Source organism: Anolis carolinensis, chromosome 6 (assembly GCF_035594765.1).
Source record: "Anolis carolinensis isolate JA03-04 chromosome 6, rAnoCar3.1.pri, whole genome shotgun sequence".
In the NCBI taxonomy this organism is placed as follows: Eukaryota; Metazoa; Chordata; class Lepidosauria; order Squamata; family Dactyloidae; genus Anolis; species Anolis carolinensis.
In genome coordinates this window covers 5,628,751-5,757,218 of record NC_085846.1, presented here as the reverse complement: position 1 = coordinate 5,757,218, position 128,468 = coordinate 5,628,751, and the positions used below count along the sequence as shown (strand labels likewise).

The following is a 128,468-nucleotide window of genomic DNA, read 5'->3' as shown; positions in this document are numbered from 1 at the left end:
CTGGACAGTCTTATCTTAAATTACAGTTTCATGTAAATATTCAAAAACATCTACTGATTAATTTAATTCCATTGGTTTCGGTTTTTATTTCTGAAATTTACCACACTCGGCTTATACTGGAGTCAATGTTTTCCCAGTTGTTTGGGGTAAAATTAGATGCCTCGGCTTATATTTGGGTCGGCTTATACTTGATTATCTATGGTAATATGTTTGGGAAGAATGCAAACCATGCAAGCTGCAATGAATCCCTGAATCTCCCTTTATTGCTTTGATTTCCCCCCCTTTAAAAATATTTTACGTCCTACTCTATGTGGTGAGATTTCGGCATGGCATACAAATAACAGCTTCATGATGCTTTTTAAAAGCAAACATTGCAAATTGCTCCTCATTTGGGAGGTGGCTTGTCTAACCTGGAAAAGATAATTTTGCATTCCTGATGCACCCCATCCATTTCTCCCCGAATGCAACTGTGGGTTTTTTGGGAAGGATCGGATGCAGGCCCGGCGTAGCCTCTTGGCCCCGGGCCCCTTCCTTTGTCCTATAAATAGGGATGCTTAATGGGCCCAAAGTGGATTCTTCCACCGAGAGACCGTCGCTTGGCAACCGTGTAAACTGAACTGGCCCCGGGAAGCAAATTGCGAGGCTCCGTCTGCGTGAAATCATATTTCCTCTCATGTTTGCTGGGAGCAAAACAAAAAACAAAACACTTAGCTCGGTTTGGCCCTAAAGGATGGAAACAGGTGTTTTTTTTCCCCTGCTTTTAAAACTGAAAATGAGACCTCTTTGTACCCAAGAGATGCCCGTGGCCAAGATGAGATCCTTGGGTACCAGGTGAACCTAAATTCAGAATCTAAAATCATCAAGTTCATCAGGTGTAGGTTCAATGCAGGCTTTCCAACAAAAGAAACTTTACGGCATGGGCAAACTTTGGCCCTCCTCCAGGTGTTTTGGACTGCAACCCCCACAATTCCTAACAGGTTGCAGTCCAAAACACCTGGAGGAGGGCCAAAGTTTGCATTTTGGATGCCTTGCACCAAAGTTTGGAGAACATGCAGCAACCAATCATTCCCTAGCAGGGAACTTTCCAGGCTTTCTCTGAAGGCATACAACCTCTCTACTGCTGAATTGTTCTTGCTGTCAAGAAGTTCCTTCAATCAAGTTTTTAGTTGAAATCTACATTTCACTTGCATATTTTCGAACTGCTAGGTTGGAAGATTATCCCTGGATTCAAACCGCTGACCTTTTGATCAGCAAGTTCAGCAGCTCAGAGATTTAACCCACTGCGCCACTGGGAACTCTATTATTATTATTATTATTATTATTATTATTATTATTATTATAGTAATTACTATTATAATACGAGGGTTGAATGAAAAGTAATGCCTCCGCCTTTGTTATTTGTGTTTGGATGGGAATATTTTAATAAATCAAACGCAGAAATAATCCTTAGAATATGCTCTTTAACTACCACTATTCACAGACTGCAGCCAGGAAATCAGAAGACGTTTCATTCTTGGAAGGAGAGCAATGGCCAACCTTGACAAAATAGTGAAGAGCAGAGACATCACACTGGCAACGAAGGTCCGCATACTTAAAGCAATGGTATTCCCCATAGTAACCTATGGATGCGAGAGCTGGACCATAAGGAAGGCTGAGAGAAGGAAGAGAGATGCTTTTGAACTCTGGTGCTGGAGGAAAATCCTGAGAGTGCCTTGGACCTTGGCAAGAAGATCCAACCAGTCCATCCTCCAGCAAATAATGCCCAATGGCTGCTCACTGGAGGGAGGGATATTGGAAGCAAAGATGAAGTATTTTGGCCACATCATGAGACAGGAAAGCTTGGAAAAGATCACGATGCTGGGGAAAATGGAAGGAAAAGAGAGGCCGACCAAGGGCGAGATGGATGGACGGTATCCTTGAAGTTACTGGCATGAACTTGAAGGAACTGGGGGCGGTGACGGACAACAGGGAGCTCTGGCGTGGACTGGTCCAGGAGGTCACGAAGAGTCGGAAACGACTGACCGAATAAAGAAGAAGAAGAATTCACTTTTCCACATCATCACCAGACAATTGGATACATTTCTGCCAACAATGAACAAGCTTTCTGAAGCCGTCATGGAAAAAGTCAACACTCTGTTTCCGCAACCGGCGTCTCACAGGACCCATCGTGCACAGATCTTCCAAGAGCCAAGCAAAGCCATAATGTGACCCACACGTTCCTGTGAAATGCCGATTATGCTGAAAATTTCTCTCTGAGTGACACGACGATCTTCCTGAATCAATTTGTCAACCTTTTGCTTGTGAAACTCGGTGGTCGCTGTCACAGGACGTCCAACTCTTTGTTTGTCACGCAAGTCAGATGTTCCCACCTCAATATCTTTAAACGTACTCACCCAATGACGCACAGGACTCACATCAACACAATCACCATAAACAACTTGCATTCTCTGATGAATCTCCTTTGGGGTGACACCTTCTGCTGTCAAGAATTCAGTGACTGCATGTGGCTTAAGTCGCATTGACTGTCTGCGCAGGGTTCCATACTTTGCACTTTAACAACACAACCGTTCAATGCTAAGGCTTCCCGCCAAATGGAACTGTAGAGTAGAGTCTACTGAACAAGCCAGGACCTGCCGCAGACCAGGACTGCCATCTGTTGAGGAGTTACGACGGTGGAGGCATTACTTTTCATTCAACCCTCGTAATAATAGAGCCCCCATGGCACAGTGGGTTAAACCTCTGAGCTGCTGAACTTGCTGACCAAAAGGTCAGCAATTCGAATCTGAGGAACGGGTGAGCTCCCACTGTTAGCCCAAGCTTCTGCCAACCTAGCAGCCACGAAGACTGGAACCCTATTTCACACAAGATGAAACATGTGATGGGAACCTTTTTACTGCAAGCCCCCAAAGGTATGTGTCAGAGGAACCAGCCCATCCTTTAGGCGATTTCATCCATCTATAATCCTAGACCATCGCCTTCTACCGTATCACCAAAGCCGTGCCTCCCTGGCACATGAAGCGGGACCTGCCGCGCTCATCAGCAAATTGGCACCTGTCCTCCGCGACGTGCAAATAGACAGACAATAACCCAATACAGAAGAGACAGGAGGCCGCAAAGCTGAGAAAGACCCGCTGGGATGCAAGGAAGGTGTGATATTGAGGAGGGAAGGAGAGCAAGCCGAGGCAAGGCTTTGCCAGTGGGGATTATGGATGGCAGGAAGAGGCGGAAATGAGTCTTGATGATGGAGAGGCAAAATCTTCTAGCCCAGGTATGGGCCAACTTAGGCCCTCCGGGTGTTTTGGACTGCAACTCCCACCATTCCTAACAGCCTCAGGCCCCTTCCTTTTGCCCCTCAGCCGCTTGGGCAAAAGGAAGGGGCCTGAGGCTGTTAGGAATGGTGGGAGTTGCAGTCCAAAACACCTGAAGGACCCAAGTTGGCCCATGTCTGCTCTAGAGGATTTGATTGTGTCTTCCTTTGCAGCAGAAGGGGGTCTAGACTGGATAGCCCTTGGGCTTTTGCCCAACTCTAGGATGCCATGAACATTCAAGAAGGAAAGAAAAACACTCAGAGAGGAATTCAAGACAGGAGACAATCAGGGCCAGCTAACGCCTCCTAACGAAGGATCCCCCAGGCAGGAAGCTGCTTCAAAGACAATGTCAACAGAAAGGAGGAAACCATGGCTACCAGTATTTTAAAAGAAACTCTAAAATCATATCAGGAAATAAAGAACACTCAAAAACAGGGGAATTCCAGACAGGAGACAATCAGGGCCAGCTACCGCTTCCTAACGAAGGATTCCCCCAGGCAGAAAGTACCTTCAAAGACAATGTCAACAGAAAGGAGGAAACCATGGCTAACGGTATAAAAAAAACCTTTAAAATCACAACAGTAAATAAAGAATACTAAAAAAAACAGGGGAATTCCAGACAGGAAACAATCAGGGCCAGCTAACACCCCCCAACAAAGGATTTGAATGCAATTTCCTGCTTCTTGGCAGGGGATTGGACTGGATGGCCCATGAGGTCTCTTCCAACTCTATTATTCTATGATTCCCTCAGGCAGGAAGCAGCCAGGCTTTGAATCTGCAAGGCTATTCAATGCTAATCAAGGTGGCCAATGGCAGCATTCACACCTGCCTCCAACAGGTTCTTGTTGGAGTTCTTTCTCCCACCTTGGATATATAAACTCCACTTGCCTAGTTTCCAACACACCTCCCAACCTCTGAGGATGCCTGCGATAGTTGTGGGTGAAACGTCAGGAGAGAATGCTTCTGGAACATGGCCATGCAGCCTGGAAAACCCACAGCAACCTAGTGATTCTGGCCATGAAAGCCTTTGACAACACAGAGGCCTGGATGGTTTTGATAATGTCTTCCCGGCAGAAAGGGGTTGGACTGGATGACCTCCGATTGCCCCTTTCAATTCTAGAATTCTAATCACAACAGCACCACATGTTCAACGATCACTCTCTTTCCTTTTCTGGAAGTTTCTAAGCAGTAGCTGGATGGCCATTTGTCAGAAGTGCTTTGATGGTGCCATCCAACCTGGAAGAAGGGGATTGGACTGGATGATCTCCGGGTGCCCCTTCCAATGCTAGGATTCTAAGCACAATTAGCACTAGATGTTCAACTATCACTCTCTCTCCTTCTCTGGAGCTTTCTAAGCAGACAATGGATGGCCATCTATTGGGAAGGCTTTGTTTTCCTGCCCGGGAAAATGTAGATGGAATAGATGACCCAACTCTAGGATTCAATTATTGTAACTTCCCTTATGTCTGGCCTGGTAAACTGGTGGGTATTTCAGAGAGAATGCAGAGAATCCAGAGTCCAGATGGCATATCCATCTATGGCAGAGGCAGGAGAGTTAACACTGCAATTATTTCAGGTTTTCCCAAACTTAGGAGGCAATGTTTACCTTTCAGATTCCTGGAATATCTTTCCTAGGCAAGCCTTTTGGAGGATCTTTCCAGCTCCTCCACTCCCCCAACTTCTTCTGCCAAAACAAGGAGACTCAGTGGGTGAAGTTCCCAGAAAGAAAGGGAAAAAGAGCCTTGGACCGTTTCCCAAAGGCCCCGTTTCCACCTCCGAGAGCCGAGGAGCCCGGGTGCCCTCTCGCGGTGCCAAGTGAACCGTGCAACAATGACCCAAAGGCACTCCGCAGCCCATTTCCATTGACCTGAAGGAACAAAAAAATGTTAATAATCGTTCTTGCCTGCCAAGAATATTCATTCCCCTTTCGTGACACTGGGCGCTGCGTGATTTCAAAACTGAAATAGCTCAAAACCTCAACACAATGTGGATTTGGAGGAGGAAAAAAAACCCTATTGTGATTCTGACTTAAGGCGAACTTATCATGGGGTTTTCTTGGCAAGATGAGCCACCTCCAATGGAAGTTTGTTTGCTCTGAGGCTGAGAGAGTGTGACTCACCAAATCCAACCCAATGGATTTCCGGCACGAAGTAAGAATCCAGGCCGCAATAGGGTCCTAGTTCCAATATCCAAACCACTGCATCGTATGGATACGGCGAATGAAGCCATTAATGGATACCATTGGCAAGTCACATTTTCTCAGCCTCAAAGGAAAGCATTGACAACCCCACTGTGAACACATTTTACTTTGCCGAAAATGTATAATTTGTGCTGGAAATGTGAAACGTAACAAGCACTTTCTATCTATCTTGTATATGTGGTAGCCTTGTGAAAAAGCTAAGAATATTGCAGGTTGATTCCCAACATTGATGTGAGATTTCTTTAAAAATCAGAATGGAACTAAGACCAGAACTATTTCTTTGCTGACACTTCCAAATGAGCAAATTGAAAATATGAAGTATTGAATTGTATGACTCTGGCAATGTGATTGCTCTGTGCTTGAATATGGAAGAACAGTGATCTTCCAACAAGAAGAATAGTTTTTTATTTACCGTGTCAGAAGCAAACGATTGCCAGTGAATGGAAAGGTGAAAAAACATTAAGTATTACAAACTGGAAGGATAAATTGAGGAATTATGCACAGATGGCCAAGATTTCTAGCAATCTGAAACATGAAAGTCATGAAGTTTTTGAAAGAAATTGGAAGCTGGCCTTAGTCTATCTGGCAGGGAAATCTAAGTGATAAAAACAAGGGGAATTTATTGATCCAGAAGCACAGAGGGTTAAACAAAATTATGTATAAACTCTACATTGTTCGGTCCACTGGGGGTGGAAATTATATTGTGGGTGGTGGATTGTCTATGTAAGTGTATATGTTTGTAATGCATATTATTGAAAAAAATAATTAAATAAAAAAGAAGCAAACCGAGGGTACAGTTGTAACGTACTTAAAAACACAAAGTTTTTAACAAATGGCATTATACTAAATGTCCTTTGACCAGAATCTGGCCACTTCGAGTGCCCCTGGTGTCGCTGTAAGAAGGTCCTCCGTTGTGCATGTGGAAGGGTTCATGCTGCATTGTAGTCGGTGATCTGTGGTTTGATCTCCTCCACACTTGCATGTTGTGAACTCCACTTTGTGGCCCCATTTCTGAAGATTGGCTCTGCATCTTGTGGTGCCAGAGCAGTCTGTTCAATGCCTTCCAAGTCATCCAGTTTTCTATGAGCCCAGGAAGGAGTTTCACATCCGGTCTCAGCCATGGATCAAGGTTCCGGGCTTTAGCCTGCCACTTTTGGACTCTCGCTTGCTAAGGTTTTCCTGCGAGTATCTCTGTAGATCTTACAAAGCAATTTCTTGATTTAAAACATTGGTGTGCTGACTAATATCTGAACACAATGCCTTGGTCTTTCATTACAGGCTGTGGCGCAGCTGGCTAGTAACTAGCTTCAATAAATCACCACTGACTGAGAGGTCATGAGTTCGAAGCCTGGATCGGGTTACGCCCCCACCCCCCACTATTAAATAGCCCGGCTTGCTGTTTACCTAAGCAGCCCAAAAGACAGTTGCATCTGTCAAGTAGGAAATTTAGGTACACTTTATGCGGGAGGCTAATTTACACCATAAAACTGCCAGCATCATGTGGAAAGGAATGAGAAAGTACAGCACTCAATGTCACTAGTGGATGGTGAATCAACAGCTCCCCCTGTGGCCATAATCGAGCATATGCTCATGAAGCTGGAAAATGTTAAAATTGCCTCTGTGTCTGTCTATACTGTAAGCTGTTTGTCTGATGGCATTGAATGTTTGCCATATATATGTTCACTAGCTGTGCCCGGCCACGCATTGCTGTGGCTTTGTCTGGTGGTGTTGGTGAGAAATTGTTGAGGTAGTGGTGGTATTGAATGTCTGTTGTATGGTTGTCTTTATGTTTAGTATGCACACTGAAGTGGATTATATGGCAGTGTGGAGTCAAGATAATCCAGTTCAAAGCAGATAATATAAGATTCTAAATGGGTTATATAGCTGTGTGGAAGGGCCTTGAGTCTACACTGCCATATAATCCAGTTAAAATCTGATAATCTGTGGAAGAGGCTTAAGTGAGGCCTGTGCCTGTCCCCTGTGCTGACGAGGTTGCTAGGAGACCAAGTGGGTGGAGCTTAGTATTTATCCAATTGCTGCCAGTTTGAAGGCTAAGCTCCACCCACTTGGTCTCCTAGCAACCTCGTCAGCACAGGGGACAGGCACAGGCCTCACTTAAGCCTCTTCCACAGATTATGATTTTAACTGGATTATATGGCAGTGTAAACTCAAGGCCCTTCCACACAGCTATATAACCCATTTAGAATCTTATATTATCTGCTTTGAACTGGATTATCTTGACTCCACACATTATTCCTCTCCCTGTAATTAGGACTTTATTTTTCTTTTCTTTTTGTTGTATCAACCTAGAGCTGTGGATGATGGGTTGTGTTGTCAAATTTCGAGGTTGGGGGCCTGTAGTTTTGTCCGCTGCCCTGATGCCATCACTCTTTTATATATATAGATTGTAATCCGCCCTGAGTCTCCTTCGGGGTGAGAAAGGAAGGACGGAATATAAATACTGTAAATTAATTAATTAATTAAAGACTGATACTTCCCGACAGATGTCAGGTGGTGCAATACGGGTTAAGCAGCATAATTTCTCCAGTGGTGTTGGGCATAGACATCCTGTGATAATGTGGCATGTCTCATTAAAAGCCACATCCACCGTTTTAACGTGATGTATTCCACACTGGGTATGCGTACTCAGCAGCAGAGTAGCAAAGCACAATGGCAGATGTCTTCACTGTGTCTGGTTGTGATCCCGAGGTTGTGCTGGTCAGTTTTTGCTTGATATTCAAGCAGTGCTTCTTGTAAGTCAGAGCACGGTCCAGAGTAACTCTCAGGTATTTTCGTGTGCTGAAATTCTCCAGTGGGATTCTTCCCAGGTCATCCTCAGAGCTCGAGATGCTTGTCTGTTCTTAAAACCACACGTCTGTGTTTTAGATGGATTAGGAATCAGCTGGTTTTTCCTGTAATAGGCAGTAAGAGCACCTAAAGCTTCAGAGAGCTTCTGTCCAACCATTTCAAAGCTCTCTGTTTGAGCAATGATGGCACGATCGTCAGCATAGATGAAACTCTGTCCCTTCTGGCATTGGCAGAAGAACAGATAAATAGCAAAGATAGATGAACTGTCTTACTTGAAGCAATGAGGTATTTCTGAGGTTTTATAGTATGCTTCCTTTATATGCTTTTATTTGATTAATGCTGCAACTTCTAGCATTCATAGCTATATAGAAGGCATGGGCCAGCTTGGGCCTTCTGTCCATGTGTTTTGGACTGCAACTCCCACCATTCCTAACAGCCTCAGGCCCCTTCCTTTTGCCCCTCAGCCGCTTAAGCGGCTGAGGGGCAAAAGGAAGGGGCCTGAGGCTGTTAGGAATGGTGGGAGTTGCAGTCCAAAACACATGGACAGAAGGTCCAAGTTGGCCCAAGGCTGCTATACAGCAAATGATGAGGGATTATGACAATTTCAGTCCAGTTAACAGCAAAACAGACACATGATTCCCACCTTTCAGGGATAGCCACGCCAATAAATATCATATCTGCACGATGGCTAGGAAAATACACAGAATTAGAAAGTAATCTATAGAGTTCGTGTACTTTGTATTTTTCCAATACCCTCAGCAAACATTTTTTTGCCATCTTGTTCAAACTGATGTTTCCTTAGTTGCAAAGAAGTACATTCACACAGTAAGCTTTTATTGAACATCTTTTACAAGATGTGATACATCTCTAAAGTCTGTAAACAGGTACTGAAAATAACTACAAAGCCCATATCCACAGTTTCATTTCCCAGTGTCCTGAGTGGCGAAAACAATCTCAGTGGGAATGTCTAGGTCTTCCAAGGTAACTATGGTATCCTGGGGTATAGAAGGGATGTGATTTCATATTTGGTTGCATCCACGGGTTTCATATAAACCACAATCCATTGAGAAACATATGGGAGTCGTAGTTATTAGGAACCCCAAGATAGTTTGCATCACAGCTCACCTGCCAAGTAGGTGACCAAAATAATAATACGGTTCTTGTGTGTTTTCCGGGCTGTATGGCCATGTTCCAAAAGATGATGATGATTATTATTTATTATGCTGCCAGCTACAGATGCAGGTGAAATGTCAGGAGAAAATGCTACTGGAACATGGCCATACAGCCCAAAAAACTCATAGCAACCCATTATTATTGTCATCATCACCATCATCGTCGTCATCATTGTCATTATTATTATTGGGTTGCTGTGAGTTTTCCAGGCTATATGGCAATGTCCCAGAAGCATTCTCTCCTGACGTTTCACCCACATCTATGGCAGGCATCCTCAGAGGTTGTGAGGTGGCTGGAATCACAGGGTTGTTGTGTGTTTGGCCATGTTCCAAAAGCATTCTCTCTTGATGTTTCACCCACATCTATGGCAAGCATCCTCAGAGGTATACCTCACAACCTCTGAGGATGCCTGCCATAGATGTGGGTGAAACGTCAGGAGAGAATGCTTCTGGAACATGGTCAAACACACAACAACCCCGTGATTCCGGCCATGAAAGCCTTCGACAACACAAAATAATAATAATAAATATTTACAGTGCATGGAGGACACAGGAATTTTAAAACTATCTTCCCCTAGTTTATAAAAATACATTTTAGAGTACTGCATTCAGTCCAAAAGACATATAACATCCTTTTTAAAAGTCTATTCTTTCTCCAGTTCAGACCTAGGGCTTACTGTTGCCAAAGGAGCAAGCCAATAGTCGCAGGACATGGGCTACAAAGTACTGTCAAATAGGACAAAAACTGGTCCAAATTTGGTCCTTTTCCGTCCCAGCACACAAAATTGTTAAGTCTAATATGGAAAGAAAGAAAGGTGGATTTAACCATGGCCATGGCTTAGTCCTAGCTCAAGTTGGACTGTCTAGTAAATCGTAACAACACCAGATCTACCAAATCAATTGTTGAGGAGTAAGTCAAGTTGTAGGCAAATCTCACTGATTTAATGTGTCTACTTGAGTCACAGGATTTTTTTATGTCTCCCAAGGTGCACCGACACTGTAGAATGAATGTGACTTGATCTCACTTGAACTGCCATGACTCAATGCTATGGAATCCTGGGAGTCACAGTTTGGCACCAACCCTATGGCACAAAAAACCTTGCTAAACTACAACTCCCAAGATCGATAGCACTGAGCCATGGCAGTAAAAGTGTTGCCAAACTGCACTAATTCTAATTCATCACACTGTTTCTCTATTTTGTGCTTTTCATTTGTCTATTATATCTGAATGTTATGTTGATATTGTTTTTACTTACTTATATTGGTTTTAGCTGTCATATTTTGTTTTTGTTTTGGGCTTGGCCCCCTGTTAGCCGCCCCGAGTCCCTTTGGGGAGATGGTGGCGGGATAGAAAAATAAAGTATTATTATTATTATTATTATTATTATTATTATTATTATTATTTATTAGTTGCACCCCTGGGGACACAAGCCAAAAATATTGTTAGCCCTGACTTGAGTAGACCCTCTTATACAACAAAAGTGGGCAATTTTGCCATGTTATATCCTGCCAAAGCAAAATGACATGTGACATCACTTCCTGTTAAAATATAATTATAATAAATAATACTTTATTTTTCTACCCTGCCACCATCTCCCGGCAGGGACTCGGGGCAGCTACACGGGTCAGAAGCCCGAAATACAAAACAATAAATCAGTTAAAACACATTGCAATACAAAGACAGTAAAATCAGCAGTTATAAAAACAGTTGCCTTAACCAAAACAATACAGTAAATCATAAAAAACTCAATTAACATATGAATCAGTTAAAAATAAAAACAGTTAAAATAAAGTACAATAAAATGGACCATTTATTTATGGGCTGATTTTGTTGCTTATTGTTGTATTTTATAATTGTGGAGAGAGTAATATAGATGCTTCATTTGGGAGCTTTGCGGTATGTATACGTGTGTCTATGAACAGAGAAATAAAGAGTTCATCAAAGAGATAAAGGATATGGACGAATTGACTTTTTTGTTGAAGAAAAATACAGGCAAGATAATGAAAAGAACGAATTGGGACGATCTTCAGGACTATCTGGATAATTTGAGAAAATGAAGATTACGAGAGACAATTTTGCTATTTTGTTTTCTCCTTAGCAAGAAAAAATATTATTGAAAATAATTATCCAAATATTATCCAAGAAGATGGAAGTCATTTTTTTAATATATTTTTTTTGCTTTTTGTTTTTTTGTGTGTGGGTATATTTTTGTAGATTGTAGACTTTTATCTTTCTCTCTTTTCCCTACTTTTCTATACCTTGGTTGTTCTCACTCTTTCGATGTAGTATAAAAAATTTAATAAAATTCTTTAAAAAAAAAAGTTCATCAAAATGGTTTGGGGTCACATTTTTCTGTTCATCAAACAGACAGTTCCCCATATAGAGTCCCCACTTCTAAGACTAGTAAGGATACACCTCCTAATATAGAACCACAAATATATATATTTATTTATTTTTCACTCACCTTCGTCTCCAACAGCGTCACATCCCAAGAGAAAGGCAACGACTTCCAGCTGCACATCCAAGCACAAATGCCATTTCTCTTTGATACATTGCCTGTGTCCACTACCAGGCCCCATTCAGACATACAAAAAAGATACCAGGGTCCATCGGCACCAGGAGCAAGGACTCCTTTTGCCATTTGAGACCCAAGAAAAGGCACAAAGTCAAGGGATGTCTTGGGAAGCTTCGGTTCCAATCTCAGGAGCGCACCACCAAAGTTGGAGGCAGTTATCTCCGGGGTTTGTAAGGTGACCAGAAAGGTGGTCATCTCCTTCTTCTTCGTCCCCGCTGTCCGAGAGGCTGGGGAACTTGCGCTGGCCGGAGGCCGTGGCCAGAAGAGGAAGGCTAGGGTGGAGGCTGGGCAGAGAGTACAAAAGGGTTACAAAAGGGGTCACAGAAGGACCTCAAGACCAGGCATGGGCCAACTTGGGACCTCCAGGTGTTTTGGACTTCAACTCCCACCATTCCTAACAGCCTCAGGTCCTTTCCTTTTGCCCCTCAGCCGCTTAAGCGGCTGAGGGGCAAAAGGAAGGGGCCTGAGGCTGTTAGGAATGGTGGGAGTTGAAGTCCAAAACACCTGGAGGTCCCAAGTTTGCTTTGCCTTCCCTAGGATTGCACCGGAACAGATTTCTACAGTCACGAAGAGATTCTATGGAACTGTCAGCCACCCTCCTTCCCAAATCTGACATCTTGGAGACATCTTATCACACGCAATAGGTACCTGACTCCATTGATACAGTCCTGCAGGGCCTGGAATTGCAAAACAGGATGCAGCAACGGCTGAGGATCGCTGCTTGGAGGCTGGGTGGTGTCCCAGATGGAGACGAGCCCATCCGTGTTCCCGCTCACCAAAAACACCCCACTCCTGAAAAGGAAAGCACGGGAAAGTTTGCAAGATTCTGAAGGGAGTGATCATGACAATCCATCACTTCCACAGCACATAAGTTCAGTGTTCCTGATAAATTAGCCTAGAACTGTATTGACTTTCTGGGCTGCTGTCAATTTAGAAATAGAAGCAATTTACTCTTGGGGAAGAAGTGGCAGAAAAAGATCTCTACTATAAAGTTGGGTTCACACAGAAGTGAGGGTAAGCCTTGTCTTAGATTGCATTAGGAAGCTGAGTGTGTGCTTGACTCCTGTAGTTAAGGCTAGCTGCTTTGCTATTGTTTTGAAGGTGAGGCGAGGCAGGGTGAATGATTGTTGGTTCAAGTGGCAGTTGGGTTCACAAAGAAGTGAGGAAGAAGTCAGCTTTGCTTCATGTAAGCCTTGTCTTAGATTGCATTAAAAAGCCGAATGTGTGCTTGACTCCTGTCGTAAATTGCATTAGGAAGCTGAATGTGTGCTTGACTCCTGTAGTTAAGGCTAGCTGCTCTGCTATTGTTTTGAAGGTGAGGCGAGGCAGGGTGTTGAAGCTTTTTGAGCCAGAGGCTGAATTCAAGTGGCAGTTGGGTTCACACAGAATTGAGGAAGCAAGAAGTCAACTTTGCGCCTTTGCTTTACGTAAGCCTTGTCTTAGATTGCATTAAAAAGCCGAGTGTGTGCTTGATTCTCGTTTCAGATTGCATTAGGAAGTTGAGTGTGTCCTTGACTCCTGTCTTAAATTGCATTAGGAAGCTGAATGTGTGCTTGACTCCTGTAGTTAATGCTAGCTACTCTGCTATTGTTTTGAAGGTGAGGCGAGGCAGGGTGAATGATTGTTGGTTTCCTGTTGAAGCTTTTTGAGCCAGAGGCTGAATTCAAGTGGCAGTTGGGTTCACACAGAATTGAGGAAGCAAGAAGTCAACTTTGCGCCTTTGCTTTAGGTAACCCTTGTCTTATATTGCATTAAAAAGCCAAGCGTGTGCTTGACTCTTGTCTCAGATGCATTAGGAAGCTGAGTGTGTGCTTGACTCCTGTCTTAGATTGCATTAGGAAGCTGCAATCAACAGCTGTAGAAGATACTTGCCAAACTTTTGTCTCATCTCACCCAGAGCTTTCCAAACTGTGTGTTGCAATACACACAGATGTTACAGCTCCCCTGCATCTTCTGCTGCGGCTCCTTTATTTTGTAAAAGTTTAACATCCCAAAGAAATGATATTTCTTCCAAATGTTCACCAGATCATAATGGCAAAACTAGTGCTGTTCAAGTGTAAGTACTGTTATAATTTTCATAATTTGCACAATTTGCTTATTGAGTTGTAGTAATTACCACTAAAATGGATAAGTGTCTAATTAGGAAAAGAAAATCTGTTGACAATGATGTTTGTGATGAACCACATGGAGTAGCTAGAGAGCAAACTACACAAGAATCAACTGTAGTACAAGACAAGTGTAAAGGTAAAAAATAGAAACTTTGCTTATTGTTGTAGCCTGGTCAGATTCTGAATGTTCAGAAAGGAGAAAGGAGATGATGGGAAGAGATTTAGAGGGCCCAGAGGAGAATGGAAACGGTCCAGGATGAGTTGTTTTGGAATTTCCTGTCAGATCTCAAGAGACTGGAAAAAACGATAACCATTCCCATGGAAACCTGCCAGAAGTGCAGGCTGAGAGAAATGTGGGAGACAAATGTTTGTCTAGGTCAAGACGAGTGGAGTTGTGGAGACAGTGCTTATAAAAAAGACAAATTCGCTTTTCCCAGAGACTTAGAGATAAGGATCGGAAAAGCAGGTGCGTGAGAAACCATGTTATGGGAGGGATTCAGGCTTTTTAAAGTGGTTTCTGCTTGTGCAATCTTTGTGAGAGCAATGCTGTATTCAGGTGAAGAGCTCTGTCTTTGGGCCTGTGTTCTTGGAATTCATGTATTCAAGTTTTAAGAGGTTCTTGCTTCCAGTTCATGCGTGGCATAGTAGTTTGGCTGCCTTGGATTCATGTTACCTTGTCTTTGGATATCTCTATGGATTGACTTTGTAGACTTTCTCTGAATTGATTTTTGGACTCTTGGCTTTCATGGAAATAACCTTTTGAACATTGTTTCTCTCTTTGGAATTTGCTTGTTTTCATACACTCTGCTTTTAATAAACTTTACTTATTGGATGACCTGGACAGTGTGTGGTTTATGGTGAAGAGAGGCTTCAGGGCCCTAGTGCAACACTTATACAGTACAGGTTATATGAAACTTACCATATGGAGAGATATGTTGTATTATGTGATTAATATATATATATATTGCATGAAACTCTTATAAGGTATTGATATAACCTCCAATTTGCAAAACTGAATCCCCATGTAGCAAAAAGGATGCATGTCTAAAAAGTGTGTCATCAACATGAAACGTTTGGAAAGCTCCAATCAAATCAAATCATGGCCCTCCAGGCTTTCTGCTACATATTTTTCCAGCCACCCTGGTAGATGTTGGGAAAGGAAACTGGCACCCTCTGGGTGCAATGCAGGTTCTTTGGATCCTCTATTGCATTTTATAGACACCCAAAAAAGTCTAGTAGCTGCATGTATGTTAAGGAAGGGGAGAGAACACAATTGCATGCACTCACGAATCCAAGTCAAAATAAAGCCGCTGATTGGTGGCAACCGTCCGATCCACAGAGAAGAGGACCTGGCCTGGCTGACGAAGGTCCCAGCATAGGATCTCAGCATCCTGAAGTGGGAGAAAGGAAGTAACAAAATACCTTTGATATTCTCTGGGAAGGTCTCACAACCAAAATACTAAACAGGTTAAAATCTGCTCAACCTTTTTAAATACGAGTCAAGAGAAGTCTTCACTAGAAGGGGAATACTTGATAGAATTACCTTAAAATAAAGGGCAAGGTAGGAGGTGGCAGCATCATTCCTAATATTAGCCCACAGCCTCCGAATTCTATCCCTTACCTCTCCTTGCTCAGACCCTCTGCTTCCTCCCATAGAGCCTTACCTTACGGCCGCCGGTGAACAAGTGGTTGCCGTCGGGGGAAAAGAGCGCATGGGTGATGCCCCCCTGGTGCCCCTGGAGCACAGCCAAGGCGTGGCCTTCTTCCAAGGAATAGAGGCCCACCGTCTTGGCGTAGGAGGTACAGGCGTACAGCGGCTGCGTTGGACTGAAGGCGATGCAAGAAATGATGCCGCTCTGGCCTTGCTTCTTCACTGGGAAAGAGGCAACAATATCAGGAACCCAAAGGCCCAAACATAGCTTTCTTTACAACTGTCTCACAGGTGTTGTCATGCAAAAACTTCTCATTATTTCCCCAAATAATAAAATTTTCTCTTTTAAATTATCACGATATACAAGGTTTTTATCAACACAAAACCACTTTTATTTTTGTGATCGGTACTCCCACTGAATTTTTTTACTATTCAAAGGCTCCTATGCAGCTTCAAATGCGGCTATAATGTGGCTTCAAGTCATTCCAGCTTTGAGTCTCCTTTGGGAGAGATAAAACGGGGTATAAGTTGTAAGTAATTATGTTTACTGGATTTTATTTTTATTTATTGTGATTTGCCGTTGATCTGTTTAATTTTCTGATTATAGGTGTGACTGATATCATGCATATTGGTTTCTTGTGTTGGAAGCAGCCCCGAGTCCCTTTGGAGAGAGGAGGCGGGATATAAATAAAGCTTTTTATTATTATTATTATTATTATTATTATTATTATTATTATTATTATTAGAAGAAGAAGATCAGGGGGCAGAGGACTCTTATAAGTAAAACAAGCAGTCAAAGAAGAAGAACATGCCCTGGCAGAATATGTAAAGCAAAGTGAAGAACCTGCTTTGATTGAAGTCAAAAATCAGAAACCCCTCAAAGCACAGCAGACAAAAAACAAGTACAAGAAAATGCAAAGGAAGGAATTGGGGAAATTATCACCTGTGCCATATTCTGGAGAGTTTCCAGGAGGAAAAGGATTTGTACCCAGTGGACAAAAATATTGTATAAAAATCTATATTAGGGGAAAATGTTGCTGGTTCTGCACATCAGTCAGAGTGGCCCTTCTTAGTCTATTATGGTACTGAACACTTCTCACTATGAGGAAGTCCTTTCTAACATTTAGGCACAACTTTTTCTCTTGTAACTTGAATCCGCTAATATGTGTCCTGGTCCCTGGAGGAGCATTAAACAAGCTTGCCCTTATTTACACGACATCCTTTCTGGTATTTAACGCTGGATATTATGGAACTGGCAAAACCACCTCTGAGTGTTCCTTTCCTAAGAAAACCTCTAAAAATCCATTGAGTCTCCATAAATCAAAGTGGAACCTGAAGTCACATCTCCAAGCTAAACATATCCAGTTCCCTAAGCCCTTCCTCATACAGTTTTGTGGTTTCCACACCTTTCATTCTCTTGGTCATCATTTCCTGGACCCATTCCAGTTTGCCAAGGTTTGTTTATTTAGTTTTATCCCAAACTTTCTCCCAATATAGGGACCAAAATATTTCTTTCTTGAAATCTAAACTGGATGCAAAACTTACCGTATATACTCGAGTATAAGCCGACCTGAATATAAGCCGAGACACCTAATTTTACCATAAAAAAACTGGGGAAACTTATTGACTCAAGTATAAGCCGAGGGTGGGAAATGCAGCAGCTACTGGTACATTTCAAAATAAAAATAGATACCAATAAAATTACATTAATTGAGGCACCAGAAAGTTAAATATTTTTGAATATTTACCGTATTTCAAAGAAAAACAGTAAACTAGCTCTGTAAGTGGAAAAGTAGGGTGAGCAAAAACAATATGGTATTAACAATAACTTAACAACAACAAACCTTCATTTGCCTATTTATTCAATGCCTATCTAAACAATGCAGAGCGAGATATAGATCTATAATTATATATACTAATTTCACATATGCATTTTTCCCTGAAACGTTTTCAGATCCTCTCTATATATGTGCATTTCCCGACTGCATCTATCTAGAAATCACTATATATGTGTGTGTGTGTGTGTGTGCATTTCCCTTGTAGTATTTCCAAGCCCTATATATCTATATTCATATATATCTAGCTAGACATCTCTCTATATATAGATAATTATATCTGCATAGGACTTGCAAACATGTGAGGCAAAAATTCATATATAAAAATAATGTATACACATAGATACATATATACAGGTATATGGAAATCTCTAGATATCTATATGTATATAAGATTTGCAAAAACCTGCAAACATATGAGGGGAAATTCATATATAAAATTAATATATATAGAGAGAGATAAATATTTAGGTACATAGGGATTGCAAAGGCTTGCAAGGGGAAGTGCCTACATATCTGTAGCAGAGATTAATAAATATTTCAGGGGGAAATGCTTTTATAAGATTAATGGGTGTATATATATATTCTTCTTCCTGACTTGTAAGGGCTTATTTTCCTTTTCACAACATTCCCTTGGATAAGAGCGAGGGAGGCTTTGGAAAATAAAACACGTTGATAAGGGAGGAGTAAAATATATCATATATTGCAAGCCATGGCCTCCAGGCTCAGCAGCCCAGCTTGACCTTGACCCCAATATAAGCCGGGAGAGGCTTTTTCAGCTCATAAAAAGAGCTGAAAAACTCGGCTTATCTTTGAGTATATATACGGTATATTAAGTCCAACCAAAGCTGAATACAGTGGATTTATGCTTCCAAAACAGTAATATTCCCAAACTCTGGCCCCAATTGAGGTCGGCTCACCCAAAGTAGGCCTGTTCTCACACATCCGTCCGGGACGCGACGTGTTGAACACCCTCACGGTCTTGTTGAAGCCGCAGAAAAGCCGAGAGCCATCCGGGGTGAAGGACAGGCAATAGGCAGCGGTCAGTTCGTCCTGGAAGAAAGTCAACAGAAAACAGCTGGGATTAGGAAAGGAAACAGTCAAAAATGTGGGAAAAGGAAGGTTGCTTCAGGATGAAAAGCACCCAGTGGGCAAATAGGGCAACCTACATTAACCTAGATCAGGCATGGGCAAACTTGGGCCCTCCAGGTGTCTTGGACTCCAACTCCCACCATTCCTGACAGCCTCAGGCCCTTTCCTTTTGCCCCTCCGCCGCTTAAGCGGCGGAGGGGCAAAAGGAAGGGGCCTGAGGCTGTTAGGAATGGTGGGAGTTGGAGTCCAAAACACCTGGAGGGCCCAAGTTTGCCCATGTCTGTCCTAGATACTCACCAGGTGATTGTACGGCCGGAAGGTAGCTTTGAGATCACCATTAAAAGCATCCCATATGTGGATGGGGTTGTCCCGGCTGCTACTGGCCACACTGGAAGCGCAGAAAAAGGAAGTTGTGAGAAGCAATTGGAGACCAGAGAAGATCCAAGAGTGTTGGTGAAGTATAAAAAAAAAGAGTAAGAGCAAGGAGCATATTCTCTTGGTATATCCCATCTTATCCTGTCAAAAAAAACTTTGGCTGAAAACAATGGTCAGGAATGATGGTGGTGGAGGAAAATGCAGCAAAGTTGACACACGCTCAGGCCTCATTGTTTCAATCAAGCTCTATTTGTCTTTCAGAAGAAATAGAAATCCTGGGACCTTCCTCATGTTACTGGACTGCAAATCCCAGAAGGTTATGGCTTGCATATAACCAAGGGTGCAGGATGCTGGAAACTCGAGTTAAATAATAATAATAATAATAATAATAATAATAATAATAATAATAATAATAAAAGACCTGGCTATGGCTCATGAATGGGACCCTGAAGAAGGAGACAGAAGGTCTGATCCTTGCAGCCCAGGAGCAAGCCATCAGAACAAAGGCAATTCAGGCCAAGATCGAAAAATCAGCTGATGACCCAAAATGCAGACTGTGCAAGGAAACCGACGAAACCATTGATCATATCCTCAGCTGCTGTAAGAAAATCGCACAGACAGACTGTGAACAGAGGCACAACTCTGTGGCCCAAATGATTCATTGGAACTTATGCCTCAAGTACCACCTCCCAGCAGCAAAGAACTGGTGGGATCACAAACCTGCAAAAGTATTGGAAAATGAGCATGCAAAGATACTGTGGGACTCCCGAATCCAGACTGACACAGTTCTGGAACACAACACACCAGACATCACAGTTGTGGAAAAGAAAAAGGTTTGGATCATTGATGTCGCCATCCCAGGTGACAGTCGCATTGACGAAAAACAACAGGAAAAACTCAGCCGCTATCAGGACCTCAAGATTGAACTTCAAAGACTCTGGCAGAAACCAGTGCAGGTGGTCCCGGTGGTGATGGGCACACTGGGTGCCATGCCAAAAGATCTCAGCTGGCATTTGGAAACAATAGGCATTGACAAAATTACGATCTGCCAACTGCAAAAGGCCACCCTACTGGGATCTGCACGCATCATCCGAAAATACACCACACAGTCCTAGACACTTGGGAAGTGTTCGACCTGTGATTTTATGATACGAAATCCAGCATATCTATCTTGTTTGCTGTGCCATACAACAACAACAACAACAACAACAACAACTCCTCCCACTCTTCCCTGTTCTGGCTAGTCTCAATCTGGGGCATTTGAAGGCAAACAGGGGGAAAGATAGAGGAGTTAGGAGAAGGGGCAAAAGATGGATTTACAAACAAGTCTGCGGGTCGGAAGAGTTCATCAGTGGAAACCAGCAGTAGTCATAGACCGTGTCCCCTTCTGCCATACGCAGCACAGGGCTCTGCAGAGAGGAAAACAGAGGAGAAAATCAAGTTTGGGAAGGTAAAACCATCCTGTGGAGATTGGGAAATAAGCCTCCAAAAAATCAAGTTTGGTCCTCAACATGAGCTACACTCAATGGTAAGTCTGCAGAAACACATTCCATGCAAAAGAGAGCTCAGAGATCAAAGGCTTGGAATCAAATTAACTCCCAGCTGGCAAATGCAACTAAGGGTCCTTCCACAAAGCCCTATATCCCAGAATGTCAAGGCAGAAAATTCCACATTATCTGCTTTGAACTGGAATATATGGCAGTGTGGACTCAGATAACCCAGTTCAAGGCAGATATTGTGGGATTTTCTGCCTTGATATTGTGGGATATAGGGCTGTGTGGAAGGGCCCTAAGCGATTTTGGAGTCACAGCCCCAGGACTTCCTTTACAACCCAAATAGGAAGCTCAGTGTCCCTGGATCAGCTTAAAAGACAGGCCTATCCAATCAATTTTAACTTGTGAATTTTAACCTGCATTTTTGGTGCATTTTAATCTGCATTTTACCTTTGTGTATTTTGTTATACATATTTTAATAGCATTATGTTTCTTTCTCTGGTTAATCCATGTTGCACCCTGCCTCAAGCTGCAGTGAGAGGCTGGAAATATATTGTTGTTTTTGTTGTACTTGTTATTCCCTTTTTTGTGCCCACCATACACAAGGTCTGCATTCCCCACTTTGTACCATTTCAGCAACAGTCCCCCATTCCTCAGAATACAGCTCCGCCGGAAGGTTGTAAATCCGCAGCGTGTTGTCCGCACTGTTGGTGAGCAAACACGTCCCATCAGGGGCCCTGAAAAGAGAGGCATGGCATTAGCAACACCGCCAATGAGATTCAGTGCCTGGTCCATCAGTCCCATCACCCTTCATGGTTTCTCCCACAGCAAGAACAGGAAACAGCACACAATAAGAACCCTGTATCCACACCAGGAAATCCCACAAAGGCAACCACTGGCTCACCATTTGCATCCCTTCAGGAAGTTTTCTGGCATGCGGCCGTACTCTGCCCAAGAGCCCGTCAGAAGTCTGGGAGGCTGGGAGAAGTCGTATGTTGGAAAGCTAGGAGAGAGGTAAAGAGTAAATCACATCCAAAGTGTCTGTCTAAATCACGCATGGGCAAACTTTGGCCCTCCGGGTGTTTTGGACTTCAATGCCCACAATTTCTAACAGCCGGTAGTCTATTTGGAATTGTGGGAGTTGAAGTCCAAAACACCTGGAGGGCCAAAGTTTGCCCATGCCTGGTGTAGATGCACCCCAACTTGAGCTGTGCTTTCACACCCACTTGAATGTTAAATTCTTGTACTAATGGTTACCCCTGATCGGTTGCATCCGCATGGGTAATTTCTTGATATAGCCTCAGGGTTCAACTCACTTTTGGATTTTCCCCCATGATCTTATAGCACTTTTAACTTCCCCCATGTTTACAAGTCTCACTTAAGTGCACTTTTGACCAGCCTATCTTTATGTTTTATTGCTGCGCTTTAACTTTGTCTTATTAATGGTTATGATTTTATCATATGTTTTAATTTTAATTTGTGCATTTTTGGTATTTGATGTTACTGTATGTATGTTGTTTTGCATTTGTAAGCCACCCCGAGTCCCTGCGGTACAAGAATAAAATTATTATTATTATTATTATTATTATTATTATTATTATTATTATTATTATCATCTAACAGTCTGCAAGAGAACATCCATAACTCACTAATATTCGCCTCCTTCTGTCGAAGGTTCATGTCCTTCCTTCTTCTCTTCCTCTGATCCTTGCTCTGAAGGCTGCACAGCATCTTCTAACTGGGGCTCCCCTTCTGAGAGGTCGGCTCCAGAAAACATCTCAGATGAATCCTCTTCATTTTTTGGATCTCCAATTCTCACTGGCACCGCTGGAAATGGTTTTGCATCTCCTTCTGGTTCTGGTTGTGGTTTCACACCTGATGATTGGTCCATCTTGACTACATCCTGAATGTCAGAAGTCGGCTGAGTCTCCTTCGCACAAGCCTCCCCGGGTGCACAATCCACTGAAAAATTAGTGAGATTTCCAATTCCCACTGGCACTGTTGGAAATGGTCTTGCATCTCCTTCTGGTTCTGGTTCCACACTTAATGACTGGTCCACCTTGACTACATCCTGAATGTCAGAAGTCGGCTGAATCTCCATCGCACAAGCCTCCCCGGGTGCACAGTCCACTGAAAAATTAGTGAGATCTCCAATTCTCACTGGCACTGTTGGAAATGGTCTTGCATCTCCTTCTGGTTCTGGTTGTGGTTCCACACCTGATGACTGGTCCATCTTGACTACATCCTGAATGTCAGAAATCGGCTGAGTCTCCATCGCAGAAGCCTCCCAAGGTCCAAACCCAAACTCTTAAGATGCAGAACCAAGATACTTATTGTCCAAATCCCAGCCAGGTTTCCCACCAGAGCTTGGACAGGAGACAGCATCAAGTCTGTCATGCATCCCTAAATAGAAATGGAGGGTGCCAGGATGGAGCCAGCTTCCTGCAGATCAAAGAAAAGAAGCAAAATAAGCTCAAACCTAACCCAGTTTCTCTGGGGATCATCACAAAATTCAGTAGCCAGGCCATCCCAGCTTTTCTTTAACAATACAAGCAGCCCGCCATATTTGCCAGAGTTTAGAAGTATGACGGTGGGGAAAACGCAAATAAAAAACACTATTTTATTTTATCTGAGTAAAGACTTTTCTAGGAATTTCTAGGTCCCCCAGTAGAACTGTATGGTGGAAGTTGATCACAGTCATTCTGTGAGATTCCTACAGAGAACATATTAATCAAATTCGTGAACCATCCAATCCGCCAAAGCAAAACCCATCTGGAGGGCTGATTGTACAAAGGTAAGAAAATAAGAAATGTCAGCCATACAGAGGATCGATTGTACAAAGTGAGAAAAGAAGAAATTTCAAGCATCTAATTCAGGCACCGTTGAGTAATATTTCCAAAAGCAGAGGCTTCAAATGTTCGATCAGGTATTTTTAATCACTCATGGCAAAAAAGCATACGCTACATCCATTTGGAGTGGAATATGGGATGTTTTGGCAAAGGTTACAACATTGCCAACAATGTTATTTGACTGCTGCAAGACATTACAACAAACTGCCTTAATAGGGAAAAATGTATACATAACTAAACATCAATAAAATAAGCAAACTGACACATCCTGTTCAATATGGTGACCTTATATTATGCCCTGTTAACAGCAACAGTAAAGTATATTTCCCTCCATGAACCTATAGTAGCTATGGAATAATGCAATTGTGTTGGATTTGTCTTGCATTAGGATACATGTACAGATTGGTGATTATGCTGTGCTCTGTCGTCTTATAAAACATATATATTAAAAAAAATCAAAACATATAAAACATGTACCAGTAACTCTTTTCCTTTGCTACAATTACCACTTTGCTTTTCTATTTGCCTAAAGGTGCCAGCTCCCTGCTTTCATCTTTCCAAAAATTGGTTATTATTGGTTGTTGTTGTTGTTGTTCATCCTATTATTATATTGTGGGCAGATGGCATTGTCCACATTAACAAACCCCCTCAAAATAATAAAAATGATGATAGTAATAATAAAAACAAAAACAAAAGTAATAATTACTACTGCCTCTTCAGATTAGAGAGCTGGGCCAAAAACTAGCAAAATGAATTTCCACAAGGACAAATGTAAGAATTGGCCATCTGCAAGGACGTTCCCCAGAGGACGCCCGGATGTTTTTTAATGTTTTTACCATCCTTGTGGGAGACTTCTCTCATGTCCCCGCATGGAGCTGGAGCTGATAGAGGGAGCTCATTCACACTCTCCCCGGGTGGGATTCAACCTGGCAGCCTTCAGGTCAGCAACCCAACCTTCAGGTCACAAGGCTTTAACCCACTATGCCATCGGGGGCTCAATGTAAGATGTGACACTTAGGCAGAAGGGATGAAATGCAAAGATACAGAATAGGTGACGCCTGGCTTGACAACAGAATATGTGAGAAAGATCTTGGAGTCTTCGTTGAACAATATCACAACAGTGTGATACAGCAGCTAAAAGGCCAATGGGATTTTGGGCTGCATCAAAAGGAGTCTAGTGTCTAGAGGAGGACTAGCAGGTTTTAAGCCAATCCCACTGGAACGCTGGCAAATTTCTTGCATTTTATGGGCTGCTACAGTTCATTTTAAAGTACTGTATTAATTCTATGTTTGACACATTTTATGTATTTTAATCATCCTTAACTTTTCGGAGAACATATGCCTCCATGTGTAATTATGCTTTATTTAAATATTAGTTTATAATCTGAGTTTACTGATGTTCTTCTGTATTGTTTTGATCTGTGTGTATATGTTGACTATGGCATTGAATGTTTGCCTTTTTTGTATTTAATTGCTTCAAGTCCCCTTGGGGAGAAAGAATATTATTATTATTATTATTATTATTATCATTATTGTTGTTGTTGTTGTTGTTGTTATTAGATCAAGATCATGGTGCCTTTGTATTCTACTTTAGTTAGACCTCACCTGGAATACTGTGTCCAGTTCTGGGCACCACAGTTCAAAAGCAATATTGACAAGCAGGAAGAGGAAGAGGAAGTGTAGAGGAAGGCAACTAAACTGACTGATCAAAGGTCTGGAGAGGCTGGATGGCCAACTGTCAGGGGTGCTTTGATTGTGCTTTTCCTGCATGGCATGGGTTGGATGTGGTCTCTTCCAACTCTATTATTCTATGATTCTCAAGGCCACGGATGGGACACAATACTGTTACAATACATAGCTTTTTAGCTGATGTTGTCTAGCCACAATCCAGTTTGAACTGGGAGCACCTGGGGTAAAGTTACTGTGTGGATGCGCCCTCAGTTCTTCCTGAAGTTGCTTTGACTTCTTGCTCTAAGCATCATTGCAGGGTTGTCCAATTATGCCAATTTGAAAACCATTGTGATCCATTCTTTCTGCCTTTTTACAGATTTGAGCATATTTATAGCATTCTCACTTCAATTAGCATGTATTGTAATGGTGTTACAGTAGAGTCTCACTTATCCAAGCTAAATGGGCCGGCAGAACCTTGGATAAGTGAATATATTGGATAATAAGGAGGGATTAAGGAAAAGCCTCTTAAACATCAAATTAGGTTATGATTTTACAAATTAAGCACCAAAACATCATGTTATACAACAAATCTGACAGAAAAAGTAGTTCAATACGCAGTAATGTTATGTTGTAATTACTGTATTTACGAATTTAGCACCAAAATATCACGATATATTGAAAACATTGACTACAAAAATGGCTTGGATAATCCAGAGGCTTGGATAAGCGAGTGTTGGATAAGTGAGACTCTACTGTATGTGTATTGACTTTGCTAGTTTGTTTTGTAATCCTAATTAAAAATGGTGTTAGACCTCATTGGATGCTTGCTTTGAATATTTTATGCATGGATTTTTGTATTTAGTTCCAAAACACTTTCCCCATTTTTCTAATCCAATAATGCCGCACATTGTTTGCCCATTTTATCTTACAATCTTTTGCTAAGTCTGTTTCCAATTGTATTGTAAACCGTATTTTATATATGTTAACATCTATTAGGTGTTCCTCATTGGTGCTAATTTTTTTAACTCTGATTTTTCTTTTTCAAAATGGTTGTTTTTGTTTTTTATTAGAAATCATTTTTTAACTGTCTGTATCTAAAACATTGTAGTTTGTATCCAGAAAACCTGAGCTCATTTTGTGCTTTGGCTTTTCTAACCTTCTTCCTACATAGACAGATGACACTATCAATTATTGGGCACTGTTCTGAGTTCAAATTGTTGTTTTATATACTAGTGGTTTATATTTTGTATTGTACTGTGTGTTTTATTTTATGCGTTGTTTTAGATACCTTGTGCCTTATGTAAGCCACCCCGAGTCCCTTCGGGGAGATGGAGGTGGGGTACAAAAATAAAGTTATTATTTTTAATAAAGTTATTAAAAATAAAGCTGTTATTATGAAAACATCCCATCATTCATATGCATATATTAAAATACAAGAATAGGATTCAAAGACATTAAAACCACAAGGCAAAAACATAAAGTATTGGTTAGATTTATGGACACCACAAGAAAAGATAGCTTTATCTGCTTCAGGGAATGTAGATATGGGGGGGAAATGGTCTCAAAACTCACAATTTCTCTGCTCAGTATCATCAAAACAGAAACTCACGTGAGGACTGTGGAGGCCGCCATGACACCCCTGGCTCCGCCCACTTTTCCCTCGGGCTCACCCAGATCTCGCGAGAGGCAGAAGAAAGGGTGTGACTCTCGCGAGACTTCACTCCTTAAAGGGCAACAGGAACTAGAAAACTCACCCACGTGGATGCATCTAGGAGTAAAGCTGTTTATTAGCACTACTTGAACTGCTATGGCTCAATGCTATGGATTTTTTGGAGGTGTAGTTCTATAATAATTATAGTTCTATAATAATTATAATATATAATATTATAATGATATAATACAAACAATACAATATAATAATATTAATTATATATTCTATTTTACATTTAATATTACTAATAAAATTACAATATATTGATACAGTACAATATAGTAATTTATTGCCAGTATTGTACTATGCTAATAATATAATATTGTATGTAAATTTAATTTGTAAGCCGCTCTGAGTCCCCTTTGGGGTGAGAAGGGCAGCATATAAATGTAGCAAATAAATAAATAATACAAAGTTCTATAAATCAAAGAGAACCAAGTTACAGTGCTCAGGACTAAATAGCATTAAGCCATGGCAGTTAAAGTGGGATCAAACTGCATTAAATCTGTAGTGTAGATGGGCACTGAGCTCTAAACACTAGGGCTCCACCCACACTGCCGAAAATAGATAGATAGATAGATAGATAGATAGATAGATAGATAGATAGATAGATAGATAGATAGATAGTAGAGTCTCACTTATCCAACATAAACGGGCTGGCAGAATGTTGGATAAGCGAATATCTTGGATAATAAGGAGGGATTAAGGAGAAGCCTATTAAACAGCAAATTAGGTTATGATTTTACAAATGAAGCACCAAAACATCATGTTAGACAACAAATTTGGCAGAAAACGTAGTTCAATACACAGTAATGCTATGTAGTAATTACTGTATTTATGAATTTAGCACCAAAATATCACAATATATTGAAAACATTGACTCCAAAAATGCATTGGATAATCCAGAATGTTGGATAAGCAAGTGTTGGATAAGTGAGACTCTACTGTACATACAGACAGTAAAATCTCACTTATCCAACATTCGCTTATCCAACATTCTGGATTATACAACACAATTTGCCTCCTGCCCCGATCCACAGCTGTTTCTCTAGGCAGCAAGGATTAAACTTTTTATGGATGTAATTTATGACAGTGTTGCTACTGTAAGTTCATTTTATGCAATTCTATCCTTATTTGTAGTCGTTTTCTTAGTAGTAAATGTTTTCAATATATTGCGATGTTTTGGTGCTAAATTCGTAAATGCAGTAATTACGACATGACATTACTGTGTTTTGGATTGCTTTCCTGTAGATTTGTTGTAAAACATGTTTTGGTGCTTAATTTGTAAAATCATAACGTAATTTGACATTTAATAGGCTTTTCCTTAATTCCTCCTTACTATCCAACATTTTTGCTTATCCAACATTCTGTCGGCCTGTTTATGTTGGATAAGTGAGACTCTACTGTATATATATATATGACATTTATTTTTGCCATTAATATGTTGTAAGCTACCTTGGGTCCCCCTTGGGGTGAGAAAGATGGTATATAAATATAATAAATTTTATATATATGTATGTATGTATGTACATGCATATCTATATTTATAAAAATGTAATGTGCTGTTTTACTATGGAGTAAACAACAAAACCACTGAACCAAATCACACCAAATTTGGACACAAAAGACATAGTCATCTAATCTATGTCTTTCAAAGAAAAAAACCTAAAAAAATAAAGTCCAAATTAGAAGATGTGGAAAAGCCATTTTTTCCCTGGCTGGCCGGGCACAGCTAGTATATATACAGTAGAGTCTCACTTATCCAACATTCTGGATTAGCCAACGCAGTCTGCCTTTTAGTAGTCAATGTTTTTGTAGTCAATGTTTTCAATACATTGTGATATTTTGGTGCTAAATTCGTAAATACAGTAATTACTGCATAGCATTACTGCATATTGAACTACTTTTTCTGTCAAATGTGTTGAATAATGTGATGTTTTGGTGCTCAATTTGTAAAATCATAAGCTAATTTGATGTTTAACAGGCTTTTCCTTAATCCCTCCTTATTATCCAACATATTCGCTTATCCAACGTTCTGCTGGCCTGTTTATTATGTTGGATAAGTAAGACCCTATTGTATATATAACGGTCAATAACCAGCACCATCTGCCATATAATGCAGTTCACAATATTATGGAACTGCATTATATATGGCAGTGTAGATGGGACCTGCATTGAATGGTATTATATAGTCTGCATTGAATGGCATTATACGACTCCACACTCACCATGCAATGCAGTTTCATATTTATTTATTTATTTATTTACAGTATTTATATTCCGCCCTTCTCACCCCAAAGGGGACTCAGGGCGGATCACATTGTACACATATAAGGCAAACATTTAATGCCATATAACATAGAACAGAGACAGACGCAGAGGCAATTTAAACCTTGACCAGCTTCCAGCTTCCTGAGGGTATGCTTGATTCCGGACACAGGGTGAGCAGCTGCTTCATCATCCACTGCGACGGCCACTTCCTCATTCCAACGGCGGCTGGATGATTTTTATGGTGTCGTAAATTAGCCTCCCCACAAATAAGTGGTACCTAAATTTCCTTGATAGATGCAACTATCTTTTGGGTTGCTTAGGTCAGCAACGAGCAGGGGCTATATTTTATTTTTAATTGTCGGGTGCTCACCTCGCCACGGGCTGGCCTCGAACCCATGACCTCTTGGTCAGAGTGATTTATTGCAGCTGGCTGCTAACCAACCTGCGCCACATCCCAGCCCCTTATCCAACGTTCTGCCGGCCCGTTTATGTTGGATAAGTGGGACTCTACTGTATAAACAAAATGAAAGAGCTATGCTGAAAAGCCTAGTCATCACTGGTTTATGTATTAAATTGCGGTGAAGGGGGATATTAATAAACAGTGCAAATGCAATAAATTCTGAAGTATGGGAGGGAGGGGGGGGGAAAATCCTAGTAAATTTCATGTCTACCTGGGCAAGCCAAGTTTTGAATATATGACAAATATAACAGCCAAGGAGAATAATATTGCAGTTTCATACTGCATTACATGGCAATATAGATGGGTTCCAGTTTAACATATTTTCCAAGAGCCACGAGAGTGATAACAAGCCAAAGAAAGTCAATTTACGTCACTAATCAACCCTGTAACTCATTTATATGCTAGACTTAAGAGCAAAAATTAAATGCGACAGTGTCCTTTGAACCCTGTTATGGAGCCATCTTCCTTGTTGGGTTTCTAAGCATATCCTCACATTAATAACTGACCAAAATTAATAGGTGCAAGGATGGGGTGCCCGTTGAAGGAGAACGCTTGGTTTTTAAGCAGTCAGCTTTCTTTAACCAGATCAGAGTCCAAGTTGGACGGAGACGGATCAGAGCCATGATGAACTACATCATCCGCCCTTGGGCCATAAGGGATCTTAAGGAGGTCATGCGGCTTATCCGGGTGAGAAATTTCAGGGGTTTACAGCTCTTGGTTTGGCATCGGAATCACAATGTGGAAATTTTTCTCAACTACAAAACCCATACTCCTCTTGGTGTACCATATAGGATGATGGGCTTTGTAGTCCAAATGTATATATCCCCCCTCCAGTAGTAACATTCCCAACTGGGATCAATTGAGGAAATCTCAGAGGTTCAGGACTTTCTAGAGGGTCAGACTAGATGGGCTTTGGAGAGCCCTTTCTCCTTACCATTTCCATTTCTACAACGGCTTGCTCTCTTTTCAGGAAGCTGCGGCTTTCCACAAAGCTTTGGACGAGGTGACCACCACCCCAAAAAGTAAGGAATGGCTTATATTGCTTTCATCTAGTTATTCAGAGTTTTGCGATGGCATCTAACCGAGAAACGAAGCTTGAAACTACATTTCGCATCAACCAACAAGTGCATCTACACTACAGAATTAATAATGCAGCTTCACCCCACTTTTAACTGCCATGGTTCAAGACTACGAGATCCTGGGAGTTGTAGACGAATGTGTATTTTGATGTTAAACACATACCATATATACTCAAGTATAAGCCAACCCAAATATAAGCCAAGGCACGAAATTTTACCACAAAAAATCTGGGAAAACATTGACTCCAGTATAAGCCGAGGGTGGTAAATTTCAGAAATAAAAATAGATACCAATAAAATTACATTAATTGAGGCATCAGTAGGTAATAATAATAATAATAATAATAATAATAATAATAATAATAATAATAATAATAATAATAAAACTTTATTTTTATACCCCGCCCCATCTCCCCGGAGGGACTCGGAGCGGCTTACATGGGGCCATGCCCGACATAAAAATACAATAACAGCGATAAAACAATAAAAACAATTTTTCACATCGATAAGACATCAACGTCAGTAAAACAGTCAGGTTAAATGTTTTGAATATTTACATAAAGCGCAAATTTAAGATAAGACTCTCCAACTCAGATCAAATCATTATTCTCATCTTCTTCAATGTAAATGTGCTTATGTATCCTTTTAATAATAATAGAGTAAAATAATACATGTAATAATAAATAAAAATAATAAATGCAACAACAATAATATCAGAGTGAAATAATAAATGTATTAATAATAATAATAAAAATAGAGTAAGGTAAATGTAATAGTAGAACAATAATAGAGAAAAATAATAAATGTAATAATACCAATAATAATAGAGAAAAATAATAAATGTACCATATATTCTCAAGTATAAGCTGACCCAAATATACACCAACCAGGACCCTCACCTGAGTATAAGCCGAGGGGGGCTTTTTCAGTCTTAAAAAAGGGCTGAAAAACTAGGCTTATACTCGAGTATATACAGTATATTTTGATGGCATGTGGCTTTCAAGTGAGGTCATTCATATTTTGTTAACTCCAAACCAGAACCATACAAAGCTATGTGTATGTAGATGTTTCATATATATTGCTTAACATTGCACTGAGGGCCCCAGGTGGTGCAGTGTGTTAAAGCGCTGAGCTGCTGAACTTGAGGACCGAAAGGTAACAGGTTCGAATTCGGGGAGTGGGGTGAGCATCCGCTGTTAGCCCCAGCTTCTGCCAAACTAGCAGTTTGAAAACATGCAAATGTGAGTAGATCAATAGGTACTGCTCCGGCGGGAAGGTAATGGCGCTCCATGCAGTCATGCCAGCCATATGACTTTGGAGGTGTCTACGAATGTTGTTTTTATATTTTGTTATATTGTATTTTTCCCGGGCATGGCCCCATGTAAGCCGCCCCGAGTCCCCATTGGGGAGATGGTGGCGGGGTATAAATAAAGTTTTATTATTATTATTATTATTACGAACAACGCCGGCTCTTCGGCTTAGAAATTGAGATGAGCACCAACCCCCAGAGTCAGACTCGACTAGACTTAACGTCAGGGGAAAATCTTTACCTTTACCTTAACATTGCATTGTTTATTTGTAGATTTCCAAGAAGATGGGTTTGGGAAAGAGCCCACTTTCGGGTGCCTGGTTGCTGAGCTGCCCCCGGGAGAAAAGACCAAAGGAGGTACGATCAGGGCAGGAAAGCTATTCTGGATGAATGTATTTGGGATAACTCTGAGGCTGAGAGAGTGTGACTTTCCCAAGGTTCCTCAGTTAGTTTTCATTACCAAGCAGAGATTCGAACTCAAGTCTTCCCATCCCAATCAGTCACTTAAATCCTAATTGGCTCTCATCATATACCTTATACCAGGCATGGGCCAACTTGGGCCCTCCAGGTATTTTGGACTTCAACTCGCACAATTCCTAACAGCCGGTAGGCTGTTAGGAATTGTGGGAGTTGAAGTCCAAAATACCTGGAGGGCCCAAGTTGGCCCATACTTGCCTTACATTGTCTTCATTAAGCAAATATATTGATCACAAATGTTGTATAGTATGGTTATTGGTTGATTGATGTTGAGTGGCACATTTTGATGGCCAACAGAACCCTAAAATTGCCTTCAAATAGTCCCTAAAAGATATGAGACGGTTTCATTATATTTTCCTTCCTTCCTAGGAATGATTTGGGCCCAAAACTGGCATTTTTTCCAGCCAGAAGCATCCTGGAAGCATATTATTATTATTGTTAGTATTTATACCCCGCTTTATCTCTCCCAAAAACAGCTAAACATAAAAGCATTAGCATACAATTTAAAATATCCAAATATGCAAACATTAAAACGGACCTATTTATTGGGTATTCTTTTGAAAGCAAAACACAACAAATTAAAGCATGACTTGCAGGATTAAATATAAACAGTATTTTAAAATTCCCAGTTAAAACCCATTCAAATCATATTCAAAGTCAAAAACCACAGCTTTGTTTTGCCTTTACTAAAACTAGGGGTGCATCTACATTGTAGAATTAATGCAATTTGGCATGACTTTAATTCACATGCTATGGAATCATAGTAATTGCAGTTTGGCGACGTACTAGCACCTTTTGCCAGATAAGGCAAAAAGCCTTTTAAAACCATTACTGCCATTATTTCACAGCACTGAGCCATTGCACTGAGCCACTATTTCACAGCACTGAGTCTCACGCTTCATTCAGTCTACAGTATAGATCCACCCCAAAATTCTCTTCCCTTCTTCCTTTATCCTCTGCTTAAGGAAATGGCTGCAAACTGAGTCGAAAGGGAAGTAATTTTAGCATTGGACTCTGGGGTTCAGGGTTTGAATCCCTGCTCAGCAATGGGTGACCTTAGGCAAAGTCACACTCTTTCAGCCTCAGAGGAAGGCAAAGCCATAATAGGTTTACCATAAATCAGGAAATGATTTAAAAGCATACAATAAAAATATCACCAGTACGCATTTCAAACTGGGGGACTTAAATCTCCAATATATCTTCGTCCAATGGAGACTTTGGTTTGCAACCTCCTTCTTCCTTTCTTTGCAGGCCACACTATTATTGGGTACCAGTTCCACTATTTGTCCTACTGCACCTGGGACGGCCCTGTTCTCTTTGGAGAAGACCTCTACGTCATGCCAGATTATAGAGGTATGGAGAAAGCAAGGGACCCTGAAGCATGTGCAGAGTGCATTTCTCACGTCCCTATGGAATCCCATAGTTTAGTAGATAACAATCAGTGGAAACTAAGACAATAAAAGTTGAAGACTGAGAAATCTGGGAACTGAAAATCAACAGGGATCTTAAGATAGGCTGGATGTAGGTTACTTGCTGGGGAAGCTAGCCTTTAGGGGACTACAGCTCCCATGATCCCCAAGCTGGGGGATTCTGGGAACTATAGTCTCCAAAAAGGGGAGCATTTTCCAAACTGGCAAATGCTATCACCAAAGTACGACATACATAAACTGTACCTAAGGTTGGCACGCTTGGGGAAGCTTTCATTTAGGACTACATCTCCCAGAATCCCCAAGCAATAAAGGAAAATGACTTATTGGGAGTATCCTATTATGACTTGAATGTTGGGTTGCAACTTGGGAGACAAAGATTCAAATCCTTGCTGAGTCATGGAAACCCATTGAGTGAACCTGGGGAAGTCACAATCTCTCAGCCTCAAAGGAAGGAAATGCCAAACGTCTTTCTGGTTATGTAATGCAATTATCTCAAAAAGAGTTCTGGCTCAGGAGGTAATCAGGCAGAAAAATCTAGTCTCGTGAGAGTACAAAAGCAGTTTATTTTCATCATAGCTATGAGAAGGTGAAACAGCTGTACACACAGAGGTCTATACTTGCAAATGACTGTTATGAAGCGTGGCGCAATAAACAAAGAATATATATCTTGGCTTATCTAAACTTGACCAATTACTGAGGGTCTTCTTCACCTCCACACCTCTTTGACAGAGGTAGTGTTTGTGACCTCACTAAGAAGACCTAATGATAAGGCTGTCATAAGTTGGGAAAAAATGCAAGACACACCACAACAACCCAAAATACAATTTGTTGCAGTGGTCTGCATTATTTCACCTTCCAGTCTCTTCTCATTCAGGTCCCTGACTCCCAAACGGCAATAAATCCAATCCACTCTGTCTAAACTGATGAACATTTTCCAAGATGCACGCTTGAATGTCTTCTGAACCAATTATGTTAATAGTGTTTTACAGCCTCTAACAAGATGGTGTCAGGTTTACTCTGAATAAATAAATCTGCACTCTGCGCTGCCACAAGTTGAATCAACGGTCTGAATAAAGAAGGCATCTAGTGTGGTATAGTGCTCTGAATATTGGATCGGACACTGGAAGAACGGTTGCTGCAAGTCAGAAAAGGCTTGAAAACCAGCAACAATTTGAACCTATTATTATTATTTTTATTGCAGAGGTCTCTTTTTACAGAGCTAAAGAGGGATAGAATAATAATAACAACAACAATTGCAAAGCCATTGCTTCAACTCCAACAACTCGTATTTGATAACTGTTTAATTTGTCTTCTTTATCTATTTTCCTGGACAGGCAAAGGCATTGGCACAAGCTTAGTGAATAAAGTGTGTCAGGTGAGTCAAAGAAAGAGAGCTTAAGATGGGGAAAATAACATTTTTGGACTGGTTGAGTGATGCTGGGAATTTGCATCTAAAAAGAGGGGGGAGATATATGATGGAGTTCTAGGAAGGGGTCTTTTTCTAAACCATTCCCCATCTCATAGCTGTAGGTGCATCTATATTGTAGAATTAATGCAGTTTGACCCCACTTGGACTGCCATATCTCAATGCTGTGGAGTCCTGGGATGAAGGTGGAAAGGCAGGTGAAGCACCAGCACCATTTGGATAGAATTATTCCCATGACTGGCTGCGAGAGTGACAACTTTGCTTTTTGATACTTCAATGCACCCAACTTTTGTTTAATGCACAAAGTTACAAATCTTAGAATTCGACTGCATTGAGCTACATCCATTAAAGCAATGTCAATCTGCATCAGTTCTACAGTGTAAATGCACTCTGAGTGGGCAGGCAACCCAAAACTGAATCAGACCCGAGGCGAAATTTGATAGATTTCTGTGGCTCTTTCTCCATCCCGCAGGTTGCATTGGAGAAAGGATGCTCCCAATTCCGTTTATTCTCGGCTCAATGGAACCAGCCGGCAATGGATTTCTACACCAAACTGGGTGCTGTGAATGTCACAATGAACGAACATTGGCTGGTGAACAACATCACCAAACAGAATATTCGAAAGCTCGCAGAGCAAGCCAGACAACTGCGGTCCGGCTAGGCTTTTTTCCAGAATCTGAAATTATTCCAAAACTTGGAATTGTCCACCTGGCGGCTGATAGAGAGACATCATTGCTTTCTGATGGTTCAGTAGACACAAATATCATCTCATGCACAAAATTATTAAAAATATTGGGAAAATATTACCATCATCCTATGTGTATGAACTGTATATGAAATAGGCTTTAAATTAAATTTTAGGCTTAAAACTGGAACCCCGTCTCCGATAAATATTTTACTATGTGTGCATATATCTCATTATGTGTGCATCTATATCTATATATCTACAGTAGAGTCTCACTTATCCAAGCTAAACGGGCCGGCAGAAGCTTGGATAAGCAAATATCTTGGATAATAAGGAGGGATTAAGGAAAAGCCTAGTAAAGATCAAATTAGGTTATGATTTTACAAATTAAGCACAAAACTTCATGTTATACAACAAATTTGACAGAAAAAGTAGTTCAATATGTAGTAATGTTATGTTGTAATTACTGTATTTACGAATTTAGCACCAAAATATCACGATATATTGAAAACATTGATTACAAAAATGGCTTGGATTATCCAGAGGCTTGGATAAGCGAGGCTTGGATAAGTGAGACTCTACTGTATATATAAAAAGATAAAGGTTTCCCCTTGATATTATTCTGGGGGGGTACTCATCTCCATTTCTAAGCCGAAGAGACTGCGTTGTCCGTAGACACCTCCAAGGTCATGTGGCCGGCATGACTGTGCCATGCAGTATCTTCCCACCAGAGCAGTACCTATTGACCTACTCACATTTGCATGTTTTCGAACTGCTAAGTTGGCAGAAGTTGGGACTAACAACGGGAGCTCACCCCATCCCACGGATTCAAACTGCCAACTTTCTGGTCAGCAAATTCTGCAGATTAGAGGTTTAAACGGCTGTACCACCGCAGCCCCACTATATCTATATCTTTCTCTGTATATATATATATATATGCATATATATCTATATCTATCTATGAAAATATGGGTATTCCAAATTTTGGAAAAAATACAATAGAAACAACACATTTCTTAAATAGCCTTATCAAATACATAAAATAATAATTATTATTATTTTATTTTATGACACAGCAAACAAGATAGATATGCTGGATTTCATATCACAAAATCACAAGTCAAACACTTCCCAAGTGTCTAGGACTATGTGATGTATTTTCGGATGATGCGTGCAGATCCCAGTAGGGTGGCCTTTTGGGTTATTATTATTATTATTATTTACTCAAAGGGCTTCTAGTTAGCCCCAAGCTTTTCTGAAAAGGGATGCTTTACCTGGAGATTTCAGATTCTCCATATTAATAAATAATAATAATAATAAAAACAACAATAAACTTTATTTTCTGCCTGCCTCTCCTCACAACTCGATGCGGGTTACAACATTGCTAAAACACAAATTCATCTAGAACCATTCTTTCAAATACACATATTTAAACATATTAAAATGCATATTAAAATCACAAAACAATGATTTAATGAAAAATTAAAACTCATGAAAAATGATGTCTTCGTGATGTCGAAGGCTTTGGTGGCTGGAATCACTGGGTTACTGTGTGTTTTCCAGGCTGTCTGGCCATGTTCCGAAGCATTCTCTCCTGACGTTTCACCCACATCTATGGCAGGAATCCCCAGAGGTTGTGAAGTCTGTTGGAAACTAGGCAAGTGGAGTTTATATATGTCCAGGATGGGAGAACTCTTGTCTGTTTGAGGCATGTGCCTTGATCTGGTCATGTAAGTGTTATTTATTGTTATAATTGTATTATTTTACTTTGCTTAATAATGTGTTATTATGTTGTTGTGTAATGTTTGTGTTGTTTTTATGACTGGAAACCGCCCTGAGTCCCATCCGGGAGATAGGGCGGTATATAAATAAAGTTTTTATTATTATTATTATTATTATTATTATATGTTCGACTGTTGCAGTTGGGCACCTTGATAAGTATTGCAATTTGCAAGGCCATTAAATGCTAATCAAGGCGACCAATTGCAACAGTCACACTGGCCTTCAACAGACAAGAGCTTTTTCCCCACCCTGGACATTATTCCACAGATATACTAACCTCACTTTCCAACAGATCTCACAACCTCTGAAAATGCCTGCCACAGATGTGGGTGAAACGTCAGGAGAGAGTGCTTCTGGAACATAGCCATAGAGCCCGGAAAACTCACAACTTAATGATATCCATGGGACACATACAATTCTCTTTATCTGCTGCACTGACTATAGAGAAGTGGGGAAAGAAATTGGACCCAAACTTCCACCGTTCCCTCGCTTAGTATCCTGCAAACACAAACTCACGTGGGGTGTGTGGCGGCCGCCATGACAGCCTTGGCTCCGCCCACTTTGCCTGGGGTTCGCCCAGCTCTCGCGAGAGTTAGGAGAAAAACAAGCTGGACTCTCGCGAGACCTTCCTCCTCTACTCTCTAAAAGGGCAAAATGAATGGGCATCTCGATTAGGAGGATGCCTTGTTTCAGTGCTATGGAATCCTGGGAGTTATAGTTTTCCGAATATTGAGGCACCACCAAAAATACAGTTCCCAGGATTCCATAGCCTGGAGCCATGGCAGTTGAAGTTTATTTTTATTTATTTATTTGCAGTATTTATATTCCGCCCTTCTCACCCCGAAGGGGACTCAGGGCGGATTACAATGAACACATATATGGCAAACATTCAATGCCAACAGACAAACAACATATAGTATAGACAGACACAGAGGCATTTAACATTTTTTTCCAGTTTCACGATTCCTGCCACAGGGGGAGCGGTTGCTTCACCATCCACTAGTGGCTGTACTTCCTCATTCCTTTCCTCATGTTTTGCTGGCAGTTTTATGATGTTGTAAATTGGTTAAATTAGCCTCCCGCATAAAGCGTACCTAAATTTCCCTAATTGACAGATGCAACTGTCTTTCGGGGCTGCATAGGTCAACAGCAAGCCGGGCTATTTAATGGTCGGGGGCTTAACCCAACCTGGGCTTCGAACTCATGACCTCTCGGTCAGTAGTGATTTATTGCAGCTGGTTACTAGCCAGCTGCGCCACAGCCCGGCATCAAACTGCATTAATCATCATCATCATCATCATCATCATTTAATAACTTATTAATCGCCCTCCATCCACGATGCTCTAGGCGATTTACAAGATAGAATTGTAAAGGATAAAAATACATACATAAAAATATTAATAAAATTAACATAGATTAAAAGCTCTAGTAAAGAGCCAGGTCTTGAGTGCTAGGGTAAAAGGCCCTAACTCACGCATGGCTCTCATATGTGAGAGCTCTCTCATTAAGTGGCATCAAACTGCATTAATTCTACAGTGAAGACGCACCCAGAGTTGCAATGGATTGGCTTGGGTCGAGTTTAGGATTTTTCCTAGGTCCAAACTGAGACATACGGTGCTCTTCCGGTGTGCTTTCGGAGAGTAAATGTTCTATGCTACTCCCCCCCAATATTTATCCTCTAGACTGGTTCACTATCTGATGTCCCGTCCCTCGAGGTTTTTATTCTGATCCCTTTCTCACCCAGAGTTTTAATCTTTAATCTAGTTTTTAAATGTAGTGTTCATGCGGCCCGCTCTTGTTATATTGCTGTTTTGATCTTATGTTGAACTGTTTATTTTATGTAATGTATTATTTAATTGTATTATGTTATGGTTATATTGTATTGTCTTGGGCATGGCCCCATGTAAGCCGCCCCGAGTCCCCATTGGGGAGATGGTGGCGGGGTATAAATAAAGTTTTTTTATTATTATTATTATTATTATTATTATTATTATTATTCTCTACACTCTAGAATTAATGCAGCTTGATGCCGCTTGAACTGTCACGGCTCAATGCTATGGAATTCTGGGAGTTGTGCAGTAGAGTCTCACTTATCCAAGACTCGCTTATCCAACGTTCTGGATTATCCAATGCATTTTTGTAGTCAATGTTTTCAATAAATCGTGATATTTTGGTGCTAAATTCGTAAATACAGTAATTACTACGTAGCATTACTTCGTATTGAACTACTTTTTCTGTCAACTTTGTTGTATAACATGATGTTTTGGTGCTTAATTTGTAAAATCATAACCTAATTTGATATTTAATAGGCTTTTCCTTAATCCCTCATTATCCAACATATTTGCTTATCCAACGTTCTGCCGCCCGTTTATGTTGGATAAGAGACTCTACTGGAGTTTGGAACTCTTTGGCGGGCCTCAACAGACTACAAATCCCAGTATACAATTTCATTCCATCATGGCAGTGAAAATGGGATCAAACTGCATTATATCTACAGTGTAGATTGTCAAGGTAATGGTTAAATATAGTGAAATTTTTCAATGTTTCAATGTAAGTGTGTAAGTTTGCTTTGGTAAGCGATCCAGTACAGAAGTAGTTAATCGCATAGAGCAATGATTTACTGCCTAGAGGGAAAAGGAACGAAACTTCCCTTTTTGCCTAAGTAGAAGGAAATAAGGCAGAGAATAGAATTTGGGAGGAATTATTCTTTACTGATAAGAGTTCTTGTAGTCACCATTAATCTTGTTGTTAGAGAAACATGTATCTGAGCAGCTCCGGATGCTATTTGAGTATATAGTAAAGGTAAAGGTTTCCCCTGATGTTAAGTCCATTCGTGACCAACTCTGGGGGTTGGTGCTCATTTCCATTTCTAAGCCGAAGAGCCAGCGTTGTCCATAGACATCTCCAGGTCATGTGGCCGGCATGACTGCATGGAGCGCCGTTACCTTCCCGCCAGAGCGGTACCTATTGATCTACTCACATTTGCATGTTTTCGAACTGCTAGGTTGGCAGGAGCTGGGGCTAACAGCGGGCGCTCATTCCGCTCCCGGGATTTGAACCTGGGACCTTTTGGTCCGCAAGTTCAGCAGCTCAGCGCTTTAACACACTGTGCTACTGGGAGCCCCTATTTGTGTATATACCTGCATAATAAAGATTTATTACCGCGGGGATCGGCAGACAGCTAGGTATGCAGTCTTATTTGTTCGTGCTGCTAGGCAGATGCTGAGTTGCCTAATGGAGGGGAGAATTGAGACGGAAGGCTGTAAGTGTCTCAATGTATCCGCCTCACATCCATTGTTCACATTTGACTTAGATGCCCCTAAGACCAGGGGGAAAAACCAGAAGGAAGGAAGTTAATGTACACAATTCACCCAACCCTGTAACTCATTGATACGCTAGGCTTTTAGGACAAAGGTTAAGTGAGGATGATTCACAAAGACCAACTACTGCTGGGAATGAAATAAAGAAATTTAAAACAGCCGCGGATAGTGAGATCCGAGCCACGGATAGTGAAACCGGAGCCACGGATACGAAGTTCCGATAAGCAGATACCGATGCCTACCTCCAGTTGCCCAGTAGGTCCGTGTGCTTGGCAGTCAAAGAAGCCCAATATCTATCTGTCTATCTATCTATCTATCTATCTATCTATCTATCTATCTATCTATACACATCTATATGTTATTGAGCAATTTAAAGCAGGAGTGGATATCATATCTATATATATAAAAGAGTGATGGCATCAGGGCAGCGGACAAAACAACAAAACTACAGGCCCCCCAACCTCGAAATTTGACAACACAACCCATCATCCATGCCTCTAGGTTGATACAACAAAAAGAAAAGAAAAATAAAGTCCTAATTAGAGAGAGAAGAATAATTGCTTTTATCCAATTGTTGCCAGTTAAAAGGCTATGCTCCTCCAACTTGGTCTCCTAGCAACCCAATAAAAAAACACTAAAAAACACTAAAAAATAATTAAAAACACTAAAAAAATTAATACAATAAAATACTATAATAACAGAAAATAACAGAAAAGTAATAAAATATAATAAATAAAAAGATAACTTACAATAAAATTAATTTAAAAATACAAATAACGTCAAATAAAAATTACACAACAATTTTTAACCAATACCACCACCACTTTGCCACAGCAACGCGTGGCCGGGCACAGCTAGTATACATAATAAAAGTGAAAATCTGTATGTGTTTGTGGCAGGGGTGTCCATTTACACAGCCTCCACAAAGAGCTACAACTCCCAGTGCTGAGGAGCCACCAAAGGCACTCCTTCCAATGACGTGACAAGTTAACGAGCGGTGTTCATTAAAGATTTCCCCTGACCCACTTCTATTTATCACAGGATGCTGAAACTGCACATGTGTAATGATTTAAGTGTCTATAGGTGACGTGCCAATTTACAACTCAGAACTGATAACGGTCTTGATTTTACAGGTACAGAAGTGGTGTGAGGTTTGGTGGAATACAGAGACAATGATTTCACCTGCTAACATATGGTTGTACTTGATGTACTATAAATCCCAGGGGTGAGGGTGCGGTGCCGTGCTTGACAACCTATTGTACTGAGGAATAGAAAAAAGAAACTCATTGTATGGAAAGGAATTTAATTCAGAGCAAACAGGCCCCGGACGGATTGACTGTCAGCCAGAACTCTTCCCAGAAGTGTGGCTCAGACTGTCAGAGCCCATTGCCATCCGTGCATTTTGAAGCATTCTCTGCTAATTGCGTCCGTTGTAGGAAAAGGAATTGAATGCCCTGATTAGGCCTGGAGAATAATTCCTTTGTTTTTCTACCCGAATGCGGTTCTCCGAAGGCCATCCCTTTCTGCAAAGTGGCCTTGAAAGCAAGGACGAAAAATTAAATTTCCCTTTGGAGAGGAATGCTTTGCATTGCCAAATCTTTCCCTTGTGTCAAACTGCATTAAACCTTACAGTGTAGACCAAGTTTAGGAAAACGTGGGCCTTCCGGGTGTTTTGGACTGCAACTCCCACCATTCCTAACAGCCTCAGGCCCTTTCCTTTTGCCCCTCAGCCGCTTAAGCGGCTGAGGGGCAAAAGGAAGGGGCCTGAGGCTGTTAGGAATGGAGGGAGTTGAAGTCCAAAACACCATGGTTTACACCAGGAAATAATGTCTGATAATGGGACACACTTTACAAATGTCCATGGGAGTTGCAGTCCAAAACTGCTTAAGCGGCTGAGGGGCAAGAGGAAAGGGCCTGAGGCTGTTAGGAATGGTGGGAGTTGTAGTCCAAAACACCTGGAGGGCCCAAATTTGCAAATACCTGGTGTAGATGAACCCTTCAAAGTGTCTGTCTGAATGTACCTCTTGACTGTGAATTCAAAAAACAGCTCTCGGCATAGCTAACGTTTTATTTTAGCCTCCTTTAACCAAACCCTTTGCTTACCGCAAACCATTGCATTACAATAACATTTAAAATAGTTACCACCACACACCAAGGACAACATCATTTCAAGGTGACATTCTTGCAAACCTCACCAAGCTGTGTTTACAACAGTGGGAAGCAATGCCCGTTTCCTAACAGAGAGGGAAAAAAAAATAGAATAAGACTGGCCATTGCACAGGGTGCATCCACACTGTGGATTTAATGCAGTTTGACCCCAGTTTAACTGTCCTGGATATGGAATCCTAGGAATTGTAACTTGACATAGTCTTTAACCTTTCACTGCCAACGACAACTCCCAGGGACTCAAAGCTTTTGTGCGGGAAGTTAAAACAGTATCAAACTGCAGTATCATGTGGTGGACATGTGGAAAAACAGGCGAATTTTGGAGATTAATAATACATACAGAATGTAAAAAAATACTAAAAAAAAGTCTTCCCAATGAAACCTGAAATTTATCTCTTAGTTATGTTTGATTTTGATTTTTTTTGGTGATTTGGACACAGACAAACAATTTACATTTTTTACGACGGCTGCCCGAATTGTGTTTGCCAAGTTTTAGAAACAACATATAATCCCCACTAAGATACAATGGATAGACAAAATTATGGAAATAAAAGACATGGACAAACTGACATATATATTAAAACAGAGTAATGGAAAAGGAATTAAGATGACGGATTGGACAATGTTTGAGAGTTATATAAAGACAAATGCAAAATAAATGAAAGAAAACAGGAAGAATAGACTTTAGAAGATAGAAAAAAAGTTTTTTTTACTTTTTTTTTTTGAGATGTATAGAAACCGGACAACTATGGGATAAAGGAAAATGAACGGAAGTCAACTATTTTATTTTTCTCTCCTTTTTTTAATTTTTGTTTTTCCTCATATATTTTATATATATATCTATATATATAAAAGGGTAATGGAATCATGGCACCGGACAAAACAACTAAACTAAATGCCACACAACCTCAAAAATTGACAGCACAACCTCTCATCCACGCCTCTACGTTCATACAACAAAAAGAAAAGAAAAATTAAGTCCTAGCCACAGCAACGCGTGGCCGGGCACAGCTAATATATCTATCTATCTATCTATCTATCTATCTATCTATCTATCTATCTATCTATCTATCTATCTCCTCCGGGGGGGGGGGGGGGCAGGGAGGGAGATTGTGGGTTCTCGTTTTCTTTTTCTTTGCTTTCCTATCAGAATATGTTCTCACTCTTTCGCTGTACACGTTTAGAAAAATGCAATAAAAATCATTTTAAAAAAGCAGTATCAAACTGCAATTATTCAACAGTGTAGATGTACCCACTGTATCATTTCTTTGTTCTGGCTGAATGCAAAAATTCAAGATGAGTGCCATATGTCCTCTCACAATTGAAACAGCGGAAGCAAAGATGCTGAAATCTTGGAAAACTGGGGGAAAGAGATCCCTGGAAAGGCCAACTTTCTGTGTCCAAGATCCTCGCTATTTACGTTCCAAATCCCGTCTTTCATATCTTGGGATTCCGTCGGTTCCATGTGAAAGTACTTAGAGAAACTACACTGCCGTTCTTTCATCAAGACGCTTCCAGGACCCAAGGCTCCACCTTCCAGCATTGCTTAATTGTCCCAATATTCTTCAATTATGGATTACACCAGGCTGGCAGACTCTATAAACGCAGCAGCCCTAAAAATGTCCCATGAGCGCTGACATCGAAAGACGCGTTGAATCGCGGGATACGTAGGTTCAGGCGGTCTCCGTGTTGCAAGTGGAAGATCCCTAGAAGGCAAAGCCAAAGGGGTTCAGTTAGGAGGAAAGGCTCTTAGGCTGCATCCACATGGTAGAATTAATGCAGTTTGACACCACTTTAACTGCCATGGCTCAATGTGAAGGAATCCTGGGAGCTGTGACTTGCTCAGGGTCTAACTAAAAAGAAAATATATTCCCAAAATGGAAATTAGTCAATCACTGTGTATATAACAGTCTTATGTTCTTTGTATATGTTCATTGTTGTTGTATATAAGTTGCAAATAATATTTACTCCTGTGATTGTTTTACTACTACTTGATCAAGGTTTCCCAGTGAACTTCCATGATCAAGTAGAGATTTGAACCCAAGTCTCCAGAATCCTAGTCCAGTGTTTAGGTCACTATATGACCCCAATGGATGGATTATCTATGGTTTCACTTACCCACATCTGACAATTTCATTCCAATTTTATTCACTAGGTGGCACGCTTTTCTAATAATAATAAAATAATAATAATAATAATAATAATAATAATAATAATAATTATTATTATTATTATTATTATTACTATTATTATTGGAGCCCCCAGTGGCGTAGTGGGTTAAAGCCTTGTGACTCGAAGGCTGGGTTGCTGAACTGAAGGCTGCCAGGTTCGAATCCAACCCAGTGTCATGATCTAACAATGCCGGCTTTTTGGCTTAGAAATGGAGATGAGCACCAACCCCCAGAGTCGGACATGACTTTACCTAATAATAATAATAATAATAATAATAATAATAATAATAATAATAATATACTTCCATGAGCTTCCATGATCAAGCAGAGATTCAAACCCAAGTCTCCAGAATTCTAGTCCAGTGTTTAAGTCACTATATGACCCCAAGAGATGGATATCCATGGCTTCATTTATGCACATCTGACAAAATATTACCTTGGAGTCACCTGCAGTTCCAATTTCATTCACTAGGTGGCATTCTTTTCTAACAATAAATAGGTTTTCTATTTACAGTAATTCCCACAGCTCACTGTGATTGAATCCTGGAATTTTAAAAGTCATGTCCTGTGGCTACTATATTCCAATCTTAATTCTGTGTATTTTAATATGCATATTTTATAGAAATATATTTTAATATATGTATTTTACTAAATGTTTTTATAATTATGTGTTTTTAACTAAACTGTGCCCCACCCTCAGCCATGTGGAGAGGCAGGTAAGAAATTTGTTGTTGTTGTTGTTGTTGTTGTTAGAGACACCTGCAGTTCCAGCTTCATACACTAGGTGGAAGGCTTCACTAACCAACAAATAGGTTTTCACTTGAACTGCAATCACTCAATGTGATGGAATCCTGGAATTTTAAAGTCATGTCCTGTGTCTACGGTAGGCTGTTAGGAATTGTGGGAGTTGAAGTCCAAAACACCAGGAAGGCCAAAGTTTGCCCATACCTGGTCTACTGGATTTTAAATTTGTTCTGTGTGTTTTAATATGCATACTTTAGAGAAATACATTTTAACATACCGATATGTATTTTACTGGGAACCCCCATGGCGCAGTGTGTTAAAGCGCTGTGCTGCTGAACTTGCAAACCAAAAGGTTGCAGGTTCGAATCCGGGGAGCGGAGTGAGAGCCCGCTATTAGCCCCAGCTTCTGCCAATCTAGCAGTTCAAAAATATGCAAATGTGAATAGATCAATAGGTATCGCTCCAGCGGGAAGGTAACAGAGCTCCATGGAGTCATGCCGCCCACATGACCTTGGAGGTGTCTATGGATAACGCCGGCTCTTTGGCTTAGAAATGGAGATGAGCACCAAACCCCAGAGTGGGACAGGACTGGACTTAATGTCAGGGGAAAACCTTTACTTTTACCTATGTATTTTACTTAGTGTATTTGTGATGTTGTGTTCTTAGAGTCACCTGCAGTTCCACCTTCAAACACTAGGTGGCAGGCTTCACTAACCAACCAATAGTTTTTCACTTTAACTACCATGACTCAATGTGATGGAATTATGAGAGCTGTAGTTCTACAATATCTTTCTCCTTCTCTGCCAAAACACAGCTCCCAGGACTCCACATCATGGCAGTTAAAATAGAATCAAACTGCATTAAATCTATAGTGTGGAATGCAAACTTAGTTGATTCAAAACAATGAGTTCTTCTCACCTCCACTATAGCAACTGTTGTAGGCTTTTCCTGGGTGTGCAGGCATGCTCTGGACACAGCGGAACAAGATTTGATCTGGTCTCCCCACAGCCATCCTCCATAACACTTGCCCCATTGTAAAAGTGGGGTCGTGGAATAGTACCTAGGAATAAAGGAACGAAGGGAGAAAGATTGAAGTAGGTGTTGGTCTAGACTGGTTGACAGCAAGCTTGGGGATTCTTTCAACCTAACATAACACTTCTATTCCACTTTAATTGCTATAGTTCCATGCTGTGGACTCCTGGGATATGTAGTTCCATAGATTCATAGAGTTGGAGGAGACCTCAAGGGCCATCCAGCTCCTGGGACACTTAGGTCCTTCTCCCCGTCTTACCTGGCTGTAAACAAAGTAAAGTCCTTTTTGTTTGACCACAACATCCCGGCCTCTCAGCTCCAGGGCCCGGCCTTGCTGCAGGAAGGGCTCCCACCAGATTTCGGTCTCATTCTCCTCGTCTATGGGGTCAAACGGGAGACAGATATTTTTATGCATATTTGAAACTCCCCTGTGGATCGGCCAAAATTAATTGGCCAACATAATTGTTTATCTTCATTTTATCGATGATCCTGGGATGATGGGAGCAGCTAATCCTTTCTATCTGTATACTGCCCTCTTGTGGTTGTATCTAAGTGCTGCATAAATATATACTGATAAGCCAGTAGCTATTCCTGCCCTCTTGTGGTTGCACCTGAGCATTGAATAGGTATTTATTTATACTAGGCATGGGCAAATTTCAGCCCTCCAGGTATTTTGGACTTCAACTTCCACAAATTCCTAACAACCTCTTGTGGTTGTATCTAAGTGCTGCATACATACATGCTAATAGGCCAGCAGCTAATCCTTTCTATCTATAGGCTGGCCTGTTGTAGTTGCATCCAAGCATTTAATAAGGAGCTAATCCTTTTTCAACTATAGGGTGCCCTCTTGTGGTTGCACCTGAGTGCTGCATACAGACATACCTAGAGGCCAGAAACTAATCCTTTCTGTCTATATATTTTATTTATTATTTATTTCTATCATTTCTACCCCGCCCTTCTCACCCGAGGGGACTATACGTCCCTATAGATGAGGAGATAATATTTTATCTATATACTGCCTTCCTGTGGTTGTATCTAATTGCTGCATCCATACATGCCAACAGGCGAGCAGCTAATCCTTTCTTTCTATAGACTGTCCCCTTGTGGATGCATTTGAGCAATGCATACGTAAATACCTATACCTAGGAGCTAATCCTTGATATCTATAGACTGCCCTCTTGTAGTCACATCTGAGTGCTGCATACGGACATACTCATAGGCCAACAGCTAATCCTTTCTATAGGCTGCCCTTTTGTGGTTGTATTTGAGCACTGCATACATACTTATCATTTCTAGCTATATACTGCCCTCTTGTGGTTAGGTTTGAGCACTGCATAACCACAAACCTTTAGGCTGGTAGCTAATCCTTTCTATCAACAGACCACGCTCTTGTGTTTGCATCAGAGCACTGCATAGACAACTATAGCCGAGTAGCTAATCGGCTATAGCCGAATAGTATCTATATACTGCCGCTTCTTACTATTTTGGCCTCTCACTCTCAAATGTGATTGGTTTTATACTTGAAACCCAACAATGATTTGAAGTTGGGTGATGAAGTGTATGTTTGCCAGGTTTGGCCCAGATCTATTAAGCCACATTAAGCCTTTGTGGTACAAACAAACATACACACTTTGACTTTTCTGTAAATAGAAGCGTTTACTCCATGATGAATCGGGGCCACAGGTTTACTCACCATTGCTAGAATGATGGCCTGGGATCAAATGAAGAACGGACTGTTTTCCTGGAAGGAAGGAAGGAAATCCAGAATATGACATTTAATCTATATATTAGTTCCATCTTCAAATATCATCCTTATCATTATTCAGGTCTACCCCTTGGATCCATCACACAATTGGTATCCCGTTAGTAATTTTTTTAATAGCCCCTTTAATTAAGATTTCTATCATAGTCTCCAAAGAGGAAAATAAATCTGCATTACAAATCCTTAAGGGTGCCTGTCTACATCATAGATGTAATGCAGTTTGACACCACTTTAAATGCCACGGTGCAATGCTACATAATCCCGGGAGTTGTAGTTGGATAGCACTCTTTGGCAGAGGACTACAACTCCCAGAATTCCATAGCATTGAGCCATGGCAAAGTGGTATCAAACTGTATTAATTTTGCATGCTACATCCCAGTTTTCATCTGGACAATATGCCCAGACCTGTTCTTCTTGCACAAGATTAGAACACATCGAATGTGTCATTAGAAATAAGAAAACGGAAAGCGAAAGCGAAATGATTCAGCAACATTCTGGATTAACCAACTTTGTTTATTTGTTTTGTACTACCATAATGAACAGACTTTGGAGACGTTCCTCTTTTGTGGAACTAGAATCTTTGACTGGACTCGCTATAATAGCTGGGCGATTATGGACGCTATAGTCCACATATATCTGGACTATATCTTACATATTAGTCACCATGCCAGGTTAACCCCGAGAAACTCCATCAGTACTTAAAGTTTGTGATGTTGGGCAAATTTGCTCTGGATGCATCATTGGAGGGGTTTAGTGTGCTCTCTGGCTGTAGGGTAAACTACAACTCCCACTATGGTGAGTCAGTCCCCTTAAAACCCTCCAGTAGGTTGAGTTATTAATGAGGATTCTGTGTGCCAAGTTTGGTCCAGGTCCATCATTGGTGGAAGTCACAGTTTCCTCGGTTGTGGGTGAACTACAATTCCCAGAAAGGAAGGTCAATTTCCCCTAAACCCTCCAGTAACCAAATTTTTCCATCTCAGGTAAGTGTGCCAAGCTTGGTCCAGATCCATCGGTGTTTGGGTTCACAGTGCTCTCTGGATGTAGATGTGGCGCAGCTGGCTAGTAACCAGCTGCTATAAATCACTACTGACCGAGAGGTCATGAGTTCGAAGCCCGGGTTGGGTTAAGCCCCCGACCATTAAATAGCCCGGCTTGCTGTTGACCTATGCAGCCCCGAAAGACAGTTGCATCTGTCAAGTAGGGAAATTTAGGTACGCTTTATGCGGGAGGCTAATTTAACCAATTTACAACATCATAAAACTGCCAGCAAAACACGAGGAAAAGGAATGAGGAAGTACAGCCACTGCTGGACGGTGAAGCAACAGCTCCCCCTGTGGCCGGAATCGTGAAGCTGGAAAAATGTTAAAAATGCCTCTGAGTCTGTCTAATGTATGTTGTTTGTCTGTTGGCATTGAATGTTTGCCATATATGTGTTCATTGTAATCCGCCCTGAGTCCCCTTCGGGGTGAGAAAGAAGGGCGGAATATAAATACTGTAAGTAAATAAATAAATAATAATAACTCCCCCCAAATCAAGGTGAATTTCCCCCAAAGAAAATTGATTCTCTTGAATCATGTAATAGTGGATTATTGTTTTGCCAATTTCACCCAAAGATCTCCAGTATGTTTTACTGGTCATGGGGGCTCTGTGTGCCAAGTTAGTTCCAGGTCCATTGTTGGTGGGGTTCAGAGTGCTCACTGATTGCAGGTGAACTATACATCCTATTACCTACGTCACCAAAATGTCCAGGCCAATTCCTCTCAAAACCCACCAATATTCAAATGTGGACATATCAGGAATGAATGCCAAGTTTGGTCCAGATCCATCATTGTTTCGGTTCATTGTGCACTCTGGATGTAGGTGAACTACAACTCCTATAAATTTCTCCCAAGACCTCCAGTATTTTTTTCTTGGTCATTAGGGTTCTGTGTGCCAAGTTAGTTCCAGGTCCATCGTTGGTGGAGTTCAGAGTGCTTATTGATTGCAGGTGAACTATACATCCCAGTACCTATAATGCCCATTTCACATGTGCTTACTCACTCCGTTGACGTGGTTGTTCATGCGATGTCCTTGCCACCTCCCTCTTCCTTCTTTCCAGGGGCCTCTCTTGTAAAAAAAACGGTGCCAGAAAAGTGTCATACCTCTGAAATTTAAAAAAAGCAAAGGAATTATGCCCCTTCTCAAATGTTCCCAAGAGCCAGGTCTTTTGAGTTCACGTTTTGCTGGATCAATAACTTTTTAATGGTTAGCACAGCAGGTTAAAACAGCAGTTGCAGTATATCTTGTCAATCAAAAAGTTGACAGTTCGAAGCTCAGGTCAGGGTGAGCTCTTGGCTTTTAGCCCAGCTGCTGCCTACCTAGTGGTTCGAAAGTAAAATGTGAGTAGATAGATAAATAGGTACTGCTTAAAAGCAGGGAGGTATTTTAAGGCACCTATAAGGAAATGCCAGGAAAATGCCTGCAATTCAATCAAGGAAATCACACTCTCTCAGCTTCAGAGGAAGGCAAAGGCTCAATACCTTCTGAAAAAATAATGCCAAGGAAAAACCCTCTTAAGATCACCATACATTGGAAACGACTTTGAGGAAAGCAACAAACAATAACAACTAAGGGAGATGCTTGAATTGGCTTGGTTTCTCTTTGTCAATAAGCACAGGTAATTACAATTCAATTCAATTAAAATACCTCTAAAATCCCCATGTTCCATAAAATAAATGTCCAATGGAAGAGAAGAAGTCGAGTAATAATAATAATAATAATAGTGTGGTTTTCTGGCATTGTATATTTCTGCCACTTCTGTGACTGTCATTTGTATTTTGATTCCGTAGCCCACTTGTCGATGGATGTCCAGAATCAGCAGCATCCACCGCGGTCCTTTTTATCCTGGGCGACGACCGAGCCAGTATAGACTTCGTTTGGGTTTGATTCTCCATAATGCTAATGAGTTAGGTGCTCTTAGTTCTACTCCCCAGCTAAGGCCTCTCTGACTTGGCTCTATCTGTCTAGAAGATCTGATGGCAGAGGACTCTTACAAGTAAAACAAGCAGTAAAGAAGAAGAACATGCCCTGGCAGAATATGTAAAGCAAAGTGAAGAACCTGCTTTGATTGAAGTCAAAAATCAGAAACTCCTCAAAGCACAGCAGACAAAAAACCAGTACAAGAAAACTGCACTACAAACTAGAGCTGACAGCTGGCACAACAAAACATTGCATGGAAAGTTCCTTGACAAAATTGAAGGAAAAGCTGATAAGGAGAAGACCTGGCTCTGGCTCACGAATGGGACCCTGAAGAAGGAGACAGAAGGCCTGATCCTTGCAGCCCAGGAACAAGCCATCAGAACAAAGGCAATTCAGGCCAAGATTGAAAAATCAGCTGATGACCCAAAATGCAGGCTGTGCAAGGAAATCGACGAAACCATTGATCATCTCCTCAGCTGCTGTAAGAAAATCGCACAGACAGACTACAAACAGAGGCACAACCATGTGGCCCAAATGATTCATTGGAACTTACGCCTCAAGCACCACCTCCCAGCAGCAAAGAACTGGTGGGATCACAAACCTGCAAAAATATTGGAAAATGAGCAGACAAAGATACTGTGGGACTTCCGAATCTAGACTGACAAAGTTCTGGAACACAACACACCAGACATCACAGTTGTGGAGAAGAAAAAGGTTTGGATCATTGATGTTGCCATCCCAGGTGACAGTCGCATTGACGAAAAACAGCAGGAAAAACTCAGCCGCTCTCAGGACCTCAAGATTGAACTGCAAAGACTCTGGCAGAAACCAGTGCAGGTGGTCCCGGTGGTGATCGGCTCATTGGGTGCCGTGCCAAAAGATCTCAGCCGGCATTTGGAAACAATAGGCATTGACAAAATTACAATCTGCCAACTGCAAAAGGCCACCCTGCTGGGATCTGCGCGCATCATCCGAAAATACATCACACAGTCCTAGACACTTGGGAAGTGTTCAACTTGTGATTTTGTGATACGAAATCCAGCATGTCTATCTTGTTTGCTGTGTCATACAATATAATAATAATAATAATAATAATAATAATAATAATAATAATAATAATAATAATAATAAAAATGGGGAAAAGTAGCAGGGTATAAATATATAAGAACAACAACAACAGCAACAACACTAAATGTCCTATGGGAGAGAAGAAGTAGGGTGTTAATATTAATAACAACAACAACAACAACAAATGTCCTATGAGAGAGAAGTGTGGTATTAACAATGGAGTCCCTGGTGAGGCAATGGGTTAAACCCTTGTGCCAGCAGAACTGCTGACCGAAAGGTTGGCTGTTCGAATCTGGGGAGCGGGGTGAGCTCCCATCTGTCAGCTCCAGCTTCCCATGTGGGGACATGAGAAAAGCCTCCGACAGGATGGTCAAATATCTGGTCGTCCCCTGGGCAACATCCTTGCAGATGGCCAATTCTCTCACACCTGAAGCAACTTGCAGTTTCTCAAGTCGCTCCTGACATGAAAATTTTAATAAGCACAGCAGCAAGGCTAACAGAGGAAATGTGGCATCCCTGCTATCAAGACACACACACACACAGTCCCTGAAAAGGGGAAATTTTCAATCTGCATTTTATGGGAGGGCTGCTTCCGTCCTATTCATTTCAATGATGTTTGTCCCTGGCTTTTCCCCCCTCTTCTCTATGGACAATACATGAAGAGGAAGTTCAAAGGAGAAGCTGATGGGAAGGTAAGGGAGAAGTGATGGAGAGAACAGAAGCCGGCTTTGTCCTCAGAGTCCAAAGCTCAGCCCAGAAATGTATGATCTTCGTAAGCCTTTGAGCATGTGCAAAGTGCAGTCTCCCAGATTAAGGGCAAGGTTTGCCAATGGTGAAGTTTTATTGGGATGCATCTATACCAGGCATGGGCCAACTTGGGCCCACCAGGTGTTTTGGAGTTGGAGTCCAAAACACCTGGAGGGCCGAAGTTGGTGCATGCCTGATCTACACTGTTGAATGAATACAGCCTGGCATCACTTTAACCGTCATGGCTCCATACCATGAAGTGATGGGCATTGTAGTTCCCAAAGGACTTTCCCCCTTTCCAAACTACAACTCCCATGTTCCATAGCACTGAGCCCTGACAGTTCAAGTGGCACCAAACTGCATTAATTCTACAGTGTAGATGCACCCACAAGGGCTTCGCATTGGCCTTAAGCCTACCTACAAGCCTTGCCCTCAATCCAGATTGAACTCTGCACATGCTCAAAGGCACATTAATATTACATAATTCAGGACACTTTGCAGACTGGAAGACAGAACTAGCTTCTTTTATCTCCATCACTTTCTGCCTGATCTTCCCATCAGGTTCTGCTTTGAACAACGTAGATGTGCTGTAGATTTATTTAATTGTTTATTTTATTTGATTGTTTTGTTGACACTGTTTTTAGTTATTGATACTTGTTTTAACCTGTTATGTTTTGTCTCTGTTTTGGGCTTGGTCCCATGTTAGCCACCCCGAGTCCCTTCAGGGAGATGGTGATGGGATAGAAAAATAAATAATAATAATAATAATAATAATAATAATAATAATAATAATAATAATTATTATTATTATTATTATTATTATTATTATTATTATTATTATTGGGATGGGATTGTCACTCTGCACATGCTCAGAAGCAGGCTTTATTCTGGTTGCTGTAGCACAGTGGTTCCCAATCTTTTTTTCCCTTTAACCAGGGACCACTTTGACCAGGGACCACTCTCCAACATTAGTACCAAAAGGGTTACGAATCTGTTTTTTGGTCAACTTTAGATTCGGTTTGGTTATTTGGGGTGCTGATTCAGAAAAATTGCATTGGATAGACCACATCAGATCTAGTTTCTGATACAGAACGTATGCCATCCAGTAGTCACCATCTGCTCGCCCACAGAAAACCATATTTAATGATCTAGAGCTGATGTGGTCTATCCAATGCAATTTTCTACATCAACCGCAAATAACCCCACGAACAGGCCTAAAAACGAAGACACACCAAAAAAATATTCTTGGTTGGGCTGTGTTATCATCTGTAGTAGTAATGATGAGGCCGTGGACCATATTTTCATTCTTGTGGACCACTGGTGGTCCACCAACCACAGGTTGGGAACCACTGCTGTTGCACAATTCAACTTCGAAATTAATTTTCAGTGGGTTATCAAAAATGTAGGAGTCCTTGGTGGTGCAGTAGGTTAAACCACCGAGTTGTTGAATTTGCTGACCTAAAGGTTGGCGGTTCGAATCCGATCGGAGTGAGTTCCCGCTGTTAGCTCCAGCTTCTGCCAACCTAGCAGTTCAAAAGCATGCAAACGTGAGTAGATCAATAGGTACTGCTCTGGTGGGATGGTAACGGTGCTCCATGCAGTCATGCCACAGTTTCTGCCTACCCAGCAGTTCGAAAACATGCAAATGTGAGTAGATCAGTAGGTACTGCTCTGGTGGGATGGTAATGGTGCTCCATGAAGTCATGGCCACAGTTTCTGCCAACCCAGCAGTTCGAAAACATGCAAATGTGAGTAGATCAATAGGTACTGCTTCTATGGGAAGATAATGGCACTCTATGCAGTCATGGCCACAGTTTCTGCCAACCCAGCAGTTCGAAAACATGCCAATGTGAGTAGATCAATAGGTACTGCTCCAGGGGGGAAGGTAACAGTGCTCCATGCAGTCATGCCACAGTTTCTGCCAACCCAGCAGTTCAAAAACATGCCAATGTGAGTAGATCAATAGGTACTGCTCCAGGGGGGAAGGTAACAGTGCTCCATGCAGTCATGCCACAGTTTCTGCCAACCCAGCAGTTCAAAAACATGCCAATGTGAGTAGATCAATAGGTACTGCTCCAAGGGGGACGGTAACGGTGCTCCATGCAGTCATGGCCACAGTTTCTGCCAACCCAGCAGTTCGAAAACATGCCAATGTGAGTAGATCAATAGGTACTGCTTCTATGGGAAGATAATGGCACTCCATGCAGCCATTTTATTTATTTATTTATTACATCACTTCTACCCCACCCTTCTCACCCATCAGGGGACTCAGGGCGGCTTACAATATAAACATATACATCAGAAAAACAGTTTACATCAGATTTAAAAGTCTTTCAAAATTAATAAATTACAATAAAAATTAAAACATACATTAAAAACCTGCGTAATTGTACATTTAAATATACATTTAAATATACATGTACCTTTTAAAAATACAAACTGCAAGTCTCTTGGCAATGGCATACCTAAACACTGCATTCATAACAATAATATTGAACTTAAAATGATATATTCCTAACCTTTACCAAACTACAAAGGACAGAAAAGATCATAGTCAGTGGGGTGAAGAAGGTAGAACAAAGCAAATATATCAGAGAAGCATTTCAAAAACTTCCTGTCAATACTGAAACACATTTTAAAAATACAAAGTGCCAAATTACGATAAACTTTTCATAAAAATACTTGGATTTTATATCAATACATAACAAGACAGGACTTGAACTATCCAGAACAGATACTATCAACATATAAAGGCTAGTGTATTACATGTTAAAAAAAATGGCTTCCAATACAAATAGAAAAAAATACTATTTAGCTATGCAATATTTTTTCAGATATAAGTGCCATGTGCCTGATATGTTTATAACATAACTCCAAACTATATACAAATTCACATTTGTTTCATTCCCTCCATTATAAAGTAATGTAGCAAACCCACATTAGCAAGTTTTCATTAAATTTGTTTATTTATTTCCGATATTTCTACCCTGCCCTTCTCCCCGAGGGGTCTCAGGGCGGCTTACACAACTGGCAGGATCACTACCAGTATATCATAATACAATAAAATAATACAACAATTAAAATAGTTAAATAACATAGTAAAATACAATATATAAAAGAGTTAAAGTTAGTTCAAATCATATAATTTTTCTTTAAAACATCAAGATACTGTTGAGTTGCTTTGGATACGCAATGTGGCCACATGACCTTGGAGGTGTCTACGGACAACGCCGGCTCTTTGGCTAAGAAATGGAGATGAGCCCCAACCCCCAGAGTCGGACATGACTGGACTTAATATTAGGGGAAACCTTTACCCTTTACCTATCAAAAATGCATGCATCTCCCCCCTAACAACACCCTCCCTCCCATACACACAAAGCTACAGGTGTTTTAACTCAGATTAACTCCTGGGATTCCCCGCCTGTTCTTCTTCCCGCTTCCCCCATCCTCCATAAAGGGAGTCATTCCTGGAAGTGGAGTGTCTCTGGCCCTGCGCCCAGGCCGAAAGGCAAGAGGGGCCGGATTTGTATTGCAAGCTGATTCAGGAAAAGAAAGTTAGTAATTCCAGCATCTGGGCAACCGGGGAGAAAGGAATGTGGGGCCTGGATGTGCTGGAAATTGGGTTGGACAGGGGTGGAAAGCATTCATTTTACAATGAGAGGCTGGAAAGAGGAGACACTGAGATAAATAACACCGTATAACACCATTTTTGTTCCTGGGTTATAAATGTCATTCCCTAATTGTCATTCCCTATCATTAAAACATGGAAAAAAGTTTATTAAACTGCAAAAACTTTGGTTTTTTGCGAGAGGGTCATCCTGCAGCACATATTGCTCCATACCTCAATATACCTTTTCCTTTCACTAATTTAAAGCACTTTATCACCTAACTCAGGTTTGAAATATATATGGTTGTATTTTGTTCAGTCTATTTTAAAATTTTTGTGTTTTAACCATGTTATTAAGTTTTCTATTTTATCTGTATACTAGCTGTGCCCGGCCACGCGTTGCTGTGGCAAAGTATGGTGGTATGGGAAATAAAATATTGAGGAATTGGTGGTAGTTCAGGTAAAGGGTAAAGGGTTATATAGCTGTGTGGAAGGGCCTTGAGTCTACACTGCCATCTAATCCAGTTAAAATATGATAATCTGTATTTTATAGGCAGTGTGGAAGAGGCCTAAGTGAGGCCTAACTCTGCCTGTCCCCTGGGTGAGTGGGTTGCTAGGAGACCAAGTGGGCGGAGCTTAGCCTTCTAACTGGCAGCAATTGGATAAAAACAATTATTCCTCTTCCTCTAATTAGGAGTTTATTTTTCTTTTCTTTTTGTTGTATCAACCTAGAGGCATGGATGATGGGTTGTGTTGTCAATTTTCGAGGTTGTGGGATGTTTAGTTTTGTTGTTTTGGTGGTCGCCAGGATTCCATCACTCTTTTATATATATAGATATCAATGATGGGCAACCTTTTGCACTTGGTGTGTCAAAATTCACCAAAAAACCTAGCACGACTTGGGTGGTGTGTCACTTAGAGAAAAAAACCCCATAATTTCACAATATATATAGTTTGAATAACAAAAAATATATAATTGTAATATATAACTGTATTTAATAAATCAAAAACTATTTACTACCATTATTTCCATGTACAACAATCTATGGTACCTCTTGCCGTTTCCACGCTGATTTCTCTCTATTGTAGTTTCAATGTAGTCATGAATAATATAATAATAATATAATAGTAATAATATAATAATATATTACAATAATAATAGAATAATAATAGAATGATTATATATATATATATGAAATGTGCATAATTCCCATGGAGTAAACAGCAAAACCACTGGACCAAATCACACCAAATTTGGCCACAAAAGACATTAGTCATCCAATCAATCTGCATGCGGCAGCGTGTCAGCAAAAATGGCTAGGTGTGTCAGTGCTGACACGCGTGTCATAGATTGGCCATCACTGGTATATGTTAATGTTTGTTTTTATAATTGCACATGTCGTTGTACACCTGATGTGTTTATTGTTACCGTTTTTATTTGGGTCCGACCATTGTAAGCCGCCCCGAGTCCCTTCGGGGAGATGGAGGCGGGGTATAAATAAAGTGTTATTGTTATTATTATTACCTCACAACCTCTGATGACGCCTGCCATAGATGTGGATGAAACGTCAGGAGAGGATGCTTCTGGAACATGGCCATACAGCCTGGAAAACATACAACAACCCTATGATTCTGGCCATGAAAGCCTTCGACAACACATTTTGATCTAATTTTTCAGTTGATGTCTTATTTAAAATCTCAACCAATTCAACAAAGTTTGTGGCAGTGAGTTGCTGTGAGTTTTCCAGGCTGTCTGGCCATATTCCAGCAGCATTCTCTCCTGATGTTTCACCTACAACTATGGCAGGCATCCTCAAAAGTTGTGAGGCCTTTTGGAAACTAGGCAAGTGGGGTTTATATACCTGTGGAATAATGTCCAAGGTGGGAGAAAGAACTCTCGTCTGCTCAAGGCAAGTGTGAATGTTGCAATTGGCCACCTTGATTAGCATTGAGTGGCCTTGCAGCTTCAAAGCCTGGCTGCTTCCTGTTTGTGGCAGCCACAAAAACAAAGTTTCTGGAGCATAACAACTAATTTCAAAGTAAGTATTGCACCATTAAAGAGGATATAACACTTTCAAATCAGGAACATAACTATGTAACAATGTTTGTAACATAGTGCAATAAAATTGTAGTATCGTTGTCTTCCTCCATTCTTAATGCAGTCTGCTATTACAGTACAGTAGGGTCTCATTTATCCAACGTTCTGGATTATCCAACGCATTTTTGTAGTCAATGTTTTCAATGCATTGTGATATTTTGGTGCTAAATTCGTAAATACAGTAATTACTACATAGCATTAATGTATAATGAACTACTTTTTCTGTCAAATTTGTTGTATAACATGATGTTTTGGTGCTTAATTTGTAAAATCATAACCTATTTTGATGTTTAATAGGCTTTTTCTTAATCTCTCCTTATTATCCAACATATTCGCTTATCCAACGTTCTGCCGGCCCGTTTATGTTGGATAAGTGAGACTCTACTGTACCTTCACTGGCAAGGCTCAATGCTATGGAATCCTGGGATTTGTAACTTCGGGAAGCCCCAGAACTCTTCGGCAGAGAAGGCTAAGGGCTTGATAAAACTACAACTCCCATGATTTCATAGAACTGAACTATGACAAATCAAGTCAGGCCAAACTGCATTCATTCTGCAATGTGGATGCATGGGAAAGGACTCCAAATCCCATTTGCTTTATGGCAGAATCCCAATTCATTTTCATCTTTCTCACCATCATCATCCTTTATATCCTGCTTTTTCATTTAAATGCAAATCCATAGCAGAACTGCCTGGTCTCCAGCCTTTCTTATGACCACTGGCACTCTCCTCTCCAATGCTGGGACAAAGTGAACTCTGCACATGCTCAGGCACACCCTTGTTTGGTTTAGGAATATCTTCCAAAGCTTAGCACTGAAAGAGCAATTGCTTCAGGGACTATCTAAATCTCCATTTTCACAAGATGCCTAAGATACCCTTCCCAACACTGGGGGGAAAGTGAACTCTGCACATGCTCAGAAACACACTTGCTTTGAAAGCTATCCCAAGACTTAGCACTGAAATGGCTATTGCTTTGGTGCTACTGAAGTCCCATTAAGTCTATTTTTTTTCCAAAAGATGCCAAGACCGCTTTCCCAACACTGGAGGGAAAGTGAACTCTGTACATGCTCAGGAACACCCTTGTTTGGCTTTTGAAGAGCTTCCAAGACTTAGCACTGGAATAGCTATTGCTTCAGGGACCATTATTGGCACTCTCCTCTCCAATGCTGGGAGAAAGTGAACTCTGCACATGCTCAGAAACACTATTGCTTGGCTTAGGAAAAGATTCCAGGAGTTAGCACTGAAAGAGCAATTGCTTCAGGGACTATCGAAGCTCCATTAAGTCTATCCATTTTCACAAGATGCCTAAGAGACCCTTCCCAATATGCGGGGAAAGTGAACTCTGCACATGCTCAGAAACATTTCTGCTCGAGAAGATGTTCCAAGACTTAGCATTGAAATGGCTATTGCTTCAGAGACTATCGAAGCTCCATTAAGTCTATCCATTTTCACAAGATGCCTAAGAGACCCTTCCCAACACTGCAGGGAAAGTGAACTCTGCACATGCTCAGAAACATTTCTGCTCGAGAAGATGTTCCAAGACTTAGCATTGAAATGGCTATTGCTTCAGAGACTATCAAAGCTCCATTAAGTCTATCTGTTTTCACAAGATGCCTAAGATACCCTTTCCAACACTGAGGAGAAAGTGAACTCTGTACATGCTCAGAAACATTTCTGCTCGAAAAGATGTTCCAAGACTTAGCATTGAAATGGCTATTGCTTCAGAGACTATCGAAGCTCCATTAAGTCTATCCATTTTCACAAGATGCCTAAGAGACCCTTCCCAATATGTGGGGAAAGTGAACTCTGCACATGCTCAGAAACATTTCTGCTCGAAAAGATGTTCCAAGACTTAGCATTGAAATGGCTATTGCTTCAGGGACTATCGCATCTTCATTAAGTCTATCCATTTTCACAAGATGCCTAAGATATCCTTCCCAACACTGCGGGGAAAGTGAACTCTGCACATGCTCAGAAACATTTCTGCTTGAGAAGATGTTCCAAGACTTAGCATTGAAATGGCTATTGCTTCAGAGACTATCGAAGCTCCATTAAGTCTATCTGTTTTCACAAGATGCCTAAGATACCCTTTCCAATGCTGAGGGGAAAGTGAACTCTGCATGTGCTCAGAGGCATCCTTGCTTGGGAAGATATCCCAAGACTTAGCATTGAAATAGCTATTGCTTGGGCACTATTTCAGGGACCGTTGTTGACACTCTACTCTCCAACTCTGGGAGTAAATGAACTTTGCACATGCTCAGAAACACCATTGTTTGGCTTAGGAAAAGGTTCCAGGAGTTAGCAGTGACATGGCTGTTGTTTTGGGGACTACTAAAGCCCCATTTTCAGCAGTCCCACTCACAAAACTGGGAGAAAGTATACTTTGCACATGCTCAGAAACACCCTTGCTTGGTTTCTGAAGAGGTTCTAAGCCTTAGCATTGAAATTATAATTATTTTAGGGGGCTACCGAAGCCGCATTGTCTATCCATTTTCACAAGATAAACATAAATAACCCTTGCTTGGATTATGTGCATTCCAAGACTTAGCACAGAAATAACTTGCTTTGGGTTCTATCGAAACCCCATTAAGTCTGTCCTTTTTTGGAGGATTATAAGAAAAAATGGGTTCCCAAGGGCTTGAACTAACAAATGTCCACTAATTGAATAATAACAGTGTATTAAATATCATTAAACGTTGTATTATGTACAATAAATGAATATAAATTTCAGATAAATGGTTACAAATGACAATCAAACTGTTACATTCACAGTATGATGAATGGTACAATGGAGAAAACTTCCTTGTTTACTTTCTTGTTTCTTCATAAAAGATGAGTAGACTTTCTTGTTTACTTTCTTGTTTCTTCTACTCATCTTTTATGAAGAAACAAGAAAGTAAATAAGAAAGTTTTCTCCATTGTGAATGTAACTACCATTCATCATACAGTAGAGTCTCACTTATCCAAGCCTCACTTATCCAAGGTTCTGGATTATCCAAGGCATTTTTGCAGTCAATGTTTTCCATATATCGTGCTATTTTGGTGCTAAATTCGTAAAAACAGTAATTACAACATAACATTACTGCGTATTGAACTGCTTTTTCTGCCAAATTTGTTGTATAACATGATGTTTTGGTGACTAATTTGTAAAATCATAACCTAATTTGATGTTTAATAGGCTTTTCCTTAATCCCTCCTTATTATCCAAAATATTCGCTCATCCAAGGTTCTGCCGGCCCGTTTAGCTTGGATAAGTGAGACTCTTCTGTACTGCGAATGAAACAGTTTGATTGTCATTTGTAACTCTTTATCTGAAATTTATATTCATTTATTGTACATAATACAATGTTTAATGATATTTAATACATTGTTATTACAGTAGAGTCTCACTTATCCAACATAAACAGGCCGGTAGAATGTTGGATAAGCGAATATGTTGGATAATAAGGAGAGATTAAGGAAAAGCCTATTAAACATCAAATTAGGTTATGATTTACAAATTAAGCACCAAAACATCATGTTATACAACAAATTTGACAGAAAAAGTAGTTCAATATGCAGTAATGCTATGTAGTAATTACTGTATTTACGAATTTAGCACCAAAATATCACGATGTATTGAAAACATTGACTACAAAAATGCCTTGGATAATCCAGAATGTTGGATAAGCAAGTGTTGGATAAGTGAGACTCTACTGTATTCCATTGGAGCCTCCGGTGGCTCAGTGTGTTAAAGCGCTGAGCTGCTGAACTTGCAGACCAAAAGGTCCCAGGTTCAAACCCCAGGAGTGGAGTGAGCGCCCGCTGTTAGCTCCAGCTCCTGCCAACCTAGCAGTTCGAAGACATGCCAATGTGAGTAGATCAATAGGTACTGCTCCGGCGGGAAGGTAACAGCGCTCCATGCAGTCATGCCAATGGCCACATGACATTGGAGGTGTCTACGGGCAATGCCGGCTCTTCGGCTTAGAAATGGAGATGAGCACCAACCCCCAGAGTCAGACATGACTGGACTTAACGTCAGGGGAAACCTTTACCTTTATTATTCCATTAGTGGACACTTGTGAGTTCCTTTTCGGAGGATGCCAAGACCCCCTAACCAGTATCCAACACTGAGGAAAAAGTGAACTCTGCACTTGCTCAGAGACACCCTTGCTTGGGGAGATTTTCCAAGACTTAGGATGGAAACAACTGCTGCTCTGGGGTTATTGCTATTAAGTCTCTCCATGTACACAGAGCACCCTCCACACCCAAATGAGAACTCCTTTTAGGATCTGGCCTTGCTCTTACCTGTTGCAGCGATGAGGCCTTCTGCTCGGACATCTTGCTCGCCACCAGCTCTCCTCGCAGCTGCACGATCTCTCCTCGCAAGATGGCCAGCTGGCCCTGGATGCTGACCAGGAAGAATAGGCAGGCCAGCAGCCCCAGGCCAAGGGCACAGCCCACCACCCAAAGGGCATTCAGGAAAGAATGGGGCTGAGCTGACCCCTGCACTGCCCGGAATTTATCCATAAGTCCTGGAGACGACGTGGCTGGACGTAACATGGCCTTGTATGTCCCAAATAGAGCGGCGGGTCAGACTAGGTGCCCACTTAGTACCCCACTTTGCTCTGATATGATTCTGTGAAATTGTCCCTTCGTATTCTTCCGAACCCGGCCTACAATTGAGACTCTTCCCAGAACCGACCCGAACAAACTCAAGACAAATTTCCCCAAATTGCAGAATAAATTCCAAGAATCTTAGAAGTTTCCCACAAAACTGCTGGACCGTTCTAGCACCCCAAAAGGCTTCCCAAATGTTTCAGAATGGGATCCAAGAGTCCTACTTTAGCTCGCTTTCACTACTACCATCCAAATTGAAACTAAGGATTGTGACTTTTCTTCCCAAATCTTTTCCTCTCCCCCTTTACAGATACAATCCCTTAAAGGATTATATGACTATATTTCTCCCTTCTCTCCCTTCCAGGCCTTTGGCACATTCGGCCCCATAACCTGGCATTCGAAAAGGCCACGGAAGCCTCCCTCCATCTGGTTCTCTGCCCTACTCTTGTGTTCCCGGTTTTTAGACCTTCTTTTGCTCTCAAAGGGATGGGGTGCCAATCTGCAAACCTATCTCACCCTTAGAAAAACAAATCCCCCCTTTGCAGCAGGAAAAGGCCACCTCACCGAAAGATAGGGCTCCTTGTCCCGAGGCATGGGAAGCCGGGGATCGGTTGCGCAAGGAATTGAGGAAGCCCATCACAAGGACCAGCTTTGCCCGCCCAGCGTGGAGGCCTGCCAACTCGCAAGCAGCGGTTCAATCGTTATGCACAACCAAGGTGTGTGTGTGTGTATGCATACGTGTGCGCGCAATTGCTTGCCACATGGAAGGGCAGACTGGCAGGTTCAACACTGCCTCTTTGCTTCATGAAATATTATTTTTGAGAATGGCTTCCCTACACCCCAGATTTGGGAATTATAAAAGTCTGAAGGGGACCCCCAAAGGTCATGTAGACCACCCTCCCACTGCCAATGGTGGGCATTCACTGGAAGAGTGTGTATTTGGGGATTATAGTAGAGTCTCACTTATCCAACATAAACGGGCCGGCAGAATGTTGGATAAGTGAATATGTTGGATAATAATGAGAGATTAAGAAAAAGCCTATTAAACATCAAAATAGGTTATGATTTTACAAATTAAGCACCAAAACATCATGTTATACAACAAATTTGATAGAAAAAGTAGTTCATTACACATTAATGCTATGTAGTAATTACTGTATTTACGAATTTAGCACCAAAATATCATGATATATTGAAAATATTGACTACAAAAATGCGTTGGATAATCCAGAACGTTGGATAAGTGAGTGTTGGATAAGTGAGACTCTACTGTATATGACTTGGAAGGGGGACCCCAATTATCATCTATGTACCTCCCACTACACGTAGTGGACATCCATTGGAAAAGTGTGGACTTGGGGATTGTAAAACTTGGGAGGGGGACCTCAAAGGTCACCTAGACCAACCTCCTACTGTCAGGAGCTGAAATCCAATATAAGACTGGGCATTTGGAGATTATAAGAGTTGGAAGAGGCATGGAAAGCAAGGAATCAGTTGCGCAAAAAGTTGAGGAAGCCCATCACAAGGAGTTGGAAGAGGAACCTCAAAGGTCACCAAGACCAACCTCCCACTGCCAGGAGTGGAAATCCATTGGAAGTGTGTGGATTTGGGGGTTATAAGAGTTGGGAGGAGAACCCCAACGATCATCTAAAGCCCACTGCTAGTGGTGGACATCCATTAGAAGACTGTGGATTTGGGGATTATAAGAGTTGGGAGGGGAACCCCAAAGGTCATCTAAAACAACATCCCACTGCCAGTGGTGGACATTTGTTGGAAGACTGGATTTGAAGATTATAAGTGTTGAAAGAGGAACCCCAAAGGTCATCTAGACCAACCTCTCACTGCCAATGGTGGACATCCATTGGAAGACTGTGGATTTGGGCGTTATAAGAGTTGGAAGAGGAACCCCAAAGGTAATCTAGACGAACCTCCCACTGCCAATGGTGGACATCTGTCAGAAGACTGTGGATTTGAGGATTATAAGTGTTGGAAGAGGAACCCCAAAGGTCATCTAGACCAACCTCCCACTGCCAGTGGTGGACATCCATTGGAAGACTGTGGATTTGGGGATTATAAGAGTTGGAAGAGGACCCCAAAGGTCATCTAGACCAACCACACTTAGCAATAGGGGAAATCCATTGCAAAGTGTGGACCTTTCTCAGGTTGGGAAAGTTACTTTTGAGGTATTACATTTCCCATGCTACCTCTCCAAGGGGCCTTAATGGACTATAACTCCCAACATCTCTTTTTTGCAGAACGAATGCAGTTTGTCTCCCATGGCTCAATGCTATGAAATCATGGGAGTTGTAGTCCCACAAGGTCTTTATCCTTCTTTGCCTTGTCAAACAATGAAGTCTAGTCTACCTCACAAGGTTGTGGCAAGGGATCAAAAATGCCATGCATGTACACAGGTAGGCCTTTTGGGTGGAGATGAGAGGCAGGCAGGAAGGAAGGCAAGGAAATAGTTTGGCAAATGCCTCTGGCAAGGCGGGAAGGAAAATCGAAAGTGGAGTGAGATGTTTGGGAGGGGAAATAGCCTTACAGAGAAATGAAATCTCAAAATAAATAAGAAATTTGAGAAAGGAAAAAGGTAGCGTGCTGTAACTAGTTTGGAAACCAGGGTTCGATTCACCGCTTGGCCATAGAAATCCATTGGATGACCATGGGAGAGTCACACACTCTCAACCCCAGAAAAAGACCCAAATATATTGTTTTAGGATCTTCAAAATTGGGAATAACTTGGAGGCATGCAAGAACAAGAGTTGGCATGATGGATGTAAGACTGAGTTGTTTCCCCCTAACTTCCTGCTCCCAGAACCTATGGCCAGTGCTAAGGGATAGTGAGATATGTAGTCCAAGAACACAGGATGATGGGGAATGTAGTCAAATGCATGGGATGATGGGGTATGTGGTCCAAAACATTGGTTGATGAGATATGCACTCCAAAAACATGGATGATAACTGTAGTCTAAAAATATGGGCTGATGTGATATGTAATCCAAAACATTGGGAGGTGTAGTACAAAAACATAGGATGATTGGAGATGTAGTCCAAAACGTGGAATGGTGAGAGATGTAGTCCAAAACATTTGGATGATGGGAGGTGTAGTACAAAAACATGAGATGATGGGAGGTGTTGTCCAAAAATGGAGTGATGTGAGATATATCAAAAAGCACAGGCTGATGTGATATGTAGTCCAAAACATTGAGAGGTGTAGTACAAAAACATGGGATGATGAGTGATGTAGTCCTAAAATGTGAGATGTTGGAAAATGTAGTCCAAAACATTTGGATGATGGAAGGTGTAGTAAAAAAAAATGAGATGATGAGAGATATAGTCCAAAAACATGGGATGGTGGGAGATGTAGTCCAAAACATGAGATGATGGGAGGTGTAGTCCAAAGACATGGTCTTATGGGAGATGTAATCCAAAATATTTGGAGGGCCCACACTTTTCTCCCTTCTGGATCATTGTGGGTGACAAATTGGCCTGGAAAGGTAAAGTGATTGGACTACAATTCCCAGGAACCTCCAGCAAGGATGGCAGCTGGGATTTGTAGTACAAACATTTTGAGGCTTTGCTATCTGTACTCATGACTGAGTAGCATTGAGCCATTGCAATTAAGGTGGCATCAAACTGCATGAATTCTTCAGTGTAGATCAACCATGGGCAAACTTGGGTTCTCCGGGTGTTTTGGACTCCAACTCCCACCATTCCTAACAGCCTCAGGCCCTTTCCTTTTGCCCCTCAGCCGCTTAAGGGCCTGAGGCTGTTAGGAATGGTGGGAGTTGGAGTCCAAAACACCTGGAGGACCCAAGTTTGCCCAGGCCTGGAGTAGATGGTGCCAATCTTTCTACACATCCATAAATGCAATGGTAAGCTGCTCTGTTTGGAGTGTAACAAAAGCTAATTTATTGTCATTTAATTTAACTCCCCATTTTCCCACTTTTGCAGGGTCCCTGTGTTCTTAGCACCTGCAAAAGCAGGGAGCAGCCTATCTTTAGAATACGATTTATTAAGAGGAAAGAAAAATCAGTGTGCAAACACGAGTGCATTCTTATTAGCCGAACGAGGTGATTGAAACAGAATGAGTAAAAAGGAAATGGAAGGAAATGCATAATTAAACAGCACAGGGTTTGCAATTAACTCATCTGCAAAAACAGGAGTGCCGCAGACACCTGCAAAAAGTTTCAGCATGATTTGTTGAGACAACTACAAGCGACAGCAGCTGAATGGTTCATAATATCCAGAAATACACAGATTATGTGGCTGTTAAGGCTTAGCTTTGATTGTAAAGGAAAAAAAAGAGAGCTTAGGATGAGTCCACACTGTAGAATTAATGCAGTTTGACAACACTTGAACTGCCGTGCCTCAATGCTATGGGATCTTGGGAGCTGTAGTTTTACAAGATCTTGAGCCTTGTCTGCCAAAGCACAAATCTCAGGATGCCATAGCATTGACCCATAGCAGTTAAGGTGATGTCAAGCTGTATTAATTCTACAGTGTGGATGCACCCACTGAGACTCCAAGGCTTGCTGCTTCTATGCAACTTCCGTAAACCATAAAAGAGTGGACCTGCCTGCTGTATACTCTTAAGAGGAGTCTGTGCCCCATTTTAGGGGAAGTGAGCAACTCTTACAATTATATCCTTAAAACTATGCCACTGCTACTTTAAATGTTATCAGCTATGAGTTGGTTAGAAAAGACTTCCACCTAGTGAAAGAAGCTGGAACTGCAGGTGGTTCTATGGGAATTTGCCTGATGGACATAGACAATCCCTAAGTAAAGGTAAAGGTTTTTCCCTGACACTAAGTCTAGTTGTGTCCAACTCTGGGGGTTGGTGCTAATCTCCATTTCTAAGCCATTGTCTGGCTGGCATGACCATATGGAACACTGCTACCTTCCTGCCAGAGCAGTACCTATTGATCTACTCACATTTGCATGTTTCCAAACTGCTAGGTTGACAGAAGCTGAGGCTAACAGCGGGAGCTCACCCTGCTCCTCAGATTTGAACTGCCAACCTTTTGGTCAGCAGCTCAGCGGTTTAACCCGCTGAGCCACCTGGGGCTTCCTAGAGATGGTATATTTTGCCAGATGCAGGTAGGGTGGTTAGAAAAGCCTGCCACCTAGTGCATGAAGCTGGAACTGCAGGCCGTTCTATGATAATTTGCCTGAAGGTCATAGAAAATCCCTAGAGATGGTATATTTTGCCAGATGCGGGTTGGGTGATTAGAAAAGCCTGCCACCTAGTGCATGAAGCTGGAACTGCAGGTGGTTCTATAGTAATTTGCCTGGAGGACATAGACAATAACTAAAGATATTATATTTTTCCAGATGGGCTGGGGTGGTTAAAAAACCCTGCCACCTAGTGAACGAAGCTGGAACTGCAAGCGGTTCTATGGTAATTTTCCTGAAGGACATTGAAAATCACTAGAGATAGTATATTTTTCCAGATGCAGATAAGGTGAAGCCATGAAGTCATGGATTGCAACTCTGGAGACCTGGATTTGAATCCTTGCTTGGCCATCGAATCCCATTGGTTAAACCTGGGTAAGTCACACTTTCTCAGCCTCAGAAGAAGGCAACGGGAAACCCTATTGCACCAAACTTTGCCATGAAAACCCCATGTTAGGGTCACTTTAGGGTTGCCATAAGTAGGAAATGACTTGAAGGCATGCAACCACAAGGACTGGCCTTCAGTATCGGAACCTCACCTAGAATGCAGCCTTTATTACAACGCCAGCATGTTGATCCTATAGAAATGCTTCCTCATAAACCGCTTTGTAAATATTGCACAATTTTCTTCTTTGGAATTCGTTTTGTACATAACATGCCCATGTTTCCCCACTGATTCATCCATTGTCTGGAACTGGCATGCAATGAGTTTTGACCTTTCCTTCGTCAAAAGTCCCAACCATTCGATTCCCGTTGGCTTGAAGAACGTCAAAAGTGCTAACTGGGGAAAAACAAAACCAGAACTCAAAACCTGCTGGCGCAACGCAAAACAGTGACATTCAGGAGATGGGAAAACCCCTTTGCAAAGAATAGGGAAGTGCACAGTTTCTCAGGCAGCACATAACACTGGGGAAGTTACCCATAATGCTGTAAGATAGAGCTGTTTGAGTGACATGATGGAAAATGCATGACAATCCAACAGAAAGGGTGCAATCGTATTCAAAATCAGTTGGAAGTTGCATCTGAGTAAGTAAACTTATGGTGCATCTACACTATGGAATTAATGCAGTTTGACGCCACTTTCACCACCATGGCTCAATGCTATGGAATCCTAGGATTTGTAGTTTGCAGCTAAGACCTTGTAGAACTAGAACTCCCAGGATTGCATAGCATTGAGCCATGGCAGATGAAGTGAAATCAAACCACATTAATTCTACAGTGTAGATCAGGCCTGGGCAAACTTTGGCCCTCCAGGTGTTTTGGACTTCAACTCCCACCATTCCTAACAGCCTACCGGCTGTTAGGAATGGTGGAAGTTGAAGTCCAAAACACCTGGAGGGCCAAAGTTTGCCAATGCCTGGTGTAGATGTGTCCTGGTATTTCCAACTTATTTCAGTTATTCTCTAAAGTGCCACAAGGTCCCTTAGTTAATGTCCAGCATCCTGGAGGTACAAGGCAAGGGTATTAATAATTCACTCTAATGTTCATAATGGAAGGAGTTAGTCAGTATAATATTATTCTCTAATCCGCTGGGGATATGTTTTCAAACTTCATGTGGATATACAAAACTGTGGAAAATAAACCCTATTGGAATGAAAAACAATTGGCCCAGGTTACACTGGATGACCCGGAAAAGGCCCCTTAAGACTATTACCATGTTCAATGGTCTCAACAGAAAACCTATTCAGGAGAAAATGCTTCTGGAACATGGCCATACAGCCCAGAAAACTCACAGCAACCCAGAAAACCTATTTGTTGATTTGAAAAGTATACCACCTAGTGGGTGACGCTTGAATTGCAGGTGATTCTATGGTAATTACAGACAGACATTCCATAGAATCGCTCAGAGGACCTAGAAAATGATGAGAAAAGCCATAATTTTCCAGACATCGATAAATCAAACAGTGGGTACATCTCACAGATACTGTAATTGCCTTCTCACTCTGAGAAAGCTTCGAACGATTAATACTTTTTGAATACTATTCATAATTCTGGCCCAATTCAGTGCAAAACTGACAATTCTGTCTTCGCCCCATTCCCCAGAAACAGCATTTTGTGTACAGAAATGCAGCACAACCCCCATATCCATAGGCAATAGATTCCTAGACTTCACATGGATACATAAAGCAGTGAGTAATTGTGAACCCTGTTGAAATGAAGGACCTCAGCCCCATGGATACAGACATAACAGATTCATAAGTCAGGAGCACCTTGAGAGCATATAACAAACAAGATACATCAGTTACATATGGTGTTATCCTGGTATCCATTTGGTACCAAATACTGCAAGAAGGCACATATATTTGTCATTTCGTACTATGGGCTATGAAACTATCCACCACTTGTAAAGGTGGTCAAGAAACAGGTTAGGGGAAAATAACATTAGGTGGATGTTATTAATCCAATAGTCATATCAACCTCTCTTACGTTGAGTTGTTTTTTAATGGAAGGGATACCGCAAGTGTGGTCGACATAGCATCCACATGCAACTTGCCATCAGCAATGACTTCCTAATGGCTGGCTCACAGAATCCCTTTCACTCTATTATATCCCTTCTACTCTATTGTGTTAAATGCCTTTTGCAATAAAATAGGCATTTAGATATATGTTGTCTAAGGCTTTCATGGACAGGATCACAGTGTTGCTGTATGTTTTCCGGGCTGTATGGCCATGTTCCAGAAGTAGTCTCTCCTGACGTTTCGCTCACAACCTCTGAGAATGCCTGCCATAGATGTGGGCGAAACGTCAGGAGAGAATACTTCTGGAGCATGGCCATAGAGCCCGGAAAACATACAACAGCCCCATGTAGATATAGAAAAGGCATTTGACACATTAGAGTGGGATATATGAAAGTATAAGACATGCTTCTTCTGTGTTTTACTGCCTCTGCTGACTGTTACAAGTACTGCAGCCTGCATATACTTTGCATTGGTGCTTGCGTGGAGGAAGACTACGCCTGGGTTGCTGTGAGTTTTCCGGACTGTATGGCCATGTTCCAGAAGCATTATCTCCTGATGTTTCGCCAACATCCATGGCAGGCATCCTCCGAGGTTGTGAGGTCTCGCAACCTGCCATAAATATGGGCAAAAACTTGATAAAACCTCGGAAAACCCATAGCAACCCAGTGATTCCGGCCATGAAAGCCTTCGACAACGCAGAGGACTATGGCATTTGTGGCCTTTGCATCTCGTTCCAGATTCCCGTCGACGTGGCAGCAGCATCAGGAAAACGAAGTTTAAGAAAGCAGAATTAAATGTAGAAACTCAGCACAAAGTTGTTTAGGACGGCAAGGGAGAAAGTTTAGCAGCGTTGGTAAGAAAATACAACCCGAGAAAGAAAGAACAGACACAGTCTATGAAGTTAAAATATTCTGACATTCCCTTTTGGTCCATTTCGTCACCATCTACACTGACAGTTTAATGCAGTTCGAAGCTAGCAAATGACCATGAAAGCGTGAGAAAGGATTAATGCACATCAGTGCACTGTGGTTTGTGTCATCATGACCCTCAAAAAGTTTCCAGGATTTCCACCCAACACTTGCTTCAATACCAGTCTGAAAGTGAATTAAGTGGACAGTGTAGGTGTGCCCTTGTGTTGGTTTATGTTCAGGGTCCATCAGTTTGCAACAGAATTCAAAAGTTGTCACAAGGCAAGTTATGGCAACCTTTCCCTATTATCCTTGGGTTCGTTGCACCATAAAATTAGACAAAACAGTTTTCAGCTCTCGCTCCTACTTGTGTCAACATGGGAAAGTGGACTTAGGAGTCATTAGCGGGATGATCGAAAGGAGGCAAATGGCGATCGGAAACGAAGGAGGACAAATGGGTTGCAGACCCGATCTGATGCCATTCAAAGCGGAGAAACCCACAAGGCTGGGATGTGTAGTTCACGTTCCCTCTCGTCTCCAGGCGACCCGCCAATCCGGCTCCCCCCCAAAACGGGGCCGCTGTGTCCCCGGCCTCAGTGGACCTGGAAGAGGCCGAAGTAGGTGAGGTAGCGCTCGGCCTTCAGCCGGACCTTGGGGATCGTCCGGAGCCGGATGGACTCTCCGGGGGTCAGCAGGACCAAGCCGGAGACTTGGCACACCTTCAGTTCGGGCTCCTGGGGTCCGGAGCTGGTCGGGGGGAACTGCTCCAAGCAGCGCAAGGCCAGCTCCCCGTCCAGCATCACGTCCAGCTTCATGTAGATGGTCTTCCCTTCATTGAAATGGACCTGGGCGGGAGGAGAAGGCGGCAAGGCGGAAATCAGAAGCACACACTTCCAAGATGCAAATGCAAGGACAGGGAGAATCATAAGTTAGTAGAGACCCCAAGGGCTATCCTACCCAACCCCATTCTCCCAGGCAGGAAGACCCCATCCAAAACCCTCCCAATAGATGGCCATGCAGTGTGTTTCAAAGCCTCCAGAGGCTCCACTGAACTCCCAAGCATCAGCATATTCCACCGTAATGTTTGCATATTTTTAGGTTTTTAAAATGGCACCGTATTTGTTTTATTGTGAACCGTTTTGAGTCAGACGTCAGGTTTTGGGATGTTCACCTGCCCTGCTTTTCATACTAGACTTAACAGAGGAAAAGGCAGGATGCAAATAATAATAATAATACAGTAGAGTCTCACTTATCCAACATTTGCTTATCCAACGTTCTGGATTATCCAGCGCAGTCTGCCTTTTAGTAGTCAATGTTTTTATAGTCAATGATTTAAATAATAAATAAACTTTATTTTTATATCCCGCCCATCTCCCTGAAGGGACTCGGGGCGGCTCACGACAGGGACAAGCCCGAAACAACAACACAACATATTTGACAAAAACTTAAAACATTCCAACGATACACAAAACAAAATAATGGACAATACATTAAAATCCAAGCAGATAAAATCAGAGTAATTAAAAGCAATACATCGTGATGTTTTGGTGCTAAATTCGTGTATAGCATTACTGCGTATTGAACTACTTTTTCTGTCAAATTTGTTGTAAAACATGATGGTTTGGTGCTTAATTTGTAAAATCATAATCTAAGGCTTTTCCTTAGTTCCTCCTTATTATCCAACATATTCACTTATCCAATGTTCTGCTGGCCCGTTTATGTTGGATAAGTGAGACTACTGTAGTAATAAAAATAAAACAATAGCCAGAGAAGGAGATTCTGCCACACTCTGAGGGCCCTTCCACACAGCCACATAACCCAGAATATCAAGTCAGATAATCCACAATATTTGCTTTAAACTGGATTATCTGAGTCTACACTGTCATATAATCCAGTTCGGTGTGGATTTTATACAGCTGTGTGGAAGGGGCCTGAGATAGCACATCCTATTATTGAACAGCTCTTACCATCAGAAAGTTCTTCCTAATGTTTAGGTGGATTCTCTTTTCCTGCAGTTTGAATTGGGTCTCTATTATGATTTCAAGTCATCAGTACCGAAGGGTTAGATGGTTGCTTTAATAAGCTATAAAATGTCCCTGTCTACACTGCCATATGATGCGGTTGCAGAATACAGATTAATTGCATTGAACTGTATTATGTGGCAGTGTAGATTTATACAATCCAGTTCAATCTGCATCATATGACCATACACCAAGTATTATACTCCAGTTCAAACCACATTATAAGGCAGTCTGGATGAGGCCTATGTATTTGTAGCCAACGTCAAATGGAAGACAAGCTAAAACTGTCCTTTTTATAGTGACAGAAGGGAAAGATTCTGAAATCCTTGCTGGATATGGGCACCCTCTTGCAGAACCAGTTCATGCCATTGCACAATGCTATGGGATCTATGGGATCCTGGGAGTTGTAGTTTTGCAAGGTCAAAATAGTACCTGTGTCTCTCCAAACAACAATTCCATAGCATGGAGTGGTATGTCAACAGATGGTGGCAGGGTACAAATAAAGAGTATTATTATTATTATTATTATTATTATTATTATTATTATTATTATTATTAATTGTATAGTGGAGATCCACTCTAGAGCTAGTGAAGAGTTCTGGGAACTTGTAGCCGTTTCAGGCAAAGCTTGAACACATTCAGAGAAGAAGTAAGGAAAGAAGAGAGAGTAAACAACTAACTCTCCAGACTGTTTGGGGATGATGGGACATCTAGCTGTCCTCCTTTCATCCCTTTGATCATTGTGGAGGACAATAGAATTAATACTACTTGACACCCATGGCTCAATGTTATGGAATTCCAGGATCTGTAGTGTTGCCACAACAAACTACACATCCCAGGATTCTATAGTTAAATCTACATTCCTAGAATACCGTTATCTCTTTACCCATCAGCCCCCTTCCACAAAGACCCCCAGCCCACCCCTCCGCTTGCCCCTTACCTGGCAATACAGGTAATAGAGGCCCCTCTTGACCACCGTGAACTCCCGCCGGCCCCGGTCGTAACGGAGGGGGCTCGTGGTGTTGAGCTTGGCTTCTGCCCATCCATGGATGGTCCCATTGGCATCTGGAGAGGACGGAGGGAGGGGGCAAGAATCAGGCAAGTGAGTGGCCAGCAAAAAAACCCCAAAGATCACCCCAAAAATGCCTTTTCCTGGAAAGTCTGGCTCTCTAGGGTGCATCTACATACTACAGAAACAATGGTTGCTGTGAATTTTTCCGTTTGCATGGCCATGTTCCAACAGTATTCTTATCAGAGCGGTTTCCTAGACACACACGCAGCAGAAGTCGCTGATGAGGAAGCTCTGGATAAATAACGACGCTGCAGTCTTCAGTTGTCTATCAAAAGTTTACTTACGAACGGAAATCTACAAGACGATACACAGCTCTCACGCAGGCACACACGGGAAGGGACAGAGAGAAAAAGATAGGAAGTAGAGGGCTATTTATCTCTGTCTCTGCTGTCTGATGCAATCCAAGCTTAACCCTTTACACATTGGTATAGTAGGCAGCACACAGTGTATGATGCAATCTTCAGCACACATTGCACAACCATGACTCAATTACACTTAAACAATCATTCCCACTTTAACAATTCTCTCCTGATGTTTCGCCTGCATCTGTGGCCAGCATCTTCAGAGGTTCTGTTGGCAGTGAAGCAAGTAGAGTGTATGCATACCCGTGGAATAATATCCAGGGTGGGAGAAAGAACCCTTGTCTGTGTAAAGCAAGTGTGAATGTTGCAGTTAGCAAGCTTGAATAGCATTGAGTAGCCATGAAGCTGCAAAGTCAATCCGTGTGAGGGTATCTGCATAGAGATAGCCTGGCCTGTGTTGCCTGGAGGCACCCTCTGTTTGGGAGGTGTTAACTGGCACTTGATTGCTTATTATCTGGAGTTTTCTATTTTCTGAGTGGTGTTCGTTATTTATTGTCTTGTTTCTGGTGTTTTTGCAATACTGGTCATCAGGTTTTGTTCATGGTTTTCTCGTTCTCTGTTGAAATTGTTCACATTCTTGTGGATTTCAAAGGCTTCTCTGTGTAGTCTGGCATGATGGTTGTCAGTGTGGTCCAGCATTTCTGGGAGCTTTGCAAACTTCATGGCTACTCAAATGCTAATTTAAGCTTACTGATTGCAACATTCAGATAAGCTATGTTCAGCAAAGGACAAAAGGGATCCTCTCTCACCTCTGCAGGAATCTGCTACCGTGTTTCCCCGAAAATAAGACAGTGTCCTATATTAATTTTTGCTCCCAAAGATGCTCTAGGTCTTATTTTCAGGGCATGTCTTATTTTTCCATGAAGAAGAATTCACATTTATTGTTGAACAAAAAAAATGAACATTTATTATATACTGTACAGTAGTTGTAATTACAAACCAGCATAACCAGACAAACTGTGAATCCTATCAAGAATTTCTTGTTACTACCAATATTTCCATGTGCAACGCTCTATGATACGTACATTTACCGATCCTGCATGCTCTGGTGTTCTGTTTGGCGGTCATGCTTCCAAACAAAAACTTTGCTAGGTCTTACTTTCGGGGGAGGCCTTATATTTAGCAATTCAGCAAAACCTCTACTAGGTCTTATTTTCTGGGGATGTCTTATTTTCGGGGAAACAGGGTATATACCATGCAGCTGTGGACAAGTCTTCAAAACGGAGCAGCATTGCCCAAACATGAATCAAGGAACATGAAAGGCACTGCAGACTAACTCAACCAGAGAAGTCAGCCAGAGCAGAGCACTTGATGGACCAACCGTGACACACCATATTATTGGAGAACATATAAATAATGGACCACTCTCATGTCTGTCCTCACTCCAACTGTCAAGAAATGTTTGCACTTTGTCCTTGCCCCGAAGCACTTTATAACTACACTAGCTGTGCCCGGCCACGCGTTGCTGTGGCGAAGTATGGTGGTATGGGAAATAAAGTATTGAGGAATTGGTGGTAGTTAAGGTAAAGGGTAAAGATTTTCTCCTGACATTAAGTCCAGTTGTGTCCGACTGCACACTGAAGTGGATTATATATCAATGTGGAGTCAAGATAATCCAGTTCAAAGCAGATAATATCTAGATATATAAATGAGTGATGGCATCACGGCGACCAACAAAACAACAAAACTACTGGCCCCCCAACCTCGAAATTTGACAACACAACCCATCATCCACGTCTCTAAGTTGATACAACAAAAAGAAAAGAAAAATAAAGTCCTAATTAGAGGGAAAGGAATAATTGTTTTTATCCAATTGCTGCCAGTTAGAGGACTAATCTCTGCCCACTTGGTCTCCTTGCAACCCACTCAGCCCAGGGGACAGGCAGAGTTAGGCCTCACTTAGGCCTCTTCCACAGATTATCTAATTTGCACTGGATTATATGGCAGTGTAGACTCAAGGCCCTTCCACACAGCTATATAGCCCATTTATAATGGACTTAATGTCAGGGGAAAACCTTTACCTTTTACCTTAACTACCACCAATTCCTCAATACTTTATTTCCCATACCACCAGACTTCGTCACAGCAACGTGTGGCCGGGCACAGCTAGTAAGATTATAAATGGGTTAAATAGCTGTGTGGAAGGGCCTTGAGTTTACCCTGCCATATAATCCAGTTCAAATATGATAATCTGTATTTTATAGGCAGTGAGGAATAGGCCTAAGTGAGGCCTAACTCTGCCTGTCCCCTGGGCTGAGTAGGTTGCTAGAAGACCAAGTGGGCAGAGCTTAGCCTTTTAACTGGCAGCAATTGGATAAAAACAATCATTCCTCTCCCTCTAATTAGGACTTTATTTTTCTTTTCTTTTTGTTTTATGAACGTAGAGGCATGGATGAGGGGTTGTGCTGCCAAGTTTAGTGTTTCTGGGATGTGTAGTTTTGTTGTTTTGTCCTAGGCCGAAATTTCATTACCCTTTTATATATATAGATGATTGCACTTTAGTCTTCATTTAGTATCCATTCTCCCAAATCCTCCCTCCCACACAAAACATCCCGGCTCAAAAAAAGTTACCTGCCTGGATCCCAGCTCGTCCTTCTGTGCTTTGGACTGAAATAAAGAAATCGGGGGTCAGGCTCCTGAACATGTTAGGAGTGCAATTTTGGAGGGAAAGGGAGCAAGAATCCTGATGTTATGATCCTCACCTTCGTAGTGCGCAGCCGAGACAGCGCTGGGCCGGCGAGGTCTGGAGCGCTTCCCTTTGCCCGCTGCGGAGAAAAAATACTATAGGTCAAGAGGCAACAAAAACATCTGGAAGAGTGCCTTTGGGGCAACTACAATGCCCAGAAGTCCCAGGATTCCATAGATTTAAACTGCCCTGACTCTATGCAACGAAATCATGGGAGTTGTAGTTTGGCAAGAGAATAGATTGGCAAGTCGCTGGCGCTCTTTGGCATGGAAGGCAAAAGATCTTGTGAAACTACAACTCCCAGGATTCCATAGATTTAAACTGCTCTGACCCTATGCAATGAAATAATGGGAGTTGTAATTTGGCAAGGCAATAGCTTGGCGAGACACTGGCACTCTTTGGCATGGAAGGCAAAAGATCTTGTGAAACTACAACTCTCAGGATTACATAGATATAATCTGACTCTATGCCCTGACTCTATGCAACGAAATCATGGGAGTTGCAGTTTGGCAGGGCAATAGCTTGGCAAGACACTGGCGCTCTTTGGCATGGAAGGCAAAAGATCTTGTGAAACTACAACTCCCAGGATTCCATAGATTTAAACTGCCCTGACTCTATGCAACAAAATCATGGGAGTTGTAGTTTGGCAAGGCAATAGCACTCTTTGGCAGGGAAGGCAAAAAAGTGTACAACTACAACTTCCAGGATTCCATAGACTTAAACTGTCCTGACTCTGTGCAACGAAATCATGGGAGTTGTAGTTTGGCAAGGTAATAGCTTGGCAAGACACTGGCGCTCTTTGGCATGGAAGGCAAAAGATCTTGTGAAACTACAACTCCTAGGATCCCACAGATGTAAACTGCTCCAACTCTACGCTATGAAAAAATGGGAATTGTAGTTTGGCAAGACACTAGCGCTCTTTGGTAGGAAAGGCAAAGTACCTTGTACAACTACAACTCCCATGGTTCCATAGCATTGAGCCATGGCATTTTACAACTGTCCCTTGCTATCCACTGGGATTCATTCCAGGACACCTGTGGATACCCAAATCCGTGGATGCTTCAGTCCTATTGCAGTATATGAAACCACATACTAAAATCACACTCTCTACATAAAATGGCAAAAATCAAAGTTTGCTTTTTGGGAATTAATTTCAGAGTATTTTCAAGCTGTGGACGGCGGAGTCCTCAGGTGCCGAATCCACGGATACGGAGCGCCGACTTTATGCAAACAATAGGGATGGAGGGTTAGGTGCGTATCGTCATCATTCTGGGTCCGGTTCCGGATGCACCGATCCAGGGAAATGAGCCCAAATAACTCACCTTGCCTTCGCTGCCGGAGCGCCCCCTGCTGGGCAAGATGGTGCAGGAACTTCCCTTGGCTGTTCCAACCAGTAGAGACTGCCACCTAGAGGAAGAAAGTGGCAACACAGGAGAGAAAACAGCCATTCAGGAATTTAATAATACCGTATATATTCGAATATAAGCTGACCCGAATATAAGCCGGGGCACCTAATTTTACCACACAAAAAAACTGGGGAAACCTTGACTCAAGTATAAGCCGAGGGTGGGAAATTTCAGAAATAAAAATAGATACCAAAAATTACATTAATTGAGGCATCGTAGGTTAAATGTTTTTGAATACAGTAGAGTCTCACTTATCCAACATAAACGGGCCGGCAGAACATTGGATAAGTGAATATGCTGTATAATAAGGAGAGATTAAGGAGAAGCCTATTAAACGCCAAATTAGGTTATGATTTTACAAATTAATCACCAAAACAAAGTAGTTCAATAGGCAGTAATGCTATGTAGTAATTACTGTATTTACGAATTTAGCACCAAAATATCACGATGTATTGAAAACATTGACTACAAAAATGCGTTGGATAATCCAAAATGTTGGATAAGCGAGAGTTGGATAAGTGAGACTCTACTGTATTTACATCAAGCTCTAATTTAAGATAAGACTGTCTAAGTCTGATCAAATCATTATTCTCATCTTCTTTAATGTAAATGTGCTTATGTATCCTTTTAATAATAATAGAGTAAAATAATACATATAATAGTAATAATAAATACAGGGAAATAATACATATAATAATAAATAGAGTAGAATAATACATGTAATAATAATAATAAGATCAGAGTGAAATAATAAATGTATTAATAATAATAAAAATAATAACAATAGAGTAAAATAAATGTAATAGTAGCTACAATAACAGAGTATAATAATAAATGTAATAACAATAGAGTAAAATAATAAATGAAATAATACCAATAATAACAGAGAAAAATAATAAATGTACCATATATTCTCGAGTATAAGCTGATCCAAATATAAGCCAACCAGGATCCTCACCCGAGTATAAGCCAAGCGGGGTTTTTCTAGTCCTAAAAAAAGGGCTGAAAAACTAGGCTTATACTCGAGTGGATACAGTAATTTGAAAAACATGACACTTTACAAAACATTAATGATTTGGGTTGCTGTGCGTTTTCTGGGTTGTATGGCATGTTCCAGAAGCATTTTCTCCTGACGTTTCACCCACATCTATGGCAGGCATCGTCAGAGGTTGTGAGGTCTGTTGAAAACTAGGCAAGTGGGGTTTATATATCTGTGGAATTTCCAGGGTGGGAGAAAGAACTCTTGTCTGTTGGAGGCAATTAATGTTGCAATTAATCACCATGATTAGCATTGAAAAGCTTTGCAGCTTCAAGGCCTGGCTGCTTCCTGCCTGGGGGAATCCTTTGTTGGGAGTGTCAGCTGGCCCCGATTGTTTCCTGCCTGGAATTCCCCTGTTTTCTGATTGTTGTTCTTTATTTACTGTCCTGACTTTACTTGGGCAAACTTTGGCCCTCCGGGTGTTTTGGACTTCAACTCCCACCATTCCTAACAGCCTACCGGCTGTTAGGAATGGTGGGAGTTGGAGTCCAAAACACCCGGAGGGCCAAAGTTTGCCCATGCCTGATCTAAATGCACCCCAAGTTTGTGTTTCTCTCTTGCAAACCACCAAGAAGCCCGAATTCCCTGTGCCTGTTTCCTCCAACGCTTCCCGTGTGCCAAGGAGTTGATGTGCTCCAGACACGCGCTCCACTTGTCCCCAGGCCTCCGAAGCATACATATGGACACACGTACGCATACGGGTCAGCCGGAGCAGAGCCCAAGCCCTTGCCAAGAAGAAGAGCATCCACGTACCGGGGCCAGGTCCTCGGCTTCGTCCTCCGAGAGCAGCTCCTGTTTGTTGACCAAAGAAAGAGAGACCCATCAAGACCTTTCCCCAAAAATCCTGCAAACCATCCTCCACAAAAACCATCCTCCACCATCGCTGTTGTTTCAGAACTAATCTACACTGCAGAACTAATGCAGTTTAACATCACTTAAACCGCTATGCCCGAATGCTATAGATTCCCAGGAGCTTCAGTTTGATGGCACGTCAGCACACTTGGACACAGAAGGCTGAAGATCTTGTAAAACTACAACTCCCAGGATAACATTAACACTGAGCCACTGCTAAAAATCTTGTAAAACTACAACTCCCAGGATAACATTAACACTGAGCCACTGCTAAAGATCTTGTAAAACTACAACTCCCAGGATAACATTAACACCGAGCCACTGCTAAAGATACTATGAAACTACAACTCCTATGATAACATTAACATTGAGCCACTACTAAAGATCTTATAAAACTACAACTCCCATGATAACATTAACACTGAGCCATTACTTAAGATCTTGTAAAACTACAACTCCCAGGATTCCAAAACATTGAGCCACTGCTAAAACTACAACTCCTAGGAGCCCATAACATTGAGTGAGTGCTAAAGCTACAACTCCCAGGATTCCATAACTTTGAGCCAGTGCTAAAGATCTTGTAAAACTACAATTTCCAGGATTCCATAACACTGAGCAGTTTCTAAACTACAGCTCCCACAATCCCATAACTTTTGGCCACTACTAAAGATCCTGCAAAACTACAGGTCCCAGGATTACATAACATTGAGCCATTTCTAAACTACAACTCCCAGGATCCCATAACTTTTGGCCACTACTAAAGATCCTGTAAAACTACAGGTCCCAGGATTACATAACATTGAGCCATTTCTAAACTACAACTCCCAGGATCCCATAACTTTGAGCCACGGCTAAAGATCTTGTAAAACTACAACTCCCATGATAACATTAACACCGAGCCACTGCTAAAGCTCTTGTAAAACTACAACTCCCAGGATTCCATAACACTGAGCCACTGCTAAAACTACAACTCCTAGGAGCACATAACATTGAGTGACTGCTAAAGCTACAGCTCCCAGGATTCCATAACTTTGAGCCAGTGCTAAAGATCTTGTAAAACTACAATTCCCAGGATTCCATAACATTGAGCAGTTTCTAAAACTACAACTCCCACGATCCCATAACTTTTGGCCACTACTAAAGATCCTGTCAAACTACAGGTCCCAGGATTACATAACATTGAGCCATTTCTAAACTACAACTCCCAGGATCCCCTAACATTGAGCTACTGCTAAAGATCTTGTAAAACTACAGCTCCCAGAATTCCGTAACATTGAGCCATTTCTAAACTATATCTCCCAGGATCCCATAACATTGAGCCACTGCTAAAGCTACAACTCTCAGGATCCCATAACTTTGAGCCACGGCTAAAGATCTTATAAAACTACAGCTCCCAGGACTCCATAACTTTGAACCAGTACTAAAAATCTTGTAACACTACAACTCCCAAAATCCCATAACATTGAGCCACTGCTAAAGATCTTGTAAAACTACATCTCCCAGGATTCCATAACATTGAGCCACTTCTAAACTACATCTCCCAGGATCCCATAACATTGAGCCACTGCTAAAGCTACATCTCCTTGGAACCCATAACTTTGAGCCAGTGCTAAAAATCTTGTAAAACTACAACTCCCAAGACCCCATAACATTGAGCCACTGCTAAAGATCGTGTAAAACTATAGCTCCCAGGATTCCATAACATTGAGACACGTCTAAACTAAAACTCTCAGGATCCCATAACATTGAGCCACTTCTAAACTACAACTCCCCAGATCCCATTAACATTGAGCCACAGCAGTTAATGGGATGTCAAGCTATATCCATTCTGAAGTGTAGATGCATCCTTCATCTACAAAAGTAGGTCATCTGCACTGCAGAATGAATGCGGTTTGACTCCACTTTTTAACTGCCACGGCTCAGTGCTATATCATCCTGGGATTGTTAGTTTGGTGAGGACCCTGAACTCTTGGGCAGGGAAGGCGAAATACCTTGGAAAACTACAACTCCCTGGAAAGCAAAGCCTTGAGCCAAATGGCACCAAACTGCATTTGTTTTAAAATTTTGATGCACCCCAACATGGTGCTCTTCTACATAACCTTTGGTCCTCAAAACTCCTCTGCCAATGTAAATCATTTTAAAGAGTGTTTTCATGTGTTTTGAAATGTTTTATCTACACATATCATTTCAAAGATGTTTTTATTTGCTCCTCATCGTCTTAGGAGAACAGGTGGGCCATAAGTCAATCACTGAGCACATCAATCTTCCAAGAAAGGTTTGTCAAGCGAGGTGTGCTCCACCCAAGAAAAGCACGATGGATCTCAGAAGCCATCAAAATTTCCTGGAATGACAAGAGCGACAAAAAGCCACAAAGACCACGGGACGTGGCTGCGATTGACATTCGGAGGTTATTATCCGGAGTCAGCACCCGGGGTGCGTTTCCTGCGGAAACCGAGCTTCAAGCTTCGCTTCTCTTCAAAGGAAGGCATGCCATCGCTGCACAGATTCGCTCTGGCCTTTCGGGTCCGTCCTGGAGATTTCTGGCTCCAAACCTGAGACCTGGGTTGCATCCGCACTGCCGAATGAATGCAGTTTGACGCCACTTTAAGTGCTGCGGCTCAATGCGGCTCAATGCTATGGAGTCATGGAGATTATAGTTTCGTGAGGCAACAACACTCACTTAATTAATCTATCGTTCCTATGGTTCCATAACACCGAGCAAAGGCAGTTCAAGTGAAGTCAAACTGCATTAACTCTACAATGTAGATGCAACCTTAATTAATGGAGCTATTCCTAGATCAATTTGAAAGCAGGGCTTATTCAGTCTCATTCAGGCCTCATCTACACTGCCATATTACACAGTTTGAAACAACATTATATGGTCAGTGTAGACTCCATTTAACGCAATCTAACTGCGTTGAACTTCATTATATGAGTCTACACTAACCATATAATGCAGTTTCAATGTCCTATAGATGGGGCCTTAGGCTAGATGTAAACTGTTGTGTAATTCAGTTTCAGAATGCAGCTGAATTGCATTATATGGCAGTGTGGATTCATATAAACCAGTTTAATGCAGTTAAACTGCATTATATGGCAGTGCGGACTCATATAAACCAGTTCAATGCAGTTAAACTGCATTATATGGCAGTGCGGACTCATACAAACCAGTTCAATGCAGTTAAACTGCATTATATGGCAGTGCGGACTCATATAAACCAGTTCAATGCAGTTAAACTGCATTATATGGCAGTGCGGACTCATATAAACCAGTTCAATGCAGTTAAACTGCATTATATGGCAGTGCGGACTCATATAAACCAGTTCAGTGCAGTTAAACTGCATTATATGGCAGTGTGGACTCATATAAACCTGCTCAATGCAGTTAAACTGCATTATATGGCAGTGCAGACTCATATAAACCAGTTCAATGCAGTTAAACTGCATTATATGGCAGTGCAGACTCATATAAACCAGTTCAATGCAGTTAGGCTGCATTATATGGCAGTGTGGACTCATATAAACCAGTTCAATGCAGTTAAACAGCATTATATGGCAGTGCGGACTCATATAAACCAGTTCAATGCAGTTAAACTGCATTATATGGCAGTGCGGACTCATATAAACCAGTTCAATGCAGTTAAACTGCATTATATGGCAGTGCGGACTCATATAAACCAGTTCAATGCAGTTAAACTGCATTATATGGCAGTGCGGACTCATATAAACCAGTTCAGTGCAGTTAAACTGCATTATATGGCAGTGTGGACTCATATAAACCTGCTCAATGCAGTTAAACTGCATTATATGGCAGTGCAGACTCATATAAACCAGTTCAATGCAGTTAAACTGCATTATATGGCAGTGCGGACTCATATAAACCAGTTCAATGCAGTTAAACTGCATTATATGGCAGTGCGGACTCATATAAACCAGTTCAATGCAGTTAGGCTGCATTATATGGCAGTGCGGACTCATATAAACCAGTTCAATGCAGTTAAACTGCATTATATGGCAGTGCGGACTCATAAACCAGTTCAATGCAGTTAAACTGCATTATATGGCAGTGCGGACTCATATAAACCAATTCAATGCAGTTAAGCTGCATTCTGGAACTGCAATATATGGCAGTGTAGATGAAACCTTTGTCAGGCCCCTTCTACACTGCTATATAAAATCCACATTATTTGCTTCAAACCGGATTATATGTCAGTGTAAACTCATATAATCCAGTTCAAAGTAAATAAAGTGAATTATCTGTTTTGATAATCTGGATTAAACCGCAGTGTAGAAGAGGCCTACGTAAAGTCATGATTTAAGGCTGTAGAATCCTAGGATCTGAAGTTTGGTTCTCTTTAACAGATCAAGCAAAAATCCTTGTAAAACTATAACTCCCATAATTCCAGTTCAAGTGGTGTCAAAGCTGTATCAACTGTACAGTGTGGGGTTTTAGTCCTGAATACATTTTTAATAAGTTCTATGGATTTCAGCTGTTAATTTTTATGTTTATACCAATGATGTGTGATTCAGTTTTAATCTATATATATAAAAGAGTGATGGAATCCTGGCGACCGACAAAACAACAAAACTAAACACCCCACAACCTCAAAAATTGACAGCACAACCCCTCATCCATGCCTCTAGGTTGATACAACAAAAAGAAAAGAAAAATAAAGACCTAATTAGAGGTAGAGGAATAATTGTTTTTATCCAATTGCTGCCAGTTAGAAGGCTAAGCTCTGCCCACTTGGTCTCCTAGCAACCCACTCAGCCCAGGGGACAGGCAAAGTTAGGCCGCATTTAGGCCTCTTCCACACTGCCTATAAAATACAGACACCACCAGACAACGCCACAGCAACGAATGGCCGGGCACAGCTAGTGTTTGTATATTATTGAATACTAAATTGTGTTGAGATGCTTTTAATGTACGCCGCTTCGAGTCTCCTTTGTGGAGAGAAAAGGTGGGGTGTAAATAATAATAATAATAATAATAATAATAATAATAATAATAATAATAATAATAATAAATGCACCCCAAATAAACTAGAGATTTGGCAACTCTTGTACAGATCCATTTGACCAGGCATGGGCAAACTTCGGCCCTCCGGGTGTTTTGGACTCCAACTCCCACCATTCCTAACAGCCGGTAGGCTGTTAGGAATGGTGGGAGTTGGAGTCCAAAACACCCTGAGGGCCGAAGTTTGCCCATGCCTGCACTTGACCCTCGAAAAATTCCAACGCGATAAGACTTTTAGGCTGAATTTACAACTTTCCTACCTGAGGGAGTGGAAGGTTATTGGGCAGAGTTCAAAAAATGCAGCCTGCAATAGAGTTTTTTGGAGAGAGAGGAGGGGAAATTGCTATGGAAACACAGCAAACAACCTTCCCAAGGTCCCAAAACAACGGCGGAGGGAATGGATAGTCCAAAAGGCACAGAGCGTATTTTGGAAAGGAGCCGGACCGATTCCCCAAACCAGTTTTCACCTGCCAAGTGCAACAGGCGCACAAGAGTGATAGAGGATACATCACTGACATGACAAAGCCCAGCAGAAAAAATGCATCTTCCAAGATGAGCAACACATCCTCCGTTGTGTCCAAATCACTAGCTGCAAATGTGATACATGCATTCAGCAAGGAGGTGAAACTATGCCACAAACTTGAGTCTTCCTTGGGATCACAATTGTGTTGGTTTACTTGAAGGACTTGAGGCCATGTTTAAATATTTGATGCGATGTTTCATTGACGAGAAGGGGGCAAGCTTGTTTTCTGCTGCTCCAGAGACTACAACACAATGGAACCATGGATTTCAAGAGATTCCACTTAAACATTAGGAAGAAAGTCCTGATGATAAGAACTGTTCAACGTTGGAATATGCTGCTGGTGGAGTCTCCTTCTCTGGAGGTTGTTCATCAGAAGAACGAGCCCATAACTGTCCTGACTGATTGATGAGTCAAGTCTCACCTTCTGCTCATCCGTCAGACCACTTAGCAATGGTGAAAGGGGCACCGACAAAGAACGACAGCATAGTCAATCTTATCTGCTGAACCCAGCGGCACTAAATACTTTATTTACACTAATTTGTTTGGGATTTCGCCCCATGTAAGCCACCCCGAGTCCCTTCAGGGAGATGGAGGTGGGATATAAGAATAAAGATTATTAATATTTACAATGCTAATAACCAAAGCTGTCTGGACACATCTTGCCTCCACAAGATCAAATCATGGAGTTTTTTCGTCTCTCTCAGAGTCTGTTATCAATATACTGAAGTACCTCCTCGCATTCCACAGTCTGTGACATAGCTTCCTGTCACTGTAGCATACAAAGGGAAGTCTTAGTCCTTTGCCCTTCTAGCCATCAATCAGGGCTCACTGCAATTAACCTCTTGACTACTGGAATGCTTCCACAGCCACAATAGATTAAACATTTCACTACAATACCACAAAAACAGTAACACGGCCTGCCTCAGGTGAGCGTGCTTGCTCCATCAATATTCAACATTTACACAAATTACCAGTCACTGCCAGAAGGAACAGAGAGTTTCATCTATGCTGACGATTGTGCCATCTCCACTCAAGCAGGAAGCTTTGAAATGGTTGCACATAAGCTCTCTGAAGCTTTAGGTGCTCTTGCTGCCTATTACAGGGGAAACCAGATGATTCCTAATCCATCTAAAATGCAGATGCATGCTTTTCATTTTAAGAACAGACAAGTATCTTGAGCCCTGAGGATGACCTGGGAAAGAATCCCAGTGGAGTATTGCAGCACACCAATAATAATAATAATAATAATAATAATAATAATAATAATAATAATAATAATAATAAGGTAAAGGTAAAGGTTTCCCCTAACATTAAGTCCAGTCATGACTGACTCTGGGGGTTGGTGCTCATCTCCATTTCTAGCCTGTTGTCCATAGACATCTCCAAGGTCATGTGGCCGGCATAACTGCATGGAGCGCCATTACCTTCCTGCCGGAGCGGTACCTATTGATCTACTCGCATTGGCATGTTTTCGAACTGCTAGGTTGGCAGGAGCTGGGGCTAACAGCGGGCACTCATTCCACTCCCGGGATTTGAACCTGGGACCTTTTGGTCTGCAAGTTCAGCAGCTCAGCACTTTAACAAACTGTGCCACCAGGGGCCCAATAATAATAATAATAATAATAATAATAATAATAATAATAATAATAATAATAATAATAACTTTATTCTTATATCCCGCCAACCATCTCCCCGAAGGGACTCAGGGCAGCCTACACAGCAACAAGCCCGAACAACAACATAGCAAAACATTACATACACAATATTTAACAGTAATTTAAAACATATCAAGACTAAACAAAAATGACATAACAATATGACAATTACTTTAAAAGCTCGAGCATCGATTTTTATGCACAGCCAAAGGTGACTAGTGCAGAGTTCAAGGGTCCATAGGTAAAATCAGAATGAATAAAGGAGGAACACGTGGACAGTTCTGTTAAAGTGCTATATCATATGGAGTAAGGGACAGTGGTAAAGTGCCATACGGTTTTGTAAACAGAGACAGATAACAGTCTGATGACAAGTCTGATGGCCATTCATTCAAACGCGCTCTGAAACATCCATGTTTTCAATTCCCAGCGGAAGATGGGCAAAGAGGGAGCCAACCTGATCTCCCTGCTAAGAAGGCTCTCTCTCTCGTCCCCACCAACATACCCGGGAGTTACCTTGGACCGTGCTCTGACTTACAAGAAGCACTGCTTGACTATCAAGCAAAAAGCGGGCGCTAGAAATAATATCATACGGAAGCTGACTGGCACAACCTGGGGATCACAACCAGGCGCAGTGAAGACATCTGTCCTTGCGCTTGGCTACTCTGCTGCTGAATACGCACGCCCAGTTTGGAATACATCTCACCACGTTCAAACAGTGGATGTGGCTCTTAAAGAAACATGCCGCATTATCATAGGATGTCTACACCCCACACCACTGGAGAAATTATACTGTTTAGCCTGTATTGCACCACCTGACATCCATCACGAAGTAGCAGCCAGTAATGAAAGGACCAAGGCACTGACATCGTTGCCCCCATCCTCTATTCGGATATCAGCCAGCATGTCAATGACTTAAATCCAGAAATAGCTTCCTGAGATCCACTGAGATACTTGTTGGAACACCTCAGCAAGCAAGAGTCCAAAAGTGGCAGGCTAAAACCCAGAACCTCAATCAGTGCTGTGACTGGATGAGAAATTTCCTCCTGGGTACACAGAAGACTGGACAACTTGGAAGGTGCTGAACAGACCGGGACCACGAGATGCAGAGTCAACCTTATGGGGCCACAAAGTGGATTCCACAACGTGCGAATGTGGAGAAAACAACAGACCACTTACTACAATGCGGTCTGAGCCCTGCCACATGCAGAATGGGGGACGTTTTCACAACAACACCAGTGGCACTCCAAGTGATCAGCTTCTGGTCAAAGGAAATTTAGCATAATGCCAAGTTTTTAACTGTTTGTGGCTTTTAAAATATACATTATAGCTGTATTCTCAATTTGCTTCTGACACAATAAATAAATCACAAGCTGGATGGCCATCTGTCAGGAGGGCTTGGATGGTGTCTTCCAGTATAGCAAAAGGAGCTTGGACTGGATGGCCCTTGCGGGTTTTCTCCAACTCTATGATTTTGTGAATAATCCAAGGACATTGGCTTCAATTTGGATCAATGCAGAGAGAGTGGAGGGTGAGTCCTGGCCCCACAACGAATGGAATCCAATCCACTCACCATGAATACATTGGCTATATAGACATGACTGGGACAACACTTCCCAGTATTCCTCATCCTCAGCAAAGCAAGCCGTGGATGCTGAGGCTGAAAGTCAGATAGCCCCACAATAAGATACCGTATAAATTTGAGTATAAGCCGACCCGAATATAAGCCGAGGCACCTAATTTTACCACAAAAAAACTGGGAAAACATTGACTCAAGTATAAGCTGAGGGTAGTAAATTTCAGAAATAAAAATAGATGCCAATAAAATTATATTAATTGAGGCATTAGTAGGTTAACTGTTTTTGAATATTTACATAAAGCTCAAATTTAAGATAAGACTGTCCAACTCTGATCCAATCATTATTCTCATCTTCTTCAATGTAAATGTGCTTATGTGTCCTTTTAATAATAATAGAGTAAAATAATACATGTAATAATAATAATAATAATAATAACAACAAATACAGGAAAATAATACATGTAATAATAGAGTAAAATAATAAATGTAATGATAATAATAATAAGATCAGAGTGAAATAATAAATGTATTATTATTAATAAAAATAGAGTAAAATAAATGTAATAGTAGCAACAATAACAGAGAAAAATAATAAATGTAACAATACCAATAATAATAGAGAAAAATAATAAATGTACCATATATTCTTGAGTATAAGTTGACTCAAATATAAGCCAACCAGGACCCTCACCCGAGTATAAGCCGAGGGGGCTTTATCAGTCTTAAAAAAGGGGCCGAAAAACTAGGCTTATACTCGAGCATATACAGTAAATAAGGAAACAAAAAAGAACAAAATGGTTCAAATCCTTTTAAAAGTTGTATCGGTGGCTACATAACACAAACAAAGTAGTTTTTTCTCTTAATGTTTTGGCAACAAATGTGATGACAATTGCCACAATTTGTCTTGGAGATTCAAAGTATTCATTTCCTTTCCCTGTTGATGGTTTTGTTAAATCCTTGATATTCTCTTACGAGTCTTTCCTGGAACACGTTTAGTTAACTGTTAGCAATACCACTGTGTTGCCTGCAACACAATATTACCAGAAGGTAAAGCCTTTCAAAGCACCAAGGATTTGAAGAAATAGTATTTTTTTTTCCCCACTCAGAAATGGAATTCAAAATTAAAACAGCGGCTCACAGATATTTATCTTCTTCTCCCCTTCCCCTCACTCCTTTTATATTTGCAAAAACGCGGGGAAATTATGGCTAAAGTGTAATCAAACTGCTTACCAAGTTGCAAGTGATTTAAAAGATATTCATGCAAAAAACGAATGCAAAGTGCTACAAGACTTCACAACCTCTGAGGATGCCTGCCATAGATGTGGGTGAAACGTCAGGAGAGAATGCTACTGGAACGTGGCCATACAGCCCGGAAAACTCACAACAACCCTGTGATTCCAGCCATGAAAGCCTTTGAAAACACAACAATAATAAATCTAAATTAAAGCACAGAAATGGCTGTACTAGTGTATGGATTTAATGAAAAATAATAATAATACGGTAAAAAGTTATGAAATCTTGGGAGTTGTAGTTTTGTAGGTATTTGTGCAAAGATGAGTGCAAATGCTGCAAGACCTCACAACCTCCGAGGATGCCTGCCATAGATGTGAGCGAAACGTCAGGAGAGAATGCTACTGGAACGTGGCCATACAGCCTGAAAAACTCACAACAACCCTGTGATTCCGGCCATGAAAGCCTTTGACAACACAATAAAAATAAATCTAAATGAAAGCACAGAAATGGCTATACTAGTGTATGGATTTAATGAAAAATAATAATAAGAAGTTATGGAAAAAATAACAATAAATTATGGAATCTTGGGAGTTGTAGTTTTGCAGGTATTCGTGCAAAGATGAGTGCAAAGTCCTACAAGACCTCACAACCTCCGAGGATGCCTGCCACAGATGTGGGCAAAACGTCAGGAGACAATGCTACTGGAATGTGGCCATACAGCCTGAAAAACTCACAACAACCCTGTAATGCCGACCATGAAAGCCTTTGACAAGACAACATTAATAAATCTAAATTAAAGCACAGAAATGGCTATACTAATGTATGGATTTAATGAAAAATAATAATAAGAAGTTATGGAATCTTGGGAGTTGTAGTTTTGTAGGTATTCGTGCAAAGGTGAGTGCAAAGTGCTACAAGACCTCACAACTTCTGAGGATGCCTGCCATAGACGTGGGTGAAATGTCAGGAGAGAATGCTACTGGAACGTGGCCAGACAGCCTGAAAAACTCACAACAACCCTGTGATTCTGGCCATCAGCAATACATTACTAATACTATACTAATGTATAGAATTAATATAAAAATAATAATAATATGTCATGGAATCCTGGGAGTTGTAGTTTTGTAGATATTCGTGCAAAGATGAGTGCAAAGTGCTACAAGACCTCACAACCTCCGAGGATGCCTGCCATAGATGTGAGCGAAATGTCAGGAGAGAATGCTACTGGAACGTGGCCATACAGCCTGAAAAACTCACAACAACCCACTGATTGTGGCCATCAGCAATACATTACTAATACTATACTAATGTATAGAATTAATATAAAAATAATAATAACATGTCATGGAATCCTGGGAGTTGTAGTTTTGTAGATATTCGTGCAAAGATGAGTGCAAAGTGCTACAAGACCTCACAACCTCCGAGGATGCCTGCCATAGATGTGAGTGAAATGTCAGGAGAGAATGCTACTGGAACGTGGCCAAACAGCCTGAAAAACTCACAGCAATCCAGTGATGCCGGCCATGAAAGCCTTTGACAACACAGTAATAAAAAATCTAAATTAAAGCACAAAGATGAGTGCAAAGTGCTACAAGACCTCACAACCTCCGAGGATGCCTGCCATAGATGTGGGCAGAATGTCAGGAGAGAATGCTACTGGAACGTGGCCATACAGCCTGGAAAACTCACAACAGCCCTGTGATTCCGGCCATGAAAGCCTTCGACAACACATTACTAATACTATACTAATGTATAGAATTAATACAATAATAATAATATGTCATGGAATCTTTGGAGTTGTAGTTTTGCAAGGGTCTTTGCCTTCTCTGTCAATGGGTGCACCAACAGTATAGAACTAATGCAGCTTGACACTACTTGCAGTGCTATGGGATGCTGGGAGTTGTAGTTTTTCAAATTCTTCTCTGCCAAAGGATGCCGGTGCCCCAACAAACTACAACTCCTAGGATTCCACGGCATTGAGCCAAGGCAATTCAAGTGGGGTCAATACATTATATTTGCACAGTGTAAGTAAGGCATGGGCAAACTTGGGTCCTCCGGGTGTTTTGGACTTCAACTCCCACAATTCCTGGCCTCAGGCCCCTTCCTTTTCCCCCCTCAGCCGCTTAAGCGGCTGAGGGGGAAAAGGAAAGGGCCTGAGGCCAGGAATTGTGGGAGTTGAAGTCCAAAACACCCGGAGGACCCAAGTTTACCCATGCCTGGTGTAGATCTACCCATTAACTATGATCCAAGTTGATGCAATTCTGCAGCTGGATCACTCTGTACATGCTCAGAGTTGTATCCTCTAATTGCTTCCTAAAAGGCTAAGCATCCCATATAGACATGCTTTCTGTATGGGATGCATTTTGTATTTTTAAATCTCCAAAAGCAGGCTTGCAATCTCCTGGGTCTCATCCATACAAAACAGCTGTAAACACTCAACTTCAGGGTTGCTTTTTCCAGCGGAGCCTTTTTTATTTTTTGGAGAGGCCGAGAGACAGGACGCAGCCAGGGCCGGCAGGCTTCCCAGACAGCTGTTGGGTGGGGTGGGAAAAAAGGCGGGTCGGCATGAGCTCCCCTCAACCTTTCACCCCCAAACTACAAATCCCACCCAACACGGGTATCTCGGCGCAAGGAACAAGAGTGGGGCAAGCAGTGCCTTACCCAAAGGCCTTGGAGAGGAATAGTTTCTGAAAAGGCATGCTCAAATCCTCACATAATAATAATAATAATAATAATAATAATAATAATAATAATAATAATAATAACAACAACAACTCCTCAAAGCACAGCAGACAAAAAACCAGTACAAGAAAACCGCACTACAAACTAGAGCTGACAGCTGGCACAACAAAACACTGAATGGAAAGTTCCTTGACAAAATTGAAGGAAAAGCTGAGAAGGAGAAGACCTGGCTCTGGCTCACGAATGGGACCCTGAAGAAGGAGACAGAAGGCCTGATCCTTGCAGCCCAGGAACAAGACATAAGAACAAAGGCAATTCAGGCCAAGATCGAAAAATCAGCTGATGACCCAAAATGCAGACTTTGCAAGGAAACCGACGAAACCATGGATCCTATCCTCAGCTGCTGTAAGAAAATCGCACAGACAGACTACAAACAGAGGCACAACTATGTGGCCCAAATGATCCATTGGAACTTATGCCTCAAGTACCACCTCCCAGCAGCAAAGAACTGGTGGGATCACAAACCTGCAAAAGTATTGGAAAATGAGCACGCAAAGATACTGTGGGACTTCCGGATCCAGACTGACAAAGTTCTGGAACACAACACACCAGACATCACAGTTGTGGAAAAGAAAAAGGTTTGGATCATTGATATTGCCATCCCAGGTGACAGTCGCATTGACGAAAAACAACAGAAAAAACTCAGCCGCTATCAGGACCTCAAGATGGAACTTCAAAGACTCTGGCAGAAACCAGTGCAGGTGGTCCCAGTGGTGATCGGCACATTGGGTGCCGTGCCAAAAGATCTCAGCCGGCATTTGGAAACAATAGACATTGACAAAATTACGATCTGCCAACTGCAAAAGGCCACCTGACTGGGATCTGTGCGCATCATACGAAAAAACATCACACAGTCCTAGACACTTGGGAAGTGTTCGACTTGTGATTTTGTGATATGAAATCCAGCACATCTATCTTGTTTGCTGTGTCATAATAAAATAATAATAATAATAAATACAATAATAATATCAACAACAACAATAATAATATCATTGGTTGTTGGTTAGAAATTATTTTTGTTCTATCACAACGGCTATGTTGTTATGATTGTTGTTGTTTTATTCTGTTTTATGATACTGTGTATGTATTTTAATGTGATGATATTCTATGATGTTGACCGGGCTCGTCCCCATGTAAGCCGCTCTGAGAACTCTTGGAGAGATGGAGGCAGGGTACAAAAATAAATTTGTTGATGTTGTTGTTATTATTATTATTGACACAACATTGTATGACACAGCAAACAAGATAGATATGCTGGATTTCGTATCACAAATCACAAGTCGAAAACTTCCCAAGTATCAGTTGTTGTTGTTGTTGTTGTTGTTGTTGTTGTTGTTGTTGTTGTTGTTCGGAGAAGAAAACAAGCCTGCTCCCTGTTTTTCCTCCAGAATGGACATCCCAGTGTTGCTCTCTCTCTCCATTGGTGTGTAATTTGCATGACCCCGCCCACTGCCTCTCCCTTAACCCTTTCCTACCCTTTCTATGGCACACAGCAAACAGAAAGGAATTGATCAGCAGCTGAACATACTGGATGGGGTCGGGGTACTGACTCAACATGATGGAAGTTAGGGGGAAATTGGCTTTGAAGGGAGTTATAGTTCACCTGCATCCAGAGAAACTGTGACCCCCACCAACAATGGACTGGGACCACACTTGGCACAGAGAAGACCCATGACCAACTGAACATACTGCAGGGGTTTGGGGGAATGGACCTTGGTTTTGGGAGTTGTAGTTCACCTGCACTGAATCCAGCCGACATCAGATCTGGACCAAACTTGGCACACAGACCCAACATGGCCAACTGTGCATACAGACCTGGTTTGGGAGTGATTGACATCAGATCTGGGAGTTGTAGTTCACCCTTATCCAGAAAGCCCTGAACCCAGGCAATTATTATTAATATTATTTTATTATGACACAGCAAACAAGATAGATATGCTGGATTTCGTATCACAAAATCACAAGTCAAACACTTCCCAAGTGTCTAGGACTGTGTGATGTATTTTCAGATGATGAGCACAGATCTCAGTAGGGTGGCCTTTTGCAATTTTGTCAATGTCTATTGTTTCCAAATGTCGGCTGAGATCTTTTGGCACTGCACCCAATTATTGTTGTTGTTGTTGTTGTTGTTGTTATTATTATTATTATTATTATTATTATTATTATTATATTTTTGTATGCCGCCTCCATCTTCCCAACGGGGACTCGGAGCAGCTCACACGGGGGCAAGCCCAATAGATCTGGATCAAACTTAGAACAGAAACCCAACATGGCCAACTGCAAATACTGTCAGAGTTTGGGGGTGATTGCCCTGGGAATCTGGGAGTTGTAGTTCACCTTTATCCAGACAGCACTGAGCCTAGCCAACAACAGATCTGGAACAAACTTCAGTGATATTATCTAACATCCCAAAACAAGCAATGCCTTCTTCTAATAACCCTGGGCAACGCCGGGTCCTCAAGCTAGTTTCTAATATTTAAACAAGGCTATTTTCGGATCTGTAGTCCATAAGAAGGCAGTGCAGCCAAGCTTTCTGAAATTATGCTGTCCTGGCAAGTTCCGTGATTGAGATCTCAGCCAAATCCTTCTCTCGCTTGGGTGGCCAAGGCCAAGCCATGGGTCTTCCACCTGAGAAAAAAAGTGGCCACTTGAGAGCATCACGCCCCATAATGCTGGGACCCCCACACCCAACATCTGGACTGGCCTCTGGATTCGTCCTTCAGTGACCTTTTGAACCTCACTCCCATTAGAAGCATTTTATTGTTTACATATGGTGTGGTGAAGAATGAATGAATGAAGTGCATCAATAGAAGGCATGGTGCAAACTTGGGCTCTCCGGGTGTTTTGGACTTCAACTCCCACCATTCCTGGCCTCAGGCCCTTTCCTTTTCCCCCTCAGCCGCTTAAGCGGCTGAGGGGGAAAAGGAAGGGGCCTGAGGCCAGGAATGGTGGGAGTTGAAGTCCAAAACACCCGGAGAGCCCAAGTTTGCACCATGCCTGATCTACACTGTGGAATGGATACACTTTAGTAGCATTTGAACAGTGTAGCTGCATCTGAGTGCTGCCCATGCTGAATATTGGCATGCCATGCGATGGGAATGAAAAGAGACCCACTTAGAACTATTTAAAGGGTTTTAAGGAAACCATTCTGCCCGCTGCCCAAGACCACAATAGCTACTCAGCAGTTATGCGCCGCTTGACCAGAGTGGCGAAAGGGACGTGGCACACCATTCCTAGTTTTCTTGGCTCTGTGTGAGAGTTTTGTCCCAATGCACAAAAAAATTTGCGATGGCACATTCAAGATGCCCACATTTATCCGGCACAGGCTTTTGTGGATTTCAGTCCGTAGCAAGCCATGGGCATCTTGAAGTGATGCATAAGCTTTTTGTCCTTTTGCTGGGCATTTTCTCAGAGCAATCAGCAATGGCATCGCGAAAAGTTATGGTGCATCTACACTATAGAATTAATGCAGTTTGACAGCACTTGAACCGCCATGGCTCAGTGCTGTGCAAGCCTGGGAGTTGTAGTTTGCATAGCTTATAATCTTTTCCAATGAAGAATCCTAATGCTTCACAAACATCAAAACATCCGGGCGTCCCCTGGGCAACGTCCTTGCAAACGGCCAATTCTCTCACCCCAGAAGCAACACACACAAAAAAAACCCAAACTACTCGAGTATAAGCTGACCCGAATATAAGCCGAGGCACCTAATTTTACCACAAAAAACTGGGAAAACATTGACTCCAGTATAAGCCGAGGGTGATAAATTTCAGAAATAAAAATAGATACCAATAAAATTACATTAATCGAGGCATCAGTAGGTTAAATGTTTTTGAATATTTACATAAAGCTCAAATTTAAGATAAGACTGTCCGACTCTGATCCAATCATTATTCTCATCTGCTTCAGGGTAAATGTGCTTATGTATCCTTTTAATAATAATAGAGTGAAATAATACATGTCATAATAATAATAATAATAATAATAATAATAATAATAATAATAATGGTAATAATAATAAAATAATAAAAAATACAGGAAAATACAGGAAAATAATACAAGCAATAATAAATAGAGTAAAATAATAAATGCAATAATAATAATATCAGAGTGAAATAATAAATGTATTAATAATAATAATAATAATAATAATTAAAATAGAGTAAAAGAAATGTAATAGTAGCAACAATAATAGAGTAAAATAATAAAAGTAATAATACCAATAATAATAGAGAAAAATAATAAATGTACCATATATTCTCGAGTATAAGCTGACCCGAATATAAGCCAACCAGGACCCTCACCCAAGTATAAGCCGAGTGGGGCTTTTTCAGTCTTAAAAAAGGGCTAAAAACCTAGGCTTATACTCGAGTATACAGTACCAGGATTCCATAGCATTGAGCCATGGCAGTTAAAGCAGAGTCGAACTGCTTTCATTCAACAATGTAGATACAGCCTAGGGCCCCAATTCAGATCCGATTCAGATCAAATAATCTGGATTTTATATGACAATGTAGAAGGGGCTTAGGTATTCTATACAAAGCCATGTTGACTATTTGGGACCTGTTTTTGAGGTGTAGCCATAGGACTAGCCTTCCAAAACAGGTGCTGAAAGTATCATGCCCAGAAAGAGAACCAATCATACCTCAGTTAACAAAGCCTCTGACGAAGTTCCTTTTTACAAAGTCTCTTTAGGGGGTCCCAACCCATTGTCCCCTTTTCTTGTTTTTTCTTAAGTAGCTAGAAGGTGTTTTTTTTTGTTTTGTTTTGTTTTTTTTGCAGCATTGATGATGGAGAGCTGGAAGAAGACAGACTTTTATTGATAGTTCCAGTTACCTATCTATAGAAAATTCAAAATATTTTTCTTTCATTTATGCCTAGTCTACCCAACTCGGTTGTTTCCAGCAGACCTCCCAACCTCTGAGGATGCCTGCCATAGGTGCAGGCAAAACGTCAGGAGAGAATGCTTCTGGAACACGGCCATACAGCCCAGAAAAACTCACAGCAACCCAGTGATTCAGGCCATGAAAGCCTTCGACAACACATGTGCATCAGGTTTGTTTTGAATTAAAAAGTTTGCCAACAAACTTAATTTCTTTCTTTTGTGATGTTAGGAACCGTTCCCTATTCAATCCACATTATTTCAACTTTCCGGTAGAAACTTCCTGCTAAAGAAACAAAGCTCAGGACCCCACCAACGTTGTTAACGGAGGCATACCTGTCTTGCTGTCATGTGCGCCTTTCTCTGGGCACCACTTTGCGGCGCATGGCTTTTGCAACCTCACTGTTTACAACTTTTCTTTCCTCTATAAATACACTCCGCTGCTTGGAGAAAACTTTATCTCTTGCCCAGAGAGCTCTGTTTACCCTGAGCAGATTCTGCCTGCCTTTGTGTGTGTGCGAGAGAGACAGAGCATGTGTGTTTGTGTTCGAGTGTGTTGGCTGTTGTACAGTATTTCCGCAAAACCAACATCTTTCCTGCCTCTTGCATGTTTATAGCAGGCATCTGGATTATTTGGCTATTTATAACACACATTTCTGGTCTCTGGGGTCCAAATGAGAAGAAGGATTCTAGACTGAGCATTTATAAAGCATGATTCTACTCCCCGGGGTCTAAGAGCACCAGGATTATTTAACTCTTTGTTATTGTTTATCATTTGACTATTCTGAGAGAAAGGCAAGATAGAAATAAACGGATGGGTGGTTTGAATGCGGTTTTCCTGCTTCTTGGTAAGGGGCTGGACTGGATGGGCTGTTGCCAACTCTATTATTCTATGATGGATTCATTTATAATGTCTCTTTCAAGTTTTCAAAACCTGTGAGGTTATTTGGCTAATACAGGAGGAAACTCCCTTATCTCTTTTGGGTTTTGGAATACCGGTAAATACAAATAATGAGATATCTTGGAGGTGGGACCCAAGTCTGACATGCATTGTGTTGTCGAAGGATTTCATGGCCGGAATCACTGGGCTGCTGTGAGTTTTCTGGGCTGTGTGGCCATGTTCCGGAAGCATTCTCTCCTGACGTTTCACCCACATCTATGGCAGGCATCCTCAGAGGTTGTGAGGTCTGTTGGAAACTTGGCAAGGGGAATTTATCTATCTGTGGATGATCAAGGTGGGAGAAAGAACTCTTGTCTGTTTGAGGCAAGTGTGAATGTTGCCATTGGCCACCTTGATAAGCACTGAATGGCCTTGCAGCTTTACAGCCTGGCTTTGAAACACAAATCAAGGAACATGAAAGGCACTGCAGACTAACTCAACCAGAGAAGTCAGCCATAGCAGAGCACAGCCTGGACATAACATATTATTTGAGAACACAGAAATGATGGACAATTCTAACAACCACCATGTCAGGCTACACAGAGAAGCCACTGAAATTCACAAGCATGTGGACAATTTCAACAGAAAGGAGGAAACCATGAAAATGAATAAAATCTGGCTACCGGTATTAAAAAAAATTCTAAAATTAGGACAGTAAATAAAGAACAACCCTCTGAAAAGAAAAGAATTCCAGACATGAATCAACCAGGACCAGCTAACCATAAAACTGTTCACGAGGAAAAGAATGAGGAAGAACAGCCACCAATGGACGGTGAAGCAACAGCTCCCCCTGTGGCCGGAATCGTGAAGCTGGAAAGATGTTAAAATGCCTCTGTGTCTGTCTAAAACTGAATGTTGTTTGTCTGTTGACATTGAATGTTTGCCATATATGTGTTCATTGTAATCCGCCCTGAGTCCCCTTCGGGGTGAGAAGGGCGGAATATAAATACTGTAAATAAATAAATAATAAACAGCTCCAAACAAAGGATTCCCCCAGGCAGGCAGAAGCCAGGCCTTGAAGCTGGCAAGGCCATTAATGCTAATCATGGTGATTAATTACAACATTCACACTGGCCTCCAACAGACAAGAGTTCCTTCTCCCGTTCTGGACCTTCCACAGATATATAAACCTCCCTTGATAAGTTTCCAATATAACTCACAACCAAGGAGGATGCCTGCCATAGATGTGGGCGAAAGGTCAGGAGAGAATGCTTTTGGAACATGATCAGACAGCCTGGAAAACTCACAACAACCCAGTGATTCTGGCCATGAAAGCCTTCGACAACACCTGCAATGTTATTTGGCTAATACAGGAGGAAACTCACTTATCTGTTTTGGGTTTTGGAATACTGGTGTATATATGTTTTTATTGATGTTGATGTTTTTATTGGGTTAATTGTGTTATGGCTTTGTGGTTGGTTTTTGATTGTTTGATTGTTGTATCGGGCATGGCCCCATGTGAGCCGCCCCGAGTCCCTTTGGGGAGATGGGGCAGGGTATAAAAATAAAGTTGTTATTATTATTATTATTATTATTATTATTATTATTATTATTATTATTATTATTATAAATATTGAGATATCTTGGATGTGGGACAGAAGTCTGACATGCATTTATTCTTCATATACACCTCAGATAGGAAGCCTGAAGGCAATTTAATACACAATATTTATAATAATTGTGCACATGAAGCAAAGTTTGTGGACTTTTGCCAAAAGAAGGCAAAAGCATCATCATCTAAGCCAGTGATGCGGGCACTTTTGGATTTACAGATAAAGTATGATATTTCTAGTCCTTGGACTCCAGCTTCGGGGGATGATTGGACTATTTAGAAAATGGGTTCCTAGTCCCTGCTGTGGACAAAGAGTGGATTGTTTGGCTATTTAAAAAGTGGGTGTCTAGCACCCAAATACTTTTGGTTAATTAGGAAGTGGGCTCCTAATGAGTGGGTTTGTTTTGACTATTTCGCAAACACATTGCCTGTCCTGAAACGGTGGGAAGATGTGGCGATTTAGGAAGTTGTGGGTTTCCACAGTCCCTGGTTGTCAAAAACAGGAGGCTTGTTTGTCTATTTAGACAGTGGATTTACTTAGGAAAACTTCAGCCTTGCGTCCAGGTGTTTTGGACTGCAACTCCCACCATTCCTAACATGCATTTCGCATGCCTGGTTGTTCAAAAACAACAGGATGGTTTGGCTCTTGGAGAGGTGGGTTTCTTGCCCCCCAAAACAAGTGGTATGACCAGATCTTGCCCCCCAAAACAACAACCTTTCTCTTCAATGTGTTGTCGAAGGCTTTCATGGCCGGGATCACAGGGTTGTTGTATGTTTTCCGGGCTGTATTACTATGTTCTAGATGTATTCTCTCCTGACGTTTCGCCCTATGCCTGCCATAGATGTGGGCGAAACGTCAGGAGAGAATACTTCTAGAACAGTGATGGCCAACCTATGACACGCGTGTCAGCACTGACACGCCTAGCCATTTTTGCTGACACGCATGCAGATTGATTGGATGACGATGCCTTTTGTGGCAAAATTTGGTGTGATTTGGTCCAGTGGTTTTGTTGTTTACTCCATGGGAATCATGCACATTACATTTATACATATACTAGCTGTGCCCAGCCACGCGTTGCTGTGGCAAAGTATGGTGGTATGGGAAATAAAGTATTGAGGAATTGGTGGTAGTTAAGGTAAAGGGTAAAGGTGTGGAGTCCAGATAATCCAATTAAAGCAGATAATATAAAATGATATGGGTTATATAACTGTGTGGAAGGGCCTTGAGTCTACACTGCCATCTAATCCAGTTAAAATCTGATAATCTGTATTTTATAGGCAGTGTGGAAGAGGCCTAAGTGAGGCCTAACTCTGCCTGTCCCCTGGGTGAGTGGGTTGCTAGGAGACCAAGATGGCAGAGCTTAGCCTTCTAACTGGCAGCAATTGGATAAAAACAATTATTCCTCTCCCTCTAATTAGGACTTTATTTTTCTTTTCTTTTTGTTGTATCAACCTAGAGGCGTGGATGATGGGTTGTGTTATCAATTTTCAAGGTTGTGGGGTGTTTAGTTTTGTTGTTTTGGCAGTCGCCAGGATTCCATCACTCTCATATATATATATATATATATATATATATATATATATATATATATATATATAAAAATATCATTCTATTATTATTGTAGTATATTATCATATTATTACTATATTATTATTATTATATTATTCATTATTCATGACTACATTGAAACTAGAATAGAGAGAAATCAGCGGGGAAACTGCAAGAGGTACCATAGATTGTTGTACATGGAAATAATGGTGGCAAATAGTTTTTGATTTATTAAATACAGCTATTTATTGCAATTATACATTTTTGTTATTTAAACTATACATACAGTAGAGTCTCACTTATCCAACGTAAACGGGCCAGCAGAACGTTGGATAAGCAAATATGTTGGATAATAAGGAGAAATTAAGAAAAAGCCTATTAAACATTAAATTAGGTTATGATTTTACAAATTAAGCACCAAAACATCATGTTATACAACAAATTTGACAGAAAAAGTAGTTCAATACACAGTAATGCTATGTAGTAATTACTGTATTTACGAATTTAGCACCAAAATATCACGATATATTGAAAACATTGGTTACAAAAATGCGTTGGATAATCCAGAACGTTGGATAAGCGAGTGTTGGATAAGTGAGACTCTACTGTATTGGGAAATTGTGGTTTTTTTCTCGAAGTGACACACCACCCAAGTCATGCTAAGGTTTTTTTGGTGAATTTTGACACACCAAGCACAAAAGGTTGCCCATCATTGTTCTAGAACAGGGGTCCCCAAACTAAGGCCCGGGGGCCGGATGCGGCCCTGCAAAGCCATTTATCCGGCCCCCACAACACAAGGGCAGAAGGGGGTTGGGCTAAATTACCCAAGGGGTTTCTTCTTCTCTTACAACCATTATTATTATTATTATTATTATTATTATTATTATTATTATTATTATTAACATTGAGGCTGTCAGGGGTGCTTTGCTTGTGCTTTTGGTGCACAAAGGCAGAAGGGGATTGGACTAAATTGCTCAAGGGGTCTCTTCTAACCCTCTTTATTATTATTATTATTATTATTATTATTAACATTGAATCTGGGTGGCCATCTGTCAGGGATACTTTGTTAGTGCTTTTGGTGCACAAAGGCATAAGGGGGTTGGACTAAATGGCACAAGGGGTCTCTTCTAACCCTCTTTATTATTATTATTATTATTATTATTATTATTATTATTATTATTATTATTATTAACGTTGATTCTGGGTGGCCATCTGTCAGGGGTGCTTTGTTTGTGCTTTCGGTTCACAAAGGCAGAGGGGGATTGGGCTCAATGGCCCAAAGGGTCTCTTCCAACCCTCTTTTTGTTGTTGTTGTTATTATTATTATTATTATTATTTATTGCTCAGTGGCCAACTATAGTTCGGCCCTCCAGCGGTCCGAAGGATCGTGAACTGGCCCCCTGTTTAAAAAGTTTGGGGACCCCTGCTCTAGAACATGGCCATACAGCCCGGAAAACATACTACAACAAAACCTTTCTGTTGTCACTACAGACCCTGAAGTTCTTCTTGACCTGGGCAATCCTTTGGCTTTGGGGAGAGAAGAGCTCTCTTTCCAGGCGTTGCCAAAACTCCTTTGGAAGTCTTGTCTCCTGTTTCCTGGTTGTGGGTCCCACAAAAGTGCCCCCAACCACCCGAGGAAGAGGAGGCACGGGTGAACAACTTCCCCTTTTGCTTTTGGTCCGGGGTCTTTGGGAAAAAGAGCAACCCCTTCCCCAAAAAGTGAGCTCTTCTCTCGTGCGTCAAGCAATTACGCACAGGTTTTTACGCACGGGGAAAGGCACCTTTTGGGGAGGGTCTCCGCCCCGGAGGGAGCTCTTACCTGCGGGACGGGGGCGGCGGGGTCTTGGTGCTGGAGGAGCCGTGCTCCGGATCGGGGCCAGGCGGCGAGGAGGAGGCTGAGCGAGGCCAGGAGCAGCGCCGAGCCCGAGGCCAGCGCCAAAGCCAGCAGCACCAGGCGGGCGGGAGGGTCCCGGCTCCGGCGCTGCCTCCCCATGGCCCCCGGGCGAGCGGAGAGGAAGGACCCCGGCCCCGAGGAAGCGGAGGCTGCGAGGCGAGGAGGAGGAGGAGGAGGAGGAAGAGGAGGAGGAGCAGGAGGAGGAGGAATGAGAGAGAAAGAGAGAGAAAGAGAGAGAGCGAGGCCGGGCAGGGGAGGATGAGGTCGGCCCCTTGCCAGATGCAGCAGAGGAGGAGGAGGAGGAAGAGAGGCAGGAAACGCCCGGCGGGGAGGCTGGGCCAACCCACAGCAGAGCCTCCACTTCCAGGCGCACTCTACCTTTTCCAGCCAGAGCTCTACTCTTCACAGCACTCATCAGGCATGGGCAAACTTCGGCCCTCCGGGTGCAAAGTCTTCCAAGCCTGGAAAGAGGCTCTCCTATTCCAGAGCCAAAGGACTGCTCATCAGGCATGGGCAAACTTCGGCCCTCCGGGTGCCAAGTCTCCCAAGCAGTTTTTGGAACGTCTGGAAAGAGGCTCTCCTATTCCAGAGCCAAAGGACTGCTTGGCATGCTTGATTGCTTCTTGGAAGAAGGGAGTTAGACTGGATGGCCCACCAGGTCTCTCTCTTCCAACTCTAGGGTTCTAGGATTGCCCAGGTCAAAAAAAAAATCCCAAGGATGAAGAAGGGGATGTAGCAACAGCCAAATCATATCACTTTATTTATTTATTTATTTATTTTATTACAATACAGTAGGGCCCGGGCTGTGGCGCAGGCTGGTGAGCAGCCAGCCAGCTGCAACAAATTACTCTGACCAAGAGGTCATGAGTTTGAGGCCAGCTCGGAGCCTATGTTTGTCTTGTCTTTGTTCTATGTTAAAGGCATTGAATGTTTGCCTTATATGTGTAATGTGATCCGCCACAAGTCCCCTTCGGGATGAGAAGGGCGGAATATAAATGCTGTAAATAAATAAATCAATAAATAGAGCAGGGGTCTTCAAACTTTTAAAGCAAAGGGCCGGTCTACAATCCTTCAGACTGTTGAGGGGCCGAATTATCATTTGAAAAAAAATACGAACAAATTCCTATGCACACTGCACATGTCTTATTTGTAGTGCAAAACAGCAACAACAACAATGAAAGAACAATACAATATTTAAAAATGAAAACAATCTTAACCAACATAAACCTATCAGGATTTCAATGGAAAGTGTGGGTCTGCTACTGGCCAATGAGATAGTCAAGTTATTAGGATTGTTATTGTTGTTGTGTGCCTTCAAGTCATTTCAGAATTTGGGTGAGCCTAAAATTAGGAGACCTGGTGGCGAAGTGTGTTAAAGCACTGAGCTGCTGAACTTGCAGACCGAAAGGTCCCAGGTTCAAATCCCGGGAGCGGAGTGAGCGCCCGCTGTTAGAATCATAGAATCATAGAATCATAGAATAGTAGAGTTGGAAGAGACCTCAAGGGCCATCTAGTCCAACCCCCCGCTAAGAAGCAGGAAATCGCATTCAAAGCACCCCCGACAGATGGCCATCCAGCCTCTGCTTAAAAGCTTCCAAAGAAGGTGCCTCCACCACATTCCGGGGGAGAGAGTTCCACTGCCGAACAGCCCTCACAGTGAGGAAGTTCTTCCTGATGTTCAGGTGGAATCTCCTTTCCTGTAGTTTGAAGCCATTGTTCCGTGTCCTAGTCTGCAGGGCAGCAGAAAATAAGCTTGCTCCCTCCTCCCTGTGACTTCCCCTCACATATTTGTACATGGCTATCATGTCTCCTCTCAGCCTTCTCTTCTGCAGGCTAAACATGCCCAGCTCTTTAAGCCTCTCCTCATAGGGCTTGTTCTCCAGACCCTTAATCATTTTAGTTGCCCTCCTCTGGACGCTTTCCAGCTTGTCAGCATCTCCCTTCATCTGCGGTGCCCAAAACTGGACACAGTATTCCAGGTGTGGTCTGACCAAGGCAGAATAGAGGGGGAGCAGGACTTCCCTGGATCTAGACGTTATTCCCCTATTGATGCAGGCCAAAATCCCATTGGCTTTTTTAGCTGCCGCATCACATTGTAGGCTCATGTTTAACTTGTTGTCCACGAGGACTCCAAGATCTTTTTCGCACACACTGCTGTCAAGCCAGGCGTCCCCCATTCTGTATCTTTGATTTCCATTTTTTCTGCCGAAGTGAAGTATCTTGCATTTGTCCCTGTTGAACTTCATTTTGTTAGTTTTGGCCCATCTCTCTAGTCTGTCAAGATCGTTTTGAATTCTGCTCCTGTCTTCTGGAGTGTTGGCTCTCCCTCCCAGTTTTGTGTCGTCTGCAAACTTGATGATCGTGCCTTCTAACCCTTCGTCTAAGTCGTTAATAAAGATGTTTTTTTTTTTTTTTTAATTTTTTTAAATTTTTTTATTGTTGTTTTGTCATCTTATCCCACTCCCACCCTCCCACCCTCCCCTCCTTGTACATACACTTTATACAACAAACTACAGAAGTTACATTTGAAATATCAATCTCAATCTTAATTTTTCCACTCCACATCTTAGTACATTCTCTAAATAGTTCTTAACTGGTTCCCACATCCCCTTGATTATTGCAATATTTTCAATTTTATCTATATTATTCCATTTGCAATTTGTGATTTCTACATTTAACATATCAATTATATACTTATACCAATTCGTCAGAGTCCATTTTGTTTTATCTTTCCAACCGCTCACTAAAACAATTTGTGCACATGCTATTAATTTGTCAATCATTTTTTCTTTTTGTATATTCTTCACTTCTGTTATCCTTGCATGTAGTACATTTCTATTAACTATTACTATTTGTAGATTTAGCATTCTATTGATTTCTCCTTCAACCATTCTCCAGTATTCTTGCACCCGATCGCACTCCCATATCATATGATTGAACACCCCTCTTTGTTCACAACCGTGCCAACACCTATCTTTCATCCCTGGTAAAAACCGTGAAAGTTGTGCAGGAGTTCTGTACCATTTTTGTAACATTTTCCTTCTTGCTTCCCTTAATACATTGTACTTTTCTTTTGCTATATTACTTATTTCCCTTTGTATATCTTCCCTCTCAATTTCCATGTCCATTCTCCATGTTTGGAAAATTTCCTCTACTATTTCTTCTTTTACCGTTATAATTTGTTCATACAGATCTCCTGCCACCTTCTTTTCCTCTCTCAAACATTTCCTAATCGCCTTCTCAAATGGACTGTCCTGTTCTCTAATTTTTTCTCTCAATCTAAAAATTTCCTGTCTTATAGCCCAGCTTTGAATCCAATTCCCTGATCCTATCCAATTCTGAATTTCTTTTTGTTCTACAGGGTCTCCATCTATTGTGTACAAATCCTCCACTAACCTTTTCCCTCTACTTTCAATTGATCTCAATGTTCTGCCTATAATTTCGTTGTTATTGTAATTAATTTGCCATATAGTTGCCATCTTATTCTCATTGCCTGGACTTAGCTTCTTCTTTCTTTTTTTCCACACTTTTATTGTTCCTTTAAAAGGTTCCTTAAATTCTGCTTCTTCTCTCCTACTCCATTCCCTAAATATTATTTCTTTTTCTTTAGTATTATTTATTATCTTCTCCATATTTGCCCATTTTTTTTTAGTATACTGTATTTCCAATAATCTTTGGATTTGAAACGCATCGTGATAGACTTCTAAACTTGGAATCCCCCAGCCTCCCTCTTCCTCTTTTGCATTTAACCATTTGTCCCTTATTCTGGGCCTTTTTCCTCCGACTGCCCATTTTCTTATTCTCCTGTCCCATGTCTTTAGTGTCTTCCTATCTACTGTGTTCGGTAATGTTTGAAATAAATATGTCAATTTTGGTATTATGAACATTTTTAGTGCCCTTATTCTGTCCACTCTTGTTAATGTTTTTCCTTCCCAATTCTTAAACTGTTTCTCTATTACCTTCCATTTTTGTTTATAATTCCCCTTGACTATACTCTTTGGGTTTTTATATATCCATACTCCTAAGTATTTCAGCTTCTTTAGTCCTAATCTTAACCCTGATATTTTCCTAATCTCCAGTTGTTCCCTTGGTGGGGTATTAAGACATAGTATCTCTGACTTTTTAATATTAACGAATAGTCCTGATATATTTTTAAATTCTTCCAGTTTTTTAATAATATCTTTTACCATAATTAACGGTTGACTTGTAATAATCATTGCATCATCGGCAAAGAAATTAAGCCTTATTTCTTCCTTTTGTCCTCCTCCCTTTTCTATTTTGTACCCTGTCCAATTGGTGCTATTCCTGATACTTTCAGCTAGCATTTCTATCGCTATTACAAATAAAGTGGGGGATAATGGACAACCTTGTTTTGTACCATTTAAAATTGGTATCTCTCCTGTCCTTCCATTATTCACCCTTATTTTTGCTTTACAGTTGCTGTACAATTGTTGCAGCGTTTTGCAAAAGTTTTCCCCCATATTCAACTGTTGACATAATCTTAACAGATAATTGTGATTGACTTTATCAAATGCTTTGTAAACATCCAATTTGAGAATTCCCATTTTTTTCTTATTCGAATTTGCATGATTCATTGCAATTACTACATTTTTTATTGGATCCCCAATTTTTCTTCCCTTCACAAATCCATATTGATCCTCTTTGATTATTTTTGGCATTATTGTTTCCAATCTTTTTGCTAAAATTTTTGTAAATATTTTATAATCTTGATTGCATAGACTAATGGGTCTGTATGACCCTGGTTGTGTTAAATCTCTCCCCTTTTTGGGTATAGTTATAATTTCTGATACTTTCCATGTTAGGGGGACTTTTTGCTTAGTGTATATTTCATTGAACAATTCTGTTAGGTGTGGTGCCAACTCTTCCATAAATGCTTTATAATATTCTGCTGGAAATCCATCTGGCCCTGGTGACTTGCCTCCCTTTAACCCTTTAATTGCCCTTATTGTTTCCTCTTGCGTTATTGGTTGGTTTAATAACTCTCTGTCTTCCTCTGCAATTTTTTCTCTGATATTTAAGTTCCCTTGCATTACCCTCTCTTCCTTATATAGATTTTTATAATATTTTGCCATTATCTCCCTAATCTTACTTTGCTCCTCTTGTTCTTTCCCATTTTCGTCTTTCAATCTCTTTATCCATGTTTTTTCTTTTTTCTTTTTCAAATAGTAAGCCATCCTCTTCATTGATTTTATATTCCAACTTTGGGAATAGCTTTTAACGTATAGATATTTATTTATTATATTCCTTTCCTCAAATGCTTCTAATTGGTTTTTTTTCTCCTTTAGCTCTCTCCAAATCTGTCTATCCTTAGTCCTTTTATGTTTGTCTTGCAGGGTTTCTATTTCTTTTATTCTCTTATCCTGTTCATTCCTCCATCTTCTTCTAAGATTTACCTCTAAACTTATACAGTGACCCCTTATCACTGCCTTACTTGCATCCCAAATTATATCTTTAGTTACTTGTCCATTGTCATTGGTCTCAAAATACTTATTTATTTATTTCCTAATTGTTTCATATTCTTCCTCTCTACTGTTTAAAACTGTGTTATATCTCCAGGTTCTTTCTTTTCTTTCTATTTCTAATTTTACTTTTACTCTTAATGGTGCATGATCCGATAAATGTATTGGAAGTGTTTTTGCTTCTAGAATCACTGATTGGTTTGTATTTTTCCCCAGAATATAATCTATTTTGCTATATGTGTCATGTCTTCCCGAGTAATATGTCCATCTATTATTCTCTGGTTCCCCTTCTAATAAATCATTCATGTTGTATTCCCTTATATTTAACTTTCTATTACTATTTTGCCTTGTTGTTACCAATTCCAGGTTATAATCTCCTGCACAATACACTTCTCCTTGTGCAAACTTATCAATTTCCCCAAATAGCTTTTTTAAATACTTTTTTTGATTTTTGTTTGGGGCATATATACACACTAAAGTGATTCTAATTTTTTCAATTTTCCCTTTAATCATTACCCATCTCCCATCTGAATCCCTTTTTACCATTTCCACTTGGAAGTCTATTGTATTTTTAATTAAAATTGCCACACCCCGTGCTCTATTTGAACCTCTCGATTCATACACCTGTCCCCAAATCCTATCATTAAATAATGGAGTATGGTCCTTTCTCTTATGACATTCTTGTAAAAGCAGAATGCCAACTTTATAATCCTTTACCATTTTCATAACTTTTGCCCTTCTTTGTGGAGTTGATAAACCATTAACATTATGAGACATTATTACTACTTCACCCATAACCAGGTATTATTTGCATTTACCCTCCTGTAGTTTCTTTCCCCTGTCTGCTTGTCTTCCCATCCTCCCCCATGCCCCCCAGAGTCCAGACCTCTCCCTCCTCCCATCAGAGGGAGACCTGAAAGAGTTTTCCCTTTGTTCTCTTCCATTCCCAGACTCCCTCCCACCGGTGACTGCGTTGCCATCCACTGCTCTCCCCTCCTGCATCATCTTTTACCCCTTTAACCCCATTTGTCCAAATTTCATTATTCCACAAATGTTAGGCTGTTCATTCTTAAGTCTCTGTACTAGATCTCGTTTCAATTCTTCTATTCTCCTCTCTAATTTTCTGTTTTTTAAGATCTCTTAATTGTTTTTCTATAGATTTAATTTGTTCTAAATCCAGGTCCTTCAAATTCCTTAAAGTTCTCTTTTCTTCCCTGTCCTTTGGATCTCCCATTGCAAATAGACTCTGAAGTAAGTCTGTCTCTGTTGGTCCGCCTCTCTCTGCAGTCTCCAGCTCCCTCGATGCTTCTTGTCCAGTCGGCTTGTCCTTGGTCTTATCTGATTCCTCCTCCAGACCGTCTGTTTCTTTTCCGTCTGTATCCAGTTTTAACTGTTTAAGCATTTTCCTCCCACTTTCCAAGTCGGAAGCTTTATATAATTTATTGTCTTTATATACAATTAGGGTGGCTGGAAAAGCCCAGGTATAACGTTGTCCTTTCCTTTCCAAAGTTCCTGTAATTTCCCTCATTTCTGCTCTCTTTCCCAATGTCTCTGAAGATAAATCCAGGAGTGGCCATACTTTACTGCCAGCCAAGGTCAGGTTCTTCATTTTCCTCAATTTTCGATAAACAATGTCCCTTTCAGCCTCCCTTGTGAACCGTATCAAAATATCCTTGGGTTTCCTGCCTCCTCTGAAAGCCCAATGTATCCTCTCGATTCCTTGCGATGGGACCTGAGCATTTGTTGCAAGCCACTCAGCTATAACTCCCTTCAGATTCTCCTTTATCTGAAGACTCTCTCCTGCTGCTCTCAAACGCAGATTGGCTCTTCGGGATCTGTCCTCGAGGTCAGCAACTTTATCTAGAAGTTTTCTATTAATGTCTCTCAGAGTGATTAATTCACCTTTTTGTCTTCTGATCTCCGCTGCTGCCTCCTTAAACTTTTCTTGGCATTCTTCCACTTTATTCTCTATCAGCCCGAGTTTGCTATTAATTTGTGTGATTTGCTCTCTTGTCTGCTCATTTCCCTGTCTTAAAATCTCCATGTTTAATTTAAGATGTTCCAATGTAGTTATAATTTTGTTCAATTTTTCTTCCTCCCCTTCCTTCTCCTTTCTGTCCGCCATACTCACAGTTGTCCGAACTTCTGTTTGGATTCTGAGATTTATGGCTTCAGTCACCTTTGATTGTGACCTCCCAGCCTTCTCTCTTTTCTCCTTTGATCCGGACTCCAGTTAAGGAGAGATTTATGACCCTTTATGGGCTTTTTGAGGCTTTAATTGCCTTTATAGTTAGGAGAGCAATTAGGCACGTCTACTCTCGTTGACGCATGCGCAGCTCCCCCGTTAATAAAGATGTTGAACAGAACCGGGCCCAGGACGGAGCCCTGCGGCACTCCACTTGTCACTTCTTTCCATGATGAAGACGACGCATTGGTGAGCACCCTTTGGGTTCGTTCGCTTAGCCAATTACAGATCCACCTAACCGTAGTTTTGTCTAGCCCACATTTTACTAGTTTGTTTGCCAGAAGGTCGTGGGGGACTTTGTCGAAGGCCTTATTGAAATCTAGATACGCTACATCCACGGCATTCCCTGTATCGACCCAACTCGTAACTCTATCGAAAAAAGAGATCAGATTAGTCTGGCATGACTTGTTTTTGGTAAATCCGTGTTGACTATTAGCAATGACCGCATTTGTTTCTAAGTGTTTGCAGACCACTTCCTTAATGATCTTTTCCAGAATCTTGCCTGGTATTGATGTGAGGCTGACCGGACGGTAATTGTTTGGGTCGTTCTTTTTTCCCTTCTTGAAGATAGGGACCACATTCGCCCTCCTCCAATCTGCTGGGACTTCTCCTGTTCTCCAAGAACTCTCGAAGATGATTGCCAGTGGTTCTGAAATAACTTCCGCTAGTTCCTTCAATACTCTTGGATGTAGCTGATCTGGCCCTGGGGACTTGAATTCGTTTAGAGTGGCCAGGTGTTCCTGGACAACTTGTTTCCCTATTTGGGGTTGGATTTCCCCCAATCCTTCGTCCATTCCATGTTGCTGAGGTTGAAGATGGCTTTCTTTTTGTGAGAAGACCGAGGCAAAGAAGGCATTAAGCAGTTCTGCCTTTTCCCTATCCCCTGTCACCATCACCCCATCTACTCCTTGCAGTGGCCCTATCGCCTCCTTTTTCTTCCTTTTTCTACCAACATAAGCAAAAAAACCTTTTTTGTTGTTTTTTATGTCCCTGGCAAGCCTGAGCTCATTTTGCGCTTTAGCCTTGCGAACCTTTTCCCTACAGGAGTTGGCTATACGTTTGAATTCTTCTTTGGTGATTTCTCCCCTTTTCCACTTCTTGTGCATGTCACTTTTGAGCTTTAGCTCAGTTAGAAGTTCTTTGGACATCCATTCTGGCTTCTTTGCACTTGTCTTATTTTTCTTCTTTGTTGGCACTGTTTGCATTTGCGCCTTGAGTATTTCACTTTTGAGAAACTCCCATCCATGCTTAACTCCCTTGTTTTTTAATATCGGCGTCCATGGAATGCCGCTCAGTAATTCCTTCATTTTTTGGAAGTCAGCTCTCTTAAAGTCCAGAATGCGTGTTTGACTTGTCTTAGTTTCAGCATTCCTTTGTATTGCAAACTGCAGGAGCACATGGTCACTTGCCCCTAAGGATCCAACCACTTCAACTGTATTGATCAGGTCTTCCACATTTGTTAAGATTAGATCAAGAGTTGCTGATCCCCTTGTTGCCTCTTCTACCTTCTGGACCATGAAATTATCTGCAAGGCAAGTGAGGAATTTGTTGGACTTTGTACTCTTGGCTGAGTTTGTTTTCCAGCAGATATCGGGATAATTGAAATCGCCCATGACTACTATATCTCTTCTTTGTGCCTGTTTGGTCAGCTGTTGACAGAAGGCTTCATCAAGTCCTTCATCCTGACTCGGAGGTCTGTAGTAGACACCCACGACAAGATCTTTTTGAGTCCCGGTTCCCTTGATTCTTATCCAGATGCTTTCAAGCTGGTTTCCCGGATTACAGTCTTGCATTTCTTCTGCAACGTAGCTGTTTTTGACATATAAAGCTACTCCCCCTCCTCTCCCCTTTGTTCTATTTATGTGAAAGAGGTTATAGCCCTCAATGGTTAAATTCCAGTGATGGGAGTCATCCCACCAGGTTTCAGTGATGCCTATGACATCGTATGTGTGGTGCTGTGCTAGGAGTTGGAGTTCGTCTTGCTTATTTCCCATGCTCTGAGCATTAGTGTAAAGACATGTAAGCCCCTGTGACCTCCCCTCGAACTGTTTATTTGGGATTATTGTGCTCTCTGTACTTGGTCCTTGCTGTGTTTGTGCAGCCCTCCTTTTAGCCTTTCGGCGGTTCCCTGTGGTCGTGGGTAATATAGTGTTCGCCAGGCTGTTGTTCCCCTCCCCCAGTGGATTTAGTTTAAAGTGCGCCTGATGAGGTTTGTGAGTCTGTGTGCAAAAAGATGTTTTCCTACTTGTGTGAGATGCACCCCATCGCTTGCCAGTAGTCCATCCTCTTGGAAGAGTAGACCATGGTCAAGGAAGCCAAAATGCTCCTCTTGACACCATTTTCTGAGCCAGTTATTGACCTGTACTATTTTTCCGGCCCTTGTAGAGCCATGTCCTACAACGGGGAGGAGGGATGAAAAGATCACATGTACATTATACAGTTTTAGCTTTGTTCCCAGAGCTCGAAAATCATTTGTGATCTTTTGAAAAGTATGCCTAGCGGTGTCATTGGTACCTACATGAATCAACATAAGGTGGGGAGGGTGATGGGGCTTTAGGAGCCTGCTGAGCCTCTGAGTGATATGGTGTATTTTTGCCCCCGGGAGGCAGCATGTTTCTCGAGCCATCCCATCCGGTCTGGAAATGATGGCTTCCGTTCCTCTAAGGAGGGAGTCACCTACTACCAAGACCTGTTTCCTTTGAGGATTGACAGGGTCCCTTTTGTGCAAGACAGTGTGTATGTCCCCTGAAGAGTGTTCCTGTTGAAGTGAATCATGTAGGTGTAAAGTGTTGTCCTCCTCCTCAACATCCCCAGTGCATTCATCAATGACAATCCATTGAGATACATCCGAGAGCCCATTACTCTCCCAAGGATGTTCCTGTTGCTCCTGGTCTATGATTGGGGATGGAGCATTTGCATGATTACATAAGTGTGACTGTGGTGATGCACTGTCCCTGTCAGGGCTATCCCCTGCGCATTGATCCAGGATGGTCCACTGAGTTAGCTCCAGCTCCTGCCAACCTAGCAGTTCGAAAACATGCCAATGTGAGTAGATCAATAGGTACCGCTTCGGTGGGAAGGTAACGGCGCTCCATGCAGTCATGCTGGCCACATGACCTTGGAGGTGTCTACAGACAACGCCGGCTCTTCGGCTTAGAAATGGAGATGAGCACCAACCCCCAGAGTCAGACATGACTGGACTTAACGTCAGGGGAAACCTTTACCTTTACCATATGGCAGTATCCTCAGAGGTTGTGAGGTCTGTTGGAAAACTACGCAAGGGATGTTTATATATCTGTGAAAGGTCCAGAGTGGGAGAAAGAACTCTTCTCTGTTGGAAGCCAGTGTGAATGTTGTAATTAATCACCTTGATTAGTATTAATGGCCTTGCAAGCTTCATTCCTGCCCTGGGGAATCCTTTGTTCTGAGGTTTTAGCTGCCCCTGATTGATTCATGTCTGGAATTCCTCTGTTTTCAGAGTGTTGTTCCATATTTACCGTTCATGATTTTAGAGTCTGTTAATACTGGTAGCCAGATTTTGTTCATTTTCATGGTTTCATGGCTTTGATTGTGCTTTTCCTGCATGGCAGAGGGTTGGACTAGAAAGCCCTTGGGGTCTCTTACAACTCCTTGATTCAAACAGGTCTCGTCAAACTGCAGCCTTCCAGCTGTATGGGCCTCCAACTCCTAGAATTCCTGACCCTTGAACAAGCTGGAGAGAACTTCTAGGAGTTGAAGGCCCAAATAGCTGGAAGGCCACAGTTTGAAGAGGCCTGGAATAGAGTGTCCAGATCTTGCAAGTTTATTTATTTATTTATTTGCAGTATCTTATATCCCACCCTTCTTTCTCACCCTGAAGGGGACTCAAGGCAGATCACAATGTACACATACATGGCAAACATTCAATGCTATTAGACATACGACATATAGACAGACACAGAGGCAATTTAACATTTTCCAGCTTCCGGCATGAGGGTATGCTCGTTTCCGGCAACAGGGGGAGCTGCCGCTTCACCGTCCACTTGTGACACCGAGTCCTTGATGGAGTCCTTCCTCATTCCTTTCTGCACGCTGTTGGCGGTTTTATGGTGTCGTAAATGAGTTAAATTAGCCTCCCCACATAAAGCGGTACCTAGATTTTCTACTTGACAGATACAACTGTCTTTCGAGCTGATTAGGTGAACAGCAAACTAGGCTATTAGGTGGTCAGGAGCTCAATCCGACCTGGGCTTCGAACTCATGACCTCTTGGTCAGTAGTGATTTATTGCAGCTGGCTACTAACCAGCTGCGCCACAGTTTATAGTTCTACTTTATTCCGCCTTGGTTAGACCTCACCTGGAATGTTCCCATAATCTCCCAATCAAGTGGCCAAGGAGGAATGATTGTTTTGAGGATTGCAACTCCCATAATCCTCCAATCAATATGGCCAAGGAGGAATTATTGTTTTGAGGATTGCAACTCCCATAATCCTTTAATCAATATGGCCAAGGAGGAATGATTGCTTTGGGAACTGCCACTCCTATAATCCCCCAATCAAGTGGTCAACAATGAATATTTGATCTGAGGACTGTAGCTCCCATAATCCCCCAATGGACACACCGTTGATGAGCCTTGTGTACAGTTTGCTGGACGCAAAGAGGTAAACTGAAGGCAAGCAAGCATCTGTGAAAAGGATCTAGAGGCCTCAGAAACCAAGTATGGTGCTGCAACTAAAAAGACCAATGCGATTGTAGACTGAATCAACAGGAATATCGTATTTAAACAAATGCAGTTGAACTGCTGTGGCTCAATGTTACGGATTCGTGGGAGCTGGAGTTTTACTTCTCTGCCAAAGAATATTGTTGCTGCACCAAACTGCAAATCCCAGGAGCCATGGCTGCTCAAGTGGTGCCAAACTGCATTAACTCCACAGTGTGGATGTGCCCAGAATCACTGTTATGGAAGTGGGTTCATGGGATGGCCTGCTTGGTGCAATGAGGTCCCAAAGGTTTTTATTTACTACATTGTAAAATTAATGCAGTTTGAGACCTGGGATTTGTAGTGTAGATGCATCTTTTTAATCACACGTAAAAAAAGGATATTGTAAAAGTTATTGTGTTGTACACGAAGTGTGGAAATGCTTACTTGAGTGAGCGCTCCTCTACGGCTCCCTCTGTGCTTGAAACCGAACCGTCCAGGAACAAATTATTCTGTTTGCTCCCCAGTTTAATGGCTCCCGAGAGAGAGGAAAATCCTCCTAAAACCCACCTGGAGCCATTAAAAGGGGCTTAACATGCTTTTTTAAAAGGCAACTTTCCTGCAGTTGGCCGGGAATTGAACCCGAGGCCATAAGCTCAGGATGAGCCAAGCCAAGGGAGGTCATGCTGGGAAAGTCAGCTCCCTAGACCTCACTCAGATCCTAGAATCTCCACTTAAACACAGACTACAAGTCCCAGAATGTAGCAGGAAAGACTGCTTTGTGGATTACAGCTTCCATAATCCCTCAGCAATGACTCCAAAGAGGGAGGACTGCAACTCCCATAATCCTTCAATCAATTGGTCAAGAAGAAATGATTGTTTTGGAGACTGCAACTCACATAATCCCCCAATCAATTTGTCAAGGAATGATTGTTTTGAGGATTGCCACTCCCATAATCCCCCAATCAAGTAGCCGAGGAGGAATGATTACTTTGAGGATTGCAACTCCCATAATCCCCCAATCAAGTAGTCAAGGAGGAATGATTGCTTTGAGGATTGCAACTCCCATAATCCCCCAATCAATGGACCAAGGAGGAATGATCGCTTTGGGGATTGCAACTCCCATAATCCCCCAATCAATGGACCAAGGAGGAATGATCGCTTTGGGGATTGCAACTCCCATAATCCCCCAATCAATTTGTCAAGGAATGATTGTTTTGAGGATTGCCACTCCCATAATCCCCCAATCAAGTAGCCGAGGAGGAATGATTACTTTGAGGATTGCAACTCCCATAATCCCCCAATCAAGTAGTCATGGAGGAATGATTGCTTTGAGGATTGCAACTCCCATAATCCCCCAATCAAGTGGCCAAGGAGGAATGATTGTTTTGGGGATTGCAACTCCCATAATCCCCCAATCAAGTGGCCAAGGAGGAATGATTGTTTTGAGGATTGCAACTCCCATAATCCCACAATCAATTTGTCAAGGAATGATTGTTTTGAGGATTGCCACTCCCATAATCCCCCAATCAATGGACCAAGGAGGAATGATCGCTTTGGGGATTGCAACTCCCATAATCCCCCAATCAAGTAGTCAAGGAGGAATGATTGCTTTGAGGATTGCAACTCCCATAATCCCTCAATCAATGGACCAAGGAGGAATGATCGCTTTGGGGATTGCAACTCCCATAATCCCCCAATCAAGTAGCCAAGGGGGAATGATCGCTTTGGGGACTGCCACTCCCATAATCCCCCAATCACGTGGCTAAGAAAGAAAGATTGCTTTGCAGACTGTAACTACCATGATCCCCTCACAAAGTTACCAACAACTACTGATTGCTTTGAGGACTGCAACTTCCATAAGACCCCAAGAAATTGGCCGAGGAGAAATTATTACTTTGTGGACTGCAACTCCTATAATCCACCAATCAAGTGACCAAGCAGGAATTATTGCTTTGGGGACTGCAACTCCCATAATTCCCAAATCAATTGGCCCATGACTAATGATTGTTTTGAGGATTGCAACTCCCATAATCCCCCAATCATTTGGTCAATGAGGAATGATTGTTTTGAGGATTGCAACTTCCATAATCCTCCAATCAAGTGGCCAAGGAGGAGTGATTCCCTTGGGGACTGAAACTCCCATAATCCCCCAATCAAGTGGCCAAGGAGGAATGATTGTTTTGAGGATTGCAACTCCCATAATCCCCCGATCAAGTGGCCAAGGAGGAATGATTATTTTTGAGGACTGCAACTCCCATAATCCCCCAATCAATTGGCCAAGGAAAGGATTGCTTTGAGGATTGTAATTCCCATAATCCCCCAATCAATTGGCCAAGGAGGAATGATTGCTTTGTGGATTGCAGTTCCCATAATCCTCTCATCAATTGGTCAATGAGGAATTATTGCTTTGTGGACTGCAGCCCCCATAATCTCTCAATCAAGTGGCCAAGGAGAAATGATTGCTTTGATGACTACAACTCCCATTCTCAATCAAGTGACCAGTAGGAATTATTGCTTTAGGGACTGCAACTGCCATAATCCCGCGATCAAATGGCCAAGGAGGAATGACTGCTTTGGGGACCACAACTCCCACAATCCCCATCCAACAGTGCCCATAATGCAAAAGTTATGTACTACAAATCCCAGGATATAACCAACGGAAACCATATTGGAAAAGCTATGGATTACAAATCCCAGAACCCTGCACACCCAACCCTAGCCATACTGCAAAAAAGTTAGTTTTTAGGAGTGCAACTCCCAGCATTTCTGGGGAATTCTGCTAATTGCAGCTCTGAAATCCATGTCTGGAAAGTCTGGTCCTGTTTCTTTAATGTGTTCCTTGCAGTTTTTGCAACACAAGCCTTTCTGCCAGGCCTGGAGAGGGATGTTTGGAAGAAGCTTGTTTTATTCCGGATGTTGTAAACACTAAAACTCTCCGCAGTTTTATTTCTGCCCAGCATTTAATTCCCCCCGAAAAACCACAATGGCTCCCAAAGGTCCAGAGAGGCATCTGAAAACAATAAGGATCCTATCTCTGCGGGTATGTGTATGAATCTGCTTTCAAAAAAACAATGGCACCAAAATAAAATTTCCATGGCTGAGTCTGCGGCAGGCCCCATCTCAGGTAGCGTGGCCGAGCGGTCTAAGGCGCTGGATTTAGGCTCCAGTCTCTCCGGGGACGTGGGTTCGAATCCCACCGCTGCCAATCACTTTTGAATATTTTATAAAGTTAAATTTCGCTGAGTTGTCTAAAATCAGCAAAAAAAAATAAAAAAGAGCGAAAGAAGGGAAAACATCCTTTCATTCTATTTTGTTTTTCCACTTCCAACCGGGAGAAGAAGTATTCTCATATTACCAGTTTCCAGCTCCATTGCTAGCAAGCAAGCGTTGGTGGTATAGTGGTGAGCATAGCTGCCTTCCAAGCAGTTGACCCGGGTTCGATTCCCGGCCAACGCAATTAATTTTTTTATCCCTATGTAAATTTTTATTTTGGTTTCTAAATGCTTTTCAGCAACCTTGAAGTTGTTTTGTTACAGTCCGTGGTTGTAAAAGGATGCTAAGGAGGAACACAGCACAACATATTCAAGGGTGAGTCCACACTGTAGAGTGAATGCAGTTTGACATCACTTGTATCAAATGATCCTTAAGCCATGTGCACAAGTGTTTATGAACATACATTATTTTAGGCTTTATACATGGATCTGTTCTCCTAGAGATCTTATTATGTAGAGGCGAATACAGTAGAGTCTCACTTATCCAACACTCGCTTATCCAACGTTCTGGATTATCCAATGCATTTTTGTAGTCAATGTTTTCAATACATCGTGATATTTTGGTGCTAAATTAGTAAATACAGTAATTACTACATAGCATTACTGCGTATTGAACTACTTTTTCTGCCAAATTTGTTGTTTAACATGATGTTTTGGTGCTTAATTTGTAAAATCATAACCTAATTTGATGTTTAATAGGCTTTTCCTTAATGTCTCCTTATTATCCAACATATTCGCTTATCCAACTTTCTGCCGGCCCGTTTATGTTGGATAAGTGAGACTCTACTGTATTCCAAAAGGCTTCTGGACTCAACCTGTATATTTTACATATCAGGAGTTGGACTAGATGACCCTTGAGGTCCCCTTTTATTTTTGCATTTCTGTCAAATCATGCATGGACTAAAACTCATACATAGAAGCCATGAACAGTACACATCTGCATTTTAGATGGATTAGGAATCATCTGGTTTCCCCTGTAATAGGCAGTAAGAGCACCTAAGGATTCGGAGAGCTTCTGTTCAATCATTTCAAAGCTCCCTGCTTGAGCGGTGATGGCACGATCGTCAGCATAGATGAAATTCTCTATCTCTTCTGGAAGTGGCTGGTCATGGTCCAAATTTTTTTTTCCATGTCAGGAGCGACTTGAGAAACTGCAAGTCACTTCTGGTGTGAGAGAATTGGCCGTCTGCAAGGACGTTGCCTAGTGGACAACTGGATGTTTTGATGTTTTTCCTATCCTTGTGGGAGGCTTCTCTCATGTCCTGACATGGAGCTGGAGCTGATAGAGGGAGCTCATCTGCACACCCCCTGGGTTGGGAACTGGCAACCTTCAGGTCAGCTACCCAACCTTCAAGTCAGCAGTACTGCTGGCACAAGGGTCTAACCCAGTGATGGGCAACCTTTTGCACTTGGTGTGTCGAAATTCGTCAAGAAACCTAGCATGACTTGGGTGGTGTGTCACTTTGAGAACAAAACCATAATTTCACAATATGTATAGTTTAAATAACAAAAATTTATAATTGTAATATATAACTGTATTTAATAAATCAAAAACTATTTACTACCATTATCTCCATGTACAACAATCTATGTTACTTCCTGCATTTTAAGCTTCACAAAGTTTCCACACTGATTTCTCTCTATTCTAGTTTCAATATAGTCATGAATAATGAATAATATAATAATATAATATACAGTAGAGTCTCACTTATCCAACATAAACGGGCCGACAGAATGCTGGATAAGCGAATATGTTGGATAATAAGGAGGGATTAAGGAAAAGCCTATTATACATCAAATTAGGTTATGATTTTACAAATTAAGCACCAAAACATCATGTTATACAACAAATTTGACAGAAAAAGTAGTTCAATACACAGTAATGTTATGTTTTAATTACTGTATTGACGAATTTAGCACCAAAATATCACGATATATTGAAAACATTGACTACAAAATGCGTTGGATAATCCAGAACATTGGACAAGTGAGTGTTGGATAAGTGAGACTCTACTGTAATAGTAATAATATATTATACTACAATAATAATAGAATAATAGAATGATATAATTATAATATAATATAATGATATAAAATATATTAATAGGATAATATAATAATAGGATATAATAATAATCTCTTTCTATATAATACTGTTCATTTGTGGGATGGAGTAAACAAAAAAACAACTGGATGAAATGACACCAAATTTGGCCAGAAAACACTTAACAACCCAAGAGGTGACCACCGCGTGTCAGCAAAAATGGCTAGACGTGTCAGGGCTGACACGCGTGTCATAGGTTCGCCATCACTGGTTTAACCCAATGTGCCACTGGGGGCTCCATGGTCCAGAATAACTCCCAGGTATTTTGGTGTGCTGCAATCCTCCAGTGGGATTTCTTCCCAGGTGATCCTCAGACAACCCTATTCTTTTCTATAACAACAACAACAACAAACAACAACAACCACCACTTTATTTTTGTACCCCACCTCCATCTCTCCCTGAAAGAACTTGGGGTGTTTTACATATGGCACAAGGTGCCTAAAAATGCATAAAATAAACACACAGTACAATACAAAATAAAATCACTAGTATATAAGACAATTTGAGCTCAGAGCAGCGCCAGTAACCTGTCGTAAAAACATGGCCAACTGTAAACAAGAAGAAAGGAAAGGGATAGTGCAAGTTGTAGCTAAGGAACAAGGGAATGGGATGAAAGTGCTGTGCTGTATCATAATTATAGATTATTGGGCTAGACATTCTCAAAGGCTTGTTTAAACATCCAAGTCTTCAATTCCTTCAGGAAGGAGGACATCTGTGTTTTATATTGATTAGGGATCAGCTGGTTTCCCCTGTAATAGCCAGTAAGAGCACCTAAAGCTTCGGAGAGCTTCTGTTCAATCATTTCAAAGCTCCCTGCTTGAACGGTAATGACATGATCGTCAGCATAGACGAAACTAACTATTCTGGCAGTGGCTGCTCAGTTGTGTAAATGTTGAACATGGATGGAGCACGCTCCCCTGAGGCAGGCCGTTCTTCTGTCTTCGCCATCTGCTTCTCTGGCCCTGGAACTCAACCAAAAAGCTCCTGTTTTGTAACTTTCCTATCAATAGTCCTTTGTGATATTGTAATTTTTTCTCTTACTAAGTCATGATTTACAGTATCATATGCTGCTGACAGGTCTATGAAGACAGCTCCTGTAATCTGCTGCCTTTCAAAACCATCTTCTATGTGCTGAGTCAGGTTCAAAACTTGTAATGAGCAACTTTTCCCTTTCCTGAAACCAAGAATCATAAATGGATCTATTTTTTCCATAAGTCTGTGCAGGATAAGTCTCTCCAGAACTTCTCTCCAGAAGCCACGATGAAGGCAAACTAAAATATACCAGGCAACAGAGGCTTTCTAAAAATACGTTTTATTTTTGCTTCTAAACCAGGGAATTGTTGGGCATGAGGGACAGGACAAATCAGTGGTCTGAGCTCAAGTTACATTTAAAGAGCCTCTTTTCCAACCTCTGGTATTCTTCCATTCCACATTTGTGGGAAAGCTTATCAATCCACTTCCTCTTACACAGAATGAGACAAATCCAGATTTTATTTTTGCAGAAAGCACGCAGCTTCTCGTTTTCGGCTAAGTCACGAGTGCGGCACGCAGCTGCTTCCATGGGCCTCTGTTGGCCTGATGGGCCTTAAAATAGGACTTTGTCTCCTGACCCAAATCTGACCAGAGAAATAAATGTTGGTTCGGTCAGAGGAAGCCAAGGCCTGCTCCAAACCTCTGGCTCAACAATGAAAGCTTGCAAAATAAATGCTGTGCCATGCAAGATGCGAATGTGATTTCTGGCATGCAACATTGAATTACAAGGGATCCCCAAAGGCCATCTAGTCCAACCCTATTCCAACTTGAATTGCTTTGCACAGATCTGGACACACGATTATTATTCCAGGTGAGGTCTGACCAAAGCAGAAGAGAGTGGGACTGTCTTCCCACAGTCTAGACCAGGCATTGGCAATCTTCAGCCCTCAAGGTGTTTTGGACTGCAACTCCCACCATTCCTAACAGCCTCAGGCCCTTTCCTTTTGCCCCTCCGCCGCTTAAGCGGCGGAGGGGCAAAAGGAAAGGGCCTGAGGCTGTTAGGAATGGTGGGAGTTGCAGTCCAAAACACCTCGAGGGCCCAAGTTCTCCCAGGCCTGGTATATACACTACCTTTGATCAATTAAAACTAACACCTCCCAACAAAGGATTCCCCCAGGTAGGAAGCTGCAAGGCTATTCAATGCTAATCAATCTGTCCAATTGCAACATTCACGGTTGCTTCAAACAGGCATGAGTTCTTTCTTCTACCCTGGACATTATTCCACAGATATATGCGGACATCACTTGCCTAGTTTCCGACAAACCTCACAACCTTAAGAGGATGCCTGCCATAGATGTGGGCAAAAAGTCAGGAGAGAATGCTTCTGGAACATGGCCAGACAGCCCAGAAAACTCACAGCAATCCATTATTATGTGTACAGTGTTCCCTCACTACTTCGCGGTTCGCTTTTTGCAGATTCGCTGTTTCGTGGTTTTTTTAATAAATTCTGAAATAATATTATAAATAATAAAAAATTACAATTTACAGCCTAACGAAGGAAGGAAGACGACGAAGGGAGAGAAAAGGAAGCCAGGCTGCAACGGGAGGAGGAGGAGATTTATCAACACACAATTGGTTGATAAAGGCTTAAAATAGTGTATACTAAAATCTATCTATATATATAAAATGATAAAGTTGTTTGCGCAGTGACTATAACAACAAAACTAAACATCCCAGAAATACGAAATTTGGCAACACAATGCAAAAGGCTTGCCTCCAGGTTACAACAACACAACCACACCACAAAACCACAATCCAGACCCACAAAACTCACAACAACGCATCATGCGATAACAACACAACTAAACGCCCCAGAAATACAAAACTTGGCAACACAATGCAAAAGCCTTGCCTTCCAGTTATAACAACACAACCACACCACAAAACCACACAGGACCCACAAAACTCACAACAACGCATTGTGACTATAACAACACAACTAAACGCCCCAGAAATACGAAACTTGGCAACACAACGCAAAAGCCTTCCCTCCAGGTTGTAACAACACAACCACACCACAAAACCACAATCCAGACCCATAAAACTCACAACAACGCATCGTGACAATAACAACACAACTAAACGCCCCAGAAATATAAAACTTAATAACACAACGCAAAAGCCTTGCCTCCCAGTTGTAACAACACAGCCACACCACAAAACCACAATCCGGACCCACAAAACTCACAACCATGCATCGTGACTATAACAACACAACTAAACGTCCCAGAAATACGAAACTTGGCACACAACTAAACGCCCCAGAAATATAAAACTTGACAACACAACACAAAAGCCTTCCCTCCAGGTTGTAACAACACAACCACACCACAAAACCACAATCCGTACCCACAAAACTCACAACAACGCATCATGACTATAACACAACTAAACGCCCCAGAAATACAAAATTTGACAACACAACGCAAAAGCCTTGCCTCCCAGTTGTAAGAACACAACCACAACACAAAACCACAATCCGGACGAACACAACCACATCACAAAACCACAATCCGGACCCACAAAACTCACAACAATGCATAGTGACTATAACAACACAACTAAACGCCCCAGAAATACAAAACTTGGCATACAACTAAACGCCCCAGAAATACAAAACTTGACAACACAACACAAAAGCCTTGCCTCTCAGTTGTAACAACACAACCACACCACAAAACCACAATCCGGACCCACAATACTTACAACAACGCATTGTGACTATAACAAATACAAAATTTGACAACACAACTCAGCCACCTCCCCAATCCCTACATTCACACTTGGCCTCCAAAAAAACAATTACAATAATAACAATAACAACAACAATAAGAATCAACACCATCACAGGCAAGAAACAGCCAGGCACTGAGGCTGAGAGGCCAGTCAGTGCTACACTGGGCCTCCAAAAAACAATACAGTAGCATCTAACTTATCCAACCTTCATAATCACTACAACAACAATAATAATAAACACCTACACAGGCAAAAAAAAAAAAAGACTATTGTACCACAATAAAAATATAAACCGCACTCAGCAGACTCAGACATTACAATTAACAACAAACCAAAGACAACAGGGATCTCAAGCAATTATCAATCAACACAAAAATTGAAGAAGGTAACAGACTTCAAATACTACTACTAATGTGAGTATAAAGAAGGGTGGAGGTCACAGCATAAATACAACCTAATGTAGACTGACCAACACCACCAGACTAAGCCACAGCAACGCGTGGCCGGGCACAGCTAGTATATATATAAAAATGTAATGTGTGTTTTTCCCATGGAGTAAACAACAAAACCACTGAACCAAATCACACCAAATCTGGCCACAAAAGACTTAGTCATCCCATCTATGTCTTTCAATTAAAAAAACTAGAAAAATAAAGTCCAAATAACAGAAACCCCCCAATTGCTTACCACACATGCGCAGAAGCCCCCTGGGAACTGAAACTACATTATCCAGAGGATCTCGTAGCTGTGAGTGGCGCCTAACGCCACTTTTACAAAACATTGCCATGGTGGAACAGCTTTGCAGCTTCAAAGCCAGGCTGCTTCCTAACCTGAAAGATCCCAACCACAAGATTACGCCACAGCAACATGTGGTGGGCACAGCTAGTAATCTATATATATAAAAGAGTGATGGCATCAGGGCAGCGGACAAAACAACAAAACTACAGGCCCCCCCAACCTCGAAATTTGACGATGCAACCCATCATCCACGGCTCTAGGTTGCTACAACAAAAAAGAAAAGAACAATACAGTCCTAATTACAGGGAGAGGAATAATAGTTTTTATCCAATTGCTGCCAGTTTGAAGGCTAAGCTCCGCCCACTTGGTCTCCTAGCAACCCACTCAGCCCAGGGGACAGGCACAGTTAGGCCTCACTTAGGCCTCTTCCACAGATTATCAGATTTGAACTGGATTATATGGCAGTGTAGACTCAAGGCCCTTCCACACAGCTATATAACCCATTTAGAATCTTATATTATCTGCTTTGAACTGGATTATCTTGACTCCACACTGCCATATAATCCACTTCAGTGTGCATACTAAACATAAAGACAACC

At 41.6% G+C, this 128,468-nt stretch overlaps 3 protein-coding genes, 1 long non-coding RNA gene and 2 other non-coding genes across 7 annotated transcripts; 4 read left to right on the top strand and 2 right to left on the bottom strand.

Annotated features, from left to right (window-relative positions):
- Positions 1-11,030: 11,030 nt before the first annotated feature.
- wrap53 (WD repeat containing antisense to TP53) lies at positions 11,031-26,833 on the bottom strand. Of its 2 annotated transcripts, none has more exons than XM_062984309.1 (11): positions 26,748-26,833; positions 22,268-23,060; positions 21,523-21,621; positions 21,247-21,355; positions 20,446-20,534; positions 19,048-19,138; positions 18,579-18,711; positions 15,837-16,045; positions 15,460-15,563; positions 12,713-12,856; positions 11,031-12,348 (listed from the first exon to the last, which is right to left on the bottom strand). In XM_062984309.1, the coding sequence occupies exons 2-11, from the start codon at positions 22,891-22,893 to the stop codon at positions 12,156-12,158; spliced, it is 1,797 nt and encodes a 598-aa protein (XP_062840379.1). In that variant the 5' UTR covers positions 22,894-23,060; positions 26,748-26,833; the 3' UTR covers positions 11,031-12,155. The 2 variants fall into 2 exon arrangements, with proteins under 2 accessions (XP_062840379.1, XP_062840378.1); XM_062984308.1 differs by having other exon boundaries at positions 26,711-26,800.
- Positions 26,834-30,144: 3,311 nt separating this feature from the next.
- LOC100561670 (thialysine N-epsilon-acetyltransferase) lies at positions 30,145-36,176 on the top strand. The gene is made up of 6 exons (XM_003228506.4): positions 30,145-30,267; positions 30,551-30,602; positions 32,242-32,325; positions 33,697-33,798; positions 35,210-35,250; positions 35,774-36,176. Exons 1-6 carry the CDS (start codon positions 30,202-30,204, stop codon positions 35,960-35,962), a joined length of 534 nt encoding a protein of 177 aa, XP_003228554.4. The 5' UTR covers positions 30,145-30,201; the 3' UTR covers positions 35,963-36,176.
- Positions 36,177-43,138: 6,962 nt separating this feature from the next.
- Positions 43,139-106,165, bottom strand: LOC100562255 (uncharacterized). The gene is made up of 13 exons (XM_062957048.1): positions 105,507-106,165; positions 81,920-81,958; positions 80,044-80,128; positions 78,738-78,800; positions 78,611-78,642; positions 75,542-75,666; positions 73,178-73,426; positions 63,728-63,985; positions 51,004-51,172; positions 48,895-48,942; positions 47,461-47,579; positions 47,088-47,229; positions 43,139-44,960 (listed from the first exon to the last, which is right to left on the bottom strand). Exons 1-13 carry the CDS (start codon positions 106,090-106,092, stop codon positions 44,851-44,853), a joined length of 2,025 nt encoding a protein of 674 aa, XP_062813118.1. The 5' UTR covers positions 106,093-106,165; the 3' UTR covers positions 43,139-44,850.
- Positions 56,940-72,670, top strand: LOC103281177 (uncharacterized). The gene is made up of 3 exons (XR_507595.3): positions 56,940-57,290; positions 69,493-69,589; positions 72,411-72,670. It is a non-coding gene; the product is annotated as an uncharacterized LOC103281177 (long non-coding RNA).
- A 14,945-nt stretch (positions 106,166-121,110) lies between the features above and the next one.
- On the top strand, positions 121,111-121,192 carry trnal-uag (transfer RNA leucine (anticodon UAG)). Its single transcript has one exon. It is a non-coding gene; the product is annotated as a tRNA-Leu (tRNA).
- A 179-nt stretch (positions 121,193-121,371) lies between these two features.
- On the top strand, positions 121,372-121,443 carry trnag-ucc (transfer RNA glycine (anticodon UCC)). Its single transcript has one exon. It is a non-coding gene; the product is annotated as a tRNA-Gly (tRNA).
- Positions 121,444-128,468: the final 7,025 nt, after the last annotated feature.

Excerpts from the sequence above, each read along its gene's own strand:
- LOC100561670 (XM_003228506.4), top strand. The coding sequence starts at position 30,202 with ATGATGAACTACATCATCCGCCCTTGGGCCATAAGGGATCTTAAGGAG. Across the intron at positions 30,603-32,241 it reads GGTGACCACCACCCCAAAAA|ATTTCCAAGAAGATGGGTTT; the intron begins GTAAGGAATGGC and ends GTTTATTTGTAG. Across the intron at positions 35,251-35,773 it reads TAGTGAATAAAGTGTGTCAG|GTTGCATTGGAGAAAGGATG; the intron begins GTGAGTCAAAGA and ends TCCATCCCGCAG.
- wrap53 (XM_062984309.1), bottom strand. The coding sequence starts at position 22,893 with ATGGAGACTCAGCCGATTTCTGACATTCAGGATGTAGTCAAGATGGAC. Across the intron at positions 21,622-22,267 it reads ACAGAAGGAGGCGAATATTA|CTTTCCAACATACGACTTCT; the intron begins GTGAGTTATGGA and ends CCTCTCTCCTAG. Across the intron at positions 18,712-19,047 it reads TCCGGCCGTACAATCACCTG|GACGAACTGACCGCTGCCTA; the intron begins GTGAGTATCTAG and ends ACTTTCTTCCAG.
- LOC100562255 (XM_062957048.1), bottom strand. The coding sequence starts at position 106,092 with ATGCCTGATGAGCAGTCCTTTGGCTCTGGAATAGGAGAGCCTCTTTCC. Across the intron at positions 78,801-80,043 it reads GCTCCGGCAGCGAAGGCAAG|CGGGCAAAGGGAAGCGCTCC; the intron begins GTGAGTTATTTG and ends TTTTCTCCGCAG. Across the intron at positions 47,230-47,460 it reads TTTACTTTGTTTACAGCCAG|GTACTATTCCACGACCCCAC; the intron begins GTAAGACGGGGA and ends CTTTATTCCTAG.